The following is a 112391-nucleotide window of genomic DNA, read 5'->3' as shown; positions in this document are numbered from 1 at the left end:
TTACCTTCATTTAAAGGAATTGGACAAGTGAAGGGCGACAGAAGTAATGACAGGCCTAAGGGGGGGGGGGGGGGGGGGGGGGGAAGCTTCAACAGAAAAACAGTATGCCCTTCAGTTGATCCACTGTTCACTGAAGGGCCAGTGCAGGGTCTCAGTGAAGGGTGGCTGTCAAGAAGCCATTCATAAGAAGGGAAACAGGGAGAAAAGGCTGATATATGTCAAATTACACAAGAATTGGACTTAAAATCAGTCACAACAGGCCTTAGGAATGAATCTCAATTTTAAAGTTTTGGTTCAAATCATCTTTAACATGAACAACAGTGAGTCTCTACAGCCATCTGTAAAACCTGGTAGAGCTTCCATCATGTTAGACTTCAACATTACTGAAGCAGTGTGGGATCATCTTGACAGAGAACGGAACAAAAAGCAGCCAACGTCCAAAGAAGAGCTTTGAATGTCCTTCAAAAAAGCCTGGCCACGTGTACCTGGAGACTGCTTAAATAAATTAGAATAAAGCCTAAGAGTGACTGTACTGAAGAATAAAGGTGGTCTTACAAAATATTGACTTTCATCCTTATTCGAATTGTACAAACTGTTTTTGCCTTGTAGTGTGTATTTACATTTATGTTTGCACATTTCAGCAAATCACTGCAAATCCTTCTTAATTCACTTACAAATATAAAGAAATGAGGGCTGGGAGGAGAGCTTTGCTTTGGTGTCAACATGTCTATTAGTCTTAACAATGTTTATCTTTTGTCTTAACCCAAATCCAAAAGTATGGTATGAAGGGAATTCCATCCAGCAACTGTTTCTTTCTCTAAAAGTGGACTGCCTTTCAGATAGACTTAGTGTGATCGCTACAGCTACAAAGATTAAAGAAAATGTATATTTGCTCTCAGGCTCCTGGACTGGTAATGTTACCTGACCGCCTGCCTTTCATTGGTTCATCTGGGACTAAATCAACAGGTAATCAATGAGATTCAAGGACTATATTACTGAAGAGTTAGATAAAGTGATCTAACTCACAGCTATTATAATTAATGAGTGTTTTATTTTGTGCAATGTGGTTATTTCTGTGGCAGAGTTGCCCTTTTGACAGTGCAAGGTCTCCACAAACAAAATGATACAAGTTATGAAATCATACAAGCAGAAGTTTTCATGTAGCATAAATCCAACTCAAATTGTGTCACCTCTTTATAGACATGTCTTTATCTCACCACATGACAATATTCTGACACTGGTCAACAAATGCACTTTGTTGAACACTGTCCTTTTCAATGTGCTATAGAAAAAGAGATTGATTGATAGAATGAGGATTTTGCTACTGGGACTCTTTAACCTGCACTGTGAAAATGTTCACTTGCTCACCTTTTTTAGTTAGCACTTTCCATTTTTATGTCATGATGCTCGCAGTATTGGACAATGAGGATTTCAGCATTTAAGAAATACGTTTTCAAGATTAGACTTTCCATACTTTTTTCCAACAAATCAAGGCGACGTCAGCGATAAACATGGGGATAGACTTCATCAAAAAATGAAAGTTATGGAAAAATTATATTAGGGAAATCAAATCAGTTCTTGTTAGTGCATCAGTTCCAATTACAGTTTATTGACAAAGCAAAAGTTTCTCTTACCATCTCCACTGCTTTTGTTTACAGCCAAGCCAACCCCCTCCTCTCCAGGTCTCTGGCACCCCCACCAGTCCAGTCGCAGAAAGCGTAACAGACAGCAGAAGACTTCTTTCTCCTCTGACACTCACCCTCATCCAGGACCCTCCTCCATCCTCCTCTCAGACGCCACCATGACTCCTTGGGGAAGGCTGGCTCTATCTGAGTCCTGCTTTGACTCAATTCCCAAAATACTTACTCCACGACCCTCTCCACCTCCACCCCCAGCCTCTCCTGTTCCCGAGGAAATACCGTCAGCTACCCCATATCATGGCAGGAGACAAGAAGAAGACAAAGACAGTTCAGGCTCAAGTTTTAACTCTCAAATTCCATCTCCACCTGTGGCAGTCACGCAAAACAGCGCAGGTATGACTACAAAAAGGGACAGCCATTACCAAACAAAACCAGATGACAATATTACTTAAAGTCTAATGAGTCCAGCTACACACATAACGTCCCTGCAGGAACACTTGGTAGTGATTGATACCTAATAGCTGATAGTTAATTTAACGGAGCCTGTAAAATTTAAAAAGAATTCAAATAAGATCACTCACACACTTTAATATACTGTAATTATGCTTTACGATACAAAGAAAAAGTTGGCAGCAGACAGATTATTTTAAAAAATGTTTTTCATGACCCGCCAATTTCCGGGGGCGAGGTCACTGAGGCAGTTAAACAACTCCTTGGTGGCAGAGCCCCTGGTGTTGATGAGGTCCGCCCCGAGTTCCTGAAGGCTCTGGACGTTGTAGGGCTGTCCTGGTTGACACGCCTCTGCAATGTTGCGTGGAGATCAGGGGCAGTACCTGTGGACTGGCAGACCGGGGTGGTGGTCCCCATCTTTAAGAAAGGGGACCGGAGGGTGTGTTCCAACTACAGGGGGATCACACTCCTCAGCCTCCCTGGGAAAGTCTATGCCAGGGTGCTGGAAAGGAGAGTTCGTCCGTTAGTTGAACCTCGGATACAGGAGGAACAATGCGGTTTCCGTCCTGGTCGCGGAACACTGGACCAGCTCTTTATCCTCTCCAGGATACTTGAGGGTGCATGGGAGTTTGCCCAACCAGTCTACATGTGTTTTGTGGACTTGGAGAAGGCATTCGACCGTGTCCCTCGGGGTGTCCTGTGGGAGGTGTTGCGGGAATATGGGGTGTCTGGCCCATTGCTACGGGCCATTCGATCCCTATACAACCGTTGCAAGAGCTTGGTTCGCATTGCCGGCAATAAGTCGGACTCGTTCCCGGTGGGTGATGGGCTCCGCCAGGGCTGCCCTTTGTCACCGGTTCTGTTCATAATTTTTATGGACAGGATTTCTAGGCGCAGCCAAGTGGCGGAGGGCTTTCGCTTTGGTGGCCTCAGAATCTCATCTCTGATTTTTGCAGATGATGTGGTTCTGTTGGCTTCATCGGGTGAGGGCCTCCAGCTCGCACTGGAACGGTTCGCAGCCGAGTGTGAAGCAGCGGGAATGAGGATCAGCACCTCCAAATCTGAGGCCATGGTTCTCAGCCGGAAAAGGGTGGAGTGCCCACTCCGGGTCCGGGATGAGTTCCTGCCCCAAGTGGAGGAGTTCAAGTATCTCGGGGTCTTGTTCGCGAGTGATGGGAGAAGGGAGCCGGAGATCGACAGACGGATTGGGGCTGCAGCTGCAGTAATGCGGACGCTGCACCGGTCCGTCGTGGTGAAGAGGGAGCTGAGTGTAAAAGCGAAGCTCTCAATTTACCGGTCGGTCTACGTCCCTACCCTCATCTATGGCCACGAGCTGTGGGTAGTGACCGAAAGAACGAGATCGCGGATACAAGCGGCAGAAATGAGCTTCCTCCGAAGGGTGGCTGGCCTCTCCCTTAGAGATAGGGTGAGAAGTTCGGCCATCCGGGAGGGGCTCAGAGTAGAGCAGCTGCTGCTCCACATCGAAAGGAGCCAGCTGAGGTGGTTCGGGCATCTGACAAGGATGCCCCCTGGGCGCCTCCTGGGTGAGGTGTTCCAGGCATGTCCCACCGGGAGGAGGCCCCGGGGCAGACCCAGGACACGCTGGAGAGATTATATCTCTCGGCTGGCCTGGGAACGCCTTGGTATTCCCCCGGATAAGCTGGAGGAGGTGGCTGGGGAGAGGGAGGTCTGAGCCTCTTTGCTTAGGCTGCTGCCCCCGCGACCCGGCCCCGGACAAAGCGGATGAGGATGGATGGATGTTTTTCATGATTAATTATTAATGCTAAATGGAACACACCCAGTGTTATCACATGTAACCCATTAATTATTATTAAGTATTATGTTTCCTTGTTATTAACTATGATAACTTTAGTGCTACATTGTGTGTCTTATAAAAATACTTTGTCATGTTACATTATACAAAGCACATAAATAGAGTGAATGCAGCTAAAAATCATGTTAGCCTAGCTTTGAGTTACATTGTAAGAAGAGGAACAGAGGCATCAGTTATCAGTTAATCTGACTCATTTAACATGTATCTCCTGTTGATATTATTGTGATATAAAATATGTAATATTCTATATTTAATATTGTCCTTTAACTGTCTGTGTTTTAATACTGTCCCTGCCCTAACCAGAACATCTTTTTGCACAGGTGGAGCAGCTAAAGATTTGCAGCTGAGGCGGAGGGTGTTGCCTCAGTGTCGGCTTCCTCGTGCCCCCCGTCTCCCACCGCTTCACCCCATCACTGACCTCAGTTTCTCTCGGAGCTTCACTTTCTCCTTCTTCGAGCTGCCGCTGCACCAGTCTCCTCGCTGGCGTGCCGAGCGTGTCAAAAACCTCTTATTGCTTTCGAAACAGATACACTACTGAAGACGCAGAGCTGCGTGTTCCTACTGATAGTTCAAATCTGCCTTTCTTGAGTATATTATTGTATTAGTAAAATGTGATATTTTATTTTCAAAGTAAGAGTGATGGGTGAGGGATTTTTTTTTTTTTTTGGCACAATAGGATAAGACAATAAGACTGCATGTTATTCTATTCATTCTGTGTTCATTGCTTTTCGAGAGCTGGATTTTATTTGTTTGATGTTTTGAAATTTATTTAAAAAATAGTTTCTAAGGGTGTGAGTTCATTCCTCTGGTTTTCAGCTCCACAGCAATTTACTTACGTTCCTGTTGTGTGTATTGTGTTATGCGTTATGTGTGTGTATATTTATGAAATAAAAACAACTTTACTATCATTCTAGTTGCTCTGTTTTATCAGCTTTCTCTGTTTTAATGGCTTCTGTTTCATACAGATAGACCTCCTGTAGATTCTCATTTACTCTATAACCTTATCCCTGCCTACCTTTCTCACCCTGTTCTCTCTCTCTCCCTCTCTCTCTCACACACACACACACAAACACACACACGTGAGTCTGTGGAAGCTGAGCTGGAATAATAGAGGCATTCAGAGGTACTGAATGAGCTGGTGAATGGGAGGAGAAAGGGGCTGTAAACTAACTGTAATGTCCAGAGTTCAAGGCTCTTTTCCACTTTCCGTGACTCACGTGTAAAAGCGTGTGAAAGTGTGTGAAAGCTTGTGTGTGTGTGCGTTACCCTAATACATGCACTCTCACTGTCACCCAAGTGATCTCTTTGTAATAATGCGGCTTCTTGCTGATAGAGATTAAGTAAGTCTTTTTTCATTCACTGCTTTAATTTGTTTAAGTTTTCCTGAAGAAGCACTTCTTTTCGCTTTTGTCATGTGACTTTATTCACAGATTTAGCACACATGAAAACAGGTCAGCGAGGCACATTAAACAAACACACAGTGTTCAAACGCAGGCAGAATGAAACTTCACTGTGCTCTCAGTAATCTTCCACAGTTATTTCAGATGGACAGCGTTGAGCAAAATGACCGGCCACGCTCCAGGCAGCTTGTTCTCGCACACGCCCTGGACGAAGCACAGCTGGATCTCCTCGGGCAGAGGCTAGAAAAGAAGTGTCTGTCACTTTCGGAGAGGGTAAAGTCACAATGTCGGTGAGTCAAAGGATAACATTTTTTGGCCTTACTGCGTTTGACCCAGCTGTGTTTATCTGAGGCTCTATAGCTGATAGCTTGTGCGTGTTTTCCTCCAGGTGTTCTGGTTCCAGGATAAAAAGCTTCGTGCTGGAGGTTATTCCCGTCCTGTCATGGCTCCCTCATTACTCCGTTAGACACAACGCCGTCGGAGATCTGGTGTCTGGCATCAGCGTTGGGATCATGCATCTACCCCAGGGTTAGGCTACAGCAACAGATAAGAGTATCATAAAAGTCACAAAAGAGTCTGAACTACAGTCTGCCACAATACCTTCACTCACAAATCTATAAAGGCTTCATTCCCCTCCCTTATCGCATTAAGATTTACAATATGACTTTGATTGATAAAGACTAAAGAACTATAATAATCTTTAACCAACAATAAATTATTAAATCCATCAAACTTTCACGTAGATCTTTGTGGCAACTTTGTGGCCCTAACCTTAATTTAAGCACTTAAGTGAGCTGTTTCTTTCTTGTGCATTTTAATATGCTGAATCCAAATATAACATCTAAAATAACTAATTCACAATCATATTTAAGTTTCTGCATTTTACAGCCTGTAAGGTTAAGGTGTAGTGTGTAGGTGGGAGGTTGTGATGCAGAGAAACATTGCTTTCATTGGATAAATATGTAAGCCTGGCCACACGTTTTAATTATTTCAAAATGGAAACTGCAACTGCCAATTCTAGAGGTCACAGCACATTGTGAAAGGAAATAATTTAAAAACATATAACTTTGCTTTGCAGCATTACAGACAAAGTGTCAAATTGAGCTAAGATTTATAATTTCAAGTTCATATCAGACTTCATATGAACCCAGTTTCATTCAAATTTGCTGAAGGGTTTAGAATGAGTGTAAATGTGAAAATTGGCACCTATATTATCCACAGATTTATTCAACACTGATTTGCACAGCCGCCTCCTTTATTCTTTTCCAGGTATGGCCAATGCCATGTTGGCAGGAATTCCTCCAGCATTTGGTCTGTACGCTTCTCTTTATCCTCTGATCGTCTACTTCATCTTTGGCACTTCCAGACACCTCTCCATCGGTGATTCTTACATTTGACGCTTTTCTGGATTTTCCTACAGTCATTCCATACAGTGACGTTTCCATGAGCACCTCTGAAAATCTATTAGGAATTTTTTCTGTTGCAAAAAAAATAATTTAATCGTTTAAAAAGTATTTTTCTTATTCAATCATTTTACTAAATAAAGCCTAATTCAGTAACTAAAGATACTTCAGGAAAGAGTAAACTAGTTCTGCTGCTCTGTGTGTGTGTGTGTGTGTGTGTGTGTGTGTGTGTGTGTGTGTGTGTGTGTGTGTGTGTGTGTGTGTGTGTGTGTGTGACAGGTACCTTTGCTGTCCTGTCCATCATGATTGGGACTGTGACAGCTAATGTGGAGTTGCTTAGCGACGGTGATGAAGCAGCTGTTGAAGCAGCCAAAGTAAACGTAACGGTGCAAGTCACCTTCCTTTGTGGCCTAATACAAGTACGCACACACACACACACACACACACACACACACACACACACACACACACACACACACACACACACACACACACACACATCCAGAATTGTGATTCTGATATTTTGTAAACTACCATTCATTTATTTTTAATTAATTAAGACTAGAGTGGCACTCAGTCAAAATGGAAATACTAAACCTTCTTGTGTCTGCGTTTGTGTGTCTTTAGCTCCTTTTGTACCTGCTGCGGGGAGGTGTTGTGTGCCGCTGGCTGTCGGATCCTGTAATCAGAGCCTACACCACAGCAGCCGCCCTGCACATGATCATCGTACAGCTGCCGCTAATGACAGGAGCACCAGTACAGAAACATACTGGACTGCTGGCTTCACCTAGGGTCAGTTGAAACAGCTGCACTATCATGCACACATTCAGGCACGCCACCTTTGAGCTGAAATAAGTAAGTCCAGAAACAAGAAACAAAGGAGAGCATCATCCTTTTTCTAGACTTCATGTAAAAAAACCTCTCTGTGAACTTTTTTTTTTATCAGGAATAAAGAAATAATCTAATGATACCTCCTAACTGCATGGGCCGTGGCTGTAAATTACTTTCTTTTTCTTTGGCACTACGTGGTGCAAATTAAACTCCTTCAAAGACACATCGTGTCACCTCTACACTGACAGTATTGCACTTCTTAAGTGTCAGGGTGTTTTATCAGCACTTTGCAGGTGGTTGATTTCCTCCAGAGCCACTGAACTGTAAGGTTTGATGTGCACTAGAGCACATGAATCTGAAAATGTGAAAACCATTTAGTTGGGCATTTGGACATGTGAGTATATTCTTCTGGAGCTACCTCAGGTGGCCGTAAGAGCAAATGCAGTTTCCTGCTGCGTTATTAAAGCAGGTCCTATAATTTGAAAGTGCAGCTGGAAGTTTTGTGTGTGTGTCTTGCAGACTTTCATAGATGTTCTGTATGGAGTGACCAATGCTGTAACAGGAACTCTGTTAGTCTCTTTGGTTTCTTTGCTGATGCTCATCGGAGGCAAACTGCTGAATGAGCGGTTTAAGAACAAACTGCCTGTCGCCATACCATGGGAGCTTATACTGGTGAAACACACACAGACACACACGCACACACACGCACACACACAAACACATAAACAGTAGACTCATGTCCATAAGATGCACCCAGATGGACAGATGCCACGGTGATGAACTGATGAATGACTCATAATTATATAATAATCTGTTTTTAATCTCCAAAGCCACGATTCTCCACATACAGCAAATATGTGCACCTGGACACTGGTTAATCATCATTCTCTTGTCTGATGTGTTGATAAGAATTGAATTTGTTTGTTTGTACTGCTTCTCAGTTCTTCAAGTAATTTAAAGATTTCAATTAAGGATTACTGTAACATTTTTTAATGTAGTTACAGCTATGTAATTACACAGCTATTTAATTTTATAACAAAAAAAGAGAGCAAGAGAGGTAAAAAACGTACTGCGTGCAAAAGAACTCCCGACGTTTTTTATGCTTCATGTTTTCAGTTATATACAATTGTAGGTTTTGTAGTATATCATGGGGGAAAAAGCTTTAAGACAAAGGCTAGTTTTATCAGTTATCTGTTTATGTCAGTGTGTACTTGAACTGGCCGATTTATGTGATATTAGGATGCAGATTACTTTATATTCTTCTTTTCCAAAGTGAACATTCAGTGCAGAAAATGTCACTTCCACTGCTTTTCTCTCATAGATTGTTCTCAGCACCCTCCTGTCAGTACAGATGGATCTGGCTGGACAGCACAGAGTCCAGGTGGTGGGACACATACCCAGTGGGTCAGTAGAACTGGGTTATTGTTTGTTTGCTTTAGTCATTTAGATTTGCTTTTTCTTTTTTCTTCTTTTCTTCTTCTTTTTAAAAAAAAAAAATCAAATAGTCACGATTGTCAATGATTGTCAAGCTGGAAATGCTAACTTCTAACTGTCAAATGTAATATTCCCTCCAACACAAAAGCAACAAAAAGACTCTGAAAAATCCTTTTAGAAAAATGGTCTGAAATGAATCAGTTTAATGTGACTCCAGAAAAATGTAATTCTCTCTAACTCAAAGTGAGTCAAGTAGATTTATGGCAGAAAAAGACATTATGCTGCTTTTATTTACCTATTAGCTTTAAAGTGTTAATATCATGCAAAGAAAATGACACTAACATCTAAACTGTAGCTCACAAATATTTCTATGAGAAGAAAAGTATCAGTTCTTCATGCTTTTGTTGTCATGTTGCAAATGTGCTGCTAGCTTTGTCACACCTGATAGCTTTAAGAAAATGCTGTGTTATGATGAATAATTCACAAGGTAGTCATAATTCTTTATAATACTGAATATTATAATTTCTTTCCTTTTAATAATATCTTAGTCACTGAGTCAAAGAACCTCTCCTCCTCCTCCTGCTCCTCTCCAGCCTGTCTCCCCCAGCTCTTCCCTCCTTGTCTCAGTCCAGAGAGCTTTTCATTCCAGCTCTGTCCTTGGCTTTGATTGGCTTCAGTTTCCTCTCAGCCATGGGCTCAATGTTTGCCAACAAACATGGCTACTGTGTGGACCCGAGTCAGGTACATTCACCCCAATAACAGTTTAACTCAGATCAGAAAATACATACTCTGTTATTTGTTTCAATATCGTGCAGAGAAACTGAGAGAAGTAAAGTTAATTAAAGGTGTTTTAATGAAACTGCACTTCCAGTGCCTTCTGGAAATTAAAGTGGTGTCCCCAGATTTCTGCAAATGTAGGCACACTTGCTGAACCTCAGCTTTGATTCCCTTCAAACTCTTTTTTTGAAGTTTGTCTGACTTTCCTGGATGAATCTTCTTTGAACAATTCACTGCAACTACTTCCTTTTTTAGCCTCATTGTTAAATCTGCTGTAGAGACGACTGAGAGTAAGTCAGAGTTTTCTGGCCGTGCAACCCAGGGCAGGGCAAACATGAAGAGTAGGGTGATGTACTGTAGATACAGAACATGTAGAAATCAAATATAAGTGATAAATGTGATGTAGCTAGTCATTTAGCCATTTAAAGATGTGGACTCAGCTGTATGTCCCTGCCTCAGGACCTGCTGGCGCTGGGTCTGTGTAACACCATTGGAGCGATGTTTCAGTGCTTTGCTGTCAGCTGCTCCTTTTCTCGCAGCATGGTCCAGGAAAGCATCGGTGTCAAAACACAGGTCAATTATCTTTTTCAGAAGTCCAGCTCCCTTCAGCTAAACACATTTTTAATCAGGCTAAAATAGCACCTACTAAAACGTTATGAGTCTCATAATGTGCTGTAAGTCATTTTCTTCTTTGCTTGCGGTGTTCTTTTTGTTCATATTTTTAGATGGCTGGTCTGGTGTCAGCTCTGTTGATTCTGACAGTCTTGTTGGAGATTGGTTATCTCTTTGAGCAGCTGCCAAAGGTAAAGCGAATCTAACATAACAGGTATTATTAATGTTTATTATACAAGCTCTTACAGCTAGAGTTCAAATCACCAGACTCTCACCCATGGCAGTCACGTTTTCCAGACAGCAACAGAGAAATGGAATATTTAAAGTTTTTAGTATTATTTTGATGATAAGTAAGAACTTCTTTCTGGCAAGTTTACACGTGATTACAGGACATGAAATGAGGTGAGTCAATGTCTCGTAGCGCTAAGACACCTTTACTTTCCCTAAAGCATGGAAACGATCGCCAGGGTGATTCACGTGTCTGAGCCAATGTTGGGTAATGGTTTGCTGTGTGTACCAGGCAGTGCTGGCAGTGATTATCGTGGTGAACCTTCAGGGCATACTGGCTCAGTTCAGAGATGTGCGTCTGCTCTGGAAATCTGACAGATTAGACCTGGTGGGCTTGGCGCACACACATCATTAATCATAGCACAGAAACAGCTACAAACACCATTCCGGGACTGATCCAGGAATTTTCCCTCTCTTCTCCCTGCGTTCCTTTAGCTCGTGTGGATAGTGTCACTGACTTCCACCTTCATTTTTAACCTGGATCTGGGTCTGGCTGTGGCTGTCGTCTTCTCTCTGGTCACACTCCTTTACAGGACACAACAGTCAGTGAATGTGATTTTACAAACCTTACATGGAGCATTTTGGACCAAAAGAAAAAAAAGATCACTGTATTTATTTTGGAGTGAAAATCCAAAAGTCCCTGCCAACATTTATTATGTTTTCACAAAGTCATTGCTTCACATACTTTTATATGGTTTAAATGGTTCCACTGTCTGTTTCTCTCCCCCCTCAGGACTCAGGACGACTTGTGCACTCATCAGTATTCCCCTCTGTCTCTCTCACACTTTTCATCTTGTCCTCATCTTCCAGCTCCACCACCGTTGTTTTGGGTCACATTCCTGGTACAGACTGTTACAGAGATGTGGAGCGCTACCTTGAGGTAAACTTCAGAAAAATATAAATCCATCTCACAACATCAAAGAAAAGAAATAATCAGAAAATCATTAAAACACAACCCCAGTGCAGTCCCTGTTCTGTTTTGTTACAGTTTTAACTTTGAAATCTTTTCCAAGCGACTATAAACGTTGAGAACATGACGGTCGTTGATCTAAAGAAGAGATTCTTTGAAATTCTTATAAGGTCAGAGTATAAATGAGGTTTCACTACACAGCTGCAGAACTGACTGAATTTAAACTCTCTTCAGACTTCTTGTTACACTTTTATTTGGGGTTTCTCCTCCTTCAGCATCTCTCTGTGATTTAAGCTTCTTTCTGATCAGCTTCAGTTTTACACACCCTTTATATTTGCTCCTTAAGGCGAAGTATTCCTTGTGTCCAGATGTGTAAAATATGTCTGTAGGACGAGGGTTAATAATCCAGTCGTTCGTAATTGGGTCATGGGCTATTAAAATGTGAAGAGCTACAACGATTTATTGATTGGCAGAGATGAATCACGCTGACATTACATGACTCCCGATGATCCTGGCTGGCTGCAGTCTGTGAGCTAGCGTATGTAAAGTGGTATCAGTATGAAAGCCAGTCAATTATGAATTCTCCACAGCTTGTTTTGTATCTGCACATCAATCTTTCAGACAGAGGCTGGTGTGCAAATTAGCATAAACACATCAACATCAGCGTGAAAGACTTTTTGTAGATTTTTTTGACATAATGGAAAAGCCTTTGGGAAATATGTAGATATATTTAAGCTGGAATATTTCAGTAGCTGTGTATGCATGCATCACAGCTATTAAATCCCTTTGCCCTCATCAAAACGAATCTCCGTTGTTTATGTTGATGATATAAAGTACTAAACCCCCCACCGAGAGAAAAAGCATACATGACACCCAATAACAAACCATGTTTTCTTCCTCAGGTCAGGTTTTATTAAGTGAAACTGTCACAGAGCCAAAACCTACTAAAAATACACCCCAGGCTGAAACCGACCATCTGTCACACATCAAAATACCAAACTGCAACCCAAGGCAATCTGTCTGGGCACAGAGCATCAGTGACTTCCTCTTAACTTCTCACTCTCTGTTCCCTCCACTCGATTCTCTCCTCAGTCTGTTACTCTGGTGGCTGCTGCACATCTGCCCTCTGTGTATGTTCTTCATCTTACATCATAGATGTTGTGGTACTGTATACAGTGGAATTCCCTGTAGAAGACCCTACATGAATCACAGATTACCCAACAAAAGATCCAGATTAGCTGAGAAAAAAGAACCCATGTCTCTAAAGTCTAAATACAAACAGCCATTTTCTTACTCTTTAACTTAGCGGTTAGCAGTTAAGTCTCAGGGTCATGTTTTATTTGAGCAATAAGAAACAGCCTTTTTTTTCTATAGCTATATAGACTTAAACTGTTTGACCTTAAAATGAAGAATTTAAGTCTTTATGTGTATAGATATTTAATGGTAACAATAATGAATATTAAGTCTGTCCATACATCTGCTGAAAATATAACAGCAAAATAGAGAACATATACAAATACCTTCATCAATATCTAGTAGCATCTTTTTTTAATGAACAAAGGAGATGGCACAGGTGTTACCCTACTGTACTGCACACATCTGTTTTTCTAATGTCCCTTAAAGTGAGTGCACCAGAATTTTGCTGCAAGTACTGCCCGTGTGTCACTACAGTAACCTGTTACACCTGTCCACTGTTAAATGCATGTCTGTTTTTCTTAACAGGCGAAGCAAATTCCAGGCGTGACGATACTCACATGTTCAAGTCCACTTTACTTTGCCAACTCTGAACTGGTGTTCACAAAGATAAGACAGGTGCCAATACACACACACACACACACACACACACACACACACACACACACATACATATGCACACACACATTGATCTCCTAGAGCTCTGTCCTGATATGTAACTATTAATCTTGAATCTTCAACCTAATGATTACCAAACATTAAGTCTTTTAGACATAAAACTCTAATCAGCCAATCACATAGCAGTAGCTCAGAGACAGGTGATTTAGGTGACTTTGAACGTAGGATGAGAAAAGACGGGCTGGACTGAGTATTTCACAAACTGCTGATCTACTGCAATTTTCCCACATGACCATCTCTACAGTTTGCAAAGAATGGGATGAAAGAGAGAAAATATCCCGTGAGCAGCAGTTCTAAAGGAAAAATGCCCTTTTCATGTCAGAGGTCAAAGGAAAAGGACTCGACATGGTAGACATGGTAACAGAAAAGTGACAGTAAATCAAATAATCACAGATTACAACCATGAAGAGCATCTCTGAACACAAATGTCGAAGCAAACGAACTGCAGCACCACAGGACCACACTGAGTACCACTCCTGTCAGCTAAAGACAAAAAACTGAAGCTGCAATTTGGCAAAACTGGACAGTAGAAAATTGGAAAAATGTACCCTCATCTGATGAGTTTTGATTTCTGCTGCAACGTTCAGATGGGAGGGTCAGGATTTGGTGTAAATAACATGAAAACTTGGCTCCATCCTACCTCGTATCAACAGTTCACTGTATTCAGATGATATCCATGGTCACCAGATCCCATAGCGCACCGTTTGGATGTGGTGGAATTTGAGATTCACATGAAGGATGTGCAGCCGACAAATATGCAGCAACTGTGTGATGCTGGCACATCAGCGTGAGACCAAAATCTCTGAGGAATGTTTCCAGAAACTGAATCGGTGAAAATGTCCAGTGAGTGTAACTCTGAGTTTCATCGCCAGCCCCATGCTTTATGCAATGTGCTTGTGTGTGTATTTGTGCACCTCTAGTTGAAATAGAAAAATCTCAAAAGCATGTTTGAAGCACTGAAATGTAAATTTTTCACTTGTAACTTTTCCTCTTCACTTCTTTCCTCTTGCAACTTGGAGACGGTGAATCATGGTCAGAAGGAAAACTCAGCTGGAGTTCACATCGCTGCTTCTTCGGTTTCTTCCCCCCCAGCGCAGACACACATGCACACCTACTGCTTGGTTCTGGATCTCAGCTCTGTTACCTTCATGGACTCTGTGGCCATGACGGCACTTTGCAAGGTGAGGAGAGAAGTGCAGGATGAATGCAGCCAATGTATTTCTATGAAGAAATAATTTATTTGTTTGATATATTTATATTTACTCTAAACAGTCTAAAGGGAACTTATTCTCTGAGGCACTGTCATAGTGGGCAGTATTGTAGGTTTTTTATTTGTTCTCTGAAAACTTCTCTTTCCACTATCACCCAGAAAAAAAAATTTACTGAATAAAATCTATAGAAGCCAGTAACATGCTACGAATAATGCTAATGCTAATGTAAATGGGTAAGATGCTAAATAATGACAAGATAATTAAAATCTACAAGACTCCAGGTCAAACAGAGTCCAGATATATTTTTCTGAGACAATAGTTCTAAGTTCCTAAAATTTATCTTCATGTTTGAAAGTAAAGTGAAACGTATTTTGCAGGTTTTTTTGTGTGTGTGTTGGAACAGATCAGTGTTGTGTCAGCAGCAAATGTGGAGATTATGAAGGAAACTACAACAGACTGAAGCTGAATGAACAAAATAATGACATTTTCTTTCTCACTAAGCTAAAGCTTTTCTTTACCTACAACTTTTTGTCACAGATAAGACAGAAAATATAGTTTAGAGAAATATTCAGTCAGTTGTTTTACGTCAATATCACTAAAAATAAATTCAGCTTTAGAAATTGGATCACCAAACAGATGTATTCACTAATTCTCAAGGCCTCGGGAGGGAAAAAGTGCTGTCAGCCTGATATCTTTTTGCTGATTAAAGATATTAGCAAGAAATGGTTATGTAAGAAAAGACCAGCGTACTGGTCACGTGTGAGATAAAAACAAACCACGCGATTAACAACGTCACACGTGTGCATGTTGACGCAGAGCTTTTGCATAATTCTTATCTAATGGATAAGAAGAATTGAAACGTATTCGTCCCACTATGTATACATGTGCTTTTATATGATATTGGTAATGTTTATATGGTCACAAGATCCCTATGTTTGTGTGTGTTTTCACCAGGTTGTAGAAGTCTTGGACATCCAGGGTGTCGGTGTTTTTCTGGCAGCTTGCCCAGGTCAGCCTCATGTTTCATGCGCTCTTACTGTATCTCCCACAGAGTGACTTATCTTCTATTTCTCTCTCACACACTCATTCACGCACACACCCACACACACACACCCTCCGTTTCTCTTGGGTTTGGCTGTTACTGTTTCCACAGGTCAGGTTCTCACAACCCCTCCTAACTGGAGCTTTGCTTCAAGCTTCTTTTTCTTTCATTTTGAACTTCATGTAGCTGTCGCATTTTTTTTCTTTAGGAGCTTTTTTTTGTATGCCAGTGCACACACGGCAGGTTGTGTCTTTCTAATGAGACATGGGAGTGTAAAAGCATTTTCCATGTGATTAACATCAGTAAATATTTCAAATTACGCTGTAAATTCTGTGATTTCTAATTCTCTCTGCATGTTTACAGAGAAAGTTTTATCCCAGCTCCAGACTCAGGGTTGTATACCAGACAGCCTGCCCCGCTCCTGTCTCTTTCCATCAGTCCATCATGCCGTCCAGCACTGCCTCACCATCCTACCCAGGTCCCTGGAGGTACGCACCATATATATATATATATATATAGGTAGATAGATAGATAGACAATTCTTTTATTCTGCCTATTGCAACTGCTCAACTCCACTTTCACGGGGAAGCAGAGCTCATACACTCCTAAAATCATCTCATATTTTTAAATATGTGTTTTGTTGAGCAGCAGGTTTTCTGCTGTGTTTGTGTAGCCACATCGAACATGTAACTGTTTACAGCTCCTCTGTACTGTACTACTGCATCTGTGAAACTGACTCACTCACTTGTGTAGTCAGTACAGGCTGAAAAATACTAAGTGTGAAAATGCAAATTGAGAAAAGAAAAGACAAGAAAGAAGGGTAGGGGTGTAGTTAGTTAGAGGTGAATTTAGCAGACTGTAGGCTGGTACACTGTCTCTGATTGAGGCGGGAGGATTGAAGCTGTGTTAGCTGGATTTGCATGTGAGTCTTTTCAGTTGCATTTTTAGATCATGTATGAAGGTGATTGGATCTGGCTGACCAGAGGAGACAGTGTGGATCACAAAATATTATTTCTGTGTCCGAAAACTCTCTTTGCTCATTCAATCATTTCTCCCAATATAAAATTAAAATGCTTAGTCATAGTTACCAGTAAACTGAGATTTTGGACACTTATTGTCACAGGTGCAGTCACAGCTCTTGGGAGAATTGTATGCGTGTTGTGAACACTATGTTTGTTTTGTTCTGTTGGGGGGATTTTTACACTCTATCTATTGAACTGTAAATCTGGTGAACTGATATTTTGCTGCACTGGTTTTCTTTCCTTTAAATTGCTCATTTAAACTGTAATCTGCTATTGTGTGCTTTTGTGTCGCATTTCAACATATTTAAAGATTTTCTTTGTTTATTCTTTGCTTCTAATCAGGAAATCAACTCGGACACAAGCATTTGTTAAAACAACAAAGGGACAATAATTCTGCATAAAGCAGACCCCAAACACAACCCTGGGGTGGACGGCGTCCATTTATTTTTGACAGAAATGCTCTTTTGCATTTGCATGTTGCACATTTCCCAGGTTGGCTTTTCTCAGTCTTTGCTTTTTTGTGTTTCCACAAATAAATGTAACAACAAATGTATTCTCCATTTCATGCTGTTTTAAACATTCTGAAATTTTGCTGATTTTCAATGCAGAGTGAAAAGTTTGAATCTCCTGGTTTTGAGCCTAGTACACCTGCTGCTCCGCAGCACTATCTGTCACACCAGAAAGGACTCAAACCCAAACATCCTAGCTTTGAAGAGAAGCGCCTTATCCATTAAGCTGTTGAGACTTGAGAATACCTGATGACAATGCAGACACAGAGCACTGATGGGCTTATTCATTAACCGAGGCAACAGTGTTCTTACAGTTTTTCTCCGTCGCTTTGGTGCTTTTCTCACATCACTATTAACATTAAAATGCTCACTTTTTGTACAGCCATTTACAGTAAAATCTACAGTAAAGTTAAACATTCCTGTAGTTAGGGAAGTAAGTGAGTACAAGACACTGAATACGTATGTTTCCCATTTTTACTGTGTAGGCTGTTTGTAATTCTACAACATTGTGCAAAAGAAAAATACTCTACAGTCATTTATTTAGAATAAACATAAGAAACACCCTTTTGGAAGAGCTGTGCACAAATGTGAACAATATAACAGTACATATTGTAGCTGAACATATGTAAATCATTCTGGCACATCCAGACGTTCCCGTCTGTCTGGCTACATGTTTTCATCTACATCACAATGGATACCATTCCTTGCAATGCAGCGAGGAAAATATCACCTGTAGTGGCGAATCCACCCTCTGCATGACTCAGCTGTGATGTCATCCCATGCTGCATCCATGGCTGCTAGCAGGGCCATTTGCGCATGTGAATGCCAGTCATAAACCTTCCACCTCCAGGCAGAGAAAAACTCCTCTTATCGGATTAAGGAATGGGGAGTAGGGAGGGAGAAATTCAACCAGCATTATGTCATGTGCTGCAAACCACTGTCTGACCAGATATGAGTGGTGAAAACGGATATTATCCCACACAACGACATACTTGTTAAGTTGGCCTCAACCCCTCTCATTCTCAGGGACTATGTCCCTGTAAAGAGTGTCTAAAAAAGTCAGGAAATGTTGTGTATTTTATGGACCAAGAAGGAGAATATGGGTGAGGATGCCATTGTCTGAGATGGCTGCACACATTGTAACATTCTCTCCACACCGGCCTGGGACATCGGTGGTTGCTCCCTGTCCAATGTGATTTCTTCCACGCCTTCTGCCTTTGGCCAGATTGAAACCCGCCTCATCAACGTATATGAACGTGTGCAGTGGTTCCTCTCCCTTTAGAGAGAGAGAGAAAATGGAACATCTTTTCCTGTGTAACATAATGCATTTTGTATGTTCTGTGAGTATATATACAAAATTGCTAGACTACTGCATAAAACTACACAAAGTAAAACAGTTTACAGTGCTGAAGGTTAGAGTATACATAGAAGACATGTTTTACCTGTACATACTAGTGACGGATCTCCTTCACTCTTTCACTGTTCTGTTCAAATGGCACTTTGTACAATTCTTTCATGCCCATTTCTTTTCTCTTGAGCACTCTGTCAGTTGTTGCAATTGACACAGATCCAATATTGCCAAATACACCGTTATCCTCTATGACAGCGCTTTGGGTTTCTTTCAACTTTATTGCATTGTTTGCAATCACCATTGCACAAATGGCTTCCTCTTGCTGCGGGGTAAAAAGGGGCCCTCTTCCACCTCCGCGAGGTTGTCTTTCAATCCTTTGTGGTGCAGATTACAGTAAAATTACAGTAATCTACACTCAACATGAGATATTATGAGATGTTGGATTACTTTTCAATACTATACATATCTGTTCTCCCTATGAAATGTTTGAATGATTGAACTCCCAGTGGTTCTTTCAACATTTGGTTGCACCCTCCCTCATCCATTATGAGGCCATGATTGACAACATGGTCAACAAGTGTTGCCCTAATTTCATTAGGAATCGGCCCATGTATTTTGGCGTCTTCTCCCTCTTCCCCTGTTTTGTCCCCCCCACATCCTCACGCCTCTTCCACGATGCTGACCTTCCTGTCCTGCTCAGTTCATATAGGCTTCCCAATTGAGGGTTCATGGGATTGATCCATGAGTGATTGTGAACAAGCGGCTTGGCATTGGTTACAACTAATACTTCACACACCTCCTTGTCAGTGAAAGCTGAAGTTCACCTGAGAGAAATTGTTCAATTTCCGGGACATTTCCAGGAAAAAATAATAATTAAAAAAAGTATAACATTTGCTTGACAGCATTTGAAAACTATACTTGTATATAATGACTCAAGCAATGAAATGAAGACAATTAGTTTTATTGGGAACGACTATTCAGCATCCAAAAGTATAGTTCATTTTGACTGACATGACATAAGCAAATGATAATGTTGTCGACGGCAGAGAATTGTATGAAAGCAACTGATACATGTCCAAGAGCACTTACAATTTGTTCAGAGGAAGGAGAAATTGCTACTATGATGTGCACAAATGACTAAATGTTGTTGAGGTTGCACTAATGGCTTTGAGAATTTTCATTCTGACCTGAGAAAAGCACCAAAGCGACTGAGAAAAACTGTAAATAACCTATCCAATATAGAGTAATCCATAAAGATATACGAGCTTTGAATGTGATGCACACGCTTCAGAATGTGGTAACAGCATGCCTATTGTCATGGTCCGGAGTCTGTTACTCCGTGTTTTAGTTTATTATTATTCTGTGGTTTTGTTTATTCTGGGTTTTTGTACTCTGCTTTTTCACGTTTCATGTTCCTATGTTCTGTGTCCCCCAGTCTGTGTCAAGTTTGTGTGTGAGTTGTGTCATTACGTGTATGTGTTTCCTGTTTTACTTTGAAGGTCTCTGTCTGATGTCAGTGCGTTCTCTTTACGTTTCCCCTGCCTCGTCAGCTGTGATGTCTCCCAGGTGTGTTTCCCTCCTGTTTCCCATCCCCTGATTGCTGGTCTGTGTATTTATAGTGTGTGTTCCCTCGTCCTTGTTGCATTATTCCCCTCCATCATTCTTTGTAATTCCCTGTGTATCCCTACATCGCCATTTCTGGTTAGTCTCTGTTAGTTTTTCCCTGTTTAGGTCGTACTTCTTCAGGCTTCTTGAAGGGCATTCAAAGCTCTTCTTCAGATGAAAGACATGTGGATGAGAAAGAACCAGTACTTTCTGATCAATGTCATTGCTGGATTTATTAAAGAGGAAAAAGACATACATGTTTTAGCCATGAGCCATCATTAGCATAACGTAAAACAAAAAGCAGTGACAATATATGCCTATTGTCACTGGTCCAAACGCCTATTCGAGTCCTCTCATCAAACACTGAATAATCATATATCTTTGTGAGAATAATTTGAGCACACTCCCAATGTCAGTATCACTTAAAGACAATCTTATTAGAAACATAATAAAATTGTGCATTACAAAGTTTTCATTGATTTTAAAAGAATGTATGTAACAATCTCTATGTGAGTTTTCAAGGTTGCTGACGTGACATTGCAAATGCGTGTGTGGTGTGTCGAACCATGTTGGAAAAAGGTCAGGATGAAGTCTATGAACCTTCACTATCATTAACTTTGACAGGATTACCCCGTTGACTCACTCAATCCCTGACACTGGCTCAAGAAGTAATGAACAGCCTAGCTAGTGTACTATTTCCTGTAGCTTCACATTATCACGTCGCTGTGGCGACTAAACAACAAGACTTGGAACCATGTGATAAAAATCCAGGTTGGTCAGGTTTGTAACACATGCACCAAAGCCATACTGCCATGAACTATGTGACTGGATTGTGACACCCTGTTTTTGTTTTCATGCATTTTTAAAGTTATACAATGATTTAATGCACACAATAATGCAGGTGTTACGACCCGGCTCAAAAGCCGCAACATAAAAAAAGGAGACGAATAACAGAGTGTGGGTGAGAAGAGGTTTCATCCTAAAATGGAAAACCAGGTTGGCTAAAATGGCTGGTGCCACCAAGGCAAAGACTAGTGCACTGCCGGGAAGCTTGCCTCAGGTATGCTTTTATCCACACCTGACTAGGTGTGGCCAATTAGCACCAGCTGAAAACACTGAGACGATTAGAAGCTGCACAGGGACGTAACACCTCCTCCCTTAAAAGGGTTCCTCTAGGACCCCTAAACAAATTAAAAGTCCCTCTGAAGCCTTGATCCCTCAAAAGTAAGTTGGCATCTTTAAGCATGGATGCCCCTACATGAGGATCTGAAGTTGCCACACTGAACACACAAAAAGTAACATGTGACCAACACAAAGGAGCACAACAGTCAAACCCAAAATGATTACCCGACCTGCTACAACACAAAACCAAAAGTAGCAACAAATAATCACAAGTGATCTGTTGTCTCCACCACACAGTCACATACAAGTGGCCCTATACCACAACAAGTTACTTTAATCCAAAAAGTTCAGTAAATCAAGCACACTAGTGACCAACCACAAAATAGAGAGCTATGGCCACACAATGATCACATCAAGGGTGGCTCAGCACCCCACAGTGTTATTGCCATCACCTGGCCAACAACACTCACAAGTGATCCAACAAAATAGCCATATTCCAAAATAGCCCCCACTTATGTTACGACCCGGCTCAAAAGCCGCAACATAAAAAAAGGAGATGAATAACAGAGTGTGGGTGAGAAGAGGTTTCATCCTAAAATGGAAATCCAGGTTGGCTAAAATGGCTGGTGCCACCAAGGCAAAGACTAGTGCACTGCTGGGAAGCTTGCCTCAGGTATGCTTTTATCCACACCTGACTAGGTGTGGCCAATTAGCACCAGCTGAAAACACTGAGACGATTAGAAGTTGCACAGGGACGTAACACAGGTTAACAATACAGCTTGTATTTAATGACCGGCTCAGTCGTCTCCGTCGCCGCCGCCGCCGCTGCCTTCCGCTGCCTTCCGCGCGGCCGGCAATGACGGCGAAGGACCAGTCACTGGGTAAAACTATGCAAAACTGAACAAAAATAAATTCTCTCTCTTTTTTTTTTTTTTTTAGAAAATGTTTGATGAATTGTAAATGTGTTCAAATGTGTTTACACATCATGATGTGCAACTGTAATTAATGATTCACCATTTCAAACATAATATCCAAGATGATTAAACTGATATTATAGTCATAACAGATCCCCTCCCTTTACTGTTCTCTTAAATATCAACTTGATTTCGGGTAGCAGTCATGTGTCTTTCCAAGAAAATGTTCTCGAGTTCAAAGTTTTTCATGTAGATCCTTCTCATTAAAATATGCTGATAAAAGTTGTACAAAAGGTTAGACCCTTCTCAGTCTTATCAATAGACAAAGGGGCCGCATTATAAGACCTGTTAATATTCTTTCCTGAGGAAGAAACCTCACCAGATATGTCTACTGTGCCTTTTGCAAAACACTGAAGACAAGAGTCAATCTCATTTGTGAGTAGGAATGAGAATTGATAAGAATTACATCCAATTCCATTATCGACATTACTTATCGATTTGATTCCTTATTAATTCTCGATTCTAGATTGGGTTCTCACTAGCTCTGCATTTAGAGTTACCACCATCACTAAGCAGCATATCAAAGACATTACATTTGTGCAAATTAATTGCATGTTGTCTGGTCAAATGTTCGCGTACGCTGGAGGTATTTCATCTCTTTGTTAAGATTAGTGTCAGGTCAATACTCAAAAAAGTAACACTTTTATTAAAGGTAATGCAGTACATTACTTAATTACTTCAAGAAGAAAATAATTCATTATACTCCTCATTACATTACTTTCATCTTACTCTGTAAAATGATCTGAAGTACACTGTCTTATAATAACCATTTCACAATATAAACTTGAGGCTACAGCCCCACACACCAACACAAATCCCTATCCTGATGAGGACACATATATGAAGAGAAAGCCAACAGAACAAATGAAAGAGGAAGCATATGTTTCTTCTACTGTAGAAACATGCACTGATAGAAATGGAGGCTGCAGCCTGACTGCTCATCCGTTTGTTACCTGATGAAGTTCAGCATCAGCTTCACCGCAGCTCACAAATGATGGCTCACTTGAGCCGTCCTGGGCTGAGGTCGGCATTCCATCAGCTTTAGCATCACTCTGGGTTCTAGGCTAGATTAGCATTAGCATGCTGTCTGTGCAGGTGTTTGCAAAGAGCCAAAGTTGTGGTGGTAGCATAATGCAGCTGTTTCTGTCCTGGATGCAGTTTGCACTTTACCATTATGCCCTTGTCCTTTAGAGCAATAAAAATAGAAGTAAGGTCCATACCCATGATGCAAACCATCCTGCTATTTTCCTCAGCTGACAACTGAAATTAGCTGAATGTAGTGCAAGTGCAAGAATCGATGAGTCCAAGAGATTCGACTACTAGGAACTGGTTCTTGAAGAGAACTGGTTCTCGATTCCCATCCCTTTTCATGTAACATCATCCTCTGGGGTCTTGGTCATTGTTTTCAGTCTTATCACATATTAGCGCTCAGTTACACAGGCCTAAGGACGGATCAGGGTTCCCATGGCAACCTCCAGATAGTAGAACAAAATATGTATTCCCCAGCTGGTTTGCGAGTACTTGCTGGGTGAAATCGGCCACAATGTGGGTGCTGTATCTCTTTGTGGCCTTCCAGTTGCTTTGGCTGCTAACAGATTGCCACAGTAGTTTGCATGGAAAATGGCAACTTGTCTGCAAACACTTGCAACATGTTTGGCAATGAACAGCGAAACTGCAGAATGTCTAAAGCCAACCACAATCTTTTCTCTGTCAGAGTAAAAGTTGTCCCTTATGTGCAACCAACACAGTTCAAAAGGCACAACTTTTACTTTGAAAGTGAAAAGTCTCTGTTTGTGGTTGGATTTGCTCTTTTTCAGGTTTCACTACAGCTCAGGCAGCAAATGGTAAATGATTGCAAACGAGTCTGGGTTTTCCATGCAAACTATTGGCGACTGTCACCAATACTTATGGTATACTTATACTTGTGTTTATAAGTATTTTGACAGTGCTAGATTTTAACCAAAGCACTTTTATCTAATGTTCACACACACGCTTACACTCCAATGGGGCAACTCTGGCTTTACTATCTTGCCCAAGGATACTTCGACATGCAGACTGGAGGAGCCTGAGATTAAACCATCAACTTCAAATTTGCAGACAACTGTGTCTCTCTGTGTGTGCCGGTACTCTGAAGTACTTCATTCCAGATGTATGTTCACTTTGAAATAACTATATGCATGCTGTATTAAAATGCCAAGCTTTGGCTTTTCTTTGAGAGTAACTTCCTATAAATAGATTGTGTACATAATGTCGAGATCAAAAAGTAATTGGACACGAAGTCAGAAAAAGTTATTATATTTAATATTGTGTGGAAAATGCTTTTACTTTTTGACCCACAGACATCAGCAGATGGTTTGCCTCTTCCCCGGTGAAGCTCTCCCTGTCATTCACAGCAGTCACTGTCAGCTTTTGGTTGTTTGGGGACTCAATCAATCAAAAATATGCAACCTCTTCACCATGTGTTCACATTGGCAGTATGAATGATGAAATGTCATCTCATGAGTTTTGATGAATTTGGCTGAATCTGAGCACTCATTTTGCTTGTGTATATCTTGGCATTCACCCCATTGCTTCTGCCAGCAGTAAATCCTCAATAAATGTCATGTTGCCAGTGTCTTTGGCAGCTAGACATGCCCAAGTAACTTTGATGTCTCTCTAACAGATTAATGCTTTGATTGAATCACATTATTCATATTATTTACTTGTATAGTCAATTTTTTAAATTGACAGGTAATTCCATCTCAGCGTAACAAGTGACTATCAACTCTGAATGAGTTTTTTCCTTCGTGAACTTACGCTGAAATAAATCACAGCTGCCCACAATATGTTATATTGCAGATGAAATACTATTCATTAACTGCACAAATATTGTGTTCTGCATGCTAGTACTACAACTAGCATGCAGAATGTAATACTAATACTGTGCCATACTAGTACTATTGTTGCAGTACTGGTATACTGCAATAAACATAGTGGAACATACATTACAAACAGTGCATAGTGGAATCTAAATGGATCTGAATGGTGTCTAAATACACTTCAGAGCTTCATTACAGAAGAAAAGCACACACGTTTGTAAAAATCTTTGTGTGTGTGTTGATTTTTTTGTGTGAAATCGCTTCCCATTGTAGTTACTATTAACATGACAGCGATGAGGAAAGCTAAAATTAAAATGCATATAACTGCTATCACAGTTGGTTAACAGTTATCTGGATGAAGTTTGTGACGTGGGTTTCCAAATACAGATCATTAACTTTGACTAAATTATCTTTTTCAGAGAGACTGCAAATCTAAGTCACTGGGTCAGGAAGCAATGAATAGCCTTGCTTCACGCCGTTGCATTACTGTTGCAAACTAATCAGTAAGACCCAGTTAAATATCAACCAGGTTTCTGGTACTGGCTGTGCGTGTTTTTCTAAGAAAATGTCCATGGTGGAAAGATTAAATCTGAGCAAAGTTCACTGTGATGTTAAAAATTCTTCTAGATAAAATAGATAAAGCCTTTTTTTTTATCAGTGAACAAAGAGGCTACTTTCAGAAGTTGACATTCTTTCCTAAGGACAAAATCTCACCAGATGTGTCTGCTGTGCCTTTTGTGACATGAAGTAAGAAGCACTGAAAACGAGAAACTAATTTGTAAGTTCTTAACCTTCTGGGCTCTTGGCCATTACTGCTCTGTACAGATGTGTCTGATGTTTCATGTTACTGTGTAAAAATGTATAAATTCAAATGATTTTAACAAAAACGTAATCATTTTCTTTTTAACATGAGTTCCTTTGCAATGCTAACACAAAACCTTCTTTAGTTTCTTTAAATGGTGCATTATGTTTAAAGCAGTTCTATATCAGCCTGTCAAAAAATCAATACAGTAAAAAGTGTTGTTGCTGTTGTTTAAACTGTGTTGAATTTCAGTCTTTTTGAAATGCTATATGCTCCGTTTACTATTAACATGACAATGATGAGTAAAATAAATGTATATACAATACAAAGTAAAGGTCTGGAGTCATCTTTCATTTTATTACATTTTATTTAAAAAAAGGCAAATATGTGCAGTGATTTATTGAAAGATGTGTACATAGAAATACAGTATATATAACACAATCAGAGCTTGTACAAGTCTAATAATCATCGATATTTGGTATAATTACCTTTATTCTTCAACACAGTCTGAAGTCTCTTAGCCAGCTTTCTTATACTTTCTTTAAGTAATACTTCTCTAGGCTTCTTGAAGAGCATTCAAAGCTCTTCTTCAGATGAAAGACATGTGGATGAGAAAGAACCAGTACTTTCTGATCAATGTCATTGCTGGATTTATTAAAGAGGAAAAAGACATACATGTTTTAGCCATGAGCCATCATTAGCATAACGTAAAACAAAAAGCAGTGACAATATATGCCTATTGTCACTGGTCCAAACGCCTATTCGAGTCCTCTCATCAAACACTGAATAATCATATATCTTTGTGAGAATAATTTGAGCACACTCCCAATGTCAGTATCACTTAAAGACAATCTTATTAGAAACATAATAAAATTGTGCATTACAAAGTTTTCATTGATTTTAAAAGAATGTATGTAACAATCTCTATGTGAGTTTTCAAGGTTGCTGACGTGACATTGCAAATGCGTGTGTGGTGTGTCGAACCATGTTGGAAAAAGGTCAGGATGAAGTCTATGAACCTTCACTATCATTAACTTTGACAGGATTACCCCGTTGACTCACTCAATCCCTGACACTGGCTCAAGAAGTAATGAACAGCCTAGCTAGTGTACTATTTCCTGTAGCTTCACATTATCACGTCGCTGTGGCGACTAAACAACAAGACTTGGAACCATGTGATAAAAATCCAGGTTGGTCAGGTTTGTAACACATGCACCAAAGCCATACTGCCATGAACTATGTGACTGGATTGTACAATGATTTAATGCACACAATAATGTAGGTTAACAATACAGCTTGTATTTAATGACAGGGATGTGTGGATATCCCCAAATAATATTAAATTTAGCTATAGAATCTATATGGTTACAGATTATATGTGAAGCTAGTGTGTAAGAGGGGCGATAAGGATGTGTGTATTTGAGGGGTTTTTTTTATGTATATGAGTATTTATTTCATATATTTATAAATCTCTAAGATTTAGTGTGTAATGTGAGGGAGGACAAATATGAATAAGCAACGACAGGATCATAAATCAAATCAAATCAAAATCAAATCACTTTTATTGTCACATCACATGTGCAGGTACATTGGTACAGCACATGTGAGTGAAATTCTTGTGTGCGAGCTTCACAAGCAACAGAGTTGTGCAAAATACAATAATGTAAACAAGAAAAATACAAGAATGGCTACATCTGAAACTAATAAATATATGTACAATATATAATAGTATATGCATTTCTGGATGTGTATACTAAATATTTTTCTACGTGTGTGTGTGTGTGTGTGTGTGTGTGTGTGTGTGTGTGTGTGTGTGTGTGTGTACACACACACACATAAAGCTCCAAGTCCAAAAATAAAACCGACTATATTTCTGGTTGGCTATCAGTTTATCCAGTGATCTGTGATTATCCTTCAGTGTGACCACAAATAAATCAAATAAATCTGACTCTGCTGAAAGGACCAATATGTTCTGAACATTTTTCTACCATGTCTGTTTTCACTTGTACAGCACGTACAAGGAACTTTGTCCTCTTCCTCGACTGACATGTGCTGTGTCAAATCTAGAGTTGTCTTCAAGGTCTCAAAGCAATCAGATCACAAGACAGACAGCAACTATCCTCAGGCAAGTTGGGGAGAGAGGAGCTCAGGAGCTCTCTTGGCTTTCAGAATAAAACTTTGCCTTTATCTCTTTGCTACAAAAAAAAAAAGAATATAGGAATACTTAGAAATACCGTCACTACTTGCAGCCACTTGGATCTGATGCAGAAGATTTCATTTGATGCCTGTGCACCATTGTCCACAAGAAGGATTTATTTATCCCAATAGGTATGTACAACTTTATTACTAGCTTTTGATACAGCTGCAGACATAACAAGGTAGTTACTGACAAATGTTTAAAGATTTTCAAAAACACATTATTTTTCCCCCACAATAATTATATTTTATCATGATAATTTTTCAACAATGTCTAAAGTACTGGCAAAGATAAGAAGCATTTTTGTACTTCAGCCATGGCAGAGAGAAGGCGAATGAGTTACAGCGTCCACAGGGAGGTCCTGGATGAAGAAGCAATGGATGAGATGGGACAAAAGTCTGTATCAAAAACATCTCTGCGTGAGAAGGTCAAAAAGTCAGTAAGGTAAAGCACTTTACAGTATATTTAATCAACTGTATATCTCATCCCATTCACAAATGACATTAACCTCCTAGGACCTGGTGTCCACATATGTGGACATCACATTTTGGGTTATTTTGACTAAAATACTCAATTTTGCTCTACATGGGCCTGATATCCACTTACGAGGACATTATACTGCGTCTGTTCTATCAAACTTTTAAACAAATATCCTCATACGTGGCTCTTATTTTTCTTAAAAACAAAAATAAGGTTTAAAAAAATCTGGTAATTCTTTGTTTTTTCATTCATCGGGCCCCAATCAGCCCAAATATCAAAGAGAAATTAAAAATGCATGTCGTGAAAGAGTTCAGGTCTTAGGAGGTTAATACTATAAACAATAAGCGTTCTACTGATGAATGATATCAGCAGACATACTCCAGTTTTACAGTTGATCATAGAAACGATGAGATCAATGAACTGAACAAAAAAAAAGTATATAGACGAGTAACATCAGCATCACCACAGGTATTATGCCAAAAAAAATTATTTCTAAAGACCACAAGCTGGCTGTACACATGCATATATCTGCTGTAAAGTCTTTAACTTCATGTGGCTGTCAGACTGTGTAGAAAGGGCGATGGCTCACTTTTGGGACCAGCCTCAAGTGGCTATCCTAGGAACTGCAATTATAGATTGAATTCATAGCTCTTGATCACATAAACCAAATCAAACTCAAAGAAAAGTGTTAAGTCTTGCTCTATCTAATTATTGCATGCAAAAGCCATATTGAGGTATGAGTCTCACTTCACACTTTTGTTAAAGCGTCTGCACTGGTCTACACTTAGGTTAAGATATTTTAAAGTTTTAAAAAAAAGTTTAAAAAAAGTTAAAAATCTTGATTCTTATGGCCTTAAGAGTTAAAGCTCCCCCACATCAGTCTATTCCACTCCTATTCTCCAAACCGGATCCTTAGGTCAGCAGATAGAGGTCTTCTGGTGATTCGACGTACCCGTCTGAAAACTAAGGGGGATTGCAAACCTTTGCGACAAAATTGTGGAACAGCTTATATCGCTCTATTCTCACCCTTGACTCTGTGGCATACAACATCTGAAAACACATCTTTTCAGACAGGCACTTGGGTAATGTCTCTGTGTTTTGTGTGGTTTTACTTGATTTAGGTGTGCTCATTTTGAATGCCTCTGTAAAGCACGTAGTGGCTGGTTTTCGTCTTACTTATTAACTTTTTCAGTAGTTCAGTAAAAAAGCTGGAGACATCAGAAGTGGTTTGGCATCAACTTCATGATTAATAAAAAAGCTTATCCCTGAAGTATTTTCTTTTAAATATCACTTTCTGCATCTATTTTTACCCTCTGCTGACACAAAACACATCAGGTGTTCTGGCCACCAGATGAAGAGCTGCCTGCTGGGTACTGTTCCTATTTTGTCATGGCTTCCCCGTTACCCCATCAGAGAAAATGCCTTGGGTGACCTGATTTCTGGGATAAGTGTGGGCATCATGCAGCTGCCACAGGGTGAGATGAAAGTTCAAGAGATAGTAGGAGAGCTAGATATAGATATAATGTTCTAATTTGTTTATCATAAACTGCGGTCAAAAATGTTTCTTCTCCATTGTTGAAATAATAAAATGTTTCTTTATTTATTATAAAAAGTGTAGAAAATCCTCTGTTCCTATCACTGCAGGTATGGCCTATGCCTTGCTGGCATCTGTTCCTCCAGTATTTGGCTTGTACTCATCCTTCTACCCAGTCCTTATCTACTTCATCTTTGGCACATCCAAACACATCTCAGTGGGTATGTAATAGTTTATGGTTGCGTGTTCTATTACAGCTTGGTATTAAACTAGTAATAATGTGGCAACAGATAGTTACTACTATTAATTACAAATTAACATACAAGTAAATATCTTGCCTCAATAGTGGTTATATATGAGTAATATTACCTTGAAATGTGTGTATCACAACAGAAAGTGATGGCAATTGTTCTGTCCTCACTAAGCGTTGTCCTCGTGAACGTAGACTCAGCTATACAGACAGCTAAACACTCTCCTAATCAAAATCCAGGGAACAGGCCAATGTGTTGAGTTGGATGATTTAATAAGGAAAAAGTGTGAAACTGTTGACAAAACCAGAAATAAACCAATAAAAATGTTGCCTCAATATACAGTATAACAAACACATATTCAAAAATATGAGCACAATATTTATCTGCTTAGTGAGTGCCCGAATAAAACATCAAATGAAATCACACTCATGATCAAAACGTTAAAGAAACCACATGACATATGAGCTAGCTTAACCTCACTAGCTTAGGTTATACATGCATTCAAATTAAATTCTAACTACAAACTATATCACGCCTTCACAACAAATAATAATGCACACAAGTTGTCTCAGTGATAACAAACAATATTACTCACAGATGATGCCGTTTATCAGCTTGTGAAGGCATGGATGGCAACAGATTAATGGAGGTGAAACTGCCTCTGGCTCGATCTTACAGAGTAAAAAAAATACACAAAAACAACCACTAGAGGGCAAACTGCTGCAGAACAGAAAATACCTAATGCCAGCATACTCCCCACCTGACATCCCCAGGATGTCAAACTGCACATCACTTGACAGAGTTTCTCTGCAACAGGAGTATAACTTCAGACACTGGCCTTAAGTAAAGTTTTGGAACACTGTCTCTGAAAACTTTCACCTCGACCTTCCTGACCTTCCCATCGTCACTTGGAAAAGTCCTTGTGATCAGTCCTGTGGGCCAGTCATGTCTCTTCAGTGAATTGTCTTTCATTAGAACAACGTCTCCGTCCATGAGATTAGGTCTCTCCGTTCTCCATTTCTTTCGACCTTGTAGACTACTGAGGTACTCCCTTTTCCACCTCTCCCAGAATGTGTTGGCCAAGCTTTGAACCTGATGCCACTGACGTCTGAAGATATTACTATCATCAAAGTTACCAGGAGGAACAGGAAGTACAGCAATCTTCTGAGTTAGCAGCATAGCAGGAGTGAGGATGAGAGGTTCGTCTGGATCTGTGGACACTGAAGTAAGTGGTCTGGAATTGACAATTGCAGTTACCTCTGCCATAAATGTTGTCAGGACCTCATGTGTGAGCTGAAAAGACCCAAGCTTGAGGAACATTGCGTCAAGGATCCGACGTGTGACACCGATCATCCTCTCCCAGCTTCCCCCCATGTGTGAAGAGTGGGGAGGGTTAAACAGCCATACACAGCCCTGATCAGACAGGTAGTTGGACACTTCCTTGTTGTTACAGCCTTTGGAAGTGATCCCAAGCTCTCGACAGGCTCCAACAAAATTAGTACCACAGTCTGACCTTAGCTGTTTGACAGGCCCTCTAACTGCAAAGAAGCGTCTTAGAGCGTTAATGAAGCTGGATGAATCCATTGATTCGATGACCTCGATGTGTATAGCACGCACGCTCATACATGTGAAGATGATTGCCCAACGCTTACTGTTGGCTAGCCCTCCACGTGTCCTCCTTGAGGTGACACACCATGGTCTGAACACATCCAATCCAACAAAGGTGAACGGAGGATCTGTACTCAAGCGATCAGCAGGCAGGTCTGCCATTATCTGCTCCTCCTCTCTCCCACGCAATCTTCGACATGTCACACAGTTGTAGACCAAACTGCTGACAGACCGTCTTCCTCCAACAATCCAGAAACCAGCACTCCTCAAAGCGCCTTCCGTCAAGTGTCGTCCTTGATGGCAGACTTGTTCATGGCAGTGTCTGATAAGCAAGGAGGTAACATGATGTTTACCAGGCATGATAACTGGCTGACCCTCTTCTGCTGTGAGCTGTGACTTTTTCAGTCGTCCTCCGACGCGGAGAAGACCTTCAGAATCAATGAAAGGACAAAGCTTGCTGAGAGAGCACTGTTTAGGGACCTGACCTCCCTTTTGTAAGCAGTGTATTTCTTCTGAATAGACCTGCCTTTGGACAGCAAGAAGAATTCTGATCCTTGCATGATGCAGCTGGTCTGGACTGAAAAGCAGCTTGCAGTTGTGCCAACCGTGGCAAGGACCTTCTTTTGCTGCCCTTGTAAAGGAGTAAGCAATGTGGCAGAGCCTGGCAATAGCTCTGGTGAGTGACCTCCAACTTGAAAATCGCTCAAAGCGTTTACTGCCCAGCTGAAATGACAAATTTGTGGCACAAGTCACTACTTCTGGACGTAGTTCCACATCTGTTGCGGGTTCAACTAGGCTGAAAGCTTCCTGTTTTAAGTGACAATGTTGCTTGTCTACAAGAAAGGCTGGTCCAGACAACCAGGAGGAAGCTGCAAGCTGGTTAGCTGGAATCGCTCTAGTTGCCTGGTCAGCTGGGTTGACATCAGAAGGAACATAGTTCCATTGGCTTTTGTTGGTTGAACGTCTGATCCTTTGTACCCTGTTATGAACATAGACGTAGAACCGTCTAGAGTCATTAAATATATACCCAAGCACTACTTTACTGTCTGAGAAAAGCTTGATGTCGTCTACCTGAATGTCCAACTCTGCAGACATAACCTCTGCCAGTTCCACTGCAAGAACGGCTGCACAGAGCTCAAGCCTTGGGATGGTGATGTCAGGCTTAGGTGCCAACTTTGTTTTCCCAAACAGGAATCCAACTTCGCTATGTCCTGCAGCATCTGTGACTCTCAGATAAGCAACAGCAGCAATAGCTTTGGTAGATGCATCACAAAAGATACAGATCTCCTTGCTCTGAGCTGTGGAGAGTGGGACCATTGTGTAGGCCCTTGGGATCTTCAACTCTCTTAGGTCTTGAAGAGATGTGCACCACCTCTGCCACTGTTCAAGCTTTTCTCGGGGCAGTGGTGCATCCCAGTCACAAGTCTCAGTAGTGAGTTCTCTCAAAATGAGGCGGCCCTGAACACTGAAGGGAGCAGCGAACCCCAACGGGTCAAATAAGCTGTTGATAGTAGACAACACACCCCGACATGTAAAGGGTTTTTCTGCGCAGTCCACATGGAAAGTTAGAGTATCTGTAGCAAGATCCCAACCAAGACCCAGGCTGCGCTGCATGGGAGGGGAGTCCTGACCCACGTCCAGGTCTTGCAGGTTGCTAGCAAGATCTTCAGCTGGAAATGCCCTCATGACCTCAACACTGTTAGACACAATCTTGTGTAGTCTGAGGTTGGATTGCGCTAGCATGTCTTGTGCACCTTTCAGCACTTTGATGGCATCTTCTGCACCGAGGAAAGATTTCAGGCCATCATCAACATAGAAATGTCTGTGCACAAAGCTCCGCACTTCGGGTCCATAGTCCTCTTCACCCTCCATAGCCGTCCTCTTCAGGCCATAAATGGCCACAGCTGGCGAGGGACAGTTACCAAACACATGAACCCTCATGCGGTACTCCAGCACTTTGTCATCAAGTTGGTGGTTACGAAACCACAAGAATCGGAGGTGGTCCCGATGATCCTCCCTCACTAGGAAACTGTGGAACATCTGTTGAATGTCTGTCATCACAGCCACTGGGTCCATTCTGAAACGCATGAGAACCCCAATTAGGGTGTTGTTGAGGTCCGGGCCTTGTAAGAGCACATCATTCAATGAGATGCCTTTGAACTGTGCGCTTGAATCAAAGACGATCCTTATTTTTCCCGGTTTCTGGGGGTGATAGACACCAAAGGAAGGTAAATACCAATACTCTTTGTCAGGCTCTGGTGGAGGAGCTGGCTCAGCGTGTCCATTTTTGAAAATATCCTCCATGAAATCTATGAAATGATGTTTCATCTCCGGTTTCCTATTCAAGGTACGGCGAAGTGACATCAGTCGGCTGAGGGCTTGCTCTCGATTATTTGGTAAACGTGGTCTTGGACTACGAAATGGCAGGGGAGCCACCCAGCTGTTGGAATCATCTTTCTTGAACTCCTTGTTCATGATCTGGAGGAAGATTTCATCTTCGATGGAGGGTGCCAGCTTATCATCCTCTTTTGAATGGCTGAAGACCAGCTCACCTAAGCTTGGCCGACTGGAAGTCAGTGTGTCAGGGGATATTAGCTGTTCCTCTATGAACTTTTCTTTGCAGATGATCCTGTTCTCACAAGGCTTGAAGTAGCTTGGTCGTCCATTCTCAAGGACATTGGTCTTGAATGTGTTGACAGTCGGCCGGTGAGCCCCACCGAGACAGACGTCACCGACTATTACCCAACCCAGGTCCACTTGTTGGGCATAAGGTTCGTTGTGACGGCCGTTACGCTGACTGCGCACTTTGTGAACTCTGATGATGTCCCTCCCAAGTAACAAAAGTATCTCAGCTGACGCATCAAGAGGAGGGATCCTGTCAGCAATACACCTGAGATGCTTGTGGCTTTGGGCGGCTTCTGGAGTAGGGATTTCGTCCCTATTATTGGGAATCAGGTTGCACTCAATAAGAGTCGGCAATGATAAGTGCAACTGTCCATCAGCTGACTCCACCATAAATCCAGAGGCCCTTCTTCCAGCAGTCTCGGTGATTCCTGAGCATGTTTTGAGGGTATAGGGGGAAGCCTCACCCTGGATGTTAAACATGTCAAAGAATGCTGATCTGGCTAGCGACACATTGCTTTGGTCATCCAGCATCACGTATGTCCTCACCTTTTGGTCTGGGCGACCCTTGGGATACACACTGACCAGACAGATTTTGGAACATGATTTACCTTTAAGACCCTGACCACACACGGCTGTGCATGAAGAGGCTGCTATGTCAGTGACACACTCGGTAGGCTCCCCACCATGCTCTGCAGAAGGTGGTCTGGAACTTGGAGCCCAAGGTGCCGGTCCAGGATGGAGTGCTGCAATGTGCCGGTCGCTGTCACACTCAGAGCAGTGGGTGTCAGCTTTACACTCTTTAGCTTGGTGAGTTGCTGAAGCGCAACATTTAAAACATATGGAGTGCTCCACCAGGAAGCGTCTTCGCTCTGCAAGTGGTCTTTCTCGAAAGCCTCTGCATTTCCTGAGGGAGTGAGGTTTCTTGTGGAGAGGACACTCTCTGTCTAGATCAACGGTGAGTCCTTTGGAGGACTGAGAGGTGGGGGGGTTTCCTACCTCAGTTTTACTTACGGATAAAGGAGGTTTGGATTTCCATTGTTTGGAGAAGGATCCGTCACCTTTGAACACAGCTGAACTGAAGTTAGCAAAAGCAAAGCTAGGATCATTTCTCATCTCTGCATGGTTATACACGAAGTCCACAAAAAATGAGAAAGGGGGATATGGAACTTGGTGCTCCCTCTTATAGCGAGACCCCTGAGTTATCCACTGTTCTTGGACATTGTGGGGCAGTTTCTCCGCTATAGGGTTTATTCCCCTTGCAGTGTCTAGGAAGCTGAGCCCTGGCAAATATCCCTCTTGCTTAGCAGCTTCGATCTCTAGGAGCAGGTCTCCGAGTTCTTGAAGCTTCTGGTGATCTCTATTTGAAAGCTTTGGGAAGTGGTTCAATCTATCGAAGAGAGAAGCTTCAATGGCCTCTGGAGAGCCATAACACTTGTCCAGCCTTCGCCAAAGCATGTTCAAACCCATGAATGGATTGTTGACATAAACTGCCCTTATCCTCTTGGCGTGGTGTAGCGACTCCCCACCAAGCCACTTAATGAGCAGGTCCAGTTCTTCACTAGGTTTGAGGCTAAGTCCCTCCACAGCGTTAACAAAGCTAGATTTCCATGACAGATAACTAGCAGGCTGGTTATCAAACACTTTTAGTCCAGCTGTGACAAGGTCTCGACGCGCCAGATATACAGCTAACTCAGATACACCTTGAGCCTCCAGTGGTGAGCGGGGTGGAAGTTGGTTTGTTGAGTCTGTGCAGCGATGTGTGTGCATGGAGGGGACATCTCTATCTGTGTTAAAAGGCAGAGGGTCAGGGCGATTCTTTCTCTGGTTGCCTGGGTGCAGGCCTTCAGCCGAGCAAGCAGAAGGATACAGCTGTTGTGTGTCACGACTGACGCAATGAACTTTGATATCTGGGAGGTGTCTGTGTTGTGGTACAGAAGCAGCAGCCTGTGTTTCTTTCTCATTTTGAGCTAAAGCATAACTCTGCCCTGAAGAGAAATGTGCTTGGATGAACTCACCAGTTCGCTGTAATGACTGCTTCGTTGCTTGAGCATGACTGGCTTTACTCCCAAGGTCACAGTTGTCTAAATCCGCAGCAGCCTCAAACACTTGAGCCTCTGCTGAGGCAGCCTCAGCTTCACACTCTTCTTTTAGTGCATTCAATGTAGCCTCTATGCGTGCTTTCTCCACTTGCATGTCTATTTGACGTTTTGCATAGGCTGCTCGTGTGCGTGCAGCTTCTGCCTTTGCACGAGCTTTAGCAGCAGCGGCACTAGCTGAAGATTTATTTGAACTTTGCTTGGAAAATGCAGCTGAGGCAGCACACTCTGACCTAACCTCCAGGCTCTGAATATCGGCGTCAATAGGGTTTGAGCTGGACATCGTTTAATACAGGCAGGTGAATGGGTCTTCAAATCCCGTAAAAAGATACAGAAGAAGCGAACGTAGCCTCTTTGATGTTTTTCTTCTACTTAGTGGTTACTGGTGGCGAAGAAATAGGCTGCCGAGATTCCTTCAAAGCTTGATGTGATGATTCATCTTTTCACTGTTCTGTCCTCACTAAGCGTTGTCCTCGTGAACGTAGACTCAGCTATACAGACAGCTAAACACTCTCCTAATCAAAATCCAGGGAACAGGCCAATGTGTTGAGTTGGATGATTTAATAAGGAAAAAGTGTGAAACTGTTGACAAAACCAGAAATAAACCAATAAAAATGTTGCCTCAATATACAGTATAACAAACACATATTCAAAAATATGAGCACAATATTTATCTGCTTAGTGAGTGCCGGAATAAAACATCAAATGAAATCACACTCATGATCAAAACGTTAAAGAAACCACATGACATATGAGCTAGCTTAACCTCACTAGCTTAGGTTATACATGCATTCAAATTAAATTCTAACTACAAACTATATCACGCCTTCACAACAAATAATAATGCACACAAGTTGTCTCAGTGATAACAAACAATATTACTCACAGATGATGCCGTTTATCAGCTTGTGAAGGCATGGATGGCAACAGATTAATGGAGGTGAAACTGCCTCTGGCTCGATCTTACAGAGTAAAAAAAATACACAAAAACAACCACTAGAGGGCAAACTGCTGCAGAACAGAAAATACCTAATGCCAGCATAGCAATAATACTTATTCATACTTATACAAACGTATGTCTATGAGAGAAAAAGATGAAGAGTAATAGTACTTTGGTATATTAATAATTAAAATATTAATGATGACCTGATATCAATAAAATGGTAACCTTTACACCTTTGAATTTTCATATGCTGACATTAGTAGCAAAGTTGACGAGATGGTGACCCCAAATTAAAAAGGTGATATTAGGTGATTTCTTTTATATTTAACAAATAAAAAGGTGAAATTAATTCCATCGTAAATCCCCAGCATTCTTTAGTGTTTAAAGGTTTAACACTACTCAGCATTATTTTTAATGTTGTGTGATAATTACCTGGAAACGTGTGACAACTACGTTCAACAACCACTATGAAGAGTGCCGTAGTTTTACAAGTTTATTATGTCGGCCAGCTTTAAGGCCAGAAAATGTCTGATTTATATATTTTAAAGTCTAAAGGTTTGCTTACATGCGCATTTGTAGACATATTAGAAAATATTCAGTAAGACGTTCTTGTAGAGACACATCAACACTTGTCTAAAATAAAAGTTTTTGTAATTATATAATATTTGTATATAATATTTATTTCCTAAATCACTAGATGACATTAAAAGACACTTGGAAAAGTTGCCTTTTAAACTGGCTAATCAAAAAGGAAACAACTTGGAAGCGAAGTAACATTAATCAGAACGAATGGAGACTTTATACCCTAGTGATATGATTCCCTCAGAGCAAAGTCCAAATGACTTCATGTTTGTGAAGGACCCATCAGTTTCCAGGCTGAAATAAATCAGTAAAATAAAAAAAAATCTGTAATAATAAAATTATTAATCAGTGGAATAACATGTTGCTCCACTATGTTTTCATAACGCCGCCTAATAGAAATCATTTTCTATCTCTGTTTTTTAGGAACATATGCAGTGATGAGCGTGATGATAGGAGGAGTGACTGAGCGACTGGCCCCAGACTCAAAGTTTATGACATGGGACAATGTGACCAACACCAGTATAATTGACACAGTTGCCCGTGATGACGAAAGGGTCCGAGTGGCTGCAGCTGTCACATTTGTATCTGGGTTATTTCAAGTAAATATTTGAAATCACTCAAAATTTCCACCCTGCATTCGTAAATTTTGGAGCCATAAATGGGCACTTGTCTCACTGAGTTTGGACGTTTCTTTTGAACAAATGGAAATATCTTGTCACCATCAACAGGCAGCTGCTGCTCAAACATTAGTGAATAAAGTAAAATGCTGTGCAAATGCTAATAAGCTTACATAGCTCTTTGAGGCCCATCTGCCTGACAGCAAATGCTTTTAGACTTCAGTTTCAATACGTTATTGATTACTTCAAAAGAATGAAAAGAAGCTTCTCGCTGCATGAGCCTGCAGGGACTCTGGGAACTTCAGCCTGGAAACTGATGATGTTTTTGAGTCCAACGGCTAAAAGGGTCAATTTAATCTATTTCATTAATTTTAAACACTATCTTTTTGCATTTCTAATAATTTGCACAGCTCCTGTGTCGTGAATGTGAAATGCAAATGAGTGATCTGAGCATTCACTTTTGCAGCTACTGCATGTTAATCTCTGCTGATTCATGTGATGTGTGTGTAGATTCTACTCGGTCTGGTCCAGTTTGGTTTTGTGGTAACCTACTTGTCTGAGCCACTGGTCCGAGGTTATACCACAGGAGCTGCTATCCATGTCATCGTGTCTCAGCTCAAATACACCTTTGGCGTTAACCCTGTGAGACATAATGGACCTTTATCCCTGATATATGTAAGAATTACATTAACTTAACCATTTAGTGCTCTTGCTGGCAATTTTATGTACTTTTTTTTGAATGTTTTGTATTTTAGATCTATTCAATTATTCACCTATTTTAGCAGTCATTTTCTTGCTCCTGTCTTCCTAGACTGTATTGGAGATATGCTATCTCCTCCCGCAGTCAAACATCGGCACTCTTGTGACCAGTGTTATTACCATACTCGGCCTTATCGCTGCTAAGGAGCTCAATGCATTTTTGGGCAAGAAAATACCCGTTCCTATACCCGTGGAGCTGATTGCTGTAAGTATGCAAGAATACAAACAGTACTGTGCAAAAGTCTTGAGTCACACTTTATATCTTTCTATATTACTTCCAATGAGCCAAACATGTCTTCAACAATAGTTCTCTAGTCTTTCTCAAGGTCAAGGTTTTTTGTTAGTTTTTTTTAAACACTGGCTGTTTTTTCTCTCATTTTCAATCTGGTCTTTGTACCCGACCATTTCACAGAATTGTGTTTTGTTTGTTAACCCATTTAACACCAACCTATGAATCATTGGCCAGTGGTGCACCTATTTGGTACCCTGAGGTACCCCTAAGCAAGGTACCTTCCCTGCCCACTGCTTCACTGAGTGAATGGGTTAAATGCAGAGAGGAATTTCCCCATGGGGATCAATAAAGTATATATGTTATTTATATGGTTGGCTCAACAACAACAAAAATGCATTTTCAATATGTGTCACATACACAAATGTCAGCAAAGAGCTGACAGATGCATCTGACCTCTACTGCTCACTGAAGCCTCATCATTAACAGTCTCAGTGGAAGAGTGGCTGTCAAGAAGCCGATTTATACAAGAACTGGACTAAAAGTCAGCAACTGCAGGTCTTATGAATTAGTAATCCAAATTTGAAAATTCTGTTGTCAAGATGACAACAGCGTCTACAGTCCAGCTGTAAAACACGGGGTGGCTCTCTCATGGTTTGGGGCAGCATTTCAGCCAGTGGTGTTGGTGGTCATAAATTTATGGATTTATGACCACAGAAAAGTACCATCAGAGTTTGATGCACCATGCAATACCACCTGGAAAGCATCTGATTGACAACAACTTCATTTTTCAGCATGGCAATGATTGCAAACACACTCCCAATGTGGGAAAAGCATACATACAAGAGAACAATATCCCAGACCTCGATATTATTGAAGCAGTGTAGCATCATTTTGACTCGAAAGGAATAAAAGGCAGAAACATCCAAAGAAGCCTGGAGAACTATTCCTCAAAACTACTTGAAAATTTCAAAAAAATGAAAATGAATATTAAAATAGCGACCCTCAAGTTTGTAAGAATTGTACTGATTAGATTTTTGTTTGCACCTTACAATAAATCGCTACACTTAATTCTTATTTTCCAAGTAAAATATACAGAAACTGAGTATTGTTCAAGACTTTGTACTGCACCATACAGAATGTGTACCCTGAAAATCACTATTATTTTATTTCCAGATCGTTATAGCTACAGTTATCTCATGGCAATTTTACCTGCAGCAGGAATATGGAGTGGATGTAGTGGGAGTTATTCCCTCAGGGTGAGAAACAAACACACACACACACACACACACACACACACACACACACACACACACACACACACACACACACACACACACACACACATCTGTCACTTGAAAAGTGACAGTCACTATGAAAAGTAAAGCTTTTCTTCACTCTTGTCTCTTCCTGTATATCAGTCTCCAGCCACCTGTTTTCCCAGACACCTCTGTCTTTGGTCAAGTGATCGGTGATGGCTTTGCTCTGTCTGTGGTTGGCTACGGCATTGCCATCTCTCTGGGACGAATCTTTGCCCTAAAATATGGATACAAGGTTGACAGCAACCAGGTAGGATGATTATAGGTGGACACAAACATGAAGCGATACTTTAGTACACCGACTGTAAATAAAAAGTGTGTTTCATGTTTTAGGAACTAGTTGCTCTGGGTCTGAGTAACTCCATTGGAGGAATTTTTCAGTGTTTTACTGTCAGCTGCTCCATGTCTCGCACTATGGTTCAGGAAAGTGCAGGGGGCAAAACTCAGGTCAGTAGAGACTTCAAAAAACTTTCTCTTGTTTTCTCACCTATCATTCCTAGTATCTGTTCTGGCTCCTTAAGAGTCACCACTCATGTTATGTAGTGTTATACAAGTTCATGCAATCTTTATTCGTTTCTGGCACACTGTTCATTTTATTTTGACATTCTACCGGAAGTGCTACTTCTCATTACTTCCTGTCTAACGGGAGAAGGACAGTTTGCTACTCCTGTGCCTGCCTATGCTACCTCTTAAGCCAGCACAGTCTGTAAGTTGGCAGTATTGTTGTGTTTTATGTTAGCACTAACTGCCGTGTGTTGTTTGTGATATTTTGAGAAAGCAAATTGACTCAATGATGTGCTTTATTAGTCATTAGCCTAAACGCTAATTAGCGCTAGCTAACCGCTAACGTTAGCTTGTTAGCTTGTTTCGTTCTGCTTTGCTTTGCATAGTAACCGGTCATAGCATCTTCTAATTGTAAGAATGTTTGCTTATATTAGCTCACATGGGATATTTTGTGTTTGTTTACAGTTTTACCATTCATCCATTCATGTATTTCGACAAAGCCATGCTATGCATCCAATCAAATAAATCCACCAGAAAGGAACAACGGTGTGGTTTTTCTACATGGGATGATGGTTGTCTGTCTGCCTAGTTAAGTGCGAGGGCAGAATAGTAAAAAGACTGGCGAAACGGCTACTTCAGGAGGCAGTCTTCCAGACATCTGACCCAGACGCCACTATGCTGTCAGCAGAGGAGGAGCAGCTGGAGGTACGGTCCACCTGCTCTGGATCTACATCCAGATCCCGCAGCTCACTCGCCAAAGCAGCAGTCGAAGCACGGGCAAAGGCCGAAGCAGCACACGCCAGAGCAGAGTTTACACGACGGGAGATTGAGGTGAAAATGAGGCAAGCAGAGTTAAGTGCTACATTAGAAGCACTAAAAGAAGAAAAGGAAGCAGAAGCTGCGCTCGCTGAAGCCAATGTATTTGAAGCAGCAATAGCAGAGGAGGTAAGCGGGGAAATGTGGTCATCTCGTGTGTCAGAAAAACAATATGGGGAATCACGACAGGGTCAAGAGAACTCACAACCAGCGCTGAACTCTCACGCTCTACTCCAGCTTCCAGCTTCAACCCAGTCATACAGACTACAGAGTTATCTTGGATATTCTTCACCAGAGCATCGCAGAGAAGACTTGCCGGACCCCAAACACTTTACGCCGATAAAACAATGTGACGTCAGTCCAATCCCCGATCCAGCCACTTCACCTCAATATGTCCCACAGGTAAATCAACAGGACATCAAATATGAGATTGGCAGCCATCTGACACCAGCTGCTGATACCCAAGAAAAATGTGGCCAAAGGTATGTAAGTACCACACCGCAACCTATGAGCTTTTCCCCTTACACTCCACCTTTCCAGCCAACGCAAATCAACAACGGGAACAGTGACTTTGCTAATCTCGCTAAGTTTCTGGCAAAAAGAGAATTGGTGGCAGACGGTCTGACAAAGTTTACGGACAGAGCAGAGGACTACTGGGCATGGAGAGCTTCTTTCTGTAACGCTATTGAAGGGTTAAGCTTAAAGCCTAGCGAACAGTTAGATTTGCTCACCCGGTGGCTTGGAGAAGAGTCGTCTAAGCATGCCAAACGTATACGCTCTGTCCATCTCAACAATCCAGCAGAGGGCCTACGTCGAGTTTGGACACGGCTACAAGAATGTTATGGCACCCCAGAGGCTATTGAGAAGTCGCTCCTTGACAGACTTGAACGCTTTCCTAGAGTGTCAAACAAAGACCCCCAGAATCTCAGAGAACTTGGCGACCTACTTTCTGAAATTGATGCAGCCAAATCAGACGGCTCTTTACCTGGGCTAGTGTATTTGGACACATCACGTGGCATTGCCCCGATAGTTGATAAGTTGCCAACAAATCTTCAAGACAGGTGGATGTCAGAGGGGACTAAATACAAGCAGAGACATGATGTATATTTCCCTCCATCCTCATTCTTCTGTTGCTTCATACAAGATGAAGCGAAAATGAGAAACGACCCCAGTTTTAAGTCTACTGTATCAGGTCCCACATCCTATCCAACAACTCACGACAACCACTATACAAGATTTGCCAAGTCAAGACCGCCTGTTGCCGTCCACAAAACAGAGGTAAACAAAACTCACAAACCAAACTTAGGCAGCACGAGTGAGTTCACAAACAAACTGTGTCCCATCCACAAGAAACCGCACCCGTTAAAGAAGTGTAGAGGTTTCAGGGAAAAGACACTAGATGAGCGTAAGGCATACCTCAGGGAACACAACATCTGTTTTAGGTGCTGCAATTCCTCAGCTCACCAAGCTAAAGACTGTAAGGAAGAGATTACTTGCCTAGAGTGCAACAGCAACAAACACGTTGCAGCGCTGCATGCAGGTCCAGCTCCATGGACACAAAACACAAAAGCTCAAAACATTGCCCCAGACCAGGACAGGGAGGAGCATGGCGGGGAGAGTAGCCTAGACTTGGAGACTAGCTCAGCATGCACTCAAGTTTGTGGGGACTTAGGTGGGGGGCGTTCCTGCTCCAAAATATGTCAAGCCTACATTTATCCAAAGGGGCATCCAGACAAAAAGGTCAAGGTTTACGCTATCATAGATGACCAGAGCAATAGGTCATTAGCGAAGTCAAATCTTTTCGACACCTTTGGCATCCCAATGAGCAACCTAGTGCCATACACACTTAAGACATGTACAGGGGTTTCCACTACAAATGGCCGCTTAGCTGAGAACCTCTTTATACAGTCTGTTGATGGCCAGTTCAGCTCTCCTCTGCCTTCTTTGCTCGAGTGTGACTCACTCCCAGACAACAAGAATGAAATACCAACGCAAGAGATTGCCCTAGCCCATCAACACCTCAAACACCTAGCAGATCATATGCAGCCCCTAGACCCTGAGGCTGACATTATGTTGCTGTTAGGCCGAGACATAATACAAGTGCACAAAGTGTATGAACGAGTGAATGGACCAGTCAATGCTCCATTTGCCCAGAGACTTGCACTTGGGTGGGTTATTGTAGGTGATGTATGCCTAGGAGGAGCCCATAAGCCAGCCATCATAGGCACATACAGAACGAGTGTTCTAGAGAACGGGCGTCCAAGTCTCCTAACACCCTGTCAAAACAGCTTTCATGTCAAAGAGCAGTCACACAACAAATCCTGGAACACTCACAGTTCATGTCAAATAGGGAAACACATATTCCAGCAAAGTGAAAAGGACGAGGAGCTAGCCCCTTCCTTTGAGGACCAAGCCTTTCTAGAAATTATGGAAAGAGACTTTTACCAAGACGATGCAAATAGCTGGACAGCTCCACTTCCTTTCCGTACACCGAGAACCCACCTCCCAAACAACAGAAACCAAGCACTCAGCCGCTTAGAGTCGTTGCGCCGCACATTAAATAAACGCCCTGAGATGGAGAGACATTTTATGGATTTTATGCAGGGGTTGTTTGACAGGGATCACGCCGAACCAGCACCAGCTCTCGAAGAAGGAGAAGAATGCTGGTATCTGCCCTTCTTTGGCGTTTATCACCCGCAGAAGCCCGGGAACATCAGGGTGGTATTTGACTCAAGTGCTAAGTTTCAGGGAGTGTCCTTAAATGATGTGCTGCTCAAAGGTCCAAATATGAATAACAGTCTGATTGGGGTGCTCATCCGTTTCAGAGAAGAAACGGTGGCTGTCACAGCGGACATACAACAAATGTTCCACTGCTTTCAGGTGCGAGAAGACCACAGGAACTTCCTCCGGTTCCTTTGGTACCGCAACAATGACCCAAGAGAGCCAGTTGTCGAGTACAGAATGAAAGTGCACGTGTTCGGCAACAGCCCCTCTCCAGCGGTGGCAATTTTCGGTCTGAGAAAGGCAGCACACCTGTTCGACACACAGCACTATTCTGAGGCCAAACAGTTTGTTCAAAGACATTTCTATGTCGACGATGGACTCAAATCCCTCCCTACTGAGTCAGAGGCAATTAAGCTCCTCAAAGACACACAGGAGCTGCTCGCTGCGTCCAACCTGAGGCTCCACAAAATAGCTTCAAACAGCCCAAATGTCATGAAAGCATTCTCTACTGTAGACTTGGCAAGCGGGCTCAAGGACATAGATTTCAACACAGAGTTTCCTCCAATGCAGAGAAGCTTAGGAGTATGTTGGGACATTGAAGGCGACACCTTCACATTCAGAGTCTCTCAAGCCGAAAAGCCTTACACGAAAAGAGGTGTTCTGTCCACTATCAACAGCCTTTTTGACCCGCTGGGGTTTGCAGTGCCAGTGAGCATCAAGGGGAGGGCACTGTTGCGGGAGCTGACAAAAGAGACTTGTGGGTGGGATGAGACTCTTCCAGAGGGCATGTTTAAGGAGTGGTCAGAATGGAAGAATGCTCTCAAACAACTCGAGCAAATCCGTATCCCAAGGCCATACTGCTCCTTCTCCTTTCTTGGTGCGAAGCACAGAGAAATCTGTGTCTTCTGTGATGCATCAACCCAGGCTATTGCAGCCGTGGCTTACCTGAAGTTAACGAACAAAAATGGTGAGACAGAGTTTGCGTTCATATTCGGGAAAGCCAAACTTGCCCCCAAGCCCGATCTTACCATTCCCAGGCTCGAGCTGTGTGCATCGGTGTTAGCGGTGGAAGTTGGGGAACTAATCAGAGATGAAATGGACATTCAGATTAGTAACATGCGCTTCTTCTCCGACAGCAAAGTCGTTCTTGGCTATATCTACAATGAGGCAAGAAGATTTCACGTTTTCGTGAACAACCGGGTGCAACGCATCAGACGAGCAACAGTACCAACTCAGTGGGGCTATGTACCCTCGGTGCACAACCCGGCCGATCACGGATCCAGATCTCTACCTGCCGAAAAACTGTTGTCCAGCACATGGTTGAAAGGGCCGGAGTTTCCCTTAAAGCCCTTACAGAGCAACTCATCAGGTACATTCCAACTTCAAAACCCCGACTCAGACATTGAAGTTCGTCCCTTGATCACTGCCACCATTCAAACATCATACCCCTGTTTAAAGACTGCAAACTTAGAATCTTTCTCCAGATGGCAGTCCCTTACCAGGGCAGTTGCACGTTTGGCACACATTGCACGCACCTTTAAGGTAAAGCAATCAGGCGGACAATGTAAGGGATGGCATATATGTCATGAACTCACTACCTCAGATTTTGAGCAAGCAAGAGAGACGGTTATAAAAGCAGTCCAACAAGAAAGCTTCCCAGAGGAGCTCAAACAAATAGAGTCAAGGAAGGACATCCCAAAGAAAAGCCCTCTCTTAAAGCTTTCTCCCTACCTTGACAAATCAGGCCTCCTGAGGCTTGGCGGACGCCTTCTTCATTCTGACCTTGAGTCCGCAGAAAAACACCCCTTGATTATGCCGCACAAACACCATGTAACTAACCTGTTAGTCCGCTATTACCATGAAAGGGTCAGGCACCAGGGGCGTCATCTTACAGAGGGTGCTTTAAGATCCGCAGGTTACTGGGTCTTAGGAGGTAAACGCCAGATCAGCAGCCTCATTTACTCATGCGTAGTTTGTCGCAAGCTAAGGGGAGTAACACAGTTCCAAAAAATGTCAGATCTTCCTGCAGAACGCCTTAGTGCTGAGCCTCCATTCTCTTACGTAGGCATAGATGTGTTCGGGCCATGGTCTGTTGCCTCTCGTCGTACTCGGGGCGGACTTGCCAGCAGCAAACGATGGGCAGTGATGTTCACCTGCATGAGCACAAGGGCAGTTCACCTTGAGATCATAGAGGGGATGGACACGTCTAGCTTCATTAACGCTCTCCGCAGGTTCTTTTCAGTCAGAGGACCTGCAAAGCAATTGAGATTGGATTGTGGAACTAACTTCACAGGAGCCTCCAGGGAGCTAGGGTTTGACAAAAGGATTCCTTGTGACCCACGTGTTAAATCCTTCCTAAATGATCATGGATGTAGTTGGGTCTTCAACCCTCCCTACTCTTCTCACATGGGGGGCAGTTGGGAGCGGATGATAGGAGTGGCACGTAAGATATTAGACTCCCAGCTCGCTCAACTTGGTTCCAGGCCCCTCACGCACGACGTCCTGATCACCTTCATGGCAGAGGTGGCCGCCATCATCAACGCACGGCCGCTGGTTCCAGTGTCAAGTGATCCCGATGTTCCGTGCATCCTTACTCCCGCCACACTCCTCACGCAAAAAGTTGGTGCACCTCCAACACCCTTAGGTGACTTCGGGGAGAAGGACCTCTACAGGCAACAGTGGAAAAGAGTTCAGAGTCTGGCCAACTCTTTCTGGCATCGCTGGCGTAAGGAGTACTTATCAACACTGCAATGCCGCCGCAAGTGGCATTCCACCAGACCAAACCTGCAGCAGGGGGATGTGGTCCTCCTGAAAGATCCTCTCGTGAAGAGAAATCAGTGGCCCATGGGGGTGATTGCAAAGGTTCATCCTAGTAGTGACGGACTTGTCAGGAAGGTAGAAGTCAAGGTGGTGAAAGATGGTAAAGCCAAAGTTTACTTTAGGCCAGTCACAGACGTTGTTCTTCTTGTATCAGCTGCTGTGCAACAAGTTTAGTTTGGGTACAAGTGTGACATCTTACCGATGTCAGGCGGGGAGTGTTCTGGCTCCTTAAGAGTCACCACTCATGTTATGTAGTGTTATACAAGTTCATGCAATCTTTATTCGTTTCTGGCACACTGTTCATTTTATTTTGACATTCTACCGGAAGTGCTACTTCTCATTACTTCCTGTCTAACGGGAGAAGGACAGTTTGCTACTCCTGTGCCTGCCTATGCTACCTCTTAAGCCAGCACAGTCTGTAAGTTGGCAGTATTGTTGTGTTTTATGTTAGCACTAACTGCCGTGTGTTGTTTGTGATATTTTGAGAAAGCAAATTGACTCAATGATGTGCTTTATTAGTCATTAGCCTAAACGCTAATTAGCGCTAGCTAACCGCTAACGTTAGCTTGTTAGCTTGTTTCGTTCTGCTTTGCTTTGCATAGTAACCGGTCATAGCATCTTCTAATTGTAAGAATGTTTGCTTATATTAGCTCACATGGGATATTTTGTGTTTGTTTACAGTTTTACCATTCATCCATTCATGTATTTCGACAAAGCCATGCTATGCATCCAATCAAATAAATCCACCAGAAAGGAACAACGGTGTGGTTTTTCTACATGGGATGATGGTTGTCTGTCTGCCTAGTTAAGTGCGAGGGCAGAATAGTATCCATGTTAAAGAATACACCCTAACCAGCAAGCACCAAAAGAGGTTTAAAGCTGGGATATGGAACCTGTTTTTGGTGTGTTTGAAATTAAAAAACAACCCCAGGATAATTATCCAGCATCTTGCAACTCAATTGATCTAAAAAAAACACTCTTGCACCTCCTTTTGGTTCAATGTTCACCTTTTAGAAAATCTAGGCCATGACAGGAGTCTTGTTTACAAACCAAATCAATGAGCAGTATAAAACAGTATGAAAAATGTATAACAGGGAAAAATGTTGTTGTAGATGACTCTCATCTGAAGAAGCCAATATTAGGAGCTCAAATCCCATGTGACGTCAGATGCACTGACTTACTTTTGGTGGATTCTACATGTAGCTCTAAGTGAGAAAAAACAATTTGAAATGATCTTTTAGACAGTTTAATATCTTTTCTAGAGATCAAAATCTCTTACTTGGGAGACCTTTGCCCCACATAAATCAACCCAGAACCAACTATTTTAGCTCCACACATTATACCACAACCTCTGTAATGTATGAATCTGATATTTTGCCCTAAACAAACCACAAAATATCATGAAACTCTGTTCCCTTGCCATAGCCTTCAACTGATTTAGTAAATCCAATAAAGATAGAACGGTTTTCTTTATTTGTCTTCTGTAACATTTGCCGCTTTTCCCATCTTTGTTCTGCTATCTTTGATATTTGAACGCTAATGACGTTTAATGCTTTGCCATATTTAAGCTCTAAAGGGATGCTTCATGAGATCATTGAAAGCATAAACATTCTCATCCCTGCACTTCACTCTGCCTCTAGCGAAAAACAAAGATCACAAAGGTTAAATGCAATGAACCACACATCATAATTAATGTTACTCTGATACAGTGCATGATTAAAAAACACTTAGGGAATTGATTTTTTTTCACATCATCAAACTCCACCTACACAAGTACAAATTTACTGAAAGGCTAAACTGATTTAGTCTGAGAACACCATTAATCAGCCATGGGCTATCGAGGAGAGGAGAGGGTTCAATCGATGTGAGTTCGCTTTATAATCATATTCAAACTAATGATCCTGACATCAAGCAACTGTTTCGCCGATCTCACTGCCATTCACTGTGTGCATATTTCCCTGCCTCTTCGCTCCAGGTTGCTGGGGCTCTGTCAGCAGTAGTGATCCTTTTTATCACATTGTGGATTGGATCACTCTTTGAAGATCTGCCCAAGGTAGATGTGTGTGCGTGTGTGTGTGTGTTCCTGTCTAACTATCCTTGTGAGGACCGAAATCTGCATTCTACTATACTTGTGAGAACCAACAGTCACTTGTAAGGACACACTCACCGGTCCTCACAAGTTTGAAGGCCTTTTTGAGGCTCAAAATGTGGTTTTAGTGTCAGGGTTATAATTAGGTTATGGTTAGGTTTAGGGTAAGGGTTAGGCATTCATTTTTAATGGTTAGGGTAAGGGGCTAGGGAAACCATTATGTCAATGAAGGTCCTCACTAAGATAGCTGAACGGGGTTTTGTGTGTGTGTGTGTGTGTGTGTGTGTGTGTGTGTGTGTGTGTGTGTGCGCGCGCGCGCAATCATAAGCATACGCATGCTAATCTCTTAGCCTTAGGTAAAAAACAACAGCTGAGGTTATGTTGTCAAAATGCACAAACAGGTATTTCTTCTGCCTCAGGCTAAAGTTATCAGCTACTTTTAGAAAATAGTTTTTTTAAGCCCAAACATGGACTGAGCATGATGTAATAACTGCTATTAAACAGTACTTCAGTGAGAGGCTAATGAAACTCGTTTCGACTGTTTCGAGAAACGTTTCCACTTAAACCGTTTCCCTGATTTTGCAGGCGGTCTTGGCTGCCATCATCCATGTCAACCTCCATAGCATGATGAAGCAGTTCTTGGACATCCCTGCTTTGTGGAAAACCAACAGAGTGGATATGGTGAGTGCACTAAAAAGGCCACAAGGAAGTGGTTAATGCAGCAAAGGTATTTTACTGTGTTAACATAGCATATCTTGTACTGCATATACTGCATATCTTCCTTACCTGCTGACTTTTAGATTAAGTACTATCCTGCTTCACAGTGCCATTTTATAGAAATGATTTGGAATACAAACTACCTGGATGAGCAACTCCATATAAGAAATAATCCTGGCTTCATATGTTTCAACTAATTTCCTTGGAATTAGCTAAAAAACAACAACAACAAAAAAGTGTTAAGCAAATAATGCCCATAAAATTAATGACAGTTTTCTGCCAACATGTGTACATGTACAACATGTGACCTGCTAATAACAATCATATGTTTGCTTCCTCACAATAGTCCCCCATTCGCTGTGGAACGTTTATGTACAGTGGGGCAAAAAAGTATTTAGTCAGCCACCGATTGTGCAAGTTCCCCCACTTAAAATGATGACAGAGGTCAGTAATTTGCACCAGAGGTACAATTCAACTGTGAGAGACAGAATGTGAAAAAAAAATCCATGAATTCACATGGTAGGATTTGTAAAGAATTTATTCGTAAATTAGGGTGGAAAATAAGTATTTGGTCACCTCAAACAAGGAAAATCTCTGGCTCTCACAGACCTGTAACGTCTTCTGTAAGAAGCTTTTCTGTCCCCCACTCGTTACCTGTATGAATGGCACCTGTTTGAACTCATCATCTGTATAAAAAGACACCTGTCCACAGCCTCAAACAGTCAGACTCCAAACTCCGCCATGGCCAAGACCAAAGAGCTTTCGAAGGACACCAGGAAAAGTATTGTAGACCTGCACCAGACTGGGAAGAGTGAATCTACAATAGGCAAGCAGCTTGGTGTGAAAAAATCAACTGTGGGAGCAATCATCAGAAAATGGAAGACATACAAGACCACTGATAATCTCCCTCGATCTGGGGCTCCACGCAAGATCTCATCCCGTGGGGTCAAAATGATCATGAGAACGGTGAGCAAAGATCCCAGAACCACACGGGGGGACCTGGTGAATGACCTGCAGAGAGCTGGGACCAAAGTAACAAAGGTCACCATCAGTAACACACTACAACGGCAGGGAATCAAATCCCGCAGTGCCAGACGTGTTCCGCTGCTGAAGCCAGTGCATGTCCAGGCCCGTCTGAAGTTTGCCAGAGAGCACATGGATGATACAGCAGAGGATTGGGAGAATGTCATGTGGTCAGATGAAACCAAAGTAGAACTGTTTGGTATAAACTCAACTCGTCGTGTTTGGAGGAAGAAGAATACTGAGTTGCATCCCAAGAACACCATACCTACTGTGAAGCATGGGGGTGGAAACATCATGCTATGGGGCTGTTTTTCTGCCAAGGGGACAGGACAAGTGATCCGTGTTAAGGACAGAATGAATGGGGCCATGTATCGTGAGATTTTGAGCCAAAACCTCCTTCAATCAGTGAGAACTTTGAAGATGAAACGAGGCTGGGTCTTCCAACATGACAATGATCCAAAACACACCGCCCGGGCAACAAAGGAGTGGCTCCGTAAGAAGCATTTGAAAGTCCTGGAGTGGCCTAGCCAGTCTCCAGACCTCAACCCCATAGAAAATCTGTGGCGGGAGTTGAAAGTCCGTGTTGCTCGGCGACAGCCCCAAAACATCACTGCTCTCGAGAAGATCTGCATGGAGGAATGGGCCAAAATACCAGCTACTGTGTGTGCAAACCTGGTAAAGACCTATAGTAGACGTTTGACCTCTGTTATTGCCAACAAAGGTTATGTTACAAAGTATTGAGTTGTATTTTTGTTATTGACCAAATACTTATTTTCCACCCTGATTTACGAATAAATTCTTTACAAATCCTACCATGTGGATTCATGGATTTTTTTTTTCCACATTCTGTCTCTCACAGTTGAAGTGTACCTCTGGTGCAAATTACTGACCTCTGTCATCATTTTAGGTGGGGGAACTTGCACAATCGGTGGCTGACTAAATACTTTTTTGCCCCACTGTAGGTCTTTGCAAGTATGCAGGCAGACAGGCTTGTGTGAAATAAAAACCAACAGCGCAGAGCCCAGTGGCATTGACACAGGTAGAATGGCCAATGATAGAAAAGTGGACTTGAACAAGAAAGATAGCGACATTTCACCACAGGGAGGAAAATGCAGAAAAAACTTCAATGACTTTTTATTTCAAATTACAATGTAATTATATTTACAAATACTGTATATTGTATGTATGTGTTTTAATACTATGCAATACTATATAAGTATAATCTACTAATACTTAAAGGTAGGCACGCTAGAATGAGATGGTACCAAGTCAGGTTATTACAGGATATAGAAAAATAATTATACTATAAGTAAATTAAAGTACAGTGTAAGTAATTTTTAAAATTGTGCAATTTCATTGTAAATTTGCAGAAATACTAATTATATTTCCCCATCTCACATCCAACCAATGCTGTGATGGTGATGTGTGTGATAGAGTTTCTTTTATTCCACTGGCCCTTTACTTTGCCAATATAAATGTCACAGTGACTGTTCTCCCTTACCAATTTACTAGAAAAAATAATAACTGTCAAAATTTTCAGACCTATGTCACCTCATAATGATAGAGACAAGTCTTAACTTTTTTCCTACAATCCCTGTTCAAACATAACTTTTAAAAGGACTGTAAAGGAAAGAAGTGTCTCCTTTACTGTGAAATACTCAAGATTTAGAGGTTTAGCCTCTTCATAATATGATCCGGGTCCTCCAAAGTAATGTGCACGTACAGTGTAAAATGGGGAAGTATTGTTGTTTTTCAGTAAAATTATCAAGAAATTAAACAGTACCTAAAATTAATTATGCAGTACCATGATTAATTGTAGTATAAATAATTTCAAATACTTATACAAAGTACTAGAAGTAATCATTTTTATTTATTTAATTACATTTATTATTTAAATATAATTTTAAAAAATACAATAAATATAATTTTTTAATAATCGGTCATTTAATTTCAAATAAAATTGAAACATTGAAATTTCATTTAACTTTAAGCGAATGACGTCTTTGGTCTGGGGCCATATTATAAAGTGTTTCTGGCAATGTTGCCCTCTTTTTTTCATGCTATCAAATCTATTCTGGGCTTCACAGGTAGGGGGCGTTAAAGAGACCGAGACTAACGTCTTTCAAATATAATAGAGGCAGGGAAACAATGTACAGTATGCGACAAATGAGGCACTTTTTTTTTTTATTACAGCAGAACACAGGCGTAAGCTATTCCTTATGCTCTCTGTTTCTCTTTGCAGCTGGTCTGGGTGGCCACCTTCATCCTCACCTTGCTGTTAAACCCTGACATAGGACTGGCTGCATCCATTGGTTTCTCCTTGCTTACTGTCATCTTCAGGACACAGCTGTAGGCACACTTTGCGTTGGGTTATATATATATTCACAATTAATTATGTTTTTTCACAACCATGTGGTCTGTCCTGACCCATGTGTTCATGTCAGCATGTCAGCACAACTTCACTACAAGTACGCAAACAAGACATGTGCACCAAAAGAAAACAATAGCTGCTTTTTTTGTTACTGGTTTGGTCCTCCGCTTGCCAAACAGCCATACACAGCACTATCTTATATACACTTCCCTCTGTAAACATGGCCTGCATGTATATATATATATATATATATATATATATATATAGGGAAGTGTCCAGTTGAACATTGAAACTCACTACAATTCAAACTGATTAATGGCCTATTAATGGATTAAAGCATTAGAAATGATTAATTAAGGTTTTCTGTGTGTGACTATTTCAGACCTAAATATTCCATACTAGGGCAGGTCCCTGAAACTGACATTTACAAGCCACTGGACGAATACCATCAGGTACAGAACTGCTTTTTTTTTTTTTTGCTTTTTAAATCAACTGAAAATGGAATGGAAAATGAGCACTGGTACAGAAATGAACAGCATGTTTTTAGTGTAGTTACTCTTATATCATACTGATACTATATAAAATGTCTTCTTTTATTATTATTTCAAAATTTCAGTTTAGCAAGTCCCAGCAGTCGGCCATGAAATACGTTTTCTAATCACATTACATCTCTGTACTTTAAATAGTGTTGTATTATCAAGTTTTAAATATAATTTTTCAAAAGTGAATTACTTAATAAGTGTTGTTTTTATTCTGTCAGAATTTTACTTGGTTTGGTCATTGATGAGGAAAGCATGGATATGTAACAGATGAAATAATGATGAAACAATGAACTTTTTTCTCACAACATTTTAGTTTTTGTAGTTCCACAAAGACAGTTTAACAAAAACTACAAATTCCTCATTGGCTGGGATGTAAATTTAAGATGCTTCCTGTTTTTTAGTTAATTAATTACCATTACCATTGGTAGCTTATGCCCAGTGGATGGTGATCAGGGGTGGAGGCCCAGTTTACAATGAGGTATGCTGCAGTTATAGGGGCATCACAAACAGCCTTCCTAGGAAGCTCTACGCCGGGGTACTGGAGACAAGATTTCATCCATTAGTCGAACCTTGGATGCAGGACATTTGGTACTCATACAATAATAGTGAGAGGTTGGCCTGAATTACCACGAACAAATCAGACAATTTCCTGGTGGAGCTGGACTCCATTCACGATAGAGGGTAGAACATCCAACGGTGTTGGATGTTGTACCAGTCTGTTTTGGTTAAGCGGACTATTTAAAACAAGCTACATTCACACCTTCACCTATGGCGACAACCTCTGGGTAGTGACCAAAAGAATGAGATCACTGATCCAAGCCATGGAAATTAGCTTTCTTAGACATGGAAATGAGGTTTTGCGACATTTAGGGGAATTTATTAACTAAAATGAGCCAGTTGAGATGGTTTAGGCATCTGACCAGGATGCCTTCAGGACATATGGTAAAGTGAGGTGTTTTAGGCAAGCTTCAGGACCCAGAACACACTGGAGAGAATTCACTGGCATGGATGGATGGATGGATGGATGGATAGATTGATATTAGATAAATTGCTATGAAATTATGAACAAAAATCCATATATCTGATTGGTCAGGTGTAACTTTTACTTCATACTAAAGCCATAATGGAATGTTTTGATTGATTAGCCTGTTTAATCCATTCGATTTTAGGTGAGGCAAGTGCCAGGGATTTTGATCTTCCGTTCCTCTGCCACCCTCTACTTTGCCAATGCTGAGATGTACCAGGAAACCTTGAACTCAAAGGTGAGAACACAGATATCCTAAATCAAAGCTTCAAACCAAATCTTAATCCTAAAAAAAGTTTTTTTTACAAAGTGACAAGAAAATGTCTTTTAAAAACATCATTACTCTTAAATTCTCACAAAGTGCACATATTAACTTATGTGGGTGCATTCACCCCCACCAAGACCATAAAGCCAAAAACAAAACACAGTATCAGTTTACAAAGCACAGCATGACATACTAAAAGCTCAGATTTACATAAATACACAGAAACAGCACACCACAGCTACACACACACGGAGAAAAAGAAGCAGCCAAACACATCATGTCGCCGTTTCCGTGCAATTAACTCCTCTTTTAAAAACATGATTTCTGACACACTAATAGCCAACCAGACTTGTCACCAATTCACACATCACAACTGTGACAGACATTGTTCGCAATGTCATTCTCTTCTCTCATTTTTTTCCCTGCTCAGCTTTTGTTTAAAACACCCCATCCCACTCGCTCCTACGCTTTCTTCCTGCCCCTCCTCTTCTGTCACGCCGCTTTGGGGTCAGTGGGAAGACAGACAGAGGGAAGTTGGAAATAGGATGACAAAAGATGCGGAGAGGGAAGGCACAGACACTGAATAAGAGAAGGAGATAATGGAAATGTTTCATTCATTAAAATGTCAGCATGTCAAAGTCAAAGGGTTGCTTTCATGCACAAATAAGCTCTTGCTGAGCAGTCTGGCAGAGGCTGCAGGTTTGTTTGCAAGGTGAGACAGACTCAGGTGCTTTTGTGACACCAGTTCTGACGCGTTCTCGAGAAATGTACGATTACTCCCTGCGTGTCCTCACCGGCACTAACGAAGCTCATGAGCCATGCTGTTACAGGATTGTTACTGCTCCAACTAGTGATGTCATTCAGCACAAAGTTCCACACAGAAAAGCCCCAGCAATCAAGCCCAGGACCTTGTTGCTGTAGGCTAACAGTCCTAACCACTGGACACTACACTGCCAACAACGGGAAAGAAATAGCCAAAGTATGTCCTTATATACTTTTTACTCACTTTTACTCTTGATGTTAGAACTATAATTAGGGCCAGGCTTGTAACATGAATGTTACAATTGACTGTAAAAATAAGTCATATATAGCAAAGACCAAGCCTCATAAAAATGCAGTGCATGACACTAAGGTACACACTAAGTTACATTCTTTGCCATGCATTCGAATTACAATTTGCTAGAAATATAAAGGATCATAATTTAAATGAAAAATAAAGTTGGATCAGGCATGCCCAATTTTGTCTTTTTCTCCACAACAAGTTCTTTTTTTTTTTTTTGCCTGTCCCGTTTGGCTCCTCAGGCGTCAGAATTGTTGTCTGAAGGCCAACAAAGATACCCAACAGATTTACTTTATTAGGTGGATCATCACGGCCTTGCCATATTGGTCCATTTGTTGTTGTTATTTATTTTGTTTTATTTTATTTTCAGTTGTTACATATGGGACAGACATGGCTGGGGGATAGAAAAGGGAGAAAGAAAGATGAAGGAAAAGAAAAACAGAGGGGAAGAGGGACACTGAGAAAGGGCACTCAAAAAGAAAAAAAAAACTCCCAGACCACCTGTTGAGAGAAAAACAGACAAAACAAGCAAAAATAAAGAGAGCAACATAATAAACACAACACCATCGCATTAATCTAGCTAAGTGTAAATAACAGTAAATACTAAATATTGAAAGTAGTTGTGCAGCACGCAGGACCGACGGCGCACCATGTGCTTTGTGGTAGCAGCCAAGAAAGGTGTTGTTTGTGTGTGTGAACAGTGAACACCTGTGTGCACACTTGTGTGGATGAGCGCGCTTCTTTTAGTCAAAGAACTTGACTTACAACAAGTAAGTCAAGTAAAAGAAAGAAATCCATTACCATTCCTAATAATCAGTCATTGTATTGTAACAGTGACTCCTTTCATTCAAGCTGCTGTCCACCACACCTTGCTTGGTTGTTTGTTGTGGTTAGATTATGTTGGTGCTAAACAGAAACTGGACTGACTGAACTGGCCAAACTGGCTGAGAATCCCTGCACAAAAGTTTAAGCACCCAACATAATGCATCACCTAAAGGTGAATGGTAATTTGTCTCTTCTTGTGTTAGCCCTGTGACACGCTGACTCACTTTCTAGGGTGTACCCCGTCTCTGATAACTGGAGACAAATGACTGGATGATTCCAAAGTCATATGAAGTAAAAGATTTTTGTGTAGCATGTTCTCCTAGTCCTGTCTTTTCTGGGAAATGTTAGTTTCCCATTATTAAAACACCAACCAAACACTTTAAGTTTACAGCTTAACAAAAGGTTTTAGTTTTTTTTTTATCAGACAGGGTAACTAGCAGTGGTATTAAGTAACTGATCTGACTGTTCTTTGTTTTGTTTTGTAGTCTGGCTTTGACATTACAAAGCTCCTGTCAGCAAAGAAAAAACTGGAAGCCAAAAAGCAGAGACACGAGAAAAAAGAAGCCAAGAGAGTCAAAAAAGAGCTCAAGAAGAATGGGGTGGACGTGGTAAGGACAAACTAAGAGATGACAGATTTAGAGGACTTTATTTCACATTCGAATGCAAGAGCTTTCTTCCACAAATACCTGTTTCAGCATTCCAGACCCTATAGCTTCGATTGTGGTCGTCTTAAATGTCACTGATTAATATCTACCCAGAACAGGGAGCTAAACATGGAGGAGCAGAACCATGTGTCTGTCATTGAAGTAGATGCTGAGCGGGACCCCTCACTCCCAAGAGCCATTGTTCTCGACCTTGGCCCTGTCAACTTCCTGGACACCGTGGGGGTCAAGACACTACGAAGTGTAAGGACAGATCAGTCACATTTACATGCATATATACAAAAAGAGCAAAATGTAACATCTTTTTCAAATGCTTAAAAAAACTGAAGACAACTGCAAACTGCAAAAATCAATCCCTCTGTCCCTTTTGTTATAATTTAGCTCTCAGGTGGTAAATTTCTATGAATCGAATCATGAGAATAATGAGATCATTCGCAGTTTGTCCCTCACTCTGTGCTTTTTTGTGTGTTTCAGATTCGGAGAGACTACGGAGAAATTGGAGTGGAGGTGTTTCTTGCTGGTTGCCAAAGTAAGTCCAGTTACTTTCAACACTCTCACTGGAAATAAATGCAATACACTTTATTATGACTTTATAAGGATTTGGTAGATATAATTTTCTTTGTGCAGTTTTCTAAGAACCCATTTGTCTTTTTGCCTTGTAGTGATCTAAAAACACCTTCTGAAAACCATTAAGGTGGAACAGAAATACTCCCAAATAATATTACTTTTTACTCTTACTCTTCTTATGTCTTTTTACTTTTACACATGCAGTCCTGATCTACTCGGCCACATGCAATCTGAAGCGTTCAATGACAGTAGATGTATGTAATTAGCCCTATTCATGGCAAGCTAACACATATTTTTAAAATGACATCTGGTCTAACTAATGTGTTTTAAAGCCTTTACTCTCAGCTTTTATTTTTTGACATAATAGCCTCCTAATTTAGGCCTTACTTGAAGTATGTGGACAAAACACATTTCTCTGGAACCCGGCTGTGTGGAGGTGGGGGATCTTATTTCACAGGATCAGCGCCTGCACTTAGTACAGGCTCGGGACTTAGCAGTTAGACAAAACCAAAAAGGACACAAGACAAAAACAGAAAGTGTTAAAGTGAACTTTGAACTTTAGAAAACAACTAAGGAAAAGCAAGGAAAAGAATTACACAGGACAGGAAGCAAAGGGCAAATGGCTGGATGGCTCTAAGGACCAAAACAAATTCTGTTTTTCCTCGCTTTTTCTAGAACGTTTCAGTTTAACTGAGAAAGAAATGACATGGAAGTGTTTGTATGACAGCCTTAATAAGAGCTGTTTGAGTTCTTGGAAATACCAAGGAAAGGCGCTTCGTTTATTACTTCCTCTAGCAGATGACACATTGCTCCATCCTCTATGAAAGGGAAGAAATGATTTCATTTCATAATTCACAGCAATAACAATCCAGCCATTCATAAAAACAATTAACTAACCTGATTAAGTGGCATAGATCATGTAAATGTAGGTTTACCACCCAATGGTGAATTTATATAAACTCTCCAAATTAAGATAATGGGCTATATTACCTGATAAAATTACATTTAAAATGTATTTAAAAGCTTGCATTTGTAATGTCCATTTCTGTATTTCCAGAATTTGGGATGATCATGAACATAATGAGAAATAGGGTGGCTGTAATTTATTAAGCAGAGCGTTGGTGATTCAATCCCTGGCTGCTCCACTCTTCATCCCAAATATCCTCGGGCAAGATAATCCCAAGTTGCTCTTCAATGCATCTATTGGAGTATGAATGTGTGTGAAAGTTAGATGGAAAACACTTAAGCATAAAAAAAAACCCTAGTGTAACTGGGTGAATGAGTATAAAGTGCTTTGAGCGCTAAAGTTCTGCAGAATGACGCTGTATAAGAACCAGTCCATATATGTCTGAGCCTTTGTGATAAAAGGTGAACACAGAGAATTTTACTTCAGATATAGAAATCCTAGACAAAGAGGATAATAGATCACATCTAGCAGAACTAAAAAAGAAAAGAAAAAAGAAGAAGATTTATTTCATTTTGTGGGGTATATTTTCCTGTTTCTTTCAAATTAAAGGCCTCATAATTGCAAAATTACTGATGTGATGAGGAAAGACAAGTCTGACTGTGAAACTGCATGCTTATTGACTAATGACTCCTGACTGACAGGTCGTAAGCCCATGAGGTTTCTTACCACAGACATTCGTCTGTCCTGAAACATGCTAGCCTATGACCAAGATTTAATGTAACCACGATTTTATTTTTGATTCGCTGTGATCCAAAAAGTGCGACTAAGCCCACAAACTCGACAGGAAATTGTTCCCAAAGGTTCCATCAGAAAGCCATTTTTCCATTGACCTCTATACGACCAGTCTTTTTACGACAACAGCTATCGCCATCTGGTGGGCTTCAGACAGAATGCAGCTTTTAGGCGCTTCCACAGTGACTTCGTTTTTCTGACCTGGAAGCTACCACCATGTTTGATCCTGTCTATGATTCGAATGTTTCCTATGAAAACAATGAACAAATGCAAGAATTAAAAATAGTAGAGTATATTACATTTTAAATACAGCAAGTCCCATGAGGAATACAGTCTCAGTCACTGAAAGACGGACAAAGTATACATGAACACGCATAAATAAAGAAAGGAAGACACAAGCAGGAAGGCGCGGAAGGAGGGGGGAAGTGAACTCTAGGAAAGAGCACAATGAAAGCCAAAGAAAATTGTGGAGCTCATAACAAGTTTATTGTTAGTTAATATTTACACAGGTAGGAATTTTATACAAGAGCAGCCCTTCCTGTTTCTCTGTTCTCTCCTTTTCACATTTAAGGCCTTGTTTCTTTTTCTGCTCTCCATGCTCCACTCTGTGCCTCCATCTCTTGTTTCTATTCTATTGCTTTTCTTCCTACACCGACATGCTCAATTACCCATTTCATCTTCCTCCAGCTTTCTTCGCACGTCTCTTTTTGTGTCTTCATCTCTGCCTCTCTCTGTGTCTGTCTAGGCGGTGTGGTGGATAACCTGCAGACCGCAGGTTTCTTTAATGACAAAGTAACAAAGTCTTGTCTCTTCACCACCGTCCACGACGCCGTTCTGTACTGTCAGTCTGCCATATCACAGAGCCAAAGCATGGAATATAAGGTATGAGCACTCAAGCATGCACATCATGGCACATGATGGAGGATGTCAAAATGCACTTTGATGTTATATAAAGTGATGAAGAATGCAAAGAATCAATCCTTTGCACTTAAACCTCCAAAGCAGGAAACTTTCTTTGATATTTATTTGTTGCAAGTCATTAAGCTGCACAGCATTGTTGCTTTCTCAAACACCCAACCTCTAATTTGATGTCTGTGGGTGGCTAAATTTGCAGGAAGCTGGTGTTACTATGTTTCTTCCTATGAGTTATATGGGCATACTCTCAAATCTGTCCATTAAATAAGAAGTTGAAGGAGCCGGAAGGTGCTTATTATAGCGTGCTTTGAACAGTGGGAGCGGTTATATCTATGTTTGCATGCTTTGTTTTCTTGTAATGTTTAACTTTAAAGACTTTGTTTCCATCTTGCTGTAATCACCATGTGGAAAATGTGAAGCCACATTCCTGATTACCTTACTTCATTGCTAATTATATTAGGGGAGTGATTGAGTTCACTTGCAGTCAGTGGTGTGGAAATTATTCATTAAGCTAATCTTTATAGACAATAATTAAAATGTTTTTTCGGGATTGGTTCATTGATCCTTAATATGTCCAAGTAGTGTGACCTGCACCTCAAATTGACTGCACAACCTGAGGCAGATGGGTGTTGGAAAAACAAGGCAAACATTTTCTTTATTTTGAAATTTTTTGAGTATCTACATGTATTTTTATGTGGTTTAACTCAAAGTTCAATTTAAAACACCAGAATTTTTCACCTCATGTATACATTTAAGTATCAGAAATGCTTCACACACCCACCACACACCATCAGTCTCTGTCTGAAGGCAAATTATATTCTGCCTACACTAGGCCAGTGTGTGTGCACGCACGCGTGTGCATACGTGTGTGTACGTCTGTGAGCTAATCTCATTTATTCACCTGTGCTTCCATGCATGTCCGCAAATTGTTCGGCGTGTATGCTTTTGTTTCTGCCTGGTCTGCCTCGGTATTTAATTGTTTACGTGTCTTAATGTTTCTGTTCCTGTAGAAAGACAAAGGAACAAAGACTATTCAGGGTGTAAAATACAATTAACAGAAGCAAAGCCCTTTCACAGAAGAAGTGGGAAGCTCACACAAAAACGCTCACATATAGCTGTCTAATTTTCCACTGCTATTAGCTTAACCTAGCATTGTGAATTATATTGATGGGCTGATGAATGCTAACATCAGCAGCTTTCCCTAATGTTGTTCCTTATTGTGATCCTAACTGGGATAGCTGATCAAGTACACACAAACATGCTGTTTTGTGTTTGCTTTTTGTGATGTAAAAGTCGACCGTTGGTCTCACACACACAAAAAGCAAACACAAAACAAAATCACACATAGTCATGTGCATGCAGAATTCCCTTTGAATCCACATAAACAGCCTATACTATATACTGATACCAGTATGGATCCATACTGTGGGTTTACGTGCAGATGAGAGGTTTTTGGAAGGTGATAATATAGGAAGCATCTCCCACACTACACGGACAAATGCACATAACAAACTGCTTTGCCATGAAAACCTGTGTAAAGAGGCTCCCTGTGCACGACTTGGTGCTGCTGTTAATGCCAGAGGAGGCTTCGAGATCTGCAGTTATTGAGTCAGAAGAGTGTTGGAGACTTTTACTCACTATGTGATTCAGCACTCTGCTACCCTGTCGTATAAGTTTACATTGTCTGCCACTTTGTGGCTGGGTTGTTGTGACAGCTAAATGCTTCCCCTTTTCGACAACAACACCACTTACAGCCGGTCATTGAATATCTAGACCCATGTCTTGCAACAGTGGCAAACTGTTACAGCACTATGTGCAATTTCAGTAGGAGCTTTAGGAGAACCCAGTCTTTCACAAATGTTTGTGACAGACTGCATGGCTAGGGTTTGGCAATGGGACTAAAAACACCTGAATTCAAAAAGGGATAACATGGTGAATCTCCAGTTCACTTAATTTGAAATCTATCATGTTACTCTCTCTAAGGTAAACTTTAACTGAAAAAATTAATATAACAATATTGTGGAGCTTCTTCTATATTTGATCACTCCTGTTTTATTTCACAGGAGACTGCTGCAACACATTTTTGAGTCCACGGAGGAAACAATATGATATTATAAAGAAGTGACAGACACTCTGTCTGTTGGAGGACAACAAACACAGTACACATCATGTGTATGCATATGCACAGCTATCTGTTATATGTGTACGATTATATGGCTATAAGAGTTTGTATGTAATAGAAGTCACTGTAATAAGCTTCACTTTTCTGATCAATATTATATGCAATTTTTTTAAACCTTTAAGTGCATTAGATTAATTTAATTTCACATTATCTGTAAAAGTATACTATCCTTCCAGTATGTGTGCATCCATATAGGTAATGGTCTGCATATTATATGGTGCTCTGTGTATAGACGTATAGACTCTAATCAATCAATCAGTCAATCAAATAATATGTATAGATTGTTTTTCTCCAGTGTAATTTTTAGACGAACCTTGCGTGTGTTTTTTAGTTTTGTTTGTGTTGTGTTAGTGTTTTGTTTAGTTTTTTACTGTTAATCATTACATAAATGCTTGCCATGATAGATTATTTATGAAGGCAGTGTTCTTGCTCTTACATGGAAAAATAAATATTATTTTAAGATACTTTTTGTCTGTCGCTTTTGTTTGTTTCCCTTCTGAACAGAGGCAGTATTAATTACATTTTTTTTCTCCAAGGAAGACGTTTCATTCTGTGTCACAACAACAGGAAATCTCTCGACGCTTTTGAAACAGTCTGGGCAGATGACGCAGTTGTGGATGTAGGATATTCTGTTCTCTCTGAACTGGGACTGGCTGCCTGATGGCTGCTTAAATATAAACAGACACCATTCATCATATTTTGACTCTTTAACGTTAGGCATGGTCAAAAGAAAGGCATGTGACTGAATAGATTCCAGCTGTCTTCACTCTTAGATCTGCCTATGTCTGCTGTTGGTCACGGGTGTGCATACATGTCTGCACGAAGTGAGTGAAGAATAAAAACATTTATATCCAGTGTTTCACCCAAAAAAGATGTGCCTCTGCTGTTAAGCAAAACCGGGTATAATGAGTCATTGTTTATTGCAATAGGAAAACAGTGAATCATATTTAGCTGTAACAAAACAGTCCATTTTCCCATAAAGGTTTCCATTAAAATGCCCTTTTTGTTCTTTGGCATAAAAACAAACCTCCTATTTTCTGTGTGTTTACTTTCAGAGTTCAAAAAACATACAGCCTGTACATATTAAATAAGTAACAGCATGGTTCTGCTCTAACACTTAGAGCATGTTTTGGTTAGCAGCCATGTAAAAAACAGCAATGATTTGAAGTCCTCTCGGGTTAAAGATTTGCACCATGACATTTCTACATAACTGTAACAAGGTAAGAAGTTAAACCACTAGAAGTCAGGTTTGATATCGTCAGATGTATATATGCTGGGTGAGGATGAATCTTGGCCTAAACCAACTACTATTACCATGTGGGTGGTGATAAGTTCTGAAACCAGGATCTTTTTCCAACATTAAATCTGCACTAATCCGTATTTTAAATAAATAAGAGCTGCCATGATTGTGTGCAGTGTTACAGTGGTCACTATAAATGTCAGCCCCACAGAGAGGTGGTTAGAAACACAAGTGATTGTTAATATTACTCTTTGTCAACAGAATATGCAAACACCTACTTAAAGTGTCCAAGCAGAACTTTCTGGTAATATTCTGTTTTGTTTCTTTCATATTCTTCCTTACCTTTAATGAGTAAAAGGAATTTGTGACACATTCACTACTGCAAATTAAAAGGGTAGCCCAAATATAAACTCAGGGGACATTTCATTAGGTGATGTGATCAGTGTGGATAAAATCTTTTAGCGACATTTCCAGTAACTTGCTGAATATTTGCCATGAAGAATTATGGCATACCTAAATAAAGTTGCCCTTAAGCATGTGCTTCATTAATGGAATGCCAGTGTTTATCCTAAAGAGAGACTGGACCGAGATTATTTTTTTTAATCTTTGCCCATCTACTTCAGCTTATGTATATTTTTTTTATATATATGTGTGTGTATTTAAGATTGTGTACATTGTTCACATCACCTCCACAAAAATGTAAACTGTAGAGCGTGTGGTTGGAAGAACTGTATTGTTTGTAATTCAGGTCTTAATGTGAAATATATGAAAATTTTGCATGAAACATATGAAACAGGGCTGTATATATGACATAGTGATTGTAGTACTATTATAGTACTAGTCAGTACAGTTGACTATACTAAAGAATCGGGTATGTGACAGAAATCGTGCAGTTGTTATTTTTCCACCATTGCAGGTCTGTGAGTTACCCATGGCTAGTACTGTCATTTTCAGATGTAAGCACAATATGTCTTCTTCCTGTATTGTATGATTTTCATCATTTTCTGTACGTATCTGTACTTTTCTCAAGCAAGGTAGGCGGAAGCAAGTATACTCTGCTTCTCGTAAAAGAGCACGGCCTTGCAATGGCTTTGTTTGAGAACATGTTCATCTACATTCTACAAATTTATTTTAGCTCACAAAGTAATGCAGAGACTATATATACCATGCCAAGAAGAAACATTCCATACCGAGAAGTATTTTAACCTAACCCTAGAGCTGTAACATGGGGCGGTTTTGGCGGACAATCACAACCAACTTGTTTTGTGGTGTCAAATGGAGCAGGCGCTCCATTGCAAAGAATGCATGGGGGATGCCCATGGTACTATTAATAAGTAAATATTAATGGGTCTGGTATGTTCCAATGTGAGCCATGTGGGCTGAGTTGTTTTTTTTAAGTGTGTGCTAAATGAGGCTAAATAGAAAGGGCGCATCCCCGCGTCTGGGGAAAAAGTGTGTGTGAGTATCGGCTCTCTGTGCGTATGTATGAGAGAGAGAGAGAGGGCGTGTGTGAATACTTTAGGTTCTCCCTCAAACGCCGCCGATTGCATTCTTCTCTTGACGGGCGGCGAGAGGAGAACGTCGAAGCGAGAGGCAAGGAGAGCAAGAGAGAGATTAAGGCTGAAACTTCTCTGCAGACGCTCCTGAACAGGTCAGCTCCTGAACGCTGAACACTGAACGCTTCATATTCTTAGAATATTCTTTTAATACTTCTGCATATGGGGAATTACAGTGCGGGGCAATACGGGACCCTTCTACTGTTTTTCTCCAGCATCGACACAATGTTATTGCTTTAACCAGTGAAACTTGTTTTGTGGTGGGTTCATGCGCATCCAATAACATTTCAGGCTTTCATTCATCATTTCATCATAAATGTGAGTGGTACTGTTGCAGCGCACAGATCCACTGCCGGGCACTGGTATCGATACGCTGCGCATAGCAGAGGAATCGATGAATTAAAAGCTAGTAGGTATCAGAGATGCGTGCAGGAACCAATCATTTGCTCTCCTTACTGGTGGCACGCAATTGATGTCCCGTCGTCGCGCATCTCAGTTATTTTACGTATTTATTGGCGCACGGAGACGGGGATGTTTGATTGCAGCACAAAATGAAAAAAAAAAGGGGGGGGGGGGGGGGGGTTGTACACACATGTCGCCAATGTGTTCCAGTAATGATAAGTCCGCACGAACGGAAGCTTATTTCCGCCTGTGTGCGACACATGAATACTGTTACTCACTGACTTATTTGCCCTCTTATGATCCTGTCAAAAGAGGGCACGAGCCACGTTTCCCCGCATAGAAACGGGTACGAAAACAGACACGGAGCGCATTGCTTAGGGAAAACTATCAATCACAATCCATTCTCTTACACCCGAATATGGATGTCCGGACATCACTGGCTACTGGTATTGAACCTAAATTAACAATGGAAATGTTGAGCGGAAGTAGATATAGAGTTTACTCACATTGTAGCTAAGTATTTCTTTCATTTAATTAAATCTATAAATAAATAAAAGGTTGGGTTACAGTTTACCAAAACTGAAAGGGACGACGCGATATCTCAGAAAACTGCTTCACACCAGAGCTATTTTTATATCAGGTGATTTGCCAAGTGTTACACACGCCGCCCTCTTCGTTGTAAACCACCAATACTATGCAGACTGACACAGTGTATTCAGATAGACCTAGAAAAAAAAGCCTCAATGATGCAAGACATGAAGGAAAAGAGAGAAGGAGGAAGGGGTGTTGTGTAGAAGAAAGAAGTAGGATACAATAAGATTTGTAGAGCAGTAGAAAAGGTAGAATAACTGGAAAGGCATATCCCTCTTTTTTGAATTTTTTTTTTTCCTGCGGCATTTACAGCATAACTAATCCAGTTTATACAGTTTAGAACTACGGAAAATCTTCTTCTTCCGGCTGCTCCCTTTAGGGGTCGCCACAGCGAATCACCTGCCTGTATCTCATCCCATCACCAGCATCCTCCTCTGTCACACTAACCCTCTCCCTCCTTCACTACATCCACCAGTCTCCTCGGTGGTCTTCCTCTCTTCTTCTTCCTTACATGGCACCTCCATCTTCGACACTTGTTGTCCAGCATATCCACCATCCCTCCTCCGGACGTGCCAAAACCACCCCAGCCTTGCCTCTCCAACTTTGCCTGATAATTTATAGCCTGTGGAAACTAAACAAGTAAACATTCATTTATATTTCATCAGAGCTTTCCCGCGCTTTTTGTCATCTCGTTTTCGTGCACGACAGTGTAGTAACGCAGTTCGGTGACATCGCAGGCGCAGTGTAGGTGTCTAAACTCAATTAGAGAGAGAAGGGTTAAAGAAAGAGAGAGCACGTGGAGAGGGAGAGCGAGAGAGAGCCCATATGGTCTCGTGACGTAACGCCGGACGCTCGAGCCTCTGCTTGTGTGTGTTTATGTGTGTGCGTGTGTGCGCGCGCTCTGCTTAGAATCCAGAACGGCACCCTAATAATACAACAACAACAAAAACAACAATGAACGCCGTGACCGCCGCGTCCTGCCTGCTCGTCGCCGGCTTCAGCTGCTACCTCTACGGCAGCGACGTGTTGTCATCGCTGCTCCGTGTCTCTGTTACAGACTCCTCCATGCCCGAGCCGGGAGCTGCTCCGCGGCGAAGTCCGCAGGGAGTCCCCTACTCTGACCTGCCGCACATCGTCAACGCAGACGGATTGCACCTGTTCTGCCGCTACTGGGAACCCACCGGTCAGCCAAGGTCAGTGAAACGGCAACTAAATGTGTGGCTGCGTTCCCTCTCTGTGTGTCCCTTTGTTAGCCCATAATCTGTTGGTCTGCAGAGGAGTGTGCGGCTGTCATTTAAAATGAAAATAAAAATATCTAAAACGTGCAGTAATTGTGTTCACATGATTGCTCTCCTGTGAGTCACATGATGACTTTTTGACGCTTAATTTTCAGACATGCGCGCAGTCCACTATTCAGCTACAGTTACAGAGTTTGTTCCGTTCAGTGTAAAACCGGCACCAGTGCAAACAGTTTGAGTTCATTTACTTGTATAAATGAGAAGTTCACTCAAGTTTCACTTTCAAACCGCCTCCCAGAAGGAACTCTGCGACTGGTTAAACAAGTTCAAGAGCTCTCCAATCACAACTCGCCATCTTCTACGCTAGTACAAGAAACCAGAATATGTACTTGCAGATGTGATATGAGGCCTAACATCGTCTGAAAAGCACCCAAGATTAAAAACAGGCTGTGTGCAGTATTGTCTGACCCATGCTCAGAGACATTTTAATTGTGTTAATCTCCTCATAAAGGGGTGACCAGATGCACCAGTGACAAACACTGGGCCATGGTGACCTTCATTAACACACACAAAAAAGCAGATCCAAGATCAGTTGATTTGAATTTATATATAAGCCTGCAAAGCTGATCTTTTTTAAACAAAGCTAAAATATCACACGGTTATCTCTCCTCATAGAAGCTTCATTTGACAACATCAAAAGTGTTTTTGTAAGAAGAAGCCCTTGACACAAATGTAAAACCATACAGAGACTGCATACATCATCTCTGTTTAAGAAACCTCATATGGAGCCAAGCATGTCTTCCATCTGAGCTGCAGCTGCTCGTAGAGACACATGAGAGAACCGATGAATGAGCTGAGAGTGTCGCTCCAGACAGCTCCTTTTCAAAACCAGCGGAATTACTGGTTTTACAGCATCGGCATTTGTCCACCCCGTAATCGCAGACGCTTGAGTTTTTAAGGTTGTTTCCTTTCGCCTTCCCAGCAACAGTGAACGGCATCATAGTTCATGTGCGAAAGGCCTCAAATCCTGACTCATCCGGCATTCTGGTGTGTGAAAGAGTGTAAATGGCACTCCTGCCTCTTAGCCAAAGAGACATCAGACAACAGAGCTGGTTGATTAATGGGTCGAGTTTGTTAAAAAAACACACTGACTGGTTCGATAGTGAAACTTTCCGCAGTCTGCTGTTGCAGGCCCTTTCGCTATCACTCACACACTTCGAACATTTTGAAGTCTGCAGCCTCTGCACATGTGGCTGTGGCATGAAACAGAACGCAGAGGTCACATTCGTTTACAAATCACACTGTCACATGCTGGACGAGAGCACAAAAACACAGATGTGGAAGTACCACCAAACATCTGGAATCAAGTTATTACTGCTCACCCACACGTCTCAGGGGAGCAACGACTCATTAACTCATACTGTGTCTACACCCTTGCTGTAAAATTGTGTATTTGCTCCATAATCTTCGTCTTATAGTTTACCACAGCATGGGCGGTCGTGGCTCAAGAGTTGGGAGGTCGCCTTGTAATCGGAAGGTTGCCGGTTCGAGCCCCGGCTTGGACAGTCTCGGTCGTTGTGTCCTTGGGCAAGACACTTCACCCGTTGCCTACTGGTGGTGGTCAGAGGGCCCGGTGGCGCCAGTGTCCGGCAGCCTCGCCTCTGTCAGTGCGCCCCAGGGTGGCTGTGGCTACAATGTAGCTTGCCATCACCAGTGTATGAATGTGTGCGTGAATGGGTGGATGACTGGATATGTAAAGCGCTTTGGGGTCCTTAGGGACTAGTAAAGCGCTATATAAATACAGGCCATTTACCATGTATGCATGTTTACTCTGCACGCATACATATTTTGTGTGTTTATAGCTGTGTATGTGAGTAGCAAAGCCTAGATAGCTCTATATCCTAGCTTTTACTAAAACATAAATGTGCAAGTGGGACAAAAATTACTGCTTGTACGGCTAAAGCTAAAGCCTCACTGTAGTCACATGAAAACACCAAAATCACCCAACAATATTGTAAGGCTTGTAAATGTGGTATCTGGTCTTGGCTCATACTGCTGCACATGCTAGGTGAGTTTATTTGAGTTTAGTGTCTCGCAAGATCACATTTAACAAGTAGAGCTATAAAACAGCCAACTCTCTGACTGGTGGACAAGCCACCAGAGCCACCTTGTCAATAGAGCTTTTGGAAATACGCAGTATGATTGTTGTTTGTGGTCCCCAATGTCCCCAGTGTCAAAAATACATAAATAACAAAATTAATTCCAGTGGTTCATCATCTCAGCTGATGATTTCTCCTCCTAATCATATGTAAGAGAAGTTAAAAGCTGAATCATTGCAGAATTAAAATAGCTGCAGAGTCCTCTGTGTTGTAACACTTTTAGAGCAGAGCTTTGCCTGGCTTATATAAGAGCTTTCTCACTGGAGGGCCAGCCAATGAGCACGCTAAAACTGCATGCAGGGATGGTAACAGGGAGACATGCAAGAGTCAGTTTAATGATGTAATGTGTATTGCCCAACTCTTACTTAAAGACTGATACAATAATGCGTAGTTATATAGCTGAATTCAGTTATTTTTCTTGGTGTTTTGTGGGCAACGTTTTACAGCCTCCTAATCAGCAGTTTATTAGCAATGTAAAGTGAATAAAACCCCAGAAGCTGCATTAAAATGTTTACAGGATGCTTAAACTCTTCAGTGAAACCCAGACTTATAAAATTCTTTATTTGAGACAGCAGCTCCCGTACGTTAGACGAGGTAGGTTTATTAGTTTTAAATGATCACAGGTGGTCGTCTAACTGTTCTCTGTATTACTTTAGGGTCTTTACCTTGAAACTATAAAGCAGCTTGCAGGGATTATTTTTGTGATTTGGTGAACTGAATAGACCACCAAGATATCCATATGTTCTTCAGGATATCCAAACGTTATCCCTGTTAGTTCAGAGTTAAAAGCAGCGTCTCCCAAAACTTAGTGTGATCTAAATCTCACGTTGTAAAATCAAAGTTGGACAGTGAAGGTACAACTGCCGAGGACAAAGCGGCACTCAGTCTTTTGTCTGTCGTACGGCCTACGCTTAAGAAATTCTCTCCTGTTTTTACATGTTTCACAATGACTTTTCTGTAGTCTGGATGATGGATCCACAGGCTCACAGCTACCCACTCACTGCAGTAATCAGATTAGTAATTTAACACAAAGTGACACAGTGTGTCCAATTTGTGAAGTCTAAGTCTTTGTAAGTGCAGCTTAGCCAGAAACTTTTTAACAATATTATGTGTTCATGTGTTATTAGAAAGGGCTTACAGTTGTAATCTAAGTAGAACTATATCTGAACTGGTATATACAGTACCTAGGGGAAGCTGAATATGTTATAGGTTAATAGATTGTTCCTGAAAGCAGCAGCAGGAGTATTTATCTTTTTCACTTTTGTGATAAGAATAGTTTCACGTCGGCCTCAGTAGCACCTCGTGTAGAGATAAACTCTGAGGATCAAAGGAATCTCCAGACAGGGTGTTTTCCTTTTGACAGTTTATTAAAAACAGCGAAGGGTTTGTGTGGTTATGAATAGAGTGTAGCAATGATAATGACATTATGTGATCATCTAGGACTACAGCTTATTATTTTATTTATCATTGTTTTTGCCAGTGAATCAGACAATGATAAAAATGAGAATTTCATGAAGGCAAAGTGACCTCACAGCTACTTTCACCACGGCTGTTAACATCACCAAAGTTATGAAGAGAGGTGTTGTAACCATGGTGGCAGGCCAGCAATTAATGACTCATATCTGTGTGGGCCATGTAGTTTATTGCATGTCATGTTTGATTAGTGACGAAGCAGAAACTGAGCACACGGTTGGAAAGCAAATGTATGCACTGGAAACTTCAGCTCCTCAAAGCATGTCCATGCAGGTGTTTACCAGGCAGCCAGCACCACGCACCTTTGTAGAGCTTGTACAGAATCAAGCTTCCACAAATCATTGATTATTGCTGTTTAATTAACAAGATAATCCTGCTTGGAGCAATAGCCACACGCTCTGACTGATGGACATATACGAAATTTAGGTAACTTCTAGGGTGGCTTTGCTGTTGTTCAACATTTTCCAGAGTGAAACTAGTTTCATAAACACTAACACTGACTACTGTTATAAACCATATCAGTGCTCCTCTGTTTTTATATCTTATTTCACGTTTAACTTGTACTAAATAAGACATTTTCATTCTTAAGTTAAATAAGGCTCTGTTACCTTCACTCTGTTGTTGCCATTTCATTTAATGATGCATGAAGAATGCAGATGTACAGAATAGATTTTTATGTTCACAAGCTGTTAACTGGCTTTATCTTTTATTATACAACGTAAAGCCATATTATATAGTTCTTTATTTTTTTCAGTATTTGTTATTTGCATTAGGATTAGAGGAAAGGCCAAAGGTCAAAGGCTTCTGAAAGTTCTTTCCCTAGAAGCAGGAAGTAGGTGAAAAGTCGACGGGTGGACTACTTGGATATAAACAATGATTGACAGATCTTCCACTACTCGGATGGACACTAGTATACCACACACACATACATTGTACACCTGTATTTTTACAGAATACAGCACACGTACACCAATCAGGCATCACATTATGACCTTTCTATCAGAACCAGCAATTTGAGCTACAGTTTTTCTGTCACGGTCTGGCTGGCAGACTGTGGGGATATGGGGGAATGAGGACCCAAAACGCATGGTTCTGCGATGCAAACAGTGCACTTTATTTACAGTGAAGGCTGTAAACACAATAACTCCCCGTTGCTCCCTTGAATCCCGTGTGTGTGCGCTCGTGCTCCCCGCTGTTGTGTTCTCGCACACCCTGTGCATGCTGCTGTTCTGGTCCACTCTTCCACCTGGGGGGGAAACCACAGAAACAGCCATCAACACCAACCCTGGCGGGAGCTCCAACACTCTCCTAAGTAGCTCCCCCGACGAGCCCTGATCACCAACAGGTGTGTGGCAGGAACTTCAGGTGTGGCCAGTCCTCCTGCAGGGCCACACCCGTCAGGCCTGCATGTGGCTGTTCTCCATCCTCCAGCCACACATGTACACACCCACACCCTGCCTATACATATAATGAGTGGAACACAGACTAACACAGCATTGTGCAGAAAGACACACACATCACCAAATAATAACGATAATAATAATCATCATAATAATAATAACAACAACAATAACAACAACAACAACAGTCAAAACTGCTCACGGACCCCCAGTCCTCCAGAGCCGGGTCTGTGAAATTTTCAGTAATTTGAGCTACAGTGGCTCGTGCTTTGGATCGGTCCACATGGGCTAGCCTTTGCTCCCCACATGCATCAGTCAGCCTTGGCTGCCTATCACCCTGTTGATGGTTCACCACTGTTCCTTCCTTGGACCACTTTTGATAGATACTGACCACTGCAGACTGACACTGACACCCCACAAGAGCTGTAGTTGTGGAGATGCTCTGACCCGGTCGTCTAGCCATCACAGTTTGTCTCTTGCCAAACTCTCTTAAATCCTTACTCTCGCCCATTTTTTGTTTATAACACATCGACTTTGAGGACAAAATGTTCACCTGTCCCCTAATATAGCCCATGCGCTAACAGGTGCCATGATAAAAAGATAGTAAGGACTATTCACTTCACCTGTCAGTGGTTATAATGTTATACCTGATCGGTGTATGCACAGGTTGTGTAAACAGGCCATGGTCTTATCAGCCTTTTTTGCTGATAAACTCTAAACAAGCTTCTTTGTGTGTTCATGTTTCTGGGGTCAGCCTCTTTAATTTCCTCGCTGCTCATTTCCACTGTATCCATGATACAGTATGAAGACAAAAGATGCACTGCATCGTATTTCTTTTCGTGTTGGAGCTTGGGGGGAAATTAGGCTGAGTAATTGAGTATAAAATATGAGCACCATGTGAAATTTCCCAAATGGGTGATTCCAGGTGCCAGCTGGGATAATTTACTGTAAATTAATATAGAAAAGAGAGAAAAAAAGAACTGACTCCAAGTGATCTACTAAACAGTAAGTAATCATTTTTGCATAATTATCACCTCCAGCAGCCTTTACATTAAAATGAGTTGAGCCATGGATTTTCCAATTGAAAGCATAAATAGCCACTTCAGGTGGTTATGGTAGGTAATTTGGTAACACTTATGATAACAGTGATGCATTGTAACAGCAAGTAGTGATAAAAAACATATTAAAATGCAGTAAGATAGTAAATGAAGTGCTATAGCATTACATCACCATTGGTTTAAATTATAAACAAGAACAAATATGCAACAGGTGTAAGTGCATACCTGTGCAATATGACTGAAATGTCAAATTATTCAAAATCGTAATAGCTTCATATTTCAGACATATGCATTAGTTCCAATGATTTCCAGTGTTCTTGGTCTATCTGCATGTCTGTATTTGGGCTCCTTGGGGAAAATAATTTCTACTAAATAAAAAATCTGAACAAGACACTTCAAAAAAATGGAGAAGGATACAGACAGAACAGTGACAAAATAAGAATGAATCACAATCGAGCTGCCGCAGTAATCAGGAGGTACAAAATGAGTACAGTGCCGTTTATCACAGTAGCTGTGTGGCTCTGCTTTTAAAACGATGTCAGAGATGGTGCACCTCATGAGCAGTCAAGCCCCATAAAACTCTGGGGAAGTGCTTCAGTCTTGGCACAAGAGAATTTTGTGACAGCTCAAAGTATGCGTGTAAATGTGAAGATGTAAAAGTCTTAATATCGGAAGTACAGTTTTTTGGTCAATTCAGATTCAGTACATTTCTTCAGCTCAGACGGTGTCCAGCATGTTTGGTGTGAAGCTCCAGTAAATGCTTAAGAGGTGGGAGTGTGATAATGTAATGGCTATTTACATTTATAGGCAGCACCACAGGAGCCTGTGGGTATACCAAAATAGGGACTGACTGACTCTCTCAGTCTCCAGAAACCTGACAGGAGAGGAATATTCCAGCTTGTTAACAATTCAAAGCATGTGGCTAAAATCAAATTATGGCTGGGCCACAACCATTTGGGGTTATTTTAAAGAGAAAAGTTGTGCAATAGGAAAAAACGCTTTTGTGTGCGTTACTCGTGTCCTCCATGCTGAGGGGGATTGAATCCATCATTAACACTCTCTGTGCCAATGACAAAATATTACAGCAATCAGTGTTTTTACATTGTGGATTAGTGTTAAAAGTTGAACTTTCTGCTTTTTATTTTGATATAGAGTGCTTATCAAATTTATTAGACCACCAAAGTTTATGCTACAGCTGTCCTGAATTAGTATTGGTGATTACCAAAATAATTTCTTTATGTTTCAGTAATGGTTAATCCACCTGTATGCACAGGCTCTAAACTGTAACCCTGCTCACTCAGTTTAAAAGTAACATGATTAGTGGAAGGTGAAACAATTGTGGTTCATTTATTCCTGTTTACTGTATGAAACAGAGGAACAGGTTAACATGTTAATGTGAAGCCATTATTACACACGCTGCCCATAACTCATGTATGGTAACGTCGTTCCTCTCAGGATGTTTTTGCACTGGACGCTGACTGTGCAGACCAGTTCACTTCATTTATCTTTTGATATGAAGCCCTGCTTTACATGTGCATCTCATGCCTGAGCTGATGTCCTTCTGCTTGAAAGTAGACAGCTGGCAAATGTACTGTGACATTTCATTTTTAAACCTTTCACAAACAACGGGCTGTTTGACATTAAATTAATACCATTTGTTGGAATTTCAACAGCATGTGCGCTCTTTAGTTGAACTGATCGTTTTTTTATTTGAAATGTTTCACGGTGCAGAAGAGTATTATTTATCTAAAGACCGTAAATATTTAGCTGTTTTTTCTGGTTTGAGTTTTCATTTCACTGGTGTAAACTTTCCCGGTAAACATCTTGACATTAAATAACTGTCGGCTGACCGTCTCTCCTCAATATTTAATCTTGGTGGAAAAACGGCAGCGTTGGCCTCTGAGATATAAGTCTGCCTTCAACATCGTCTGGAGTAAGAGAGTCAGAAAGAATCCACAGAAACATAAAGAGCAGTGGAAGAAAGCCAAATTAAAAATATTTGAGCCCATGAGCATGACAGGGGCCCAGTCCTTAGTACGTGCACTTTGCAGTGTTTTGCCATCATACTGCCACCAGTTTTTACCCTCAAGATAACATTGCTGTCTCAACCATGTTTACTGGGTTTCTGATGAGACTGCCTGCAGTCTGTCTGCCTCCATTTCTTTCCATCACACAGCAGTCGCTCTCTTGTCTGTTTGCGTGTGTGTTTTTTACTGTCAAGCACACCCTTGCACACCTTCTATAATAACACCACCATTTCTAGCGTAGCTTTCCATAGCAGTTTGTCACAGTTTCTCTCTCTCCAAACCTCCTTGTCATTTTCCGCCTGTCACATCGTTCTTCTCTGTCATATCCACTTTGTTTTGCTGGGATTGCATCAAATCTTCCTGTCACCTTGGAAGTTACTGACTCATACGAAAGTCTGAAGGTCTGAAATGTTTTGAATCGAGCAGACTTGTTACAATGCAGTCTTTGTGTGTCTTCTACCACTGCATTTCATGTTGCAGAGTTAAAGAACTTGTATAGCAGTGCAAGGTGCTTTGGTTCCTAGATTTCTTCCAGTCACCTGTTGCATTAAAAATAATCTCATGCTGTGCAAAAGGCATGCTCTCTATAAAGACCACTGTTAAAAACAAAAATGTAGAACTTGACAGGACACCAACTGCAAACCCCATATAGTACTTGTATTGTGCATTATTTTTAATCCAATGACATTTCATCGCTGTGAGGCTTTCTCAGATTAAGCTCTGTGACATGCTTAAATGCCTAGAGCCAGACAGCATAAATAATCCTGTGGCAAGAGTTCCTGTGGAAAAATGTACAAGGACTTATTTGTGTCCTCTGTTTTACTGTTTGCGAGCATCAAAATGCCAGAAATGATTTAACTTTGCATTTGAACTGGAGAATTTGAGCTCTGCTGGTAGGTTCTATAATCTTGCTTGTAGTCCATCAGCATTGTGTTAAGGGGATTAGCTCCTTGGTTTTGTTTAGGCCTGTGGTTGTTTAGAGTAGCTCTGAGTAGAGCCAGTGGGAGGCATGAGTGTTTTAATAAGGCTGGTTATAAGCCATGCTGTTCCAGCAGCTAAAACTGTGTGAGAGACAAGTGGGTCTCTGGTTCCCATGAGAGAAAAGACAGAATAAAAAGAAATAATGAGAAGGGGTGAGAAAAGTCTCTTTTTTTTGTATGATTTAAGTATTTCAGCTTCATGTATGAAATAATGTGAGCTCTAATTCATTATGCAAAAGATTCATCATGCAAGTGTAATGAGCCACACCAGGATACAGCTTAGAGTTCATTTGCAGCTGCTCCAGCTTTCAAGACATCAAGAGAAAACTTCCAATTCTAAACATCATTAATTCAACATACAGATTCAACATACAGAACTGCAACAGACTTCTTTCCTGTGGACAGACGAGACCAAAGTAGAGATGTTTAGCCATAGTGCACAGCACCATTTTTGGCAAAAAAATTAAACATAGCATTTGTGTGCAAAAAACTCATGGTGGTGGAGGGTGGATGATTTGGACCTGTTGTGCAGCTACAGCATGTGGGCACCTTGCAGTCACTGAATTGACTATGAGCTCCTCCCTACCAACGTATTCTAGAGTTAATGTGAGCCGATCTGTCCGAAAGCTAAAGCTCGACCCAATCTGGGCCGTACAACAGGACTGCACAGAGTCCTGTGAAAACTCCAATTCAAAGTTGTATATCGCATGTGTGTCTTCTCAGACATACAATATGCACCTATGGCTTGAATGGTTCATGTAGTTGTATGAGTGTAAAGTGTAAATTCCAGATATCGTCTAATCCAGTTATCCAAAAGTGCACGTGACTAACATTTGATATTTTGAAACTCCTATTGTTCTTCTTCTGTAGCGAGAACTCGTCCACTCAGTTAAAGGTAAAGTTTGTATTTCACAAAGAGTCAAATGTCAAAATACCACAGTCTTCTGAACTATTTGCAAGTAATTGATTCAAGCGAACTCCTCCTGCCTCTTCCTAGGAGACATTTAGCAAAGTGAAATTGCTTGCTTTGCAAGGCTGACCCAACACATCACTGCGGCCTGAATATTTCTGAAAATGATTCTTCTGGAGATTCCTGCTGTTGAATGAATAGAAACATATGTTAAGATTCAGTTAAATCCTTACATCTCTTACTGTTAGCTGCCATCAGACAGTAGCTACACAGATGAAGCGCCATTAAGCTACAGTAAAACCTACTGAAGGATGAGAAAGACGGAGGACACTGGAAGAAAGAGGAAGAAAATGATAAGATCCCACAGACATAGGAGGCATTTGAAAAGCAAAGACAGCAAATTAGCAAAGAGGGCGTGTATCCTATTGTTCACCATGCAGTTGTCTTTACGGTTAGCTTAGACTAACCCCAATAATCCCCTGCTGCCCCTTGGCATGTGTGTTACACAATATTATTCTCATACAAAGATGGTCATTCACACACATGCTTTTTTTTGCGAGCCGAGGAACATGTAGCCCGAAGCGACGGCTCTCTCCCAAAAAAAAAACAAGGAAAAGAGCTGTTAGTGAAATTTGCTAATGAAGCCTGATGAACATCTTCTTCTATTATACTCCTCTGCATCCACCCCTCAGCTTGCCTCAAACTTTCAGTTCCTTTCCTCCTGTTTCACTTGGTTCCTTTTTTCCCTCCCTCTGAATACATTTGGGCTAATTGTCTGCTGCTGATTGAAGCTTTCACAGCCTTCTCAGTGCTGCTGCTGCTGCTGCTTAGAATGGAAAAAAACGCTTGAGCATTTCGGTGCCGCTCCGCTGCTTAATATGCACCGATAGCAGAGGCAAAACCTTTTAAAAGAAACTTGTCTGACAGGAGAAGACTAGACTGTTAATTAGCAAAAGATATCCCTTTCTGAGTACACAGGAACTAATAGCCTCATGTCACAAAATACCTTTAATGTTTGAAATATAAAATTGTCTATTTGGGTGTAGAAGAAGAAATGATGCTTTGTTATATTTAGGGAGGCGTTAAGCAAGTCTCTACATGCTTGAAGAACAGTATGTTGGTGTAAGATTCTGAAAATGTGTTACACATCACTGACAGTGTGCAGGGATGCAGTAGAAATACTTGTCAACTGTGTAACTTCTAGAGCTAATGAATCTTTTGTCTCTATGCTATCCTTGTGATGGACATGTGCAGTGTGTACCTTATCTCTTGCTCATTGTCAGTTAGAACAGGCTCCAACTTGTGTCCTGCTCCAAACGGATAAGCAGCAAGAAAAGAAACAGATGAAAATGGATGAGCAGTGATGGTTCACTCTTTGTTTTACTGGACTCCTCTGATTCTGTTTTGAGTTGAAGAGGAAGGGATTGGTTGAGGCAGGCATGCAGGCAGATGGACGATAGCTGTTATCTCTGAAAACACAGCCTGCCCATTCTTTATCTGCCATTTTTTCCCAATGTCTGGCTTCACAATCCCCCCTTGACACACGTACGCAAATACATTGATGCACATCCAGTCAAGTAAGTGGTGGGCAGATGCGTGAATTAAATCCTACTGTTAATAGGTTTCTTTTAGATTACATTTAGATGATGCTTTTCCATCCACGAACAATTCTACTTTAACCCCATTTTAAGTGGTCAGTGTAGGAGTTTATCAGGAAATCTAGGAAGTACGGTTCTGCACAAAAAACGGGATAAAGGTCTGTGTTTGTGAAGAGCTAAACTATTTTTTTGTGTGTTTTTTCCTCTCAGGGCTCTGGTATTTATTGCCCATGGAGCTGGGGAACATTGTGGCCCATATGATGAGATGGCACAGAGACTGAAAGAACTCTCCTTGCTGGTATTTGCACACGACCACGGTGAGTGACAAACACGTAAATCACAGTGCTGTTTTGCATCCATGCATTTACACATATGGCTGCCTTCATTTTTTATCGGTAGTTTGCACGCAAAGCAACTGGCACAGAAAATCCATCACTAAGGAGAACTAAGGCTATCAGGGAGAATTAATTAGTTTTCATTTTCCCCTGTTGTTCCACGGCACTGCCTCTCTGCTTTGTTGTTTTAATGCCATGTCGAGGAAAACTTCACTTAATAGCACTCTCGAAATCTTTTCATTAAGGAAACTATGAAACTCTTGCGATAGATAGAACTGCACAGGCTTCAAATTCCCATGTTGACATCCACAGAAGGGCCGCTGTTAATGGAGTGAAAAGATGTATTTGGTACTTTAACGCATTCTATTCAATCAAAAATCATGAAGACTTTCCATAATTGTTCATCAGCTGAAAAGGCTGATTGAGTGGATTCATCAAAGTTTAAAAACTGGCTCATCATGGTACTAAACTGTGAACTTTTTGAGTAATATGTGGACTGTGAAATGACACACAGAAACTGGCTATGGTGGTGCTTTAAATTAACCACCAATATTTTGAAATTTACCTGTTAAACATTATGCGCCTAAATGTTGTGCCTTTGAGAAAGACGCCTGTAATTGTGTAGATACACTGTGGGTTTGGGTTTACTGAGGTCAGTAAATCTTTGCTATAGACTGAGACATCGCCACATATACTTAGGAGCAGAAGTCATAAAAAGAACTTCAGGAATCACTCACGTAGTGACTTGGTCGGGGGAAGTGAAAGCTTTTGGGATTTCCCTGATCAACACCTTTGAACATTTACGGCACATTTCCACCCTTGTTTGAAACGATCAGTTGACAGACTACAGTGACCACCTTGGTTGTCCATCCATCCATTCGCTTCCGCTTATCCTTTTCAGGGTCGCGGGGGGCGCTGGAGCCTATCCCAGCTGTCATAGGGCGAGAGGCGGGGTACACCCTGGACAGGTCGCCAGTCTGTCGCAGGGCCAACACACAGGGACAGACAACCATTCGCACTCACTTGCACATTCACACCTAGTGGCAATTTGGATTAATCAATTAACCTATCCCCACAAGCTGCATGTCTTTGGACGGTGGGAGGAAGCCAGAGTACCCGGAGGGAACCCACGCAAACACGGGGAGAACATGCAAACTCCACACAGAAAGACCCCAGCCTGGTGTTGGAATTGAACTCAGGACCTTCTTGCTGTGCGGCAACAGTGCTAACCACCGTGCCACCGTGCTGCCCCACCTTGGTTGTATTTCCTCAAAAACAAAAGAAAAAAAAAAAAGGAATGAACCCAGGTACACTTTGGGCTCCCAGTGTAGATACTTATATTTGAAGTCATAGTTGCAGAGGTGGAAAGAGTACTAAAATATTTTACTCAAGTAAAAGTACTATTACTTTGCTGAAATTTTTCTCAAATACAAGTAAAATTACCTGTCTAAAAATTTACTCAAGTAAAAGTAAAAAGTAGCTCATTTAAAATGTACTCAGAGTAAAAGTTACATAGTTACTTTTTTGTCAGCAGGAGGACAGGCTCTTCTGAGTAGTGCAAAAAAGACAATGGGATAAATCTCAAAGTAGTTGTTATTTAATTAAAAGAAAATCTTTACAAATTAAAGTGCAGTGGCAGTTAAACTGCAAGTCTATACATCAAAATGGATAATGGTCACCAAACCAACCAACTGTCAAAACCATATAATTCTTTTACATGAGAATGTGTTCTAAACTGTCAAATAAGAGAACAAGTACTGAATTGAGCTGTATGGCAGCTGCTATAAAAATGTGTTTTAATTTTTTAAACTTGGCCTTGCTCTGTTCATTTTGAGGAGCAATTCAGTTCAATTCAATTCAATAAAACTTTATTGATCCTGAAGGTTGACCCCGAAGGAAATTGGATTAAGGCTGCCGACCTTTGCCAGCACCATCTTACCCTTCTGACCATACGTACATTACACAAACATCACATGGGGAAGGCAGGTCAGAGAGGTATAACAATGGAAAATGCACAACATGAGGAAAGAGAAGGAGAAAAAAATAACCCAATAACAGCTTATGTCTTAACTTAATGTGATTAACTTGAGCACAGCCTTTTTGCTAAAATAAATGTACAAGTTTAATTTAACTTACCTCTACATGCTTGTGCAGGTTTGATGTGGAATTTTTAAAAGCTGCTAACTCGGTCTCTCTGGGCAAACACAGCGTACACTGCATAATATTTGTTTGTATATGTGTCTTTCTGGCTGCTGTTACAACCAAATTTCCCCTTGTGGGACAATTAAAGGATTATTCTATTCTATTCTATTCTATTCTATAATAAAGCTGTTGCCTTTCTTGCACTTGAAGCCGAAATGGTCCCTCACATCGGTTTCTTCGAGTTCAGGGTCAGCAGAATTCGACGGGGTTTCTTTTTTTGCTGGATCCGTACCACCGATGTCAGACTCCATCTTTATCGTGACCCAACGCCAATTTGTTCTACTACCCATCATTCCCTGCAGTATTTCCGAAGCGCAATGTTGGGGGGGGGGGGGGGGGGGGGGGTTTGTTTGTTCTTTTAATTTACTCAGTAATGGGTGTGATTGAAAATGTAGCGAAGTACAATACTTTTTAAAAAATATACTTAAGTAAAAGTAAAATTACCGACTTGAAAAATGACTTTAAAAAGTACAAATAAACAAAACAAAAAAACTACTCAATTACAGTAACGCATGTAAATGTAATTCGTTACTTTCCACCTTTGCAAAGTTGTTTTATGCAAAGCCATCAGAAATCCATGCCAGCAACCAATAACCAAGCTCAGAGGAATGCAATTCAGATGGATTTGACAATCTGGGAGCAGTTCTCAAATGGAACTGACTTCACCTTAAAAGCACTTGATATAGTTTATAAAGCATAATCTAGTCACTACATGTTCAATGTGTTCACTTAAAAAAGAAAATGTAAAATTCTTTCAAATGAAAGCTTTGGGTAGAAAGAGAAGGACACAGAGTGTTAGCTTTTTAGTCGATAGTAATTAGGTAATGGCTTGTTAGTCAGTAGTAATTAGATAAAGGGAAATGTCTGTCCCGATGCCTCCATCAACAAGGAACGATGTGCTCGTGGGCTAAATACAGCAGGGACGTTTAAATCCATGTGACTGTGCAGCAGTTGCCGTTGAACATCAGTCTGTGCACTCAATAAAACTCCATAATAACATAAAAAGAGTGAGAATGAGATGACAAAAAAGTCTCAGTGGCAGAAATGTGAAAATATTTACAGAGGTGAAGATCCTAATAAAGAGCTGACAGATAATAAACTGCAGTGAATGATAAGGACGGCTGAGGCTGCTCGCAGAGGAGCAGTTTGTTCAATGCCTCGCAGTAAAATGTCACACTGTTAAATGGAAAATACTGAACTGGAACAAGTCCCTGTAGACTCCAGTTTTTCATCTATTTCTTCCACATTTACACACACACACAGCGCCTTGGGCAGCTCTTGATAGAGTTCGCAGATGAGATGTTTCACTCTTTCTCCTTTTTTCTGTCTCTTGTGTTTTCTTTCTAATTGTGGGCCGGTAAGGTTTTCATTCATTCACACCCTGCATTGACTGGTGTTTTTTTTTCTTTTTTCTATCTAGAACAGGCTGCATCTATTTTTTTTACCAGTTAACAATATTCACAGATCAAGCTGCAGATGGCTGTTGTTTCTTTGAAAGTTACTGATTTACAGAATGCAAAAGCAAAATGCAAACTTCAAAAACCAGCTAGCTAGCAAATATTAATAATAACCTTTGTAGTTCTTATTATCTTTATATGCTTTATTACTAGTGAGTGTCGATTTTAACCACCTTCCTGATCTGGATCTTAGATCTCTGAGAGCGTGAGATCTGTTGATCTGCCATGCTCTGGGGGCTGTAACGCTTACTGGAAATCGTTTATGTAAGGGGTATCTCTGAAGAAATGCTCTTCACGGCTTTTTGACTTTGCATCTCATAATGCAAATGCAGATACTATGATGGGCTAATAAAAAGGACCTCTCTCTCTCTCCTACATGAAAAGCTCAGTCGTAACCTGACTCATTCACTGCAAGTATCACAGGTTAGAACTTAAAGTCCACGATGCTGTAAACCATATTACTGAGGCAACAAGGCATTTTCAGATACTTATTGACTGGTTATGGCCACAGAGAGTCCAAAAGCCTGCTGTGTTTCTCAGTAAATGTGTGAGGGTTTGTCTCCTTCCCTGTCTGGAAATTTGCAGAGATGTGGGTAAAAAGAGCAGTGACACACCAGAGGTGGATCCCTCCACAGGAAAACAAAAAGTCATTGAAGCAAAGCAGTTTTCCATTTGTCTATACTTTGGTAAACAAGGGAAAGAAATTCCCAGATTCCCTGAGCTCGACAAAGGTTCTGAAGTTCTGAATCTATTTAGGTACCGTTCATAATTATTCTGTAAATGCCGTGCTGACATTCATTATTTTCACTCTCCTCTGATTCATAACTGTTTCTAAAATCTTTGTATGTAACATGCACATTTGTTCAAAGCAAAAAGGATGAGGAAATAGGACTTTTTTGGTGGTGGGGGTTGGTTGTTTTCTTTTTACCTGTTGCAGCTTTTGTAATGAAACGGTTTGTTGGATCTGAGTCCTGGAATGTTCTCATGGCCTTATCATAACCATCAGTTGTCTAAAAGGTTAGGTGTGTGCGGGGATATGTGTGTTTTCCAGGAATACCTGTTATTACCTGTACTAACAGAAGATATGGATTTAATGGGGTGAGAAGCCATTGAAAGAATAGAGCAGTGGTGGTTTACTGTGCATTGATCTCAAGTTTGCACCACTCCATCACTGAAGCTGTGATTGGACATTGATTTGCACACAGTGATGATTGCTTTTGATGCTATTGATGGACAGGAAAGCACTGAGGGTGAAGACGTGCTCTTGTACAACCCCTTTTCCAAAGAAGCTGGAATGATGAAAAACAAAAGGACAAAAAGACAAACTATCAGATGTTAAAAAAAAGGAAATATTATTCTTTTTAGAAAAATTGGGTGACATGTTTGGACTTCTTGCAGGCCACTTTAGCACCTAGATTTTTCTTTTTTTTTTTACTATGAACCCATGCTGTGGTGATGTGGTTTGGCATTGTCTTACTAAATAAATAAACAAACCCTTTCCTGGAAAAGATGTTTTCTGTATTTCAGAGCTTGGATATATTGTATGTGTTTTGACATTCATGATAAGAGAGCAGCTGAGCTGTCAGGTGACCACCACCTGGTGGTGAGTTGGATCTTGTGGTGCAGAAGGATGCTGGGTAAGCCTGGCGTGCCAAAACGTTTAGTTTGAGGATGTGCTGCGAGCACATAGCAGAGGCCCCTACCCCAGAGATCTTCAACTCCCACCATCAGCAGAGATTCAACAGCATCCTGAGGGAGACTGTGGACATTGAGCCTGAATAGATCCACACCTCAGATGAGCTACAGCTGTGAGGGGGGATGTGCCTGCAGTGGTGGCCATTTCCGAATGAGATGCTGGACCCCAGCCATCAAGCTGAAAGAAAGAGTTCTGTCGACCTTGGTTGGTTGGAATTCGTAGAAGGTTGGAAGGTACCTGCAACTCAAGCCATGCGTGGCTTGTGCTAAGGAGGAGATTGAATATGATTTTCAGTCAGCCAAAGCGGAATCTGGTAAACTGTCCAACTACTCAGTAGGGTGGAGCTGCTGACCTGAAATGAAGACATTGTCGGGCAGTGGCGCTCTAGAATCCAACTTATATGCCTTTCGTACTGTCACGGTCCGCTGTGACAGACCGTGCGGTGGTGTGTATGGTGGACCCAGGTGCGAACACAGGTGAGCAGACGGGAGTGAACTTTAAACAAAAGCGAGCCTTTTATTGTGGCTGATGACAAGGTATACAAATACAGCAGGGATAGCGTGGCTAAACAGAAACCTAAACTGGGAATAACTAAGGTAAAGCTATGACTAAGAATGCAATAGACCGGGCATGGAAACATAGAGGGTGGAAACACAGACGACGCGACACAGACTACATGAAACACAGAGACTAAATACACAAGAGGGATGATCAGGGGAAGTGGCCACACATGGGAACACAGCTGACACAGATAAACATAACAAGACATGGCAGGAGTAAACAACACTGACGGGAGACTGTCAAAGTAAAACAGGAAGTACACAGAGGTGCAAACAGGAGGAGAGAGAGAGCACGGGCATAGTGGGCTGGGGAAACATGGAAATGAAACACGAGGGGAGATGAGGGCTCACAGATACATAGAGGGGCACACAGGGGATAAGAGTCACAAGGGGAAGTCAAATAAGGAACAACATAACAGGACAACTCAGGAAACATGACCTAAATAAGGAACGAAATACAAAAATACAAGGAACAGAATACTGGGCCCACATGGCCCAGGACCATGACACGTAGAGGATCAGGGACTGGAGTAGATGAGAAGCTCTTGATGCTGTGGGACTGTCTTAGATGACACACCTCTGAAATAGGACATGGAAGTTTGGGACAGTGCCTGTAGACACTTGTGTTCCAACTTGCTGGGGATTGCCCTGCCTACCTGGGATGGTCGCATGGGCCCTAGAGAGGAATGATGGCAGAATGTTCACATACTGTTCAGCATTTATGGTTAGCCAGGCCATGTAAAAAAACTACTCTTCTCATACCATAATGGATGCTTATATGTAGCCACTGAGTTCTAGTTTCATAGCCCTTTTCTTGCTTAGAGACTTCTCTGAATTCTTCTAATCCCATGTCATGTAGTGGTTATGTAGATAATGAAACCATTATCTACATAACCATCCACCAATGCTCTGCAATTTTACAACAACAAAAAAGAAAGAAAAAAAGAAAAAAAAGAAACATCACAAACTTCTTAAAAGTGGTAAACCCTTCCACATGTTTACTTGAAAACATCTTGAAATTCAAAATAAGCATACATTTTTTGAATGCGTCCCATCTTTTTTGGAGTGTTTTATAGGAAGCATGCATTTCTAAACACTGACACACTTTCAACATTACAGAGCCAACGAGAGAAGGTGTGAGATGCACATGTGAATGTTTATTAGCTAGTGTTATTGGGTTGGTGGTTACCATGGCAGCCAGCCTCACCTCTCAGTTATTGGTGCGGAAAGCCTGAGGACAGCACATATATATAATATATGGATGTGCACATACATATTCAGATATTTTCCCTCCTCTCCATCTGTCAAGCTCGCTTCTATCATCTCTGTTTTCGTCTTTTCTTGCTTTCATCTTCTTGTTTGCCCCCTTTTCCCTCCTCTTTTGTCTTGAACCATCATTTTTTTCACTTCAACTCTTCCCCCATACTTTTCCTCTACTAGTCCATTTTATTCTTACTCTCCCTGTTTTTTCTGTTTCCCTTTCCATCATTTCCTTTATTTTTCTTTACGTCTCTCATCACCAAAGCAGAAGGCTTCCCCTTGAGTTGAATTGTATGTGGATGCAGTCAGTCCTTAAAAAGTTTAAGGAATAAATGTAAAACATATTTTTATAGTATGCCTGTGATTTGCCTTTTATTCTCATGCAGTTACCCTTTCAACAGTTTTGTGTTTAATTCAACTTGTTGAACTGCTATAAGCTATAACTCTAGGCTTATGATTACCCTTGTATCATGCTACTTTGCCCTCTTTTCATAAAAAAATTTGAAGTTTTCTTGTTTTTGAAGGTCTTAAATAATGTGTTAAACTTTCCTGATTCTTTCTTCCACAGTTGGCCATGGCCAGAGCGAAGGTGACAGGATGAACATTAAGGACTTTCAGATTTATATCAGAGACTCCCTTCAGCACATTGACCTGATGAAGTCTCGCCACCCTGACCTACCTGTATTTATTGTAGGCCACTCCATGGTAAGACACTTTCCATGAATGTGTGTCAGTTCCTGGAATAAACCATGCATGTCTTTGGAATTGTTTGCACAATGATGTCCTTGGCTTTTGTCTTGTTCTGTGTCCTGGGAGCAGTGTTGTCTTTTGATCAGGTTGGTTTTCCTGTTTTGTTTGGTGTTAAATTGCATAATGTGCCTGAGATCCTCATACAGTATGCTTGACACAAATAGAGCGAGAGAGCTGGCGAAAACCAATGTACAAGTCCCGCTCAAGCACATATTTGATGAGGCTTCCTGTGACATTTTGACACGTAAATGGGGAAAGTGTTCCTCGTCTAGTTGCATGGTTTACTGCTGCTCTGGACATGCAAGTCTAGATAAACTGGTTGTTGAATATCAGCAGAATCAGGCATTTTTTAAGTAGCAGTGATTAAGTAATATACTAAGTAAAATACTTAGTAACTTGCTACCTTTAATTATTAATTGACTTGCTAGGAGAACCGCTTACAGTTTTTCTGTTTAATGGTCAAACTTTACCTATCATCTAAAGTATAACAGACCAACAGTTCAGGGAAGGCTTGCGAAGTTCGCTGTTCTTGGTAAACCCCAGTTGACCTTTCACCTTTCACACAGTGCCACAGATTCCCGAGAGCCTGCAGCTGCTACGGAAAACCTCCAACAGGGCAGTCGCAGGTTCAGTGACCTGCTCAAGGGCAAATGTGGCTGCATGACAGACACAGACAGAGAGTGTTCACTTTCGTCAGTTTGCGTAGAAATCTTCTATTGACCTGCCTCATCATTGACTAGCTTATTTGTTATTATCCACTAATGAAACAGATTTACCTAGCAAAATGAAAGCATTACGGATTCCAGTATCATCTACATTACATCTGAATAGAAGCTAAAGCTAGCTGCTGTACAAGCAAGGAGCTGGTGCTAAGTAATGAGCTACTGGCTGCTGTATTTTACTTGCAGTCCTTCAGAATTATTCGTTTTGGGTTTTTTTTCCCATTTTAAATACAGCCAACTAACTTTCAAAACCCTATCTTAAACTTAACAGACCGTTATGCTAGCTGCTTGTCATTCTCGAAGCTAAACATATTACTCCTTGACTTGTTCTTATATTGTACTTTTCTACTCTGAGTGGTCAAAAGACTCTTTGCTACAAGAAAATTCAGTGAAATGCAGTATTAGTTGTTCATTTAACTGAACCAATTAAGCGTAGACCACTTGTTTTCCTCAAAGCTTATCCAGCTAGGCTTGAATATCCGGGCTAGTGCTAATTGAAATGGCAGTTCATTACATAGCTCACTCAGAGAAGCATAAAATCTTTAATTCTCACATAAACAGCTATGGCCAGTTAAGAATCGTTAATTGACTTCACAGTGGACTGTGGAGGGAGAGCTACAGGGTGTGAACTCCACACAGAAAGGCCAAACCAGGAGGTTCACTGGGCAGTGCACCACAAAGTTGCTCTACTTTCTTAAACAACGCTGACACATGCAAAGAAAAATTCCTAAACTAAGAATTAAAGCTTCGCTTTAATCCCTTGTTAACCGTAACAGTTAAGTTCAGCAGAAAAAGTTATGCTGGGTCTTCAGCTGGTTTAAACTTCAGTGCAGCGAACATGAAAAGAAAATTCAAATAGCCTTTACTGTGGCTCTGTGAATTCGGCAGACACAAAACTGAGCCAGAATTCTCATTAAAAATAATTAGACAACGCCTGGAAAGCTTCAAGGCCAGCTTTGGAGCTATTTTTAACTGATTGGTTTATTCTGTTTTCACAGCCTCTCGTTGTTGTGCTCTGCGACCCAACTCTCAGCACAGCTAACAGATCACAAATGGTAGTGATGAGTTATATAATAAATGATTACTGTCAGTGTTTCTAGGTCGAGTCACTTTGTACTCCCGTGAACTTGTTTCGGTTAGATGAGCAAGTCGCTCCGATTCTGCATGCCAACATTTTTTATGCTTTCATATGTGAGGCTTTATGTTTCATAAGGAAACTGACATCACTCACTGAAGTCAAAATCTAAAACAATAAGTCCTTTGAGCATTGCGCTGTGCAAGTCAGAACGCTTCGAAACGAACCCAAGTATGCTTTCAAACATTTTTAGTGCACAGCTGCAGGTATCAAGCAGAGAATTGTGAGTTCATTGCAGAACTGTTTCGCCATGCCTTCCAGCAAAGCTCTACATGCTGGTGTATAAATACTGGCTCATGAAGCCTGTTTTTGTGATTAGGCCCTTTAGTTCATTCAGACAATCACTAGCTAAGTTCAGGATATACTTTTTTGTATTATTTTCTGCTATAAAGATTTTAATTGCTATGTTTTGCATCTAACTGTCCTCTATTAGAGATAACAGCTCCTCCTTCTTTGATGTCTTTCTTTTAAATAGGTCATATTTACTGTCGTCACTTGGGCCTTTAGTTGCTTCAAACAACATGCTGTTTAATTAATGGGTCCGCCTTGGCGAGCCATTTATGGCTCATGCGCTTCAGTGCAGTAGGACTGTATACAGACTGAGGCTGTGATGAAGGGATCTTAGAAGCACAGAAGTACATACTTTGTGTAAACTCCACTGTGGGATCCCAGGCTGAGGCAGAGTGCTTGTTTAGACAGCAGATTCTGTAAATATTAAGAGACAGCTGAGCAAAGTCACAGCAAAATCTCTTTCTTTTCCAACTTCTTTCTCTATTTTTCATCATCCCTCACTTTCCTGCTTCTTTTGGACTTCTAATAAATCCATTCAGTGTGTCTCCTTTGGCCTTTTCTGTTGCTGGCTAAGGATTATGCTTGTGTGTGTACACATGGACAGTTGTGGACACCCTAGATATTCTTCAAATCTGCCTGAGGGAAGCGTGTAAGTCTGTGCAGCAGGGAGCTTCTTGTTCCCCTTCTGGTGATGAAAATTAAATCACTCAGACTGAAGCAGACCCTACTTACTCATGGACATTGAAAATCATAAGACTCTTAAGTTATTGGTTAGACTCAGGTCCTTCTTTTTTTTTTCTTTTTTTTTGGTACCACCTGTGATAGCAATGGAAATGAAATCGACTGGGATTTATGTAGCTTTTTCTCATCTGACTGACTACTCGAAGCACAGAGAGGCCCCAGCTGGAGATAAACCTGTTTTAACTTTCTCAAAGGCAGTTTTGAGTACCTGGGCTTGTGTCTGTCTATCTGCATTGATGTCTATTGACAGCAACAATGCAAGAAACTAAACAGCAGGGGTGTCAAATATAAAGCCCAGGGGCTAGAATTGGTCTGACAAAGACTCCAGTCCAGCTCACTGGACTATGACCTCAATTATGGCCAAACTACAGTTACTACTACAAATAATTATTATGTGGAAAACAATTAAATGACTGAAAAGTTCCTATTTTTTCACATTTTTTTTTACAATGGGTCCACAGTAACAAAAAAATATCTGAATATTTTCTGTTAATTGACAAAAACTTTCAGTTTTCTAATTACAGGGCAGTCTGGGAAATTAGCTTTTTCTCAATCTTTACACTTTTATGTCTTACAATTTAAGCCCAAAGAGTGATGCTGACAAAATAATTTCATTTACAACAACAGCATTTTAATGTTGTGTAGAAAAATGACATACTGTTATAATTGCTCTTCTTTTTCTTATATTAAGAAATCACCAGGATTAAAAATGCAGGTAAACTTCTGCACAGTGAAAGACAGAAAGGGTCCGGCCCGCTTAAGATTAAAGTGAGCTGTATGTGGCGCACGATGTAAAATGAGTTAGACATCCCTGTCGAACAGTCATGAAACTTCACAAGCGTAACTGAGACTTAACTAAAGCCAAGTTTGGAAATGACTCATTTGTGTTTTAGACCCATAAATACAAGTATACATGTAAAAATGAAGTAGTCACTGCTCTATGGTCTATGGGGGTGGCTGTGTTTTTGTGTAAAGACCACAAACATCGTCCATTTCAGTGACTCAGATCAGCTGACATCGCAGGCTGGAAGCAGCCACACCCATAATGATGCACAACTTTTAGCTTGTGCTAAAATTTAATTAAATCAACTTAATGGTGTGAGTTATAAAAGTCAGCTTTATTTTTAACCCCGTTGCTTGTTGCTAGACAACATCAGAGGAGTTTGTAAGTTTTTTTAGGTTACAGCTGGAACCAGAGGAAAATCCTAAAAAACACCCTGAAGATGAAGTCAGTTGTGTAGTTGACTGTGTAGTGTAGAAATGGGTGTGTCTGAGGTTTCACTGGTGTCACTAATGTCAGTTGGTCACTAGTTTCCCTTTCCATTTAGTTTCATATCCTTCTCCCTAGATATAACTTTTTTTTTTTTTTTTCATTTTCATCTCTCTTCATTTCATCCTCTGCTACATTCTTGTTTCCTTTGAAACAAATAAAAACCCAAACTCAGTTTTCAGGAAACCTGCCGTGGGTCAAGTGATGTGCAACTGTGTTTTTACAGGCCTCATTTCCCAGTTTCCCGGTGTTTTCACTTTGCATCCTGTTTCTATTAGTCTGTTCCTCTGCTTCTTCAGTTTTATAAATCTCTCAGGCCACGATGACGCAAAAACTCCAAACGACAACACAATAGAGACCACCTGGGTATTCTGCTGTGTGTGTTGAGAGGCTGCTCGAGTGATAACATCCTGTAATGTAGTCGGCAGAGTCAAGCTGCAGTGACGCTGTAAAGAAAGTCACAGTTCTAACTGATCAAAATGTTAATTTAATTTATAGTTATTCACAATTGAACCATGTTTTTCATAATATTTTATATTTTATTATATTTATTAAGACCTGTGAAACAGGAAAAAGTCTGTTAAATTTCAGATTCTTTGATCTTATAGTGTAATTTATGTCACAGTAGTCTGAAAGTGATTTGCGACCTACTGATGATCATATAAACCTCAGAACATGGGCATTTTTGTAGCGTGGGTTTAAGTTTTTAGTTCAAGCTATTTACAGCTTGATGAAAAAACTACCACAATTCATTTTCACAGTTTCCAGAACACATAAACATGTGTGAGAACTTTTAAACGTGCGACAGCAAGAACTAAAAAACACATTACGGTTGCAAATTTACACAAAACCAAACACTCGACTTTTTTCAGGGGCTCCGCTGTATCTCTTTTGGTTGAGCAGTGACACAGAAGTTTTTAGCAGTTTGTCCACGTTGTATCTGCTCGTGGGATGCTGTAAAATCCCTTCAGCTTTGGCGTCTTCCCACTCGTACTCATTTATTTCTTTCTCCATCAGTATTTCTGGCCGAGGCTTACTTGTCCTTCCTCTGTGACAGCCTTTTATGTAACGGTTCAGCAGTGCTTAGGAACTATTTGTTCAGCTTCTAAGCCCTCTGTCTCATCTCCCCTCAGTATCCATTACTCACAGTAAACAAAAATTCCCTTTGTGATGCACCGTGGCTTCAATAAAAACGCTTCTTCATTTCTAATCGGCTTGGAAAACTTACATATAATGGGTGACATTTTTTTAATGTGAGACATTAGTTCAAGTTAAACATCTCTTGGTGCACTCCCTAATTTGTCCTCTTGGCACCATTGAACAACACCATTGCATTAAGGGAATGTCTTCAGTTGTTTTTGTTGTTTTTTTTGTTTTTTTTTAGTGGTGAGTTCATACTGAATGCAACAGGTGTTCACTTATTGGCCATATAATGTTTATTAAGCCTACATCATATAATGCCGCTATTTTAGCCTTCTACTCCATATAATGTCAGTGGTGTACTCTCTGTGTACACCATGCAGTGTTAGTGGGGCAGCTGTACAGTCCACATAATATCAGAGTGTTAGCTCCTTGGGCTATTTTTTGACAGTTCGAGTCCACCCACTGACAGTGTGTAGCACTGTGTACAATACCAGCATTCATTTTGTCAACTCTAGTTCAGAGGTAGAAGAGTGTATAGGGCCTCTTATCAGCTTCTGAAAGAGCCTCTCTGTCCCAGTCATCCATCTGTCACTCTGTCTCCCTCTCTTCCCTTCCCTATTCACACTTATCTCACTCTATCAGTGCAGACCCTTTGACACAACTGCATTCATTGGCATTTTTTGGTGATATTTAACAGGCACTAAATATGCTGAACCAATCAGCCAATTTGCAGCTTTTAGCAGCCCCACCACTACCCACCACCACCAAAAAAAATGCAACTTGAAGTTGAGCATTACTTCTGTTTTTGCAGCAGTGCGTCCTGGTGTTCACATGTAGATGTTTTAGCGAAAGACAAAAATAAGAAGAAAGGGGAGATTCAGGCAGCTGCCCTCTTTTTTTCATACTCCCTGTGTGTTTGCATGCAGGCGGCGATGCGCGAGCGTGCACTTGTGTCTTTACAGAGTGAAGTTTTCTGGTGGGAACGGTTTTGTCTTCCTTTCGGTACCCTTTTTCAACAAAGCGAGGCTGTGATTGGCCCCCGGGCTGATGAATATTCACGTAGGTGACAAAGAAAGCTCCCCACATAAACAAAGTTGAAGCCAATTAGTCTCCCACACAGAATCACTGTGCTCCCGTGCGTGTGTGTGTCATGCACTTGTTGCATACGAGAGGAGAAACCGTGCCAGAGTCGACCCTGACGAATCGATTTAGGTTTTGGCTGCCATGGAGCTGCTAATTGTCGTGGCCCTACGTTACAGAATTGAAATCACAATATGAAAAAATGTCAGCGTGGGTGCTATAGTGTGGCCCTGGTGCGGATGTTCTGTGGAGCTCAGCAGTGTTGTGCCCCCGGGGCCCATGGTCCCACACTGACATTTCTCTGTGTGGAACAATAGTAAGAAAAAATAGGGTTGGAGATCTACACAAAAGATGGCTTGTTTCATGTTAGCTGTGACCTCTGAATAGTTTTCCTACTGCTCCTTGCATCAAGACCTTTCACCTACTTTAGGACCTTTCCACTTTGATCACATTAGAAAAGACACTCCTTTTCCTCTATTGGAGTCTAAAGAAGTAAGACGTGCCGAGTCTGTCTCCTTACTGAAACCCTGTCTTTATAACTAATGCTGTTATCTGTGGTTTTCTCTGTTTTGTTAATTTTTTTCTCATTTTTTCAATTTATTTTGGGTCCCTTGAGAACAATATGCTTTATTTTTAAATAAGAAGATATCATACATCGTACATGATGAGGTTACTACTGCACTGATCAGTACACAGCGACCAGTGACAACATCCACTTTGGTGAAATCTCCACGACTGCCATTTTCTTTTTTATTTTAGATATATGTGCTTCTTTTTCTTTGGCCTAGTGAGTGCTCTCACCTTTATTTTGGTGTGTTATATAGTTTTTTTTTATCAAACAACAGCTGTCGACCGTAGCACCGCAGAATCTTTCATCTACTCATGACTGGAGGCTCATGCTCGTGACAGCATGACAGGATATAAAGATTACAGCATCCTCCCTCTGCTCAGCTGTGTTGTTAGCTAGCTGCTTCTTTTGATAGGCGGATGAAGACAGAAGTACAAAGAAAAATTAGTTCTTACATAAAGAAAGCTGTGCACAACAAGTAGGCTATGATTTCTGGAAATTTACATGAATGTTGGCGTTATTAAATGTGTTTTTTGTACACCACCAGGCAGCTGCCATTCAGTCTCATAATTTTAAGAAAAGAAAGTCGATTTCTCCCAAACCAGGATTTTCACACATTAAAAAAAATGTTGTACATGCCCAAAGTAAAATATTTTAAGTTTTACTTTTCTAGATAATTTTAAATAATGTAAGCAAGTTTGGTAACCGCAAGAATCTTCATATCATATTTTACATACGACATCTTTAAGCAGCATATAAAATTAAAGAGGAAAATTCAAAATTAAGTGACAGAAGCATGACATGCGGGCAATAGATTTAAAGAAATAGCTTGACAAATATTATTTGTATTACAGTTTCATTAAGCTAATATGTTCTGCATTTCTTTTATAGGGTGGTGCTATCTCAATCCTGACAGCCTGTGAAAGACCTGGTGATTTTGTTGGAGTGGTTCTGATAGCTCCCCTGGTCCAGATGAACCCGGAGTCAGCCACACCATTCAAGGTACCACATACCAATCACCGACCCTTTAAACCACTATTCTCTTCTTTCTGTTCTTTTTCTCTCCTCTCCCAACCCAAGAGGCAGTTATCTTACTTTACTCAGGTTTGCTGTGGATGGTGTCTATAATACTTATAATACTGGCACCTTTTATTTTGTGTGTTTCAAAGGCAACAATCAGTTCAGGTATCACTAGAGCTGCATAAATGGCCTCTCACTGAGTCTTTGATACAAGTATGTCCCAAGTGTGGCCAATCTCTGACAAATCTCACAGAGGAGGCTGTTTTAACAGAAATAAATGACTTTTTTATTCCTTATTTTATGAATTAAAAGTCTAACACTAATACATAATAGTGCAATATTTAAAACCAAAATAGGAGAAGGAAACAGTCTTCATGAATGATGTCACATGAAAATAAGCTATGCTCTTCTCTGTTTGTAGGTTTTCATGGCAAAACTGCTGAACCACATGCTGCCCAGCCTCACTATGGGCTCCATCGAGTCCAAATGGCTCTCACGGGACAAGAGGCAGGTGAGAGACTGATGCTGGCAATGTGTGTTTTGGGTGGCTGAGCACTCTTGTTGTTTGAAATTGAAATATCACTCACTGAGACTGTGGGAAATAGAATTTTCAAGGTGTAAATTTGTCCGCGGTTGATTGTCTACGCTAATGTCAAGTCACACTATGTTTATTGTCCAATCCCATGCCAAAACACCACATCTTTGTAGACACTGTACGCCTTTTCCAAACAGCAGGACAGGTTTGCGTGCGTTTGTTGGTTGTGTTATTTTGTAAACACAGTACATGCTACACACCCATACTTTGTAGTGCCCCTAGAGACATCCCTGGAGAAACAGAAACAAATTCTCATGGCATGTCACCACGCCTAAATTTTGCACGAATTTGAGTCTGCGTGTGTGTGTGTGTGTGTATGCCTAGTTTACATCAACATTCCTACATCCTGCTGCTTCTGCTTCCTACAGTCAGTCAGAGGAAGTTGTGTTCTTCCAGATACAAGAATAAACAATAGCAGATAAATACTGAATCAAAGGATGTAATCATGTAACAGGTAATCTAGGCACACAGGTATCCAACTGCATAATGAGACTATGTGATACGATATTGTTACTAGAAGGAAAGTTGCAGGGGTGGATCATACTTTGCTCTGATTTCTCACTGTAACCTTTTCTTCATGTGTTTTCAGTAAAGTAGAAAGCTCAATTTCACAACTGAATATGAAACCGTTCGGTAGCCTTATGTTGTTTTATTCATTGTGAGCGGGGATCAGTGGGAATGAACGTCTCAGTCAAGTTCGGTACATAAATGTTCATGGCCTCAAGATGTTCTTTCACCAAAAGACAGGAGAAAAGTAAAAAAACTAAATGAAATTTGCTGTTGCAGGATTTATATTTCTTTTTTCATCATCTACCACCAATCAGCTCACAAACGATCTTATGATGAGCTTAATGAATACTTTTTTGTATTGGTCCTTTTTGCTCCTGTAACTGCAAGTCATTGTTATTTAGTGAACATGCAGTGACACTACTTGTGTCACTAGTTGTGTAATATTCAAGATGCACACAACAGTGTCCACTGATCAGTTTGCTGATTGTCGCATAACAAACAAATGCAAAATGTTACTAATTTTAAAATGAGGGATGATAAAGCATGATGCAGAACCATAAACGAAGCATTGATGCACATACATAAAGATACAAAGTCCACCATGCTACAAGACCCTGCAGCAGTTACATTCTTGCACGTTATCTTTAAAACGTGAAATACAATCTTTAACATTTAATACAAAAAACAGTGAAAAAAATAGGTTGAAAAGAAATAATAAACTATTACTCTCATCAAAACATTTTGAAGTTAATTTATTTCATTTTGTAGCCCAAAGTTTTCGATGATAGATTAGATGGAAGGATGTCGTCTACAGCACGAGGTTTCACAGTCTCCTGGGCTGATGTGGTGTCATTAGTCAAGCCACCTGTGACAATAGAGGAATGCTCTTTCTGTCAAAGTCAGCCACAGCTGTGCTTACATAGATGCTGAATAGACATGAGTAACTGTATGACTTATGTGACAGCTACTTGTAACTACATGTTTAATGTCAGAGAAACAGGGAATTCCCTCTCCGATTTACCTCCTTAGCTTCCTTTTTCCTCCTTTTTCCTTTCTGCTTCCTTTTAACATAACTCCACTTTATCATCCTGCTTCGCTCACATTTTTATTTCTAAATAAAACTCACTGTCCATTTATTAGCGACCATTTGTTCCCGCTTCCCCTCCAACTGCCACAGATTTCCCAGGAGTCTTTTCATTTTCATGCCCATATTTTCTCCCTGAGAACAACTTTTCTCCCTTCAGCGTTATGCCATATTTGGAGAAAACTACAGTATGTATTTGCTTGTTCATTCTAGGCTGTGCACACCCTTTCTAAATGTGTAACACATATCTTCTCATAGTTATATATTGCGAGAAATTAGAAAATGATTAGGCTTGCAAGATCTTGCATTTATTACAAGTTGTATTAACATTTAAGTGGGGTTTTTATTGAGCATTCTAACAAATTAAAATTAAAAAAATTAAATATTAATTTACTTGTATGAGTTTTAACAACTTGAACACATAAAATGTATTTCTCCAGCATATACTGTAATCTATAATGCAGTTCAAACGTGTTGTAGCTTCCAGCTAATTTTAAATCAAAACACTGACCACAACCTGGCCAGATGTATTTGGCATCTGTTACCATGGTGATTTAAGCCAGGTAAAGGAGAGGAGTAAGAAAATGGCCAGTTTAACTCGCTTTATCTATCAGTGGTTTTAACTTTTAGGGTGATTGGGTGATGGCAAAATGAAATCCGCCATATATTATGTTAATTTTTGAATGAAAACAACTGAATCCTCATTTAGTCTGTTGTCATCACATCCTTTAGTGTGTACAAAATGTTGTCGTAGCAACCTGGAGAATTGTTTTTGTTCAGTCAGTTGCGTGCTGAAGAAAGAGAGGGAAAAGAAGCAGACAGTTGTCAAACCAAAGATAAGTGATATGCAGCGTCGTGAGAATCCAGCAATGACCGGCAGACCAAGGCCAAACAACATGCAACCTGCAGGGACTTGGTATCATCATGGCAGGCCCAGTTTTCCACCAAGAGTAAGGCACAATCTGAAGCAGGATAATGCTGGACTCAGAGCCCAACTGGAAGAGACTCAGTGTCAGCTACACATGTGTAAATCCAGTCTTAGAGAAGCAAACACGAAGGCCTTGTATTTTGAGAGTCAGGTGGATGAGTATCGCAGAAAGTTCTACTATTTGGATATAGAAACTGAGAAGACAATCAACGATCTGAAAAAGCAGCTGGACGCAGCGCTCAGTAATGAAACCAAGTCTTACCTGCAGGACATTCACACGCTCAAATTTGAGCTTCGTGAAGCTAAAATTGAACGAATCAACAATGCAAACAGGTTGATTCTAGCAGATAAGATCATGCATAAGCTTACTTCTAACCTGGGCGATGCCAACAAGAAGCTGCAGCAGCCGAACAGAAACTCTATAGACACCCAAACGATGATCAGTGACGCTCCTTCAAAGAACCAGTGCTGTGAGATGCAACAGATGTGCATTGACCAACTCCAGCAGCAGCTTCAAAACGCTAAGGAAGAACTGAAGAAGCAAGCTGAGGAACACGAGGATGAGAAAGAGGCTTTACGCTCTGAAATTAAGCAACTTAAAGGCCTCAAAGAACAAAATGAGGAGAAGCTGATGAGTTTAGAGAAAGAGCTAAACGACACGAAAGCTTCCTACATCGCACTCCTGGAGGAGCAAAAGAAGGAGAATGCTAACTTCACACAGGCACTGCAAAAAGAAGAGGAGGAGAAGGCCTCACTTCTAAAGACTCTGAAGGAGCAAGAGGACATGGAGAAGAGATTGGAGGAACTCACGTCTATAATCAATGAGTTAGAACAAGAGTCGGAAGAGAGGAAGAGGAGTTGCTGGCCTTTTAGGTTCTTTTCTTAACTGGCATCTGTCAGTCTGTATTAAAAAATGAATAAATAAATGTGTTTTATGAAATAGCCTTTCAGTCTTGTGCTTTTGTTTAGGTGACAACATGAGTGCACAGTTTTGGGGCAACATTTTGAATACGTTAGGGCAATAAAATGACTGGGTAACACCTTAAAATAAAAAAATTCAAATGAAACTTTACACAACTTAAAATTCACAACCATTACTTGAATTTACTTACAGTACAATAAAAAAAAAGAAAAACCTGACTTTTCCCCTCATTCTTATGTTCTTAGGTATTTGTAGGTAAATATAATTACATTTAAATTCAAATAAGATACACTGAAATTACATTTAATTACAAGGGAATTACATCCATAGATGTGGGCTGTATTATAAAGTGTTACCAAGGACTTTAGTTAAGGTTAGCAGAAGATCACATTTTCCCTGATACATTTGAAGTTTGCATGAAATACTTCACATTATAAGTATAATTTTTTTCAAAGAAACAATGGAAATGACTGAAAAGCTGTCAGAGCTGTTGCATTTAAATGTGGCCAATAGGGACAAAATATTGTTTATATATTAATATTGTTTCTTGCAGATACAGTATCAGGTAAAATATTTTATACATGTACATATATATATATATATATATATATATATATATATATATATATATATGTGTGCGACTAAGGGCATAATTAAAGAGAATGTAAGTGTATTTTATTTAAAAGTAAATTGTTAAGTAAATTGTAAAGTAAAAGTAAATTAACAATCTAAAAGTAAATTGTTATTATACTTAGCTACAAATATTGGGTTAACAACTCAGGTTTTTAAGGGAAATAGTAGTAGTAGTAGTAATTTTGCAGGAAAACAAAAAAATGTGTGGGTTGAGTGGGTTTTCTCCGGATACTCCGGCTTCCTCCCACATTCAAAATATGTGCAGTTAGTGAGGATAGGTTAATTGGAAATTTCCCATAGGTGTGAATGCAGGAGTGAATGGTTGTCTGTGTCTATGTGTTAGCCCTGCGACAGACTGGCGACCTGTCCAGGTTGAACCCTGCCTCCCGCCCTAAGGCAGCTGGGATAGGCTCCAGCCCCCTCCCATGACCCTGAAAAAGGAGAAGTGGAAATGAATGGATGGATGGATGGAACAAAAAATAGATAGATGCATAGGAATAAGGGGGTAACAAGTGAAGTGGAGTGGCTTAACCTTGCCTAACTTCTAGGTCTTTTATGTTTTAAGTGAAAGAAATTAAATTAGACGTGGCTCCATCAGTTTAAGGTCACATAGGCCTGCACATTTATTTTATTCTGATAAGTTGGCAAGGGAATTTTAATGTTGATAAATAATAGAATATCCATCATAGAGATATATAGGGACATATAATGAACATTAAATAAACCTGTAAAAAACAGACGTAAAAAGGCAAGGCAGTTAATATGAATGTCAGTGAATGTGACATCTGTTATAGAGCGCTTTGAGTACTCTGAGAGAGTAGAAAAGCGCTATATAAGAATCAGTCCATTTACCATTTATATATTAATATTGTTTCTTGCAGATACTGTAAAATACAATTTTCCACATTTCACACTGTGTACTTTTGAAAAGTTTTTCTCACAGTTTTCTGTTATAAGTTTGGTTTGAGAAACAAAGTGAATATTTGATCACTGTACTAGCTGTTAGATTCAACATTTAAAATGCAGAAAGGACTCTTTATTGTTCATCTGCTCTTAGGAGACTCCAGGCCATCTGTGCATGAGCGACCGTTTTCCCTTTTAATTTGTACCATTTTTCTTCTGGCTGACACGTTTGTGCAATTTATTGCCCACAGTAGCCCTGCATGCATCTAATTGTACACAGACTCTCACTGATGATGTAGAGGTGTCAAAAACTTAAAAACTTGGCATTACAGGGTTGAAGGAGCATTTGTGCTCTATGAAAGGATTGCTGAGTTGAGTTAAGCCTGACCAAAATTATTTCTCTGAGCTTAATTAGAAAGAGGAACAGCAGGAATGAACTTACATTGATATCAGTCCAACATCCGGTGGAGAGAGATGATAAACCAAAGCATCTCCACCCTGGCCTCTTTTGTTTCTCTCCTGTCAGGTGGAGGCATATGACGCTGATGAGCTAAACTATCACGGCGGGATGCGAGTATCATTCGGCATGCAGCTGATGGCGGCAGTGGAGCGTATGCAGAGGGAGATCCCGTCCATCAGCTGGCCCTTCCTGCTCCTTCACGGTGACGCCGACAAACTCTGTGACATCAGAGGCTCCAGGATGATGTATGACAATTCACCGAGTACAGACAAGAAAATCAAGGTGTGTATGGTTAATTTACAGAAAACTGTATCTGTAGAACTGCCTTAGGTTCAACAAGGTGTTGGAAACATTCCTCTAAGATTTAGATTCATATTGATAGATTAGCATCACATAGTTGGTGAAGATTTGTTGACTCATTGTCATGTTCAATACACCAGTTTGACATGATATGAATAAAACATGCCATGCTGGAAGCAGCCATCAGAATGGCTGGATGGTTGGATGGTGGTGGTCAGCAACAGTACACGCTGGGTACAATGCTCAGTTGGCACTAAGGAGCCCAATTACACCACCAGCAACACACTAAACTATTAGCACGAAGCAGGACTGCTTCATGCTTTAATGGTGCTGTAGAAATAAAATAAAATTGAATTGAGTTGAGTTGAACTGAATGTTGTTTATGCCAAATTCTCTCCCTACTATCTCAACGTTGAAGCTGAAATCGAGAGTCATCAGACCAAACAACACAATTTCTGGTCTTTTGATATCCAATTTTGGTGAGCAGGTGTGAAACACAGACTCAGTTTTCTGTTCTTAGCTGACAGGACTGGGGTGGTCTTCTGCTGCTTGTAGGTTCAATCTATTGTGCACTGAGAGAAATTGTTATGCATATCTTGGTTAGTTGGTTATTTGACTTCAAAGCAGTGTGACCATTACCGTGACATCTGACAGTGTCCAGGAAAATCCCAGTAGATTAGCAGTTTCTGAAATACTCCAAATACACCAAACGCCATGCCACGTTCAAAGTCATTTAAATTATGTTTCTTCCCCATTTTGATGGTTGGCCTGAATTTCAGCAGGTCTATATGTCTAAATACACTGATATGTTTAAATATTTGCGTTAATAAAGTTTCAGATGAGCGTTTATAAAGTGCAACAACTGAACGTGACACAGTGCATAAATATGGTGAATAACGTTGCCTCCAGCATTAAAGGTGTCTTCTGACACTTTAAAAATGATGATTCGAGATTACAAAGCTGAGGTCTTTGTGTTTGATTAATACAGAGACTGTCCGTCATTAAAACTCGTTGTTATTAAAATATAACATAGAGATGGGTGGCAAACTAAAGGAAAAATATACAAAGCCTTGACTTTACAGTCAGGGATTTTACACAATGCTGTGAAGCATTTTACAGTGATGTGATGCAACACATGCCTATACCTGTATTACATTATGAAATGCAGCTTAAACCTCTTAAATCCCAAGAGCTTCAACACTGGTATTTGTAAAGAGGGAAGTTTCACACACTATGTTGTCACATGGTTCATCACATGGAGGTTAAAAAGAGGATGAACAAGAGACATGAGAATGAGACACATGAGAAGTGAAATCAGATATAACGAATGTTCTGTTTTCGTGCAGCACAGTGAGACAGATAGTGCAGGGAGCAGAAAATCAAGTGGTGCTTGTGAGGCTCAGATGCTTCTTTATCACATGTTTTATCAAAGTAATAATTGGACCAAATGCAGGGGCTTTCCACGTTAGTTCAAGCTGTAAACGGAAGTCATTTGATCCCAGCAAAATGTTTGGTGTGATCAAATGACTTTTGTATTAAATCCCTGTAGGTTTGGCAAAGCAGGAAGAACCCGTTGCAACTTTGAACACACTGCAAGTTGTTAAAAAGCATTGTAGAACAAAAATGAAATGGTTTTACATACATCCCTCTGATCGTTTCTTATCATTTCTAAATGTTATCCCAGATCTACGAAGGAGGCTACCACGCTCTTCACCATGACCTCCCTGAGGTGGCTGAGTCCGTGCTAAAGGAGCTGACCACCTGGATCACAGAGCACATCCCAGCTGCAACATCGCAGGAAGCGCAAGGCTCCTAAATGTATGGCCTGCACACCTCTGTTGAAGCTCTGAGGAAACTGCCAATCTCGTCATAAAACGCCTGCTCACGTTCCTGTAGTGCGTCAGGCGTAATAATACTACTGCACTTTCCTGTCTGGGAGTTATTTGGGCATACTGATGGACATTATAGTCTCTGTATAACAGGTTTATTAGCAAATCCTCTGGGCTACTGTAAAAAAAAACACACACACACACTCTTCCTCCTATCTGTACATCAGGCCACTGATATAAATTGGGCAATAGGGTCAGTTCTTATTGTAAATACTCTGTAGCAATGGTCAGCATCATGGCAAAATTTCTGATCAGGGATGTGCCTCATGTGTTTATATGCTTCACATCATCTCCACTGAACTGCTCGTGTGCAGCTTTTAGAGAGTAAAGACTGTCACAAACTTTACTCCCTAAAAGCAAGGGTTCGAAGTGCAATAATGGGTATGGCCTTTCATTTTCTCATTTTATAAACAGGCCAGATCTTTTAAATATTAATAACAGAGGCAGCAGAATACAGAAGCATTTCTTTCTGCCTCAACTACCATTAACAGACTGGGTTAGAGGTCAGGAACAGAAGGAGTTTGGCACCTTTGGAGCTGTTGTCGGTTCAGGGATGCATGAATACTTAATAGATAACATATCATTTAGCGACACTGAATAGCCATCTTAAAGTCTCCTTAGTTTACTCCACCATACTCTCTGACCTTATCCCATCTCCTCTTCCTCTCCTGCCTCCTCACTGACTGCGCTGTTTTGTAATATCACATTTCTGATAAAGGCAGCTTTTATAGAGCTGATCAGAAGCATATACTGAAAGCACTCTATATGTAATAGTCTTCTCCTGACTTCCTCTTTGCTTGATCTGAGGACAGATGGTTAGCCTAAAGACAGATGGTTGACAGTGATACATCATATGAGGATAAGGTACTGTAGTCAGTCTAAATCCAGATGATGATCTAGCTTCATAAATTTTGTCCTAATGACGATATAAGTACTTCTTATCTGCCTAACTGAGTGACCGATTATTAAAATAGTTTTCCATATAGGTGCTATGTATGCGATCCTAGTCAAGAGTGTAAGATGGGGCTAAATTATTCAGATGAAACTGCTTTGAATCGCTCTGCAGGTGGGAGGTCAAAGGTGAAGTGTTCTCTGACCTTTATGGCCGTAGTCGAGCTCACTGTCAGTTGTTCACTGAGGCCAAGCCTTGATTGATTAAGTTCAGGCTGCAAACTTAGGGGGCCAGCTATAAAGTGAAAGGGGAACATGACATGACTTTATTCCAGGAAGCAGCCAGTCTGGCTTCGTTTTTTTTAAATCTTGTTCTGTAAAACTAACCTTTGATGTTCTTAAAGTATAGGGACATCAAAGGTGAGGACAAGGGGCCGTTCAAAGGGTTAGCATTTAAAATCAGCTCTTGCTCGATGTGGGTTTTCAGCTGAACCACAGCAATAATGTCAAAGCAGCCTACATTTGTGGTTTGTCAGTAATTATAAACTAGACAGACACGCTCTGAACTACCTATTTGATAGTGTCGTGTAGACTGTAATTACTGGTCACATACACTTAGCTTTTACCTGTTCGTCAAGCACAATGAGGTTTCAGATTATTAAACGTGCACCGCTCACAACTTGGAAAGCAATTAGGGTCTTTTGTGGTGCTTAATTTTTGACACCAGACATCCGTGATACCGCTTTTAGTGACTCGTTCTGTGGTGAACACATCCAGTAAGCAGTTCTTTGATAGAGATTCAACTGGCCAGCCTGTTTTCTTTTTTTTTCTTTTTTCGGTATTACCCGGAGTTCAAAGAGACTCATGCACATAGTGAAGGGGGAAGCTTGCTGCTGTAACCACGGTTACTCTTGTTTAGTCATAGCAGCAGCAGTGTGGCAGAAGAGTCCTTTTTTTCTTTTTGACATGTGTTGTCACCACGGTGACCACGAAAAGACTGACAGAATGAGAGCAATTTCTGGCCTCTCTGTCTTTATGTCTCTTCCCTTCACCCCGCCTTGTCTCACCCATACTATTTTTTCTTTGTTTGTTTGTTTGTTTATTTTTTAGCCACAGTAACCGGTGCTCTTTGTTCCATCCATCATGCAAGCCTTTGTTCTACTACATACTCAAACATTGTGTACCCTCAGCCACCCACACTGTCCCTAGTGGCCAATTATCAGAGCTGCAACAGGTTATATTGTAAAGTGTTCAGATACAATTTTTATTCTTTTTTTCTGATTCTTGGACCATATGGCTGAGACCAAGGGTGCTAGATGTAGGTGGGAGGAAGGGGCCATTAAATCTTTTTTCTTTCTTCAGCTTCTTCTTTAGGTGAGCTGCAACATTAACCAACAAGAAAGACTTTTACATCGCAGCAAAACAATCAGAAGGAGCAATTTAAAATGTCATATTAAAGAATTTTAGTCTGACGTTGTTTTGCTCCCAGTATGAAAAGATTACATAAAATGACTGATGATGAGGGAAAAGGCTCTATTATCAGGACTGGCTTAGGCAGTAGACCATGTGTTTTTTTTTGGGAGGGGGTTGTGGGAAGGAGAGGTTATCATAAGGTCAGTAGTTTGACTTCCAGGTCTGATATCTTTAAGAGCTTTTTGCCCACCTGCTTTGAAATAAGTCAAACGTGACACATACTTTAACTTTAAATGTGACCTGAAGTCGCTTACTTACAAACGTTGATGTGGCTTCTTCTTCTATTAACATCTTTCCTGGTGTTTTCAGACTGAACTGCGTCAGCTGTATTATCGAGTTGCATTAGAAAATAAAATAATTAATCGTTATCGGCAGAGTGCTTTCCATAATGTGAAAAAAATAGCATTGAATACAAAATACAACATGAGACATGAAAGCAAACAAATCAGTGTAGAAGAGGGAATAAATAGAAGGAACTTCAGGATGTAAGTGCATCCTCTTCTCTATTTTTACAGACGTCAAAAAATACTTTGCCAGAACAAATATTGGATTACTTTGCAGCGGGTGCAGACATAGATGGAGATGTAAATGTATTCATCAGTCCCGATGGGAGTCAGACCCTTAACCTCAACTGAACTGCAGGGGTTTTTATCACCAGCCCTTCAAACACAATCTGCTCCTGATTAGGCTGCAGCAGGAACAGCGCACACAAGTGTCGCGCGGTCCCAGTTTTATTCAAACTCATAATAGCACCCCTGCTGCAACGCATCAGCGCGATTGTTTCAGCCTCGCAGGATCCTGCGTAATTTCAAAAAGCTGTACCTGTCAGACTACATGAGTGCATAATACTGCTGTCGCTGGCTACGGGGGTGGAGAGAGATGGAGATATGGTGAGAGGGGAAGAGAAAGAAAAAGGAGAGGAGAGAAGCTGTCAGTAACCATGGCAGCACTGTTTTTTTGTTTTTTTTTCAGAGTAAAAATGTGGATTCATTAATGCTACAGGAAGTGTGCCAGACGTTTGTGTGCTTTCAGGGCCGGTTGTCCATTTGCTGCTCTGAGGATTCCCTTTTGTGTGAGCACTGAGATAAGAGAGCAAATAATTAGCATCATCAGCTCACAGTGAATAATAAGAGCTGCGCACACTCAGTGAATTTGGAAAAAAAAAAAAAGACTGTCTAGTCTGCTGTTTGGTCCAAAAACATACTATTCCCATTGAATGATTTCGAAGACATAACAAGGCCTTTTATCACATAGGTTTGTGCATTTTCCCTATGGAAGCAAAACCTTTTCACTGGATTTTAGTCCTTTCTTAATAAAGTGTAGTCCCCTTATATTGTCTTTACATCTTGTGAAGGCTTGTAAGCCATCACATGCTCCCTTTTCCCTGATATGTATCCTTACAAGCATGGAGTGAGAGAAGGAATGCCATAAATGTGCACATATATTACTCTATTAATAAATGATAATCCACTTGACTGTTAAGGTCCTTCAGTTTTTAGGCTTAGGAAGTTGAAATTAAAGTAGAGAAAAGAATGAGGGCAGGAAACCACTCAATCTAATTTGGCTGCAGCTTTCATAAAGAAATGTGTCACAGCTGGCCTACAGGGTGATGTAATTAGGCCACTTCAGTTTAATGTTTGTCATTTTTTTATTTCGACTGTATGACTGTTTCTAAGAGAAGAGCTGTTTTATGCTAATAAGCCTGAGGTGCAAAGGCCAGTCTTTATGTAGTTTTATAAGATTAAAGTGCACTTGAAAGATTCAGTTCGCATGAATGGGGCTCTGGAGTGAATGCTGAAGAAAGCAGCAAGAATTGAAGGGGTCGTCTTCCAAAGTGAATGTAAATCCAGGAAAACGGTTTTATCTTATTGTCGTAATCATGTGTGTAGAAACAAAAACAGATGCTCCAGGTTGTTAACACGTAAACCTTTAAATGTTTGAATCGTCATAACTGTGTTTTGGAGCAACGCCCCAGCTCAAATCTTGCTGTTCTAACCGACAGTTTTGACAAACTTGATTTGTTTCCAGCCGTCACGCTGCTTGGTTGCTGAACACAATTGTAATACTCTGTACATAGAAATGCTAATGAAGAAATGAAGACTACATTGTATTTTACATATCTTTTATTTATCTTGTATTTATAGAAATTCATTTAATGTATAGGCATCAAAGTACTGATAACACATCACGACAAGGCACTTTTTTTATACCACAATCCAATCGCTCATTGAGTTTCCCATCTATTCAAGACTTCATAACACTTTTGTTGTTATGGAAACTGGTTGACGGTTGTATGTTTGTACAGTTAAGCAACCCAGAAAATGTATGGCAGTGTTTCTGAAAAGACTCTGTCTACTGAAGTTCATGTCTTGAAAAACGTCACACTGTCTTTGTCAAAGATTTTTGTTTAAACTTCCAGATTTTAATTTGACTTTTTTTTTTGTTCTTTTTAAAATATATATATATATTTTTAAAAAATGATTAACAACCAAAGGGTGTTACTGCTAAAGGTTTGTTGCCTTGTACTTCTTTATCAAATTAGATTTTCAGGAAGTTGTTTTCTCATTTTGATCTTTATCTAAGGTGAAATAAACATGAGTGCAAAACATTTACGTAACACCTGCAATTTATACACCACGCAAACTACTGAAAGAAAAAAAAACAGTTATCAGGTTTTCAAGCAGATAAAAAAGCAACTCTAATCAATTTGGGGAAATTTTTAATTTCAAATAATTGAAGAGATTTTTGTGACAATAACTTTTGTACATTTATTTTTGAATTGTATTCTGGTTGTTGTCTGTGCCTTATTATGCTAATGAATGTGGTTTTATGCTCACTTGTGAGTCTGTGAGTGTTTTCTGCACTTGAAGCATCTGTTTCTCTGTTTACTCTTTTCTGAGTGCGTGTGTGTGAGTGTGTGTGGTCACGTCTGTTTCCGTTCCTGGTTGAGTAATTGTGTCTTTCTGCTTATCGTCTTCCTGTCTGTCTGTTTTCACTGATGTCTGTCTAAATTTCTGTCTTTATCGTAGGTCTAAGCAGGTTGGGGTTGAAAACTGTTTCCGAGTCTTTCAGTACAGGCTCAGCTACAGCACATAAATACCTCCCAGATTCTTTAAAGACCTGTTTTGTCTAAGCCATTTAGAGAAATGCAATATTTAACACAAAAATTGATGCATTTGGCTTGCTAATATGGCAACAGTGTTGCTGGGTTGTCTTAAAGTTATTTATTTTGCTCCCAGTGAGACTCAACAGAAAAAACAGGAAGTTCAATCAATCACATAATAATAATAACAATAATAATGATACGAGGGTTTGTAAAACAACAGAAATAACATGCAGATTTTTCCATTCTGACCGCTGTGTATTGAACGCCTACATTATTTAAGTGCTGTGAGGTTAAAATTATAACTCTAGAAAGTCTCACAGTTATGTCGTCTGTCTTAGAGAGTCCAACATTTACTTTAATCTGTGTTTGTGTCAGTATTTCATTTTGATTTTTAAGGGTGGCACGGTAGCCTTCTTGGTAGGAAAAGCTCGACATCTTGATAAGCTGAGGAATTTTGGCACTGCGGACAAAATTGTAAACACAAACCCTAACGTCATCTTCGTAATCGTGCATTTGCAATGTCAAATCAATCAAATGGTTAGTGTTTAGAGACCATACACCACAACCTACAAAAAAAAGGATTTGTTTTGTTTTTTTATGACAAAACTTTATTGAGTCTTCCTTATTAAATTTTTTTTCTCAGTTTATGTAGTACTGGATGTACTTTATGTTAACAGTGTTGATGTGAAAAATATGCCAGTTTTTAAACATTTTCTACACCTCTAAAGACCGTAGTGCACACTTTCATTTAACATCGTCCTATACTTCTCATACTTCGCACTGATGCATTATAGTCACATCATAGGTTGAGTGTCAGCATTTGACATTTTACTTCAAATCTGGCACAAAATTGTATATAATATGTAATAATGGAAATACTTCTGAATGGCTGAATGGCAACTTATTTGTTACTAGACTGTTGATAATGTCCATACTCTCTTACAGAATAAATGACTGTTTAACTGAACAGGCTGGCTGGCTGGACTTACTGCTGTCTCAATTCTGTTATGTGGCTGGGTATGCGTAAAGAGGGGAGGTTATCAGTCATCTTCATTGTTATTATTTTATTTTGAAATCACATGTAGCTCATGACCTTAACATTTAAGGTCACGATTAAGGTCATAAAAAGAACAGAGTATCACATGTGAGAATTTTTCAAATTTCTCAAAGAGTGTAAACAAAGAAAAAACATTTGGATTCAGCTCCTACTTCAGGTGAAATGAAGCTTGGAAAGTAGATTTTTTACACAGTAATACATATTGCAGGGTTAAGTGAGGTGTGACACAGGTCAGTAGGCTTGGTCGACCTGATTTTAGTAGTGTTTCATGAGCAAAACTAAAGACTTACCTTGGGAGAAAAAAAATCAGCATTTGTTTGCCAGGCTGAAAAGTACGCATCAGGCAGTAGGTGGCAGTACTGGCTCATACAATTCACTGAAGACAGGCTTGGTTATATGAATGTGGTACTGGAACTGGTACACACACATGCAAAGCATGAATGAACCGAGGACTGGTGTGAGATTTCTAGGGTTTTTTTCAGTCTTGGAGCATGAATGTACTCTGACATCTTTTCCACAAGCTAAGGTCCTTGTGTTAAGTGCCGTCTTGTCTTCCAAGTGCTGACCAACCTTTCTCTCTGTCTCTCTGCTACTGCTCTGTCTACCTCTCCCTAGCCTCAGCGTGTGCGTGTGTGTATGTGCATAATAACTCTTCTTACTTCCTCTCAGGAGTAGGCATGGCCACCTAAACTCTAATGATACACCTGTCACTCGTTACCTTCATCACCCTCATCTACAGTACTTAAAACCAGCTCTGCTTATCATTCACTGCCAGACTGTTGCACT

General features: G+C 40.7%; 4 protein-coding genes across 11 annotated transcripts; all 4 read left to right on the top strand.

The window, feature by feature from the left end:
- Nucleotides 1–914: 914 nt before the first annotated feature.
- On the top strand, nt 915–4462 carry LOC146610568 (uncharacterized). 2 transcript variants are annotated; one of them, XM_085344265.1, is made up of 3 exons: nt 915–966; nt 1683–2033; nt 4245–4462. In XM_085344265.1, exons 1-3 carry the CDS (start codon nt 915–917, stop codon nt 4460–4462), a joined length of 621 nt encoding a protein of 206 aa, XP_085200391.1. The 2 variants fall into 2 exon arrangements, with proteins under 2 accessions (XP_085200391.1, XP_085200390.1); XM_085344264.1 differs by having other exon boundaries at nt 1659–2033.
- A 699-nt stretch (nt 4463–5161) lies between these two features.
- Nucleotides 5162–17612, top strand: slc26a6.1 (solute carrier family 26 member 6, tandem duplicate 1). 6 transcript variants are annotated; one of them, XM_085344258.1, is made up of 19 exons: nt 5162–5264; nt 5469–5614; nt 5713–5852; nt 6594–6704; nt 7007–7146; nt 7355–7519; nt 8078–8230; nt 8880–8962; nt 9586–9733; nt 10229–10342; nt 10495–10572; nt 10902–10997; nt 11105–11211; nt 11480–11549; nt 13302–13391; nt 14471–14632; nt 15617–15671; nt 16068–16192; nt 17069–17612. In XM_085344258.1, the coding sequence occupies exons 2-19, from the start codon at nt 5469–5471 to the stop codon at nt 17096–17098; spliced, it is 2013 nt and encodes a 670-aa protein (XP_085200384.1). In that variant the 5' UTR covers nt 5162–5264; the 3' UTR covers nt 17099–17612. The 6 variants fall into 6 exon arrangements, with proteins under 6 accessions (XP_085200384.1, XP_085200385.1, XP_085200383.1 ...); XM_085344259.1 differs by having other exon boundaries at nt 5460–5614; XM_085344257.1 differs by lacking the exon at nt 5162–5264 and having other exon boundaries at nt 5386–5614.
- Nucleotides 17613–28460: 10848 nt separating this feature from the next.
- On the top strand, nt 28461–63936 carry slc26a6.2 (solute carrier family 26 member 6, tandem duplicate 2). Its single transcript, XM_085345458.1, has 19 exons — nt 28461–28588; nt 29960–30099; nt 30269–30379; nt 38687–38862; nt 39391–39555; nt 39692–39844; nt 41045–41127; nt 41290–41437; nt 41521–41634; nt 50027–50104; nt 50726–50821; nt 54123–54229; nt 54634–54703; nt 55963–56055; nt 58453–58575; nt 58726–58872; nt 59104–59158; nt 61641–61777; nt 63874–63936. The coding sequence occupies exons 1-19, from the start codon at nt 28461–28463 to the stop codon at nt 63895–63897; spliced, it is 2148 nt and encodes a 715-aa protein (XP_085201584.1). The 3' UTR covers nt 63898–63936.
- A 2719-nt stretch (nt 63937–66655) lies between these two features.
- On the top strand, nt 66656–109857 carry mgll (monoglyceride lipase). Of its 2 annotated transcripts, XM_085344292.1 has the most exons (8): nt 66656–66883; nt 68839–68974; nt 80835–80941; nt 88703–88839; nt 96726–96836; nt 97276–97365; nt 102956–103171; nt 104874–109857. In XM_085344292.1, exons 2-8 carry the CDS (start codon nt 68847–68849, stop codon nt 105003–105005), a joined length of 921 nt encoding a protein of 306 aa, XP_085200418.1. In that variant the 5' UTR covers nt 66656–66883; nt 68839–68846; the 3' UTR covers nt 105006–109857. The 2 variants fall into 2 exon arrangements, with proteins under 2 accessions (XP_085200418.1, XP_085200417.1); XM_085344291.1 differs by lacking the exon at nt 66656–66883 and having other exon boundaries at nt 68678–68974.
- Nucleotides 109858–112391: the final 2534 nt, after the last annotated feature.

This window comes from Diplotaxodon limnothrissa, linkage group LG20 (genome assembly GCF_057381915.1).
Source record: "Diplotaxodon limnothrissa isolate DT_005_m linkage group LG20, D_limnothrissa_male_GT1.1, whole genome shotgun sequence".
Classification (NCBI taxonomy): Eukaryota; Metazoa; Chordata; class Actinopteri; order Cichliformes; family Cichlidae; genus Diplotaxodon; species Diplotaxodon limnothrissa.
The sequence above is the reverse complement of the archived record's forward strand: the minus strand, read 5'-3'. Positions and strand labels throughout refer to the sequence as shown.

Coding starts and splice junctions, on each gene's coding strand:
- LOC146610568 (XM_085344264.1), top strand. CDS start 915: ATGTTACCTGACCGCCTGCCTTTCATTGGTTCATCTGGGACTAAATCA. Junction 967..1,658: donor ATCTGGGACTAAATCAACAG/GTAATCAATGAG, acceptor TTTTGTTTACAG/CCAAGCCAACCCCCTCCTCT. Junction 2,034..4,244: donor AGTCACGCAAAACAGCGCAG/GTATGACTACAA, acceptor CTTTTTGCACAG/GTGGAGCAGCTAAAGATTTG.
- mgll (XM_085344291.1), top strand. CDS start 68,736: ATGAACGCCGTGACCGCCGCGTCCTGCCTGCTCGTCGCCGGCTTCAGC. Junction 96,837..97,275: donor AGTCAGCCACACCATTCAAG/GTACCACATACC, acceptor CTCTGTTTGTAG/GTTTTCATGGCAAAACTGCT. Junction 97,366..102,955: donor TCTCACGGGACAAGAGGCAG/GTGAGAGACTGA, acceptor CTCTCCTGTCAG/GTGGAGGCATATGACGCTGA.
- slc26a6.1 (XM_085344257.1), top strand. CDS start 5,424: ATGAAACTTCACTGTGCTCTCAGTAATCTTCCACAGTTATTTCAGATG. Junction 7,147..7,354: donor TCCTTTGTGGCCTAATACAA/GTACGCACACAC, acceptor GTGTGTCTTTAG/CTCCTTTTGTACCTGCTGCG. Junction 11,212..11,479: donor CTCCTTTACAGGACACAACA/GTCAGTGAATGT, acceptor CTCATCTTCCAG/CTCCACCACCGTTGTTTTGG.
- slc26a6.2 (XM_085345458.1), top strand. CDS start 28,461: ATGGCAGAGAGAAGGCGAATGAGTTACAGCGTCCACAGGGAGGTCCTG. Junction 28,589..29,959: donor AAGGTCAAAAAGTCAGTAAG/GTAAAGCACTTT, acceptor AAAACACATCAG/GTGTTCTGGCCACCAGATGA. Junction 58,576..58,725: donor AGAAGAATGGGGTGGACGTG/GTAAGGACAAAC, acceptor ATATCTACCCAG/AACAGGGAGCTAAACATGGA.